At 44.0% G+C, this 121,896-nt stretch overlaps 1 protein-coding gene, 2 long non-coding RNA genes and 1 pseudogene across 4 annotated transcripts; 2 read left to right on the forward strand and 2 right to left on the reverse strand.

The window, feature by feature from the left end:
- Positions 1-44,954: 44,954 nt before the first annotated feature.
- LOC141408978 (uncharacterized) lies at positions 44,955-112,912 on the forward strand. 2 transcript variants are annotated; one of them, XR_012426927.1, is made up of 4 exons: positions 44,955-45,143; positions 85,310-85,389; positions 103,528-103,616; positions 108,122-112,912. It is a non-coding gene; the product is annotated as an uncharacterized lncRNA (long non-coding RNA). The 2 variants fall into 2 exon arrangements; XR_012426926.1 differs by lacking the exons at positions 85,310-85,389; positions 103,528-103,616; positions 108,122-112,912 and adding an exon at positions 58,380-59,670.
- On the reverse strand, positions 71,057-72,123 carry LOC123569755 (histone-lysine N-methyltransferase SETMAR-like; annotated as a pseudogene).
- LOC102120565 (large ribosomal subunit protein eL31) lies at positions 95,181-95,639 on the forward strand. Its single transcript, XM_045376975.2, has one exon. The coding sequence runs from the start codon at positions 95,205-95,207 to the stop codon at positions 95,580-95,582; it is 378 nt and encodes a 125-aa protein (XP_045232910.2). The 5' UTR covers positions 95,181-95,204; the 3' UTR covers positions 95,583-95,639.
- Positions 112,913-114,454: 1,542 nt separating the features above from the next.
- Positions 114,455-119,998, reverse strand: LOC141408979 (uncharacterized). The gene is made up of 2 exons (XR_012426928.1): positions 119,836-119,998; positions 114,455-114,868 (listed from the first exon to the last, which is right to left on the reverse strand). It is a non-coding gene; the product is annotated as an uncharacterized lncRNA (long non-coding RNA).
- Positions 119,999-121,896: the final 1,898 nt, after the last annotated feature.

Raw genomic sequence — 121,896 nt, forward strand, 5'->3', positions numbered from 1 at the left:
GCTGCACGGAGCTGGGAGAAGTCTTGGCGCTTTGTTCTAGAAAGGGTTTGGGCTTTGCTGAGGCATTTTGAGTAAAGGGAGTCAGGGCTTTATCCTCCCCACCCCTCCTTCCTCTATCCTTACCCAATGAGGCTTGTAGTGATCTAATCTGAAAGAGATAAAGCCCAATTTCCTCAGCTCTGGAGCTGATAAACAAGCCAAAGACCAGCTCTGTTCACAGGGCAATAATTAGAGCTCTCAGGAATCCAACCAGCAAGGTGGTCAAAAGGACAAGGACAAACTCATATTTCCCAGTGCCATTCTGGGCAGCTGTGAGCACCTCGTGATGGAATTTAACCCTGTGGAAATAGCATTATTATCACCCGTATTTTTTTTTTTTTTTTTTTTTTTTTTTTTTAGATGGAGTTTTGATCTTATTGCCCAGGCTGGAGCGCAATGGCGCAATCTCGGCTCACTGCAACCTCTGCCTCCCGGGTTCAAACGATTCTCCTGCCTCAGCCTCCTGACTCGCTGGGATCACAGGCGCCTGCTGCCACCACACCTGGCTAATTTTTTGGATTTTTACTAGAGATGGGGTTTCACCATGTTGGCCAGGCTGGTCTGGAACTCCTGACCTCAAGTGATCCACCTGTCTTGGCCTCCCAAAGTGCTGGGATTATAGGCGTGAGCCACCGCGCCCGGTTCATCACCCATATCTTTATGGATTCAGCTAGACCCCTATCAAGCACATAACCAGCCAAAGTACTATGGAACTCTGCTGATCACAAGCACCAAATGTGCTGTTAATTTAGCACTCTGTAGGAGGCAAGATTTGGCAAATACATACATAATTTCTTGCTGATCAAGGAAGGATCTAAATCCTAGAAATTATATAATCTCATGTTGAAGTAGGGTGCCTTCTTTATTTAAAAATTCATGCATAGCAAGGTACTGTCTGACATTGTTGCAATCTTACTAGTTTTGTTGAGTAAGTTCTGTTCTTTGGAGTCTTTGGAATTAATAGACTAATGTGTGTGTATTGTGAAACGAGATGGGGCAGAGGGAGTGCAGTAAAAGGAAATACTATATGTGGCCATGCTATCAACACCCAGAGGCATCTTACAAGTGCAACCTGGTGAAAGGAGGGGAAAGGATAGGGCAGAGACCGTGGGGACATTCTGCCCAGAATCAGCCATACCTTAGCTCCCCTGAGAACGTATGGGAAATGCCAAAAGGAAATGCCAACAGGAAATGGACAGGTCTCCATTTGGATCAGAGGTAATCCTGGCTGGAACAGAAAACATAGATGTGGACACCTGGTGGTTCTCTTCTCTGCACTTGGAGGACATAATATGAACACCTTACTAGGATCAAGAGGAAGATAGAGTCTGTACTGATGTGTCAATGGTTCTCACATTAAAAAAAAAATTACTGAAACCTGTCTTTTCAAATGAAATTTTTCTTGGGGCTCAAATATATAGAACAGATAAGGATGACATGTTTTACTGGTATACATTTATTTTGAACATTTTTATTTTTAATATTTGCTTATCAATAAGTAATAACAGCAAGACAACTTTGATGAACATAAATATTTGGAATTAGGTATCATGCTTTGCTCCACATCAATCCAAATTATCTATTTCAGTTGTCCTTGATTATGTTTTGGCTTTTAAAAAATTATTTATGTATATCTATGTAACTAGAAAACCCTTATTCACACAAGTAGATGCAAATGGAGTGTATGTGTGTGTGTGTGTGTGTATGTGTGTGTATGTTTTAGATCTCCTTTCAAGTATAGTATACTCTCAAATGAATTAATCCAAAAACTTGGACAAGAAGTTGAAGAGATTTTTAGTTTCAAATTTTAGTCACAACAATATTTAACAATGGCTTGCATTTCTTATCATAATATAAAAGTCAGCATCAAACACTCTAACTTCAGAGTAAATGGTAAAATATCTCTAATAAAATACGATGCTTTGACATGTAGTGATAAGTATGTCAAGGCTATGGGCCTTCACCTGGTTTGAGGTTTCATTGAGCTCTATAGTAATGCTATATAATTTTTACTTGAGCAGATCTGTACTGGCCTAGTTTCAACAACAACAACAAAAAGGTGAGAACCATTGAACTATGCGAAACTACCCAGTTTTCTAATTAATGACATATTTACAAATACTTCAAGTATGTCTTAGTCTTTTTTTTTTTCCTTTTGCTTATAGTAGAATACTTGAAACTGGGTGATTTCTAAGAAAAGAACTTTATTTCTTACAGTTATGGAAGCTAAGATGTCTAAGGTCAAGAGGCTGCATCTGGTGAGAGCCTTCCTGCTGTTGGGGACACTGGAGAATCCCAAGGCTGCACAGGGTACCTTATGACAATGGGGCTGGGCATGCTAGCTCAGGTCTCTCTTCTTTTTATAAAGCTACCAGTTCCTCTCCCATGATAACCCATTCATCTATTAATCCATGAATTAATTAATTAATCAGGGCAGAGCCCTCATGATTCAGTCACCTCTTAAAGGCACCACCTCTCAAAACTGCCACATTGGTGATGAAGTTTCACCATGTGTTTTGAAGGGGACATTTAAGGCATGGCAGTGTATACTCACAGAGAAGGTAGAAGTTCCATACTGAAGAATTAACTCGATACCAAAATTAATGATGGTCCTTAACACATAGAACTGTGGTATGTAATACATTTACATGGATGCTTTTTCTTGTATAGGTTTTAAAATAACTAAAATGTATTTAAACCGTCAGTTTGAATCAGTCATTGGTAGAAATCTTAAAGAAACTTCTGAGAAATCTCTGCATCCAGCATGGGAGGAGTTTGGATTTTGGAGGGCAGAAGGTGAGAGGAGAGCTGTATGAATGGTAAAGGAACGAGTCAGGTTATAAAGGAACTTATACATAAAAGTAAAGAGTTGGAACTAGATTTTGAGAGTCATAAGCAAGAAAGCGGCATAATCAGGTCTGCATTTTAGAGATCACACTGGCTTCAGTGTGGACAATGGATTTAGGTGGGAGTGGAGGGCAGGGGAAAAGGGCAACAGACTGATGAATTAGGAGGTGCTATGACACAGGCCAGGGCTGATAATGGCAGAACTAAAGTCATAGGTCTGTGGCTAGAAGCAACAGGGGTGTAAATTTAAGAGTTATCAGAAAGGCAAAATTGATAGTACTGTTTCTGATCACATGGGGCCTGGGGATTGAGGTACAGAGGAGAAAGAATGACATGACATTTTCTGGCATGCGCAGTGAAGAGGATGGGGCTTCCATCAGCATGACGGGAAATCCAAGAGGGAGAGGTAGGGTGGGAGTGGAGGAAACAGATCATGAGCTCAGACATGTTGAGTTTGAGGTTCAAGCCAGTAAGCTGTCACTGAGTCCTGGCACAAACCATGCTAAACAGAGTGCAGCACACAAAAACAGAAAAGCAACAGATTTATCCTTCAAGCAGCGTATAACAAATATAAACAAATAATCTGATTATAAGGCAGAGGTGGTTGGTGCTTTAAGGGAGATGCATATCTCTAGAAAAATAAGAGAAGGTGACTGAGAGGTTCATGGGTCTTAAACAGTGAGGATGATTTGGCTTTTTGGAGCTGAGAAAGGAGAAAGGCAATCTAGGTAGGGACAACATGAGCCAGATACACAGGCCAAAAAAAGAAAACAATGACATGTAGGGGGAACTAGAATAATTCAGTTTGTTGGCTTAGAGTAAACAATAGTGATCAGTAAGGCTGGAGGGGCAGACTATGGCTGGTCAGGAAATGACTCGACCACTGTGCTTTTTTGTGGAACTGATTCCATACCTGTGGGAAGCCAGTGAAGGGCTCTGACAGGAAAAAGCATGTGGTTAGGGTTCCCTGAGATATAGTTTACTTCCTTCACTTCCAAACGACCAGCCTGGGCAACATAGGGAGACTCTGTCTACAAAACATTTCAAAATTAGCTGCGTGTGGTGCCACACACCGGTAGTCCCAGCTACTGGGGAGGCTGAGGTGGGAGGAGTCCTTGAGTCCAGGAAGACTGAGGCTACAGTGAGCCATGATCGTGCCTCTGCACTCCAGCATGGGAGACCTGGTCTCAAAAAAAGAAAACAACAACAAAAAAATTCAAGACACTTCCAATGGCAGGGACTGACCACAGAAGTTGCCGGGAAAGCAATGACGTCGCTACTCCTATCACTCTGCCCAGGTAAATGTCACTATCGGCAAAGGGAAATAGCAGTGGCAACTGAAAAACCTCTGCAGTGAAGCCGTTCGGTCTGAGTCACTAATGCTGCTCTTTAACTCGTTTTGGAAACTTTGGTTTGTGGTGTGGGGGTGGATTAATTGGCAGAAATCACAGAAGTAGTTATTACTCCATCTTGATTCGGGAAACTTGTGCACAGATTTTTAAAAAACTCTTATTTTACTTTCGGGTTTGCCTCATTCTTATTCCTTTTTGAAAAAAAAGACGTTGATGTAATGAGGTGAAGTTCACATCCTATGTTAGCAGTTCCAAGAATGCTAGTGAAGTGGTTTTGTCATCAGGATATAAAAATTGGGCTTTTCCCCCAATAAAAAGCAGACTGTGTTCTGATAAATACTGTGAATGTAGAGCAGAGAAAAAGAAAAAACTTAAGAAATTCATTGCAGGCTCCTATTAATGCCATATCCATTCTAACCACTGCCAATGGAAAAACCATGAGAAATGAGTCTGAAAAGGCCAAAATTTTCCAAATCAAGGAAGTTTCTCCCAGCTTCTCATTTGGTTTGTTTTCTGTCTGGTTACTTCAGACTATGACATATCTGGTACGTATATCTATGATCAGTTTCACACGTAAACACGTGTACACACACTGCAATGTTAGGAAGGTAACAGGAAAACGACTTCGAGAGAGTTCTGTTTCGAAACTGTTCATTTAAATATGCTTTAAAATTTTCAGATGATTAAAGATCCTATTCCATTTGGGATCTCTCCTAAAATATCTGGAAACTGGCATGGATTACTAAACAATCCTAAATTAGTAGTCTTAACCAAAAGTATATACAGTACACTGGAGAAGGAAACTGGGAAGCAAATTAATGAGAGTTATCATCAGACAAATCCAATGAGAAATGACCACTGTTGGGACAGTTGTCATGGAGAAGTGGATGACCAGGTGGTCTCTTCTGAGCTAAGCCAAGTTGGATGGAGCAGTAAACAGGTTTTTTCCCATAAGAGGTAGAAGGGAGAGTAAATATCAGTACCCTAAAAATCATTAGCAATGGTCGAAAGATCAATACACTCGTTATCTCCAACAAGTTACAAATCATGAGTCAAAATTTTTAACCAGAAAGAGGGATCAAAAGTTTTAATTGTTCCAGAGTTCTGAAGTGCTGGAGATAGAGATCAATGTTGTATACCCAAAGACATTCAATCTAAAAATTTATGTAAGCGGCAGGCATGGTGGCTCATGCCTGTAATCCCAGCACTTTGGGAGGCCTCGGCGGGTGGATCACAAGGTCAGGAGTTCGAGACCAGCCTGGCCAATATGGTGAAACAACATCTCTACTAAAAATACAAAAATTAGCCTGGCTTGGTGATGGGCACCCGTAGTCCCAGCTACTTGGGAGGCTGAGGCAGGAGAATTGCTTGAACTCGGAAGGTGGAGGTTGCAGTGAGCCAAGATCGCACCACTGCACTCCAGCCTGGGCGACAGAGCGAGTCTCCGTCTTAAAAAAAAAAAAAAGGTAAGCTAACCACTTTAGGTCTCATGGAGAGCCAAAGTTAGATTAAGCAATGGTAATTAACTGTCTATGTTAAATGCTAGCAGTAGCAAATTGTACTTAGGTTTTTGTTGTTGTTGTTTACTGCTCCTTTTGGACCAGGGCTATCCATAGGCAGTGTGCAAAAAATAGCTAAGGAATTTATTTTCATTTCTATCTTGCTCTAAGCTGCATTCTTCTTTTTACACAGGTTAGCAGTTAATGACTCTATGGTGGCAGCTACCTGAATTGCAGGCACAGTTCTTGGGAAATAAATAACATCTGACGGATTGTTTTTTGTTTTTGTTTTCGTTTGAGACGGAGTTTTGCTCTTGTTGCCCAGGCTGGAGTGCAATACTGTGATCTTGGCTCACTGCAACCTCTGTCCCCGGGTTCAAGCAATTCTCCTGCCTCAGCCTTCCTGAGTAGCTGGGATTACAGGCATATACCACCACGCCTGGCTAATTTTGTATTTTTAGTAAAGACCGGGTTTCTCTATGTTGATCAGGCCAGTCTCGAACTCCTGACCTCAGGTAATCCGCCCGCCTCGGCCTCCCAAAGTGTTGGAATTACCGGCGTGAGCCACTGAACCTGGCTTGACGGATTGTTTTTAAAACTGAAACTCAGCCGGGCATGGTGGCTCATGCCTGTAATCCCAGCACTTTGGGAGGCTGAGGTAGGTGGATCATTTGAACCCAGGAGTTCAAGACCAGCCTGGGAAACATGGCAAAACCCCTTCTCTACTAAAAATAGAAATAAAAAAATTAGCTGGGTGTGATGGCACACACCTGTAGTCTCAGTTGCTCAGGAGGCTGAGGCAGGAGAATTTCTTGAACCTGGCAGGTGGAGGCTGCAGTGAGCTGAGATCGTGTCATTGCACTCCAGTCTGGGCAACAGAGTGAGACTCTGTCTCAAAAAAAAAAAAAAAAAAAAAAAAAAAAAAAGGAAAAGGAAAAAAAAAAACCAAATCCTGAAAACTCATAAAATTGGCCACAAATACAATCTATGTATTCAGGACTTTTGTCTGAATTACACAGTTTGAACCTGCTGTTAAATGGGTGAAACTATGTTTTATTTATCTATAAACATGAGAAATCCGCCATCGAAATTCTTCCTTTTTTTTTTTTTTTCTTTTTTTTTGAAACAGAGTCTCACTCTCTGTCACCCAGGCTGGAGTGTGGAGTGCAGTGGCATGATCTTGGCTCACTGCAACCTCTGCCTCCCAGGATCCAGCGATTCTCCTGCCTCAGCCTCCCATGTTGCTGGGATTACAGGTGCCCACCACCACGCCTGACTAATTTGTAATTTTAGTAGAGACAGGGTTTCACCATGTTGGCCAGACACCACGCCTGGCCCAAAATTCTTTCTTAATCAGTCTTTGTTTCTTTTGCAATCTCACGTTACCAAAAATTTGTGGAGTGTAACTCCAAGAATTTTTTTTTGTATTTGTTAATTATACAAGGAATACATTCTCATTTTTAAAAATTCCAATAATCAGATAAATCAGAAGTTATCTTATTTAAAAAGCCCCCACCTGCTGTTACAGAAGCCCTTCTATTATTACCAGTTTGATGTGCATCATTCAAGATCTTTTTCTAATATTTTGGCATAATATACGTTTGCATGTACAGCATATGAATATATATTTTTGCTGTATGCTTTTTTTTCCCTCTTTGAGACAGGATCTCTCTCTGTCACCCAAGTGCAGTCAGGGCTTACTGCAGCCTCGACTTCCCCAGGCTCAAGTGATCCTCCCATCTCATCCTCCCAAGTAGCTGGGACTACAGGTACATGCCACCACACCTGTCTAAGTTTTGTAATTTTTGTAGATGAGGTTTCGACATGTTGCCCAGGCTGATCTCAAACTACTGGACTCAAGCGATCTGCCCACCCCAGCCTCCCAAAGTGTTGGGATTACAGGCATAAACCAATGCTTTTGGCCGTATATTATCATACTGTACCTATTTTTCTATAATTTTTTTTTATCTGTCACAGGTGACAAAACACTATTTATTTATTTATTTATTTATTTATTTATTTATTTGAGATGGAGTCTTGCTCTGTTGCCCAGGCTAGAGTGCAGTGGCATGATCTCAGCTCACTCAACCTCTTGGTTCAAGCAATTCTCCTGCCTCAGCCTCTGGAGTAGCTGGGATTACAGGTGTATGTCACCGTGTCCAGCTAATTTTTGTACTTTTAGTAGGGACGGGGTTTCACCATGTTGGCCAAACTGGTCTTGAACTCTTGACATCATGATCCACCTGCCTCAGCCTCCCAAAGCGCTGGGATTACAGGCGTGAGCCACCACACCTGGCCACAGTTAATTTTTTAAACTTATCAAATATCTTGGAGATTTTTTATTAGTGTGTAGAGATTAACTTAATTTTTCTCTTACATGATTTTTTTTCATTTTTTTTATTTTGAAATAATTGTAGATTCACAAGAAATTACTGCCTCCCCCTGAAAAAAAAAAAAAAAAAAAAGGAAAGAGAGGTCCAGTCAGTGCACCTTTCACCCAGCCTCCATATAATGGTCACATCTTACCTATAGTGCATTACCATGAAAAGGAAATTGACATTGCTACAATCCACAGAACATATTCATATTTCACCAGTTTTACATAAGCTTATTTGTAAAAGTGTGTTTGTTTGTAGATAGTTCTTTTTTTATTATTATACTTTAAGTTCTAGGGTACATGTGCACAACGTTCAGGTTTGTTACATAGGTATACATGTGCCATGTTGGTTTGCTGCACCCATCAACTCGTCATTTTCATTAGGTATTTCTCCTAATGCTATCCCTCCCCCAGCCACTCCAACAACAGGCCCTGGTGTGTGATGCTCCCCTCCCTGTGTCCATGTGTTCTCCTTGTTCAACTCCTACTTATGAGTGAGAACATGCGGTGTTTGGTTTTCTGTCCTTGTGATGTTTTGCTGAGAATGATGGTTTCCAGCTTCATCCATGTCCCTGCAAAGGACATGAGCTCATCCTTTTTTATGGCTGCATAGTATTCCATAGTGTATATGTGCCACATTTTCTTTATCCAGTCTATTATTGATGGACATTTGGGTTGGTTCCAAGTCTTTGCTATTGTGAATAGTGCCACAATAAACATACGTGTGCATGTGTCTTTATGGTAGCATGATTTATAATCATTTGGGTATATACTCAGTAATGGGATGGCTGGGTCAAATGGTATTTCTAGTTCTAGATCCTTGAGGAATCGCCACACTGTCTTCCACAATGGGTGAACTAATTTACACTCCCAACAACAGTATAAAAGCATTCCTATTTCTCTACATCCTCTCCAGCATCTGTTGTTTCCTGACTTTTTAATGATTGCCATTCTAACTGGTGTGAGATGGCATCTCATTGTGCTTTTGATTTGCATTTCTCTGATGACCAGTGATGATGAGCATTTTTTCACATGTCTGTTGGTTGCATAAATGTCTTCTTTTGAAAAGTGTCTGTTCATATCTTTTTTTTTCTGATGGAGTTGTTTTTTTCTTGTAAATTTGTTTAAGTTCTTTGTAGATTCTGAATATTAGTCCTTTGTCAGATGGATAGATTGCAAAAATTTTTCTGCATTCTGTAGGTTGCCTGTTCACTCTGATGATAGTTTCTTCTGCTGTGCAGAAGCTCTTTAGTTTAATTAGATCCCATTTGTCTGTTTTGGCTTTTGTTGCCATTGCTTTTGGTGTTTTAGTCATTAAGTCTTTGCCCATGCCTATGTCCTGAATGGTACTGCCTAGGTTTTCTTCTAGGATTTTTATGGTTTTAGGTCTTACATTTAAGTCTTTAATCCATCTTGAGTTAATTTTTGTGTAAGCTGTAAAGAAGGGATCCAGTTTCAGCTTTCTACATATGGCTAACCAGCTTTCCCAGCACCATTTATTAAATAGGGAATCCTTTCCCCATTGCTTGTTTTTGTCGAGTTTGTCAAAGATCAGATGGTTGTAGATGTGTGGTGTTATTTCTGAGGCCTCTGTTCCGTTCCATTGATGTATATATCTGTTTAGGTACCAGTACCATGCTGTTTTGGTTACTGTAGACTTGTAGTATAGTTTGAAGTCATGTAGCGTGGTGCCTCCAGCTTTGTTCTTTTTCCTTAGGATTATCTTGGCAATAGGGGCTCTTTTTTGGTTCCATGTGGACTTTAAAGTAGTTTTTTTCCAATTCTGTGAAGAAAGTCAGTGGTAGCTTGCTGGGGATAGCATTGAATCTATAAATTACCTTGAGCAGTATGGCCATTTTCACAATATTGATTCTTCCTATCCATGAGCATGGAATGTTCTTCCATTTGTTTGTGTCCTCTTTTATTTCCTTGAGCAGTGGTTTGCAGTTCTTGAAGAGGTCCTTCACATCCCTTGTAAGTTGGATTCCTAGGTATTTTATTCTCTTTGTAATAATTGTGAATGGGAGTTCACTAATGATTTGGCTGTCTGTCTGTTCTTGGTGTATAGGGATGCTTGTGATTTTTGCACATTGATTTTGTATCCTGAGACTTTGCTGAAGTTGCTTATCAGCTTAAGGAGCTTTTGGACTGAGATGATGGCGTTTTCTAAATATACAGTCATGTCACTTGCAAACAGAGACAATTTGACTTTGTCTTTTCCTAATCGAATACCATTTATTTCTTTCTCTTACCTGGTTGCCCTGGCCAGAACTTCCAATACTATGTTGAATAGGAGTGGTGAGAGAGGGCATCCTTGTCTTGTGCCAGTTTTCAAAGGGAATGCTCCCAGTTTTTGCCTATTCAGGATGATATTGGCTGTGGGTTTGTCATACATAGCTCTTATTATTTTGAGATACGTTCCATCAATACCTAGTTTATTAAGAGTTTTTAGCATGAAAGGCTGTTGAATTTTGTCGAAGGCCTTTTCTGCATCTATTGAGATAATCGTGGGTTTTGTCGTTGGTTCTGTTTATGTGATGGATTACATTTATTGCTTTGTATATGTTGAATCAGCCTTGCATCCCGGGGATGAAACCAACTTGATCATGGTGGATAAGCTTTTTCATGTGCTGCTGGATTCAGTTTGCCAGTATTTTATTGAGGATTTTCGCATTGATGTTCATCAGGGATTTTGGCCTAAAATTCTTTTTTTGTTGTGTCTCTGCCAGGCTTTGGTATCAGGATGATGCTGGCCTCATAAAATGAGTTAGGGAGGATTTCTTCTTTTTCTATTGTTTGGAAGAGTTTCAGAAGGAATGGTACCAGCTCCTGTTTGCACCTCTGGTAGAATTCGGCTGTGAATCCGTCTGGTCCTGGACTTCTTATGCTTGGTAGGCTGTTAATTATTGCTTCAATTTTCAGAACCTGTTATTGGTCTATTTAGAGATTCAACTTCTTCCTGGTTTAGTCTTGGGACAAGGGTGTATGTGTCCAGGAATTTATCCATTTCTTCTAGATTTTCTAGTTTATTTGCATAGAGGTGTTTATAGTATTCTCTGATGGTAGTTTGTATTTCTAGGGGATCGGTGGTGATATCCCCTTTATCATTTTTTATTGTGTCTATTTGATTCTTCTCTCTTTTCTTCTTTATTAGTTTTACTAGCGGTCTATTTATTTTGTTGATCTTTTCAAAAAACCTGCTCCTGGATTCATTTATTTTTTGAAGGGTTTTTTATGTCTCTATCTCCTTCAGTTCTGCTCTGAGCTTAGTTATTTCTTGTCTTCTGCTAGCTTTTGAATTTGTTTGCTCTTGCTTCTCTAGTTCTTTCAATTGCGATGTTAGGGTGTTGATTTTAGATCTTTCCTGCTTTCTCCTGTGGGCATTTAGTGCTATAAATTTCCCTCTACAGGCTGCTACAAAAGTGTCAGGGAGATTCTGGTACATTGTATCTTTGTTCTCATTGGCTTCAAAGAACATCTTTATTTCTGCCTTCATTTCGTTATTTACCCAGCAGTCATTCGGGGAGCAGGTTGTTCACTTTCCATGTGGTTGTGTGGCTTTGCCTGAGTTTTGTAATCCTGAGTTCTAATTTGATTGCACTGTGGTCTAAGAGACAGTTTGTTGTGATTTCTGTTCTTTCACATTTGCTGAGGAGTGTTTTACTTCCAATTATGTGGTCAATTTTAGAGTAAGTGCCATGTGGTGCTGAGAAGAATGTATATTCTGTTGAGTTGGGGTGGAGAGCTCTGTAGATGTCTATTAGGTCCACTTGGTCCAGAGCTGAGTTCAAGTCCTGGATACCCTTGTTAATTTTCTGTCTCGTTGATCTGTCTAATATTGACAGTGGGGTGTTAAAGTCTCCCATTATTATTGTATGAGAGTCTAAGTCTCTTTGTAGGTCTCCAAGAACTTGCTTTATGAATCTGGGTGTTCCTATATATATTTAGGATAGTTAGCTTTTCTTGTTGAATTGATCCCTTTACCCTTATGTAATGGCCTCCTTTGTCTCTTTTGATCTTTGTTGGATTAAAGTCTGTTTTATCAGAGACCATGATTGCAACCCCTGCTTTTTTTTGCTTTCCATTTGCTTGATAGATCTTCCTCCATCACTTAATTTTGAGCCTATGTGTGTCTTTGCACATGAGGGGGGTCTCCTGAATGCAGCACACTCATGGGTCTTAACTCTTTATCTCTGTCTTTTAATTGGGGCATTTAGGCTGTTTACAATTAAGATTAACATTGTTTTGTGTGAGTTTGATCCTGTCATTATGATGCTAGCTGGTTATTTTGCCCGTTAATTGGTGCAGTTTCTTCCTAGCATCAATAGTGTTTGCAATTTGGCATGTTTTTGCAGTGGCTGGTACCAGTTGTTCCTTTCTATGTTTAGTGCTTCCTTCAGGGCTCTTGTAAGACAGACCTGGTGGTGATAAAATCTCCAGCATTTGCTTGTCTGTAATCTCCTTCACTTATGAAGCTTAGTTTGGCTGGATATGAAATTCTGAGTTGAAAATTCTTTTCTTAAATAATGTTGAATGTTGATCCCCCCGCCCCCACCCCTGCTTCTGGCTTGTAGGGTTTCTGCTGAGAGAGCCTCTGTTAGTCTGATGGGCTTCCCTTTGTGGGTAATCCGACCTTTCTCTCTGGCTGTGCTTAACATTGTTTCCTTCATTTCAACCTTGATGAATCTGACAATTATGTGTCTTGGGGCTGCTCTTCTAGATTCCCTCGAATATGCAATTCACAATTGGGGTTCATGTTCCTGTGAGAATCTGATGCCTCTACTGATCCGACAGGAGGCAGAACTCAGGTGGTGATGCTAGCTTGCCCTTGGCTCACCTCCTGCTGTGCAGGCCAGGTTCCTAACAGTCCATGGACCTGTACCAGTCCGTGGCCTGTGGGCTGGGGACCCTGGTATAGCCTACTCCACACCTAGGCTATATAATATAGCTTGCTGTGCCTAGGCTGCAAACCTGTACAATATGTTGCTATACCGCGTACTGTAGGCAATTGTAACGTTATGATAAGTATTTGTGTATCTAAACATCTCTAGACATAGAAAGGGTACAGTAAAAATGTAACATAAAAGATTTTAAAAACGGTGCACCTGTATTTGGCACCTGCCATGAATAGAGCTTGGAGCTTGCAGGACTGGAAGCTGCTCTGGATGAGTCAGTGAGTGAGTGGTGAGTGAGTGTGAAGGCCTAGGATATTGCTGTACTGTACTGTACTTTTATGCAATGGACAATGCAGTAGGTTTGCTTACACTAGCATCACCACTAACATGTCAGTAATGTGCTATGAAGTTATACTGCCTCTGACATCACTAAGAGATAGGAATTTTTCAGCTTCATTATAATCTCATGGGACCACTGTCATTACTCAGAGCATCATATGTAACACAGGACTGCATATGTGTAGAGAGAGAAAGAGGAGGATGATTGGATGGCTAGATAAATATTAGCTGTCCTCACTAGATTAAAACTCCCTTAAGAACAAGAATCCTAGTCTTAGAAGTCTGTAAAACTCACAATGTCAATGTATGCCTACTGCATGCTTAGTGTGTGCCTAATAAATGCCTGCTAGTGGTTAAGCTGGTTGATTGGGAGCAGAGTTATCTCATCCTACCAGAGCTACCTCTGGGTGATGGTATCTTCAGAGGAGCAGCAGCGCTAGCTGAATGAGCTAAGCTGTATGTCTCCACGCAGAAGTCTGCTCCTGGAAAACTTGAAACAAACAGATCCATTTGCTTATACTGCTCCCAGTCTAATAAGCCTTAGCAAAATATTCTTGGGAACATTATAAAAGCACGTAGACAGTACAGTGATAAGATGTGGGGTTTTTTTTTGTGGGGGGGGGATCGGGGGGCGGGTTGTTTGTTTGAAACTGAGTCTCTGTTACCCAGGTGGGAGTGCAGTGGTGCGATCTCGGCTCACTGCAACCTCCACCTCACAGGTTCAAGTGATTCTCCTGCCTCAGCCTCCCGAGTAGCTGGGATTACAGGCACCTGCCACCGCACCTGGCTGATTTTTGTAGTTTTAGTAGACACAGGGTTTCACCATCTTGGCCAGGCTGGTCTTGAGCTCCTTTTGTGTTTTTTTATTTGTTTTTTGTTTGTTTGTTTGAGACAAGATCTTGGTCTGTCGCCCAGGCGGGAGTACAGTGGCGTGATCTCTGCTCACTGCAACCTCCACCACTGGGTTTAAGCAATTTCCATGCCTCAGCCTCCCGAGTAGCTGGGATTACAGATGTGCACCACCACACTCAGCTAATTTTTGTATTTTTAGTAGAGATAGAGTTTCACCATGTTGGCCAGGCCGGTGTGATCTGCCCGTCTCAAGTGATCTGCCCGTCTCAAGTGATCTGCCCACCTCAGCCTCCCAAAGTGCTGGGATTACAGGTGCAAGCCACCACGCCTGGCCAAACAGCTTGGAGACAGGTAGCTAGACAGTTACACTCTTAGTTCCAAATTCCATCCAAGATGGTGGCAGTTTCCTACATGATTTCTGGCAAATGTGTTGTGCGTATTAAAGAAACAAAGGATGAAAAAACACATGCTGCTTGTTAGCTATCCAGGGCTCCTCCTGGGATGCTAGGGCAGGCTTCAATTAAGGCTATGTTTGTCTGACTTTGTATTCTTTTTTGCAACATTATTATTGTATTATATACTTTGATTTCACTGGGGTCAGCCAGAAAAAGAAACCAGAATATTAGATGTCAAATTGATTGTAATTTTAAAGAACATTGCTTATTTTTTAACCAAGAAAACAAGAATCTGTAAATAGATAAGGATAATCTATCATAGAAAAGTTAAGTCCGTCTTTATTTTTTTTCAGCCTGAATATGTTTGTTTTTTTGTTTGTTTATGAGATGGAGTTTCACTCTTACTGCTCAGGCTGGAGTGCAATGGCGTGATCACTGCAACCTCTGCCTCTCGAGTTCAAGCGATTCTCCTGCTTCAGCCTCCTGAGTAGCTGGGATTACAGGCATGTGCCACCACGCCTGGCTAATTTTTGTATTTTTAGTAGAGACAGGGTTTCACTATGTTGGTAAGGCTGCTCTCAAATTGCTGACCTCAGTTGATCCACCCGCCTCGGCCTCCCAAAGTGCTGGGATTACAGGAATGAGCCACCGAGCCTGGCCTTCAGCCTGAATGTGTTTGTTAAGTCTTTCTTTACCAATTCTATCCTTCTTTCAGTATGGACCTCAAACTCTACTACCTTCTTGAAAGATTCTCTGACTAAAATCCAAGACTTGTGTGACAGTCAAGAATGTGGAATTTGACTAGGTGCAGTGGTTCACCCCTGTAATCCCAGCGCTTTGGGAGGCCATACAGGGAGGATCACTTGAGTCCAGGAGACCAGCCTGGGCAACAGTGAGACCTCATCACTACAAAAAGAAACAAAATTAGCAGAGTGTGGTGGTGCATGCCTGTAGTCCCAGCAACTCAGAAGGTTGAGGTGGGAGGATCACTCGGCCCTGGGAGGTCACAGCTGCGGTGAGCCGAGATGGTACCACTGAACTCCTGGGCAACACAGCAAGACCCTGTCTAAGAATATGAAAACTTGCCATCAAAAATGCTTGTCTGAGTCAAGTCCTGACTCTAACCATTTACAGTTCTGTCACTTTGAGCAAGTTATTAAATCTCTCTGAGCCCCAATTTCCTTATCTGTAATAACAGATAACAACAGTTTCTGGCTTGCTTTGAGAATTAAATGTAAAGTACTTAACACAATACTGACATGTGGTAAGCATTCAATAAACATTAGTTATTTATTATTATTTTATTATTATTATTTTTTACGCAGAGTCTCGCTCTGTCGCCCAGGCTGGAGTGCGATGGCTCCATCTCAGTTCACTGCAACCTCTGTCTCCCAGGTTCAAGCAATTCTCCTGCCTCAGCCTCCAGAGTAGCTGGGATTACAGGCACGCGCTAATTTTTATTTTTAGCAGAGATGGGATTTCACCATGTTGACCAGGCTAGTCTGGAACTCCTGACCTCAGGTGATCCACCCGGCCTTGGCCTCCCAAAGTGCTGGGATTACAGGAGTAAGCCACCATGCCCAGGCAGTCATTTATCATTAGTAGCACTTACCATCATATTTTTCAGCCTGTTTAAAATATGTTATAACTAGAAACCCCCTATACCAAGGACTGCAAACAATGACCTGTAGGTCAAATTGTGTTTAGCCAACAGTATTTCTAAACACATGTATTAGATTCATGCGTTGAGGCCTGGGATTTGTCCTTTATTAGCTAACACATCCTATTGTCACTTGCTGCATCACACATTTGCAATACTTGCATGGTCTGTGAAGACACCTGAGTTTGTGAATACCAATCTAAATTTTTAATTTTGTATCCTCAAAATACAAAAGAAGAGGAAGGAAGAAGACAAAAGAAAAGATTGGCCAGCCTTCAACGGCTGTCATCAAGAAAGAAAATGGAGGAAACAGTGGTAAAAATCTGCTTCACTAATCCATGCCCAGGACTTGAGAAAAAACAATTTTTTTTTTTTTTTTTTTTTTGAGACAGTCTCGCTCAGTCACCCAGGCTGGAGTGCAATGGTGCCATCTCGGCTCACTATAACCTCCACCTCCTGGGTTCAAGAGATTCTCCTGCCTCAGCCTTCCGAGTAGCTGGGATTACAGGCACCCGCCATCATGCCCTGCTAATTTTTGTTTTGTTTGTTTGTTTATTTGAGACAGAATTTTGCTCTTGTTGCCCAGGCTGGAGTGCAGTGGCGCCATCTCGGCTCACCGCAACCTCCATCTCCCAGGTTCAAACGATTCTTCTGCCTCAGCCTCCTGAATAGCTGGGATTACAGGCATGTGCCACCACACCTAGCTAATTTTGTATTTTTAGTAGAGACAGGTTTTCTCCATGTTGGTCAGACTGGTCTCGAACTCCTGACTTCAGGTGATTCACCTGCCTTGGCCTCCCAAAATGCTGGGATTACAGGCGTGAGCCACCGTGTCCAGTCAATTTTTGTATTTTTGTAGAGATGGGGTTTCACCATGTTGGCCAGGCTGGTCTTGAACTCCTGACCTCATGTGATCCTCCCGCCTCAGCCTCCCAAAGTGCTGGGATTACAGGTGTGAGCCAACATGCCTGGCTGAGAATTCTTGTCTGTTCTACTCATTGAATGCTTAACCATAGATTGACATATTATCTATTTACTCATGTTTATTTGTTTTATCTTCCTAAGAAACCTACAATCCTCTTGAGGATAGCAATTACATCACGTTATTAATATTTTTTAATGCGTAAGATACCTAGCTCATTTTTTTCTCATAGTAATGAAGCAGGAAATTTTCCCTGAGCCCTTTGTGGGCAGGAGCTGGAGTGCACGGGTGCTAGAACTAGCCAGCCACTTTGGTGCCAGCAGGGGCAGATTCCACTGTGTTCCACCCGACACAGGATAGGGAGCACAGGTAAGCAAGTGCAGGAGCTGGAGCAAGCACTTTTAAGCGCTGGCAGGAGCAAAATTTCATGTGGTCCTGTGGTAGCATCTAGGAGGATGCCCGAGACCCCGGAAGCCTCAGAAAGAATGTTACAGTCAGTGGTCTTTTAACTTTGCTGTCCGTGATGGTTTAAGTGTTAACAGCTCAGTGGAGGGTCAGTGTAACAGCCTTTTGCATGCACACCCAAGTTCTTGTCTGGCATCCAGGAGGAATAAGGTCACACAAACAAATTGGGGATGGTAACATAGGAGATTTTATTGCCGATGAAAGTGGTGCTCGGTGGGAAGGGGAACTGAAAAGGAGCCAGAGCAGGAAGATGATCTTCCCCTGGCCAGCCAGACTCTTCTCTGAAGCAACACCATCAAGCTGTTCCTCTGAAGTCAAGCTGCTTCTCTCTAATGTCCACCCATAGTCTCCGACATCCAGCTGCTTCTCCTCTTCTCCTCTTCTCTCTCTGCCAGCAGAGCCTGGGGTTTTTATGGGCACAGGATGGGAGTTGGGTGGGCCATGGGTGGTTTTGGAAAAGGCAACATTTGAGCAGAAAAACAGAAAATCCTGTTCTCCCTTTGCGTCATGGCTCCAGGATTGAGGGTGGGCCCCTCGATGGGGACCCACCCTCTTCTGACCAGAATTTCCCTGCCTTTTGTCCCTATCAGTAACACAACAGTAATAGCACTACATGTCAATGTAGGTTCATCACTTGTAAACAATGGACCTCTCTGGTGAAGGACATTGATAATAGGGTAGGCAATGCATGTGTGGGGGCAGGGTGCCTATGGGATAGCTTTGCACTTTCCTCAATTTTCCTATGAACCTAGACTACTCAAAAAAAAAGTCTTTAAAAAAGATTTTAAAAATACTATATAGCATTTCCTGAACACTTGCTGTATGCCAGCATGCTATATACTAAGTGTTTGCTGCATCCATCCCATTTCATCTTTGCAGTAACCAAAAGAGGAAGGTACTACTACTACTTGGGCACATACTACTTGGCACGTTTTATGGCCTTTGTAAGTTTCACTTCCCTCATCTAATAAATTAGACCTATTTATTACATCTAATACATTACATCTAATTTATTAGAAGAAGAAAGAAACTTACAAAGGCTGTAAAGCGTGCCTAAGAACACACAGTTGGTAAATGGTGAAGCCAAGATTGGAACAGTGGTCTGTGATCCCAAAGACCACACTTCCAGCACTTTTGAATATTGCCTCCCAAACACATAAACCAACAAACATTCCTTGGCGAACTAGATGGCTCAAGCTCCCTTGTAATTTCTAGGACACTTGACAATAACTATATATTTACTATTGTGGATGTTGGAATTTGAATTTTGTTCAGTCGGCAAAGAAAGTTTTGCTAAGTATATGCTCCCAAGGATAGATGAATAAGACAATGTAATGGAAACAATCATAGGACAATATAATAGAGTTTTAATGACCATTTGAAAAAAATGCTGTGGAAGCACAGATGATAAACTTATCTAAAAGTAGTTCACCATATGCAGTTGGCATTTCTGAAATTTCTGCTGTATTCCCAGCATTGTGCTAGGCAATTGACAAATACGTATTTGCTCAACGCTCACAACTACCTCATGAAGTAGGTTTTATTATCCATGTTTACAAATAAGTAAATTCAGACATGAAGTTGGTAAGTGGCTTGAACAAGGTCACACAACCAGTGGGTGGTAGAGCTGAGATGGAACCTCAGATATGCAAGGTGCCAAAGTCCATGGTTGTTCTAGCTTACCAACTAAGCTGTTGTAAGGTAAGTTTGCTTCTGGTCCTTTGCACAATTAGAAAACACCAACACAACTGACATGTATAAACAAGGCTCCAGATCTGTCTCTTTAAGGTACCTCTGGCAACTGTTTGAAGAAGCAGGGTCATGAGGCTGTCACTGTCTGACTTGGGGAATAACTTACTTAGATATTTTGCCGCTCACTTGTTTTTTTAAGGGCTAGCGTTTATAATTCCTCTTGTTCTTTAGGCTGATACTAGTTTTTATGCTTGATAATCGTGTTTAATAGTTTATCTTCTCATATTTAATGTAAGTTTCTTGCAACCATGGTCCTTTGGGTTAATGAATTTTTCCCTGTCCTCTTATCACATCAAACGAGAGAGCCTTGTCAGTTAGTTGGTGTGGTTTTATTTGCCATTCCCATGATGAAGGTTCTAGGGCAAAGCCAAAGCATGATCAATAACATTTATAGCACATTCTAAGGAAATAAAAACATCAAACTTGCCGGGCATGGTGGCTCACACCTATAATCCCAACACTTTGGGAGGCCGAGGCAGGTGGACCACATCGGCTCTGGAATTCGAGACCAGCCTGGCCAACATGGTGAAACCCTTTCTCTACTAAAAATACAAAAAATAACCGGGTGTGGTAGCGCACGCCTGTAATCCCAGCTACTCAGGAGGCAGAGGCGGGAAATCACTTGAACCTGGGAGGTTGAGGCTTCAGTGAGCCGAAATCATGCCACTGCACTCCAGCCTGGGTGACAGAGCAAGGCCCTGTCTCAAATAAATAAATAAATAAATAAAAATAGCAAAAAAGAAAGAAAGAAAAAGAAAACCATCAAACAAATGGGGAATATTTTCAGTACACTCTTTTCAGGAGATGCTTTGGGACTGCTGTCCAGCAGGATCAATTCTGGAGCTTGGCTTGTATGTCCTACATCACTAATGGGAAATGCAGGAGGGAGCCCAAGACTGTTAGCAAAGAAGAGAGAAAAGGGGCTGTCACTGATGGAGCGCATTTTGGCAGCATGCAACCAAAACTTGAATACAAGCCTGCCTCTGGGCTCAGCAGCTTCATTTCTAGGAATCCACTCTAAAGAAACAATTAGAGAGTGTACAGTGATTTGCATATCTTTAATAGCAAAAGAAAAAAATCCTTTAACAGTTTGACGATGAAAAAATTATGTCAATAAGTTATAATACATCCATACAATGGAGTGCTACATTAACAACTTCATGTTGTAGAAAAATATTTAATGACATAGAAAAATGTTCTCCATGTATTTCAATCTTTTTATAATACAATGTTTCAAGCATGTACAAAACAGCAAGTCCATTATAACAAACCGATTATCCAGTTTCAACAGTTATTTATTCATGGCCAATCTTATTTCATCTACAATCACACTAGTTTCCCTTCTCCTCCCTCCCTGCATCACACTGAAGCAGATCCCAGAGTTCTTAATGCTTTCATAAATATTTCAGCACGTATCTCCAAATAATAAGGCTCTTTTAAAACACTAAACCACAACACCATTAATACACCTCAAAATTGATGATGCCTTAATATCAATATCAAAACAGTGTTTAAATTTCTTCGATTATCTCATAATGTTGTGCCTTTTTTAAAAAAGTTAGTTCGTTCCAGTTAAGATCCAGATGCAAGGTTAGGCGTGGTGGCTCACGCCTGTAATCCCAGCACTTTGGGAGGCTGAGGTGGGTGGCTCATCTGAGGTCAGGCGTTCAAGACCAGCCTGGCCAACATGGTGAAACCCCCATCTCTACTAAAAATACAAAAAACTCTGTAATCCCAGCTACTTGGGAGGCTGAGGCAGGAGAATCACTTGAACCCAGGAGGTGAAGGTTGCAGTGAGCCAAGATCGTGCCATTGCACTTCCAGCCTGTGCAACAAGAGCGAAAGTCTGTCTAAAAAAAAAAAAAAGAAAGAAGGAAATCTCCAGATGCAGTCCATACCTAACTTTTGCTTACTAGGTCTCGGAAGTTTCTTTTAGTCATTAGGTTTCCATCCTATTTTTCCTTGCAATTGCAATTTGTTGAAGAGACCAGTTTATTTGTCCTGTAGAGTTTTTTCTTCCTAGATTTTGTTAATAACTTCCCCCATGATACTTTAAACAATTTCCTCTGTGTCCTGTATTTCCTTGACTTGATAGTTACTGTTGGCAAAAATACTATACAGGTTGTTACAGGCTGAATTGTATCTCCTTAAATTTATATGTTGAAGTCGTAACCCCTAGCACCTCAGAATGTGGCTATATTTGGAAATAAGGCCTTTAAAGAGGTCATTCAGTGAAAATGAGGTCATATGTGTGGGACCTAATCCAATTTGACTACTGTCCTTATAAGAAGAAGAGATTAGAACACATACAGGTACAGAGGGAAGGCCATCAGCAAGGCGAAAGAGAGAACTCAGAAGAAACCAACCCTGCCTAAACCTTGATCTTGGACTTCCAGCTTCCAGGGCTGTGATAAAATAAAGTTGTTATTTTAGCCACCTGGTCTGTGGTTCTTTGTTACGGCAGTCCTAGCAAACCACTGCATCAGTAGTGTTGTACTCTGATTAGAAGGAACATATAATTCATTCTTGAGTATGAAATTCTTTAATGGGGGAAAAACATATTACAAACTAATTTTTAAAAAATCTATGTAATAAGAATGGTGGCCAGGCATAGTGACTCACACCTGTAATCCCAGCACTTTGGGAGGCTGAGGTGGGAGGACTGCTTGAGGCCAGGAGTTCGAGACCAGCCTGGGCAACACAGTGAGATCCTGTTTCTGCTCACACAAAAAAGAGTGATGATCAGATTGGACCACATTATGTACTACACACTATGCTAAACACCTTACATTCATTATATTAGTTGATCCTTTCACCAGCCCTGCAAGGTAGGGATTATTGTTGCTATTTTTAAATAATGAGACAATTCAGAGATATTTAGACATCAACCCCAGAACACACAGCTAGTGAGGAGCAGAGCTGAGACTCAAAGGCAGCTAACTTTGCCGTCTGCCTGCAAGTTCCAGGCTGCCCATGCATACGATCACTGAGAGTTTAGGTGATGTCAACTACAGCTAGGGGCCAGCCAACATTGCCAAACCCAATCTGGAGAAGAAAGCAGATTGGGGAGACAGCTCTCCCAGTAAGGAAATGAGGAGCGCCTCTCTGGGGTACTCAGCATCTGAGGTCTCCACCCTGGTTTTAATAGTTCACTCTGCAGTTACTGGCAGCTGTCTGCTGGTGGCTGCTGTAATGACCACAGGAGGGGATCATCAGGGAAAATCACCAAGGCATTATCTTTCACAGACCTCCTGCCTCTTCCCCTCTTCCCCTATCCCACTAATGACCCTGCACTTCATGTGCACATTCATGGCTGTTTCCTTCTGTTTTCATTTCCTTTGGATCAGATTTCTTTTTCAATTCAGAATGAAGAAGCAGTCAATGGAAGGCAATACAGTGCTGAGGTTCAAAGCACTGGCTTTAGAATAAAACTGACCCGGGTCAGCATCCGTGTTTTGTCCCTTTAACTGAGCAGCTTGGGTGAGGGCCTTATTTCCTCTAGGCCTTGGTTTCCTCATCTTTAAAACGGAGGGTGGCTGGTGATTAAATGAAGTAATGCATACAAAGCATACAGAGGCTGGAATTTAATGAGGCAGCTTTGAAACATTAGCCCTGAAAGAAAAAAGGATGGTAGAGACAAGTGATGGGAATCAGGACACCACAGAATTCCCTGCCTCTGCAGGGGGCAAGATCCACCACGGAAAATCAGGTCAAATGACTCTGAGTGACTTGGGCGCTAGCAGTACATGACCAGAAAGTTCCAGGCACTCCTGTCTTCCTCATACGGGCCCTCAGGTTACATTGCCCATGCTTTCAGGGACTTTTTAGCTCTCTTGTCACTCAATCATCTCTGGACAAATGGAGTTGACTCTGGAAGCTACCATCTGGGTAGTGGATCTAAGAAAGAGCCTAGAGCCAGTTTCTTGTTTTCCCATGAAATTCCTGGTCACTAGCTTTGACCAGCAATGGGAAATTTCACGTCTGGTAAGCATGTTAAGCTTTATCTTATGATGTTGGTCTAGGTCAGGGTTATCTCCCTTCTTCCCCCAGTGGAAAAATGCATTGTATTTAGGACAAACCTGCTGTGTTGATGTGACTAACCTGTGTTGATGGCACCCAGTGTGATGCAGTCAAGGCTGGTCCGACATTTTCTCTCCATTGCCTTCTCTCTACTGCTTTGGCCCAGGCCACATCAGTGCCACCAGCTTCTTCAGATCCTACTTGCTCTCCCGCTTGTTGGCTTGATCATTCTTGATCAATCCCAGTATGGTTTTGTCTTTTGTCTTCATGGTGGGCTCCGTGGTTGAGGAAGCATTATGCTGACACTGGTGATCAAACATGCCTATCTAGGGGTAGTAAAGCTCAGCTCAGGAATGCCTAGCCTTGGGCTGCGCGACAGCCTCCAGATCATCTTCTTGTGGGTGTGCATGTTTTCAGTATATGGCCTTTTGGGTTTTCAAGACCTTCACTCTGCTGGGGTAGGGTGGGAGGTGGAGGCTGGTGCAGAGCTACAGCTTCTTTTTTTACTTTCTCTGCTTTTTCTTGAGAAGAGTGTGAAGTTATATGTTTAAAGTAACCAATTCCAGAAAAGAGAACTACGTTGTTTTATCTGATGCCCTACAAATGCCATCAAAACCACATATTCCTGCTGTTATAGGATCTCTGGGGTGCCAATTTTTCTGGCCTGAAATCTCTGTGGCCATGACACCTTTGCTTGAGTTCTTGTCCTGCATCCAGGAAGAATGAGGTACACAGACAAGTGAAGGGTGAAGAAGAAGAGTTTTATTTAGTGTTAGAACAGCTGAGAGGAGTGGTAGTTCCTCTCCCTAGGCAGGTCATCCAGTCCAGTTGAGTGTTCAGCTCTTAGCAGAGAGGAGGCCCTGGAGACGGTGGCTCCTCTCTGTAGCCGAGTCATTGGAAGTCTCTGCAGGTCTCTGAACCTCCCAGGAGAGGATACTCCTCTCTGCTGGTCAGTCATCTCTGCAGCTCTCAGTGGAGAGGGTACTCCTCTCTGCAGCTGGTCATCCTGTCTGTAGTCTTTTTGACCTCTTTGCCCTCTAGCCACCCTCTGGCCTGCTTTGGCTGAGCCCAGGGCTTTTATGGACCTCAGAGGGGAGGAAGTGCCTGCAGATTGGTCCATGGGTGGCTATGGGCAGGCCCAGAAGAGGCACCACGAGTCCTCACTCCAGTCTGTACAACTGGCAGCTTGGCCCCCAACCTTCAGGCCCTCCCTGGCCTGAAGGTGGGGCCTTACTGGGAACCCCCAGCCCCTTCCACCCAGGACTCTGTCTGCCTCCAGCTGCCATTCGTGGCCCCAGGGCTTGGCCCCAACCCCACTCTGAGATCGGAGTGGGTGCTGGGAGTGGAGAGAGGCTGGGCAGTGGGAGCAGACGCCCCTGAGCCTGCAGGGATGGGGGTGGGGTCCTTACTGGGGTACCTGAGGGTGCAGGCTGCACAGATACCTCGGTCCTGCACCTGGGAGGGCAGCTACAGCTGCACCCGGGAGCTCCTGCCCTGCCAACTCTGAAGGGTCAGGACTCCCACTTGTCCCCAGCTCCTGCCTGCTTCCTGGACCTGGAGGCCCAGGTCTGCTGCCACAGGTGCCAAGGCTGCAGCTGCACCTGGGAGGGCAGATCCTGCCTGTTCCCAGCTCCCCCAAGAGTACAGGGAGGCTCGGATACACAGCTGCAGTTTGGGTGGCTGTACTTGTGCCCAGGAGGGTGGAGCTCCTGCCTGTTCCGTAGAGCAGGAGGTCGGCCTGGGTCTGCAGCTGCGGTTTGGGCAGCTGCGGCAGGACGGGGAGCTCCTGTCCCAACTCAGAAGGGGCAGGGTTTCCACTGGCTTCATGGAGTGTGCAGCCCTAGCCATGCCTCCCTGCTACAGCTGGCATGGTGACAGCAGCCGCTGCCATCACTGGTAATCTTTGCTGTTCATAGCGTGGGCAGTTTAAGATTTAGGAGGGAAATAGGTAATTTTTTTCCCCTGGGTCATTTTTCTAGCCTTTTATTCTTCTATTTTTTTATCTACCCAAAGACAGACCAATTCATTTATTTTTTGGTTGGTAGATTTGAGGGTTGTCTTCCAAGTAAAATGTTAAAATAAGAGTGGCAGTCACAATGACATAATATTTTATCCTACAAAAATAATTTTCAAGAAATTTACAGTGAATTATGTGTTACATTTCACCAGAAATGCCCTATGCCACTTTAAAAAAATGAAGTGAGGAACAGAGCATTGAAGGTTTTAATGTTTGATTTACTTCTGTCAACACAGTATTTCAGATGTACCAGTCTTCTGTCCAAGAATCCCCAAACACATGGCATTGACTGCCCAGCAAAATAGAATGAACCCCTTATCCTCCCATCTGGAGGCTAAGTTAAGAAAAGTGAAGAAATTCATTTGGTTATTCAGTCAGTTCAGTGAAGCCTAGAGTGAAGAAACTAATATATATATATATGTGTGTGTGTGTGTGTGTGTATATATGTGTGTATATATATGTGTGTGTATATATATGTGGCTTCTGTTAGTCCTCAGTATTAAAAGTTAACTGTTTTTAAAATTTTTTCATTTTTATGAACTTCTGAAATGTAATTTCAATTTTCCTCTTTGTTGGCCAATATTACCTAATATTAGCTAATTATGTTAGCTATATTAGCAATATTAGCTAATCATGTTGCATGATTAGTCTTTTCATTGATATCACATTTTTTCAAGTTACAGACGTGTATCTGTATCTTGCATCTGCTATGGTTCAAATGTTTTCATCTCCTCTAAAATTCATGTTAAAACTTAATTTGTAATGCAAGAGTATTGGAGGATGTGGGTCATGAATGGGATTAGGGATTAATCCTTTATAAAAAGACTTGATGGAGTACCTGTAACAGTTGGAAGCTACCTCCTTGTCCTTCTGCCTTCTGCCATGTGAGGACATAGAATTCTTCTCCTCTGGAGGATGCAGCTTTCAAGGCACCATCTTGGAAGCAGAGATTGGACCCTCACCAGACAACTGAACCTGACAGTGCCTTGATCTGGGACTTCTTAACCTCTAGAACTGTGAGAAATAAATCTCTGTTCTTTTTAAATTACCCAGTCTTGGATATTCTGTTACAGCAGCTCAAAGAACTAAGACAGCACCTAATTCTACCCATAGACCAATATTTCTTCTATGATCCTTAATTAAGCCTCTGGTGTTGTTTAAAAACTCCTCTACAGGCTGGGCACAGGTGGCTCACGTCTATAATCCCAGCACTTTGGGAGGCCAAGGTGGGTGGATCATGAGGTCAGGAGTTTGAGACCAGCCTGGCCAGCATGGTGAAACCCTGTCTCCACTAAAAATATTAAAAATTAGCCAGGCATGGTGGCACACGTCTGTAGTCCCAGCTATTCGGGAGGCTGAGGCAGGAGAATTGCTTGTACCTGGGAGGTGGAGGTTGCAGTGAGCTGAGATCGTGCCACTGCATCTCAGCCTAGGTGACAGAGAAAGACTCCATCACGAAAACAAAAACAAAAACAAAAACTCATGCAGGAAAAGAAAAGGGAACCACAGACGTTGCACACCAGTATGTAGCAGGAAACCTACCAGGCGTTTATAAACATGACTTCAGCAAATCCTTCCTGTAATCTATAAGGAGGCTACTTTTACTCTCATTACATGTGAAGAGATTGGGGCTCAGAGAAGTTAAATAATAATTTACCCAATGTAATACAAACAAATAGGAGAGTGGAATTGAATTTTGACCCATTCTCCAATGCCAGTATTCTCTAATGCCAAAGTCCATGCTAATTTTAAAAAATATTTTCATTTGTAGCCCAAATTCCTTACTTCTCCCAGAGAAGCAAACACTTAGACACAATGAATCTCTTTAAAGTTCAAGTAAATACTTGGCCCCTCTGAGAAGTTGGTCTTTTCCGTAGAGGATCCAAAAACAAGTTTGAACACTTGCGGAATACAATTTTGAATTCTCTGTTATATGCTAGATAGGGGCTAGGTTTTGATAACTGTCTAGAAATGTTGATAGCAAATAGTGCGATTTGGTTTAGGAATTTTTACTTCTCAAGTACTATCATAAGTGATATTTCCGAATTTCTATATATTATTCTTACCTCTGATAACAGTAACATAGTGTTATTGCTCACATTCTAGAAGTAAAAACAAGACAAAGCAAGACAACGAGCTACCAAAAATGTGGGTAACTTGGATTAAGGACTTGGCTATATGCACAAAATAAATTATTGAAAAGTAGACTGGCAGTGGAATCTAGATTTCCCAATTCCTGGTTCCATACACACATTCTTTTTGACAGTAGTCTCTTTCTAGATTATTTTATGAGCACAAATTATAATAGAGGGACTTCTGTTTTGAGAATGTAACTTGCCATAAGGTTTAATTGTTTGACCAAAAAATAATGATTTACTGTCTTGCTGTGTTCAAAATGTTTAGGATTGGGATTATATCTATAGTGAGACTCTGTTTTCCTATTTAAATATGCTTTTATTTGCCCCAGTTACCTCCCTCTTAATTTGTATGGCCCTATTCACTCTATGGTTTCTTCCAAAAAGGACATCTGGTGTGGGACTTTAGGCTAGATACTGAGGCCTATATGCAATAATTACAGTTGTTGGTAGGTGTACTAGTCTGTTTTCACACTGCTAAAAAGAAATGCCCAGCCAAGCATAGTGGTTCACACCTGTAATCCCAGCACTTTGGGAGGTCAAGGCAAGTGGATCACTTGAGGCCAGGAGTTCGAGACCAGCCTGGCCAACAATGGTGAAACCCCATCTTTACTTAAAACACAAAAATTGGGTCAGGCGCAGTGGCTCAAGCCTGTAATCCCAGCACTTTGGGAGGCCGAGACGGGTGGATCACGAGGTCAGGAGATCGAGACCATCCTGGCTAAAGATTGAGACCATCCTGGCTAACACCGTGAAACCCTGTCTCTACCTAAAAATACAAAAACTAGCTGGGTGAGGTGGCGGGCGCCTGTAGTCCCAGCTACTCGGGGAGGCTGAGGCAGGAGAATGGCGTAAACCCGGGAGGCAGAGCTTGCAGTGAGCTGAGATCCAGCCACTGCACTCCAGCCTGGTTGACAGAGCGAGACTCCGTCTCAGAAAAAACAAAGACAAACAAAAAAACCACACAAAAATTAGCAAGGCATGATGTCACACACCTGTAGTGTGTAGTCCCAGCTACTCAGGAAGCTGAGGCAGGGGAATTGCTTGAACCCAGGAGGCAGAGGCTGCAGTGAGCTGAGATGGCACCTCTGCACTCCAGCCTGGGTGACAGAGCGAGACTCCGTCTCAAAAAAAAAAAGAAAAAGAAAAGAAAGAAAGTAAAAAGAAAGAGAAATACCCAAGACTGGGTAATTTATAAAGAAAATAGGTTTAATTGATTCACAGTTCCACATGGCTGGGGAGGCCTTAGGAAACTTACAATCGTGGTGGAAGGGGAAGCAGGTACACCTTACATGGTGGCAAGCAAGAGAGAGAGAGACTGTGTAAGCAGGGGAAATGCCAGATGCTTATAAAACTATCAGATCTCATGAGAACTCACTCACTACCACAAGAACAACATGCGGGAAACCATTCACATGATCCAATCACCTCCCACCAGGACCCTCTCACATATGGGGATTATTAGGATCACAATTTGAGATAAGATTTGGGTGGGGACATAGCCAAACCATATCGGTAGGCATTTGTTAAAAGTGAAGAAGCTCAGGACATGGCCAGAGGACCTTCACAGACAGCTCACCCTCTCAGGGCGGTGCCTGGGAACAGTTCTCCAGGGCCCCAGATCACATTACTCAATAGTGAAATGGCTAGATTGTTCCATCTCATCAAAGGAACAAACAAAGAAAACAAAACTAAGCAAAAGTGTAGCACTTGCAGAGGGAATTGGGTGAAAAAATATAGGCGTGGTGATTCACATTGCTGGGAGTCAGATAATTCAACTCACTAAGGTAACAGAAATGGTTTGGATAGCTTTTATTATTTTTCTCATCATCTCGCACAGTTTTGCGATTAAAAAAACAATCTGGGAGAAGATAAGAGAAAATACTGATTTTAGTCTGCTGCCTGGTGATGTGGGACCTAACAAATATTTGAGAAGGGAGATGAGTTTGCAGTGTTATAAATAAGAAATTCATTTTAGAAACTGTAAGACCTGTGCCCTGTGTACGTGTCCACCTGTGTGGGAGACATGGCCATGTGGCACCTGTTGATGAATGTTAGTCTTCTCCAATAAACCATAAGCTCCATAAGGTAAGGCCAAGGACCATGTGTGTTTTGTTGAAAATCAATCCTCTGGGCAATAGTAAGCCTTCATCATTGAATGAATGTATTGAATGAATGAATGATAGTATGTCTAGAAAGAATTATGTAATTAAAATATTCAGGTGATTTTTATTTGTGATAGTCTCTGAATTTTTCTTTTTACAATAAGTATTTGCTTTTTGTTATTGCTGGCATTTTTTCAAAGCATTAAAAGATTCATTTCAAAAAGAAGAGACAGAAATATATACAATACTTTTAGGCCCAAAGGAGAAAGCACTTCTTGTCAAACAGTCTAAATTTTAAGAAAACTGTCTGCACGAAGATCTTCTACCAACATTATCACCAAAGAGAGAGAGAATAGAAGAGAGAGTGGCAGCACTTCGCCAGAAGGTCAGGACAGCAACTCCACCTTTTTCCCAAGTGGCTCATCCCTTATTGTAGGGGAGACTCCAGTCTGAAATGTTGCACCCTACCCACCAGGAGATCCCCCTACATTAGGCTGTTAGGCCTTCCTAACAGCCAGATAGACAGCATAACAAAGCAGTCCAATGGAGAGTTGTAGTAGTCAGAGTTCTTTAGAGAAACAGAGCCAATAGAAGATAATATATATAGATCGTGATGTATAGATGTCGAAAGAGATATATAGAGACATATAAAGAGACTTATTATAAGGAATTGACTCACATGATTATGAAGGCTGGCAAATCCCAAGATCTGCAGGGTGAGTCAGCAATCTGGAGACCCAGGAGAGACAACGATGTGTTTCCAGTAGAATCTGAAGGCCTGAGAACCAGGAATGCTGATGGTGTAGTTCGAGTCAAAAGGCAGAAAAAAAGCTGTCCCAGACCAAAGGCAGTCAGGCAGAAGGAATCCCCTGTTATCTGTGGAAAGGTCAGCCTTTTTGTTCTGACCAGGCCTACAACTGATGGGATGAGGCCCATCCACATTTGGGAAAGTGTTATGGACTCAATGTTTTGTGTCCTCCCAAAATTCGTATTTTGAAATCCTTACCCCGAGGAAGATGGTATCAGGAGGGAGGGGGGCCTTTAGGAGGTGATTAAGTCATGAGGGTGGCACTCTCATGAGTGGGATTAGTGCCCTTATAAAAGAGACCCCGAGCACTCTTTCGCTTTCCGCCATGTGGGGATACAAGAAGTTGGCAGTCTGTAACCCAGAAGAGGTACTGCAACCCCAGAACCTGACCATACCAGCACCTTGATCCGAGACTTCCAGCCTCCAGAACTGTGAGAAATAAGTTTCTGCTGGTTTTGTTTTTGTTTTGAGATGGAGTTTCGCTCTGGTTGTCCAGGCTGGAGTGCAATGGCACAATCTCAGTTCATTGCAACCTCTGCCTCCCAGGTTCAAGCAGTTCTCCTGCCTCAGCCACCCAAGTAGCTAGGATTACAGATGCCTGCCACCACGCCCAGCTAATTTTTTGCATTTTTAGTAGAAATGGGGTTTCACCATGTAGGCCAGGTTGGTCTCAAACTCTTGACCTCAGGTGATCCACCCACCTTGGCCTCCCAAATTGCTGGGATTACAAAAGTGAGCCACCATGCCTAGCCAGTTTCTGCTGTTTATAAGCCACCCAGACTATGGTGCTTTGCAATAACAGCTTGGCCATACTAAGACAGAAGACAATCTACTTTAAACATTAGTCATATCAAAAATCACCCTCACAGAAACACCCAGAATAATATTAGACCAAATATCTGGGCATTCTGTGGCCCAGTCATTGAAGCATAAAATTAACCATTACAGGAGTCGTTTCAAGGGCTGGCACCTCCATTTCTATCCATGCTTCATGGTAAAGATTATTCAAAGGGCTTGAGAGACTATCTTTTTGTCTTTTCCTATATCGTTCAGGGTTTGCAAGCAACAGAAACCAAATCTGGTTGATTTATGCAAAAAGGTATCTGTTGGAAGGATATCAGGTTGCTGGCAACATGGATAGAAGGGCTGGCGAAACATGATTTTAAAGTAGCATGTATCCAGGGAAGCTAGCCAGTAGAAACTAGCTTGCCAGAGTCCTACTACCACCAGCTTACACACGGCCCCACCACTGGACACTGAAGCCACACAGCTGCCACTGCTAAACCCACTCCATGGCTGTGAATTAAACCTCATCATTTGTCTGCCTCTGTGTCCCTCAAGGGTCGAAGTCCCTGGTGGGAGTGTCTGATTGGCCCAGACAGGTCGTGTGCCTTTATCCTGATGTCAGAGGGATGGGAGAGGAAACATCATCTTTCCATTCCAGCTTATTTAGTGGAAGGTAGAGGCCTGTTTTCCACTTAAAAGAATAGAGGATTCTGCACAACCAGGAAGTGGATGAAGATGCTGGGAAGCCAAAAAGTAGCAATTGTGCACTGCAGTCCTGTTAGAACTGATCTGCTGTTCATGTGATCAGTCAGTGCTTAGAATAAAACGAACTCAAGGCAAACACGCCAATTAGTAAGCTTGGCACAGGGGATTATAATCAGAAGCAGGAAGCAACATCTGAGACAGGGCAGTTGGCTTGCTTTTGGATGACTTAGTGTTTGAGACCCAAGCAGAAACTTTGGAAAGAGTCCCTTCATCAATTAGTCTCCTGAAAAAGTACTTAGCGTACATTGGTTATGCACCTGGTGTGGTACATACAAAAGAACAACCCTTGTGAAATAAACAGGTCTTTCAGCCTCTCCACTTGTCCTTGGCATACTGTGTTCACTTAGCAGGACAGAAAAAGGAGGAAGCTGTCAGAAGCTGGCCCCTTGCTCTGTCTGTAGTTTGTTTCCATTACTTCCTGGGCTTTCTCTCCCTCTATGCCCACAGGTCCCAGTTCCTGGATCAAAACTTGGAAGTGAAATGAAGCTGAGTAAGGGTTGAGTGAGTAGCCACGCTCAGTGGTCTCACTCTATGGGAAATATTCTTCACCTGTCTGGAAACAAGATGCCTTTAAAAATCTAATAAAAGCTACATCCCTCCTGCACCCTCCCCCCGAAAAAATTCATGTCTTCTGTCAAAAAACATTTCGACAAATTCAGTTAAATAATCTAATTGATTTTTACTTGCAATTCATGAATCAGGCAGCATCTCGTCTAAAAATAAAGAGGTGCTATGCCAAGCATGGCAGAATAGCCAGCTTTTATAAAGAAGCTGAGCAGGAACAAGGAAACTGCATAATATAAGAAATGAGTTGGTTAACATCAGGTTACTTTCCTTGGAAGTATTTAAGTGGAAGGGACTTCCTTATCATCCAGCCGAAATTGGCCTGTTTGGAGATTTGGCTATTATCTCTCCTGCCTGATTTCTCAGAAGGTCACTTAAAACAATTTGCTTTCAGCTTGGTGAAGCGGAAATTTAGCATCAGTGACTCCATTTTGGTTTGGTTGTTGGGGTCTAGTGCAGGAGCTCAGTCCAAATCAATGGTCTCCTATGAATTTGATTTAACACCTCACAAAACACCAACACATTTGCAAAACACTTGAGAAACCTTACAGCTTTCCTGAAACTCAAAAGAATCTAAGAAACAAAGATGAAGAATTGTGATCTAAAATTAAGAAAAGAACAATTTCCATAAATGTTTCTTCCTTCCTTTACCTTTAAAGCATAAAACCTGGGGAAAGACCATCTTTCTGCAGGAGACGTCTAGACTCAACCACCTTCTACAGACAAGAGTCCTCAGAAACAAGTTCACTGACAACTCTTTTTTTTTCTTTTTTCGGTTTTTAAGTTCACTAACAACTCAGTGAAATTTCCTCCTCCTCCTTTATCAATACTCCAAGACGGTCATTCGCTTTGCTGTGCTGCAATTTTACACTGTTCAACTGTTACAAACTTTAAAAATTCTCTGAATACTGTACTGTGTTTCAGTAGAGTAGAATGGCTTTAGTCTATTAGAATAGAATGGCTATTTCTCATCAAGGGTCACATTTCTCATCATCTGGGCTAGAAAGAGTCCCTTAATCAATTAGCCACCTGAAAAGTATTTAATGTACATTGGTTATGCACCTGGTGTGGTGCATACAAAAGAGCAACCCTTGTGAAGTAAATTTCAAAAATCTCAGCAGCTTTTGGATTGTTTTTTTTTGTTTTTTGTTTTTTTTGGTTTTTTGTTTTGAGAAGGAGTCTCCCTCTGTCACCCAGGCTGGAGTGCAGTGGCTTCTCACTGCAACCTCCGCCTCCCGGGTTCAAGCGATTTCTCCAGCCTCAGCCTCCCATGTAGCTGGGATTATAGGTGCCTGCCACCACCCCCAACTAATTTTTGCATTCTTTTAGTAGAGGTGGGATTTCTACCAAGTTGGCCAGGCTGGTCTCAAACTCTTGACCTCAGGTGATCCGCCTGCCTTGGCCTCCCAGAGTGCTGGGATTACAGGCGTGAGCCACCACGCCCGGCCGCATTTTGGATTCTGTCATTGCCCTCACTCTCCAATTCAGCTGCTTAACAAGTTCTATCAATTCCTCCTTTAGAATGTTTCTAAAATCTGACACCTGATTTCCATGTTTTCCTGTTCAGATCTCTATAATCTCATACTGTCGCTGGTAAACTGAGTTTTTTCCCTACTTTGTATTGGTAGTAAAGAAAGAACATCAATTGTAAAAAGCAATCTGGTTTTGTTCACTAGCCAGAGATGGGAGAACGCGGACTCTCACTCTAAACGCACCTTCTCCCCAAGCAGTAGAAGGCATGGGGTGTGTAAGGTCTGGGGCAGGCAGCGGGGCGTTTGGGGGGTGCATGTAGGGAGGAATGTTAGCATGTACAGGTGGGACTCTAGGTGTGCAGAGGCAATTCATAAACTTATGTCTTCATACAACCCGTGTTCACAAAATGGCAGGGAATGTTAGCATTATAATCATGGGTTAATGATCTGAAGGCAACTGGGGGTTGCCAGTTCCAGTTCGTGCCCACTTGTGGGGTCCTACTTCTCTCTAGTACCCAGTCAAGGGTAAAGAAGCTCTGGTGCCATCCCAGGCCATCTGGTTTCTTCAGCAGTTGTGCCTATAGATAAAGGGACTGAAGAAAATCAGGCAGAAAAAAGGACTCTCCCAGTTATTTCATCATAGGTGCCCTGGTAACAACACCCGGACTACTCCAACAAACTTTTTTTTTTTTTTTTGAGACGGAGTCTCACGTTGTCGCCTGGGCTGGAGTGCAATGGCATCATCTCGGCTCACTGCAACCTCTGCCTCCTGGGTTCAAGGGATTCTCCTGCCTCAGCCTCCCAAGTAGTTGGGATTACAGGCGTGCACCATCATGCCCAGCTAATTTTTTGTATTTTTATTAGAGATGGGGTTTCACTATGTTGGCCAAGCTGGTCTCGAGCTCCTAACCTCGTGATCCGCCCACCTCAGCCTCCCAAAGTGCTGGGATTACAGGCGTGAGCCATCGTGCCTGGCCTCCAACAAACTTTTTTTTTTTTTTTTTTTTTTGAGACGGAGTCTGGCTCTCAGCTCACTGCAAGCTCCACCTCCGGGGTTTACGCCATTCTCCTGCCTCAGCCTCCCAAGTAACTGGGATTACAGGCGCCCGCCATCTCGCCCGGCTAGTTTTTTGTATTTTTTTAGTAGAGACGGGGTTTCACCGTGTTCGCCAGGATGGTCTCGATCTCCTGACCTCGTGATCCACCCGTCTCAGCCTCCCAAAGTGCTGGGATTACAGGCTTGAGCCACCGCGCCTGGCCTCCAACAAACTGTTAATTACACTCTACTCTCTCCATTTTCATCTTCCTCCAACCTGTTATATTTTACACAGCAGATTAATCTTCCCCAAAATATCAATTTCATCAAATGGATGCCTTTTTCAAAAAATTCTGTTTTCATTGCCTACAGAAAAAAGTTATAAGTCTATAGTCAAACCCTGTGATGGGTTTATGCTGAGTTAAATTGGCTAATCTTGGAACTGTATTTCCTCGATTCCCTTCCCCAAAGAGTTTCATGTTAGTGTTGCCCATCAGAGAAATTTGCATGATATTTGGATAGCAGGCATGAGGGATCAGCCATTTCCAGGCTCTGAAGGTCAGAATGGTCCCAGCTGCGGCGGCTAACATAGCACGGGGTCTACAGGCTAGCAGCCTGCAGCTCCTCAGGCTCCTGCTGGGTCCTGTCTTTCAGCTTCTCCAAGTCCAGGGCCAGGTTTTTGTGCAGCTCAAAGCAAAGGGCATCAGTTCTTCTATATGTCACCGTGTCATTGAGGCTGGAAGTGGTGAGAGACAGAGTCAAATGGTTCTTAAGAGTTTCGGTCCTTGAAGCTCCCTGTTTGCTCTGCTTTTTCCTACTTCCTATCCAGCCGTTCTTCCCAACTGCCAACATCTGACCTATGGAAACAGCAGGCCCAACATCAGATTCAAGAAGCAACAGCCCTGCATAGATTCCTCCAACAGCACCCATGACTGCATCAGGGCTAACCCGTGGAATAAACCACTCCTAATGGTTCCGCTTCTCTGAGCAAACCCTGATTATGCCCAGCCACCCCATTTCCCACTTAATCTCTTCACAGACATCTCTCTGGCACTCCAAGCAGTTTAATTACCCAGGCATGTTATGTGAGCTCCACCTGGATGCCATTGCTATGGCCTTGTCTTCCACTGACACCTCTCTAGTCACCCAAATCTCACGCACACCCTACAAACTCCAACTCAAGTCCTCTCTGCAGCTTCCCTTGACCACTTCAGCCCATGGTGACCTCCTCCCAGTGACTGGAATGGGGATTCTCAATTTTTCTCATGAGGATACACATGGGAAGTGAGCCCCAGGGTTCTGGCTGCTCCCAACACCAAGTCCCTCCAAGGATCGAAAGGATTAATATCTCAGCATCGATAATCATTTGCATCCACTTGGAGAGTCTGGTGCAGATCTCTTTTCTGTAATATCAAGTTGGAATTTACATTGTCTTGCAATGGAAAGAGGCAGTGTTACACAGTGACCCAACATAGAACAAATGAGTTCTGAATTTAAATCTCTACATCAGTGACAAGGGGAGCTCCAGGTGCAAATCACTCCGTCTTTCTAAGCCTCAGTTTCCACAGCTATAAAAGAGAAATAATCATGTCTACTTCACCGCCGTGATTGTAGAGATTTAATGAGATAATATGGAGCAAGTATACAATGCCTTGCTTCTAAATTGCTAATAATATCTGCTGTAATTATTATTGTACATGTTTATTGACGAGTCAAACATAACAGCCATTAATAAGCCATTTGCAAGAAAACAAATATGTAACATTGTTAAATATTGACCTTGGGGTGGGCTTTAGACTAAGCACTTTTCATAACTTCTCTAATTCTCCAACAATGCTATCAGGTAGGTACCATTCAAATACTTAATTCGTACATGAGGACACCTCCATATAATTTTCTTGGCCACAGCAACATAGCGTTTCTCCTACCACCTGCTGGGAAGCACACATGTTGCTTCCTTTGCCTAATATGACCTTTCATGACCCTACCCTACCCCTTATATTCATAATTGTATCCTCCTGACCAGAATGCAACACTGGGTTCTGGCCAAGAGGGCCCCAGACCAGGGAAGTTGTTTAAAATGAGTCGCATGAATGTGCAGGAAGAAACATGTGGTTTTTCCTTCCCTAGTAGGAAAAAGGCTGTTGACTCCTATTATAGATTGAAGTGGGTTCCCCCAAAAGATGCTGAAGTCCTAATCCCCAGTACCTGTGACTGTGACCTTGTTTAGAAATAGGATCTCTGCAGATGATCAGGTAAAGATGAGGTCATGAGAGTGGACCTTAATCCACTATGACTTGTGTTCTTATAAAAAATGCAATTTAGACAACGGAAACCTGCATGCACAGTGGGAAGACCATGAAAAGACACAGAGAGAACGCCATCTACAAACCAAGGAATGGCTGAGCCCACAGAAGCGGCGAGAGAGGCATGGGGGCCATTCCCCACAATAGGTCTCACAAGAAACCAATCCTGCCAAAACCTTAATTTCCGACTTCCAGTTTCCAGAACTGTGAGCCAATAAATTTCCCTTTTTAAGCCACTCAGTGTACAATACTTTATTACAGAAGCCCCAGGAAACTATCACAAGTGCTAGTCATCTTTCCAAACCAGAGGCATCTCCATATTGCTCATGCTCTTCCAGGACGCTGAGCTCCTGACTTCTGGGAAGGAAAATGAACTGACCATTTTTGAGGGCACCAGACTCTATATTAGACATTCCTCATCCCATTTAGTCCTCAGACAGTCCTAGGACATACTCATTACTCTCTCCCTTTTAGAGATGAGCAAAATGGAGACAAAGAGATGTTCAATAATTGCCCAGCGTAAATGGTGGAAGTGAGAGTCAAACCCAAGTCTAGCTCCAAAGCCAATGCTCTTTCCAGTGTTCCATCCTGTTTCCCCTTCCATTAAATATAGCAGATGATTCAATCTTGCAAATGTTCTTGTCCTCTAACCTTTCTCACCTTCTCTACACTTCCCAAAGGGGACACTCATCATTGCAGGAAGAAATTGAGAGGCAGGGTGTTCTCTTAATAAGGCTCAACCCCTAGCCCGGGGTCCCCAGACTTACACAGTTTCCCATCTTACAGAGATATTCAAGGATATCTCAGCTAATTAGACTGATTTCAAAGAATGTCAGAAAGAAATGGAAAAAAACAGACTTATGGGATGTCTTTAAAGTTGCAATTTTATTACTCCCAAGTGTACATGAAATATAAAATAGGCCAACAAAGTGCTGCCTGGGGGAGAATCCTTGGGGGATCGGCTTTAATGAATAAATAAGTGTGTTTTTGAAATTAGCTTTCCATTGTTTCTAGTAAATCCCCAGGACAGCTTGCAAGTAGTTTCTTTCTTATTCATGAAAAGAATTTCCCTCTATTGTCTTCCTTACCCTGTTGGGGGGATGGTGATGATTGAGAACTTCAGTTCAGGGAAAGCCACTGATACAGACCAGCCAGAGCCAAGGTCAAAAGGCAGAAGTAGATGCTGTCAGGTCCAGCCCAGGGAAGGCCCCCATACAGGGAGGGTCAGATGAACCGGGCATCCTTGGGTCACTAGAGGTTCAGTCATTGATCCTACCTACTCCAGCAGAACTTCAGAGAAGAGCTCCTATCTACTAGAAGACCTCCTCACCCACTTTGTTGGTAAAAACCAAAATGCTCCTTGACTTAATATATTGATGGGCTTGGACCCAGGTTCCTGTATTGATGTGATTGGACCCAGACTCTTGACCCTGAACAAATTCTATCTCGTTTACCACATATGCTGGATATTTGCAAATCCATCTTAGTCCATTGTGTGTAGCTATAACAGATATAACAGAGTACCTGAGACTAAGCAATCAAAAAAAAAAAAAAAAAAAACACAGAGATTTGGCCGAGTGGGTGGCTCACGCCTGTAATCCCAGCACTTTGGGAGGCTGAGGCAGGCAGATTACCTGAGGTCAGGAGTTTGTGACCAGCCTAGCCAACATGGCAAAACCCCGTCTCTAATAAAAAAATTCAAAAATTAGCCGGGCGTGGTGGTGTGCGACTGTAGTCCCAGCTACTCAGGAGGCTGAGGCAGGAGAATCACTTGAACCTGGGAGGCGGAGGTTGCAGTGAGCCAAGACCATGCCATTGCCCTCCAGCCTGGGCGTCGGAGTGAGACTCCACCTCAAAAAATAAATAAATAAATAAATAAAAATAAAAAAAACAGAGATTTGTTTCTTACAGTTCTGGAGGTTGGGAGGTCCAAGGTTGAGGTGCCTGCGTCTGGCAAGGGCCTTTTTGTTGCCTTATCTCATCGTGAAATGTGGAAAGGAAAGAGAGCAGGAGTGACAGAGAGAGCAAGAGAGGGCTAAGCTTGCTTTTATAACAAAACCACTCTTGAAACAACAATCCACTCTGAAGATGACAGCATCAATCCATTCACAAGGGCTGAGCTCTCATGACCTAAGCATCTTAAATGTCCTACCTCTCAACACTGTTGCACTGGGGATTAAGTTTTCAATACACAAATTGTGGAAGACACATTCAAACCATAGCCTCCCCTTCCTCCTGATCCATTCCATTCTCCGTTTTTCTCCACCCTGCTCCATGCCTCAGTTCTTTATCTCTAAGAGCTGCATCTTTGGACTCTTACCTTCTGGCTTCCCTTTGGGTTCATCAACGTTCCGGGTATTTATTACCCCCAGATTCTTCAAGGATGGGCCAAGATTTGGCAGTAACTGAATTCCTCTACCAAGGACCAGGTTAGCTATCTGGAAGCCCCATTTCTACGCTACATTCTTTCCCTAGTTCCTTTAGTCCTTGCCTCCTCTTGCCCCTTCAGACTCAGCAGAGGTAAGAGTTTCCTGTTATTGCTATCCTGGGTCTTCCCCATCTCCCACCATTGCTCTGCCTACAACTTTTCTAATAGTCCCTTCAATTACCTCTCTTAAAGTGTACCCTCTCTTTTCTGCTGGGATCCTGACTGACATGCTACTGTAGCTTCAGTACCTAGCATTTTGGCAAATAGTAGTGTATTAGTCAGGAATCTCTAGAGGGACAGAACTAATAGGATAGATGTATATATGAAGAGAAGTTTATTAAGGAGAATAAACTCACAAGATCACAAGGTGAAGTCCCACAATAGGCTGTCTGAAAGCTGAGGAGCAAGAAAGCCAGTTCAAGTCCCAAAACCTCAAAAGTAGGGAAGCCGACAAGGCAGCCTTCAGTCTGTGGCTGAGGGCCTGAGAGCCCTTGGCAAATCACTGATGTAAGTTCAAGAGTCCAAAAGCTGAAAAACTTGGAATCTGCTGTTGGAAGGCAGGAAGCATCCAGCATGGGAGGAAGATGAAGGCCAAAAGATTCAGCAAGTCTGCTCTTTCCAAATTCTTCCGCCTGCTTTATTCTAGTCATGCTAGCAGCTGATTAAATGGTGCCCAAGAAGATTGAGGGTGGGTCTGCCTCTCCCAGTCCACTGACTCAAATGTTAATCTCCTATTGCTTGAACCCAGGAAGCGGAGGTTACAGTGAGCCTAGGTCGCACCACTGCACTCCAGACTGAGTGACAAAGCGAGACTCCGTCTCCGGAAAAAAAACAAAAAAAATGTTAATCTCTTTTGGCAACACCCTCACAGACACACCCAGGAACACTACTTTGCATCCTTCAAATTGACACTCACTATTAACATCACAAGTAGTTACTCAATAAGTATTTGGGGGGAAAATGGATTGACGGATAGGCAATTAATTTTCCTTTAGCTCTGAGGTGATTCTGCTCCCTCTACTCTCTCTTCCTAGCTCCTTCTTTTCCTCTATTCCTTTCTCAAACTTTTGACCCTTCAGTCTTTGGTTATTGACATTGCTCTGAAATTGTCCCCTGCAACTGAGAACTGATAGGATAGTCACCCATCACCTCTCAGACAAAAGCAGGAATTTGACACCTGGAACATCCCAAAACCTGATGCCCCAAACCAGTGTTTGGATTCTTCCTAAAATGTCAGTGGAAAATGTGACACAAGTGGTTGTTGAGATGGGAGACATCAGTGCGTGGAAGTCAGCAGATGGATACAGGAGTAGTATACCCCATCTAGCATAAATGGACACAACAGAGAATAAAACGAGCTTGGGAAGGGAAATTCCGGATTCACACTCACCATGCTAGAGAGCTTCTCATTCGGCATTTAACATGCTGACACACTGAGATGAAAGGTTGTCTCATTTTCTGGACCCATTATGAAATGATAAAGGAGAGAGGCCAGCTACTTGGGGGTCCTTCTCTATCTAAGGCCACACATGCTGATTGAGGGCATCTGGACAGTGAAAGGTGATTGCATTTAGTACACATGACGTCCAAGGTCGGGAACTGGAAATGATCAGCGATATAACCAGGTAGGAACATGTGTTAGCTGGAACTTCTGACCCTCATAAGAGAGAGACAAGAGACCAATAGTTTTACTGATAGAAAAGTTGATCTCGATTTCTTTTTTTTTTTTCATTTTATTATTATTTTTTAGACGAGATCTTGCTCTGTTGCCTGGGCTGAAATGAAGTGGTGCCATCATAGCTCACTGCAGACTCAAACTCCTGGGCTCGGGTGATCCTCCCATTTGAGCCTCCCAAGTGGCTGTGACTATGGATATGCCACTATGCCTGGCTAATTTTTATTTATGAATCTATTTTGTAGAGACAGGGTCTCACTCCGTAGCCCACGCTGGGATGCAGTGGCACAGTTGTAACTCACTACGGTCTCAAACTCCTGGGCTCAAGCAATCCCCCTACCTCAACCTTCTGAGTAGCTGGGACTATAGGCAAGTGCCACCATGCCCAGGGCTCTGCATTTCTTTTTATCTTGATTTTTTTTTCAACATTCTTTTTTTACAGGAGCATTTTCTGTGGCTTTTAGAAGAAAATATATGTGAATCTCTATGCCTTCATATCTTTTTGTTTCTGTTGCGTTTGACATAAGTATTTGCTGAAAGTCAGGGGCATTCCAGGCCTCCCTGGAGATGAAGGGTGAGAGGACAGGTCTACCTTTGGCCTGTCTGCCATCTGTAGCAGGTATATACTGGGAAAAGCAGTAAGCTGAGAGTGAATTGGGCCTGGGTAGCAATTCTGGTTCTGCCACTGTTCACTAGCTGTGTGACCTTCACCTCTTTGCGTCTCAATTTCCACATGACTACAGGGGGATAATCCCTACAGCATAGCTTTGTTGGGAGGATTAAATCAGGCAACCCGTGCCCAGTACCTAGAATAGTCCCTGGGCCTTAGTAGGCCCTCAGTAAGCAGTGGTTATAAGGATCGCTGGCCGCAAGGCCTCCCTGCATTGGTTGACCACAAAGAACGTGGTGATGGTGCATGATAAAATGAATCGTTTTTGTTTTCCCTGTCCTGACAAAAGAAGTCCCCTGGCTCTTGCTGGGTATGAAGCAGCCAAAGCAGAATGAGTACTAAGAGCCCCCTTTGTCCCGAGTGAGGCCTCATTTGTCGGACACAAATGCTGCTCTGGCAGTCCTGGATGCCTGGGCCACTGTTACAAATCTGTTTGGGATGGAGTAGCACCAGTCCACCACTGCGATGGGTCCAAGCTCCCAGGCTGCCTGAGTGCAGCTGTGAATTCATTCAGAGTGGCCCTGCACTCGGGGCTCTTGTAACCTCGGGCTTTAAATTCGGAGAATCAGCAATTCATTTTCATGACCTTGCTCCTCTCTGGATGGAGATTTCCCAGGGGCCCCGGCCTGCCAGTGGGTAGGATGACTTCCGAAGAGACTTCCTAGGTTCCAGGAGCCAGCGTTATTGGAGTTGGAAGGGCTAGGACCTGGCAGTCTTCTTGGTAGATGCTCTTCAGAGCCTGAGCATCCCACACATTGGCTGCGGAGAAGCCACTGCTACAGCTTTGTACGTTGTTAAGAAGGAAATGCAGGGTCGGGAAAGGGCGGTTAACCAAATTTAATGGAGAAATTTATTATGAAGAATTATTTCTTTATTATGCTCATTCTGCTCAGACAGACTGCAGGCTTGAAGAAAAGCACAACTGGGAAGCTAATTTCTGGGGCAGAGCCTCAAGCCTGTTAGCATACACCCAGGCCCTTGTGTATGAACCAGGGCCACTCTGTCTGGGAGTGCCTCGCAGGCACACCCATTCTGCTCAGGCAGTCTGGGCTTCCACTCTTCTACTTGGGGAGGGGAGAATGATCAACAAGAACAGAGCAATGGGTCTATAGAACTTTACTGCAAGTGAACATATGAGCTGTCTTTTTAAATAATCATTTTTATTTGTGGTAAAATACATATAAAACTTACCATCTTAACTATTTTCATGAGTACAGTTTAATAGTATTTAGTACACACACGTTGTTGTGCAACCAATCTCCAGAACTCTTCATTTTGCCAAACTGAAACTCTGCACCCATTAAACAATAATCTCCCCAGCTCCCTCTGCCCTCAGATCCTGGCAACCACCATTCTTCTTTCTGTCTCTATGAGTCTGACTATTCCAAGTACCTCAGATAGGTGGAATCATATGGTATTTATCCTTTGGTGACCAGGTTATTTCACTTAGTACAATGTCCTCAAGGTTCATCCATGTTATAGCATGTGTCAGAATTTCCTTCCTTTTTTAAGGCTGAATAACATGATAAGCTGTCTTTTAAAGTTGCAATTCAATTAGGGATCCTTTGAATATGACAGGGAGCAGGATTGGCCCTTCAGGGATAGAGGTTTTCATGAAGTCCACAGAGATTGACTCCTTTCATGGGTTTCCATAGCCCATATTTCAATGACCCCCTTCACATGCTGCCAGTCATTCAGTGGAATTTTATCACTGACTATGTTGACCGCCCTGGGCCATGCCTGCCCTTTGTCCCAACTTCTGGGGAAGACCAGGCCTTGCATCCAGGGGAGAGAGAGGCCCAGTCTCAACACAGCTCTGACATTTATAGTGGTGACATCCTGGGTAAGTCACTTCACCATTGTGAATACGGTGCCTCTGAAGTAAAATGGAGATGACATTACGAACTCTGTCTAGGTTGGGTGGAGATTAAATGAAAGAATATATCTTAAAGCACCAGGCATGGTACCTGGTAAGTTCTCAGCAAATGGATGTTAAATCTTAGTACAAAGCAAATTAAAGATGAGATTTCTATTTTGACCAAGCATAGAACCCAGACAGAGTAGTGGCTCTCCAACATTTTTTGAGTCAGGGGCTCCTCTGAGAGTCACTTACATGCCTACATAATGTGACACTAAATTTCTGGGAATTCTTGAATCTCATGATGTCCATCCATGACTTTGGGCACAAGATCAAGGACCTGGGATCGAGATAGCAGAGGATAAAACATTCCCAGAAAATGTAGATCAGGCCGGGTATGCTAGCTCACCCCTGTAATCCCAGCACTTTGGGAGGCAAAAGCAGGAGAATTGCTTGAGCTCAGGAGTTTGAGACCAGCCTGAGCAACACAGTGAGACCCCATCTCTACAATAAATAAATAAATAAATAAATAAATAAACAAACAAATAAAATAGCCAGGTGTGGTGGCATGCGCCTGTAGGTCCCAGCTACTCAGGAGGCTGAGGTGGGAGGATCACTTGAGCCCGGAGGTTGAGGCCACAGTCAGCCAAGATCATGCCACTGCCCTCCAGCCTGGGTGAAAATAAGAAAAAAGAAGAAAATGTAGATCGTGTTTTATATAGAGTGTAAAAAGTAAGGAACAGAGACCTGCAAGTGCTAAAGAGACACTAATAGGGAACGCTAAAGCAGTCAGGTGGATCCAGCCAGGAATACTTCCTCGTGGATATTCAGAAATTTCTCAAGGACTCAGTGTTTACTTTTCATTCTCCTGTGAGTGGTTCACCAGTCTTAAGAAGTCTCCCTCATTTCCACTCTGGGAAAGCACTTGCTCTCGTGCAAGCTACACAATGGAAGCATTTACTTGTGTTTGTCTTGTGCTTCGGCTGATTCGACTGCGGTGGACCTTCGTGCATTCTTCCTCGTGCCGTGTGCTCCGGAGACCCTGTCTGCTGCTGAGTCTCTTCCAGGGCCCCACAGATGCAGCCTTTCCAACGAGATTGTGAGGTAAAGTTGCTCGGGGAATTGTTTTGAACTTTCAGATATGCCACTGTTCCATGAGGTGGAACCTGTTCTCGACTGTTTTTGTTTTGTTTTTTGTTTTGATATAAGTTCTAGCTCTGTCACCTAGGCTGGAGTGCAGGCGTGACCTCAGCTCACTGCAACCTCTCCCTCCTGGGCTCAAGCCATCCTCCCACCTCAGCCTCCTGAGTAGCTGGGACTACAGACGCACACCACCACACCAGGCTAGTTTTTGTATTTTTAGTAGTGATGGGGTCTCGCCATGGTGACCAGGTTGGTCTCGAACTCCTGACCTCAGGTGATCCACCCACCTTGGCCTTCCAAAGTGCTGGGATTATAGGTGTAAGTCACCACACCCAGCCTGTTATCCACTGGTTTAAAGACACTCCATATTTGTCTGTAGGGAAGCTTAGCACAGCATGGGCAAACATAGCCCCGTGTTTCAAGGGAAATTTTGTTCTAAGGGCTCAGATGTCTTAGCCCTATAATTCAACTGCCATCTTCCCCATCGTAGTTATCTCTTTCAAATGCACAACTGCAGTAAATGATGTGGGGAAGCTTCCAGGCCTCCTGCCTCCCTGCCACACCCTGGCACATTCTCCAGCTAGTCCGGGCCATGGGCATCGCCAAAGCAGTTCTGCAAGTGCTAGTTGTCACCTCAAGCTGTCTTTCCCTGGCATCACGCCAACTGTTGTTACAGACACCATTTCCACACCCTCCCCTCTGTGGCCTGGTATGAGCATTTTACTAAATTTCAGTATTCCTTGTCACTGCTGCTGCAAGTGTAGCATGAAAGACTTGTATGGTAACAAAAAGCCTCTTGTCTAAGCAGGTAGGGGGAAAAACATATAGGAAGCCTGATCTTCTAATTGCCCAGGAACTGGCAGGTGACCTTGCTCACCAATTATAGAGCCTTTGATTTAAGTCAAATAGCAAATCTATTAAACCTGATACCTTTGAATGGATTGAGTAGCTATGCTGTTATAAACTACTTTAAAATGGCAGTAATCTGAAGAATCCAGAGGATGATAAGAAACGTGTCTACTCACAGGGCCGGAACAAATCACAGAACTGGCCCAAAGTATGCTAAGCCTTCCAAACCCAGAACCAAACCCAGATAGCATCGACTGGAAGGATTTTTACTCTTTTTTCCTCCAATAATCTTAATTCCAGCAAAGCCAAGTCTTCTCAGTGACAAGAAAAATAAGTCAGGGTGTATTTTTTTGTTTGCTTTTGTTTTTAAAATAGCACTTTTCTCCTAATTACAAAATCCATTTATGCTTCATGGGGAAAGCTTGGAAAACAAAAACACAACAGATTCAAGGTTACTTAAGATCTTGCCAAGACTACTTTAGGCATTCTAATATATGTCTCTTTTATATTTAAATAGATTTTTTTTTTTACAAAAATTACATGTTTATACATAAAACCTTTTGGTTTACTGATGTATGTATTTTACTTAGCAATATGTTATAAATATTTTCCATACCAATTGATATTTTCTTTAATATGTTGCCTAGCAGCTACATACAGTTCTGTCATTTGGACGTATTATAATCCTTTATTTATTAAGTCATAAGTAAGGCTTTGATGGACATCCTTGAATGAAAATCTTTAACTTCATCTCTGATTACTCTTAGGATAACCTCCTAGACATTTACTTTCTGTTATTAATACATGCACATGTTTTTAATCAGCAGTCTTCAAGTTCATCCTTTGATTCTACTTACTTAGGAGTTATTTCACTAAAAAACAATAACATGAATATAGATGCCAAAACAAAAGGAATAAAAATGCCTCCAGTAGACCCAGAAACATGTTAAAGATTGCAGTTGTTCATTAAGGAAAGCTTTAAGGTCAGACCAGAGATGAGCTATTTCCTGAAACGTCAAATAGAGAAAATGAGCGGATGTCAACAGAGAAATTCAAGAGAAGTTACTATAACACAATTTCAAGTTAAATTTCTTAACACTTCCAGAAACAAGTGTCATTGAGGAAAGTAATACAGTTAGAAAAGACACGGGCACACTGTCAAAAACAATGTATTGCTTGCAGTGATAATAAATAAACTTCCAACATTTGTAGATTAGTATGTCAAAGATAAAATAGTTGGTGGTATGAGTCACATGTATTTTATTTTCTAACTGTGTTATGGCTACATACATTTAAAGAGTGAGATAGCTTTACAAGGTTTATTATGAAAAATAACAGTGGTCCCACCCAGTTGCTCTCATTTTCTCCTTATCAGAGGCAACCATTTTTCACATCTTTTTAGCCATTATCTTGACATTTGCCTCCATAATCCTAAATAGTTTATTTATATGCTTGTTTTTACCCAATACTTTTCTGGCTTTTTGTTAAATCAATTGAGAGTACTTTTTAATTTTTTTTTTTTTTTTTTTTTTTTTTTTTGAGACAGAGTCTCCCTCTGTTGCCTAGGCTGGAAGGCAGTGGCGCCATCTCGGCTCACTGCAGCCTCAACCTACCAGGCTCAAGTGATCCTCCCATTTAGCCTCCCAAATAGCTGGGACTACAGGCATGCATCACCATGCCTAGCTAATTTCTTTTATTTGTTTATTTATTTATTTTTTTTGTAGACATAGGGTCTCACCAGCTTGCCCAGGCTAGTCTTGAACTCCTGGGTTCAAGCGATCCTCCCTCTTCAGCCTCCCCAAATGCTGGGATTACAGGTGTGAGCCACTGTGCACCCTGCCACTTCTTAATATTTCTTAGATGAAATCATCACACTTCGACTTTCCACTGTGAAAGATGAGAATTTAACTCTATTTCCACCACCATCAACACACATATACATCTTCTCAATGTAGTTATCTATCAATCTATCTGCATGTGTATATGTATGTTGTATAATCTTGGTTAGATCAGTAACCAGTGATTACATTATTATAATAATATTCTCTGATTACTTTTCTGTACAATTCTGTTTTTCCTGGAGTTAATAATGATAGTTTTCTTTGTTGGTTTAGCTTTGTAATGGCAAATATGTATTTGCCATTGAGTCAACTTCAACCTTTCCACCTAGTCAAGAATTATTTAAAGACACTCAGCTGTCTAAATCAAGACATTCTGATGCATTAACTATTCTGCGATTTTTGCCTAGAAGTCATCTCTCCTAGAAATGCTGATGGCTCCAACCTGATCTGGTACACAGATCAGACTGCCAGGTACACAGTTGCCTCACCCTTGTCCTGAGGGGGTCTTTCATGCGAGACCTCCTGTTTTCTAAAACTCGTGTCTTCCTTTTTCTTGATCAATTCTCCCAAGAGATTTTCAAGAAAAAGTGCTTGGGAATTAAACATTTTAAGATCAAGAAAATGTTTTTGTGCCACCCTCTCACTTGATTAATATTTGATTGAAAATAGAATACTAATCTAAAAATAACTTCAATAGCCTCATAATTTTAGGTGGAATTGATCCATTACTGTGTAGATTTCAGAACTGTTGAGAAACACAAAGCCCTTCAGATTTCCAGTCCTTTGTAAGTAGCTTGGTTTTCCTCCCTGGAAGCCCATAGGATCTTCTTTTGGTTTTAAGTGGTCTGAAAGCTCATGATGCGGTACCTTAATGTGGTGTTATTTTCCCCGGTTGTTCTGGATGTTTCATTCTGTAAAATCTTCTGATTGAGTGGTTATTTTCATTCCTTCTGTTTTTGCCGTCTTATCTTTTCTCTTTTCCCTCACTTCTGTTTTTATTTTTGTTCCACTTTGAGATAAGATAACTTTATCTTCCAAAACCTCTTGTTGGTTTTCCATTTCAGCTGCAGTGCTTTTAATTTCTAAAAGCCCTCTTTTATCCCCTTGATATTTTTTATAGCATAACAGCATCTTGTTCGTGTTTCATGGATGCTTTCTCTGAGAATTTAATTATATTTTTAAGTATTTTTTCTTAAATGGTCTCTGTTTCTCCAATTTGTTTTTTGCTATTTGTTTTGGTTTCCATCTTTATTTTTAGAGGTTCACCTCAAACGCCTAGTGACCCCTGATACTCTGCTCATATTTAAGAGCAAAGCCTTAAAATTCTGATTGGAAGCTGTCAACACACAGATGGGGCTTATTGAATGTGAGCTTCGGTGTAAAGTGACCAGGTTGGGCCATTCCCTTAGGGAACCTCTGACATTAGTATCTTTAGGTCTTTCCTCTTGAACTGGGCAAATTCCCCAGAGAAGAACCATCTGGTCTCTTGCCTGGAGGGTAGAGACCCGGCTGTCAATATTATGGGAAGAAGCCTGGGGGTCAATGCCCCTGTTTTTATGGTATCCTTATTGTTAACTGTGCCTAGTGTTCCCCAGGACAGAGACCCCCTCCTCTTAGTACTCAGTCCAGAAAATAACACTTATCTCCTGCTGGGAGTGGTGAAGAGCAGCCCCTGGTCTACATAGAGCAGGCAAAGCTATCTAGAGATCTAACTGCCTGTTGACTAGACTTTTCATCAAGAGTCGTGTTTCTAGTCTCACCTTTAAACCCATTTCCATAGATACTTGTGTCGTGGATGCCTGAGCCTTTGGGTATCTTTGTAAAATTGCTGGGCGTTTTTTTTTGTTTTTTTTTTTGGTTTTTTTCCGACTATTGGCTAGGATTCTGCCTCCTCAGGTCAGCCAAATTGATCAACACTCATCCATCTGCTTACTGGTTTCCAAAATTTGTTGCTGTTATCTTTTTATTCCTATTGGAATTATATCCTGTAAAAAACAACGTCATTTAATTGGGGTTTCAAAGGAAGAAACTCGTGCATGAACTCCTGGAAGCTTTTAAGGAAGAGAAACCAAACTTTTCAGGAAGAGAAACCAAACAGTAAAACTACTACCACAAAAGTTCAAAGGGCGATATGCTGAGGGGAGGGTGAGAGTACAAGGAAAATGTCCCAAGCTTAGCTCTTTCTCCTAAAGCATGCAAGCGGAATGCAACCCAACCCAGAGAAAGAGGGAGCTAGCTCCTCACAACAGTAGAAAACCAGATTGGGAGGAAGCTTTATAACGATTGGTGATTTTATCTGCCCCAACTCATGTAGACCTACATTTGAATGTAGGTGATTTTCTGTACCAAAGCCTTGATAGGTGTGCATTTGACAGGTGTACCTTTGAATGTAGGTGAATTCCTGTACCAATGACCCTGGTGATGTTATCACTCTCATTCTTCAAATGAAGCAAAAGGCCCAAGAAGGCAAAGTAACATATTCATGATTACAGCGATCATCAGTGACAGGGTCAAGATATACACTCTTGTCTTTCTGATACTAAACTTATGTCCCTTGGCCATACTGATCATGTGGCACTCACAGGCCATATTGTTAATATTACACTTGAGAGTGACCAGCCGTCTATCTGTACTGTCCCCACCTTCTCCCCTGCCTCACTCACACTAACACTTGGAGCCGTGTGCCCCGTAGTTCTTCTTCTTCTTGCAGGACTGTTTGCCTTCTCTCCTCTGTTGGGAGGCTCATTTGTTTCCTTTAACTTCTTGGTTTCCAATTAGACAAGATCCACATTGCTGACAGATGGTCAGGGTGTGGTTCTTAGTGATGTTTATGGATAATGTAACTTCATCCAAATAATGTCTTGGGGGTTACTCAGAGAAATTTAGCAGATTAGCTAAAGGAAAGAAAGAAGTTTGATGTTATCTTTGCCAGATATAATGGATTAATAGCTAAGGACAAGTGATGATTTCTTTTGTGTATTACTTACAACATAGAAAATGAGTTTTTATTTCTAAATGATTAGTTTCTGGTCCATGCTTGGATGAGCCAGAAATATAGCTTTGTTGGCACTCTGGTTTTATCCATTTTTCTTCAATTATTCCTTGAGGTTTTTTTTTTTTTTTTTTTTTTTGAGACAGAGTCTTGCTCTGTCACTCAGGCTGGAGTGCAGTGGCGCAATCTCGGCTCACTGCAACCCCCGCCTCCCAGATTCAAGCAATTCTCCTGCCTCAGCCTCCTGAGTAGCTGGGATTACAAGCGTGCGCCACCATGCCTGGCTAATTTCTGTATTTTTAGTAGAGACGGTGTTTCACCATGTTGGTCAGGCTGGTCTCAGACTCCTGACCTTGTGATCCACCCGCCTCGGCCTCCCAAAGTGCTGGGATTACAGGCGTGAGCCACCGCGCCCGGCCTCCTTGAGGTTTTGTATGTTGCTACTCCTTCTCCTTGCTCTGCTAACAACTCTTTCCAGAATTAACGCTTTCGGATATGAGTATTGTGGAGGATGCGGAAAGCGCGGCCTGGTATAAGATCACTGAACCAATGCTGAGTGTCACCGATAAATCTTTGCACCGTCCCTAGGTACCACTGGGTACCACACCAGGCCTAGGGTGACAAAAAAAGGAGAAGATAAATGTGGGGGAAAAGATAAAGGACATAAAAGAAGGGAGGGCAAGAAAAAAAGGAGGGAAGGGGAAATAGAAGAAGGGGTGCTCCTGGGTGAGGGCGGCTAATCTGGCAACGAGACCCCCAGTCTCTGGCTCCACACCTGTGTCCCCCCCCTCCCCGGGGCCTGGGTATTGCACCACAGGTCCAAAGGGCAAGAGTTCTTCACCTTTCATTTTGGCCATAGTCTGGCTTCCTGTTATTGTCTCATTTTTTTTTAACCCATCCTATTTTCCTTTTCACTTCAAATCTCAGTAATTGCAGCAGCTTCTGAGCATGACTCAGCCCTCAGATGTGATCGGTACAGCCCACAGAAAGTTTCACAATGCATTGGAATGCCTGCAGATAGACCTGCACGTCTGGAGGCATTGGAATGCCTGCAGACAGACCCGCATGTCTCGAGGCCTCAGACTCCCTACTTCTTGTTACATCCCTCACTTCCCGGCTTGAGCTGCCTACTTGGCCTTTTAACGCATTTGCGTATGTGACACCTGGCTTCCACCCTGTGAGCCCTAATCCGCATGTGACCTCCTAAGTATTATTTTATGTGTCTGTGTTCGTCATCCACCACCACATCCTGAAGTTACTGAAGGCAGGCACTGTCAGTAAAGGTCTCCCACTGCCGCTTGGCTTTACCACAGCTGTAACAGGAACCACAGATATCACCATAGCCGCCATTTAGTGAGCTCCTCACGTGTGGCAGGGTCTGTTCCAAACACTTTACATGCGATAACTCATTCGATCCTAAAATACAAAGAGGTTTAGATGAGGAAACTGAGGCACAGAGTAGTTAGCTTGGCCAAATTTAACACAGGGAAAGCCCAGGACTCCAAACCCTTTCAACTTTACAGACTGTGTGCCCAATCACCACACCCAAAGCCAATTGCCACCATTGACAGTGGACAGCCACTGAGTTATTTACATTGGAGAAGTCATGGGGAAGTCTGGGAGTTGAGGTGTCTGGATTCCAGTTCCTAGTCTCTCCATTTCCTTAATTTCTTTCCTCTCTATGTGAGGGGGCATATTAAGCAAACAAATTATGATGTATCCCAGCTTTTCTGTCTTTAAAATGGGAAGAACAGACCACCTGTATCCATCTACTGCCCAGAGAAGCCCCGTTTGTTGATGATGCATCTCTTCATCAACAGCCCGTCAGGGCTGCAACTCTTCTGAAGGAAGGTTGAGGGAAACCGTGAACAAAATCAGAGAACAGCTTTCAGAGCAGAGCAATAGCTTACTTTATGAAAGCTTGGGACACGTTCCTTTTTTTTTTTTCTTCTATAATGTCTTTGAGCATTGCAGGAATGCAGCACACCAGGTGTTAGCTATTTTCTTAGAGTCCAGAAGTTTGCAGTACAAAAGCATTTGGAATTGCTTTTGAATGCCAGGTATTTAAAGTTGCCAACCTAAGACTTATTAATAAAGCTCTCCACTGCTTATAAGTGAATGTGATTAACAAAGCCTACTTAATCAGTTCATATAATCTGATTAGCTGGAATAAAACAGGTATCTAGCTCCCCTGTATTTTGCTGAACTTGCACTGCACTAAGGGATGTCTATGCTGCAAACCAATTTTTTAAATTTGTGTGTGAGAGGTACGAGCCATGCCCAACACCTTCCCAGGGTGCCATTGACTTTTTGACTCATCCATACTCATCAGCAATCTCTCCAGGGGCCCTGTCTGATCTATCCAACTCCTGCTGGCAGGAAAGCTCCAGTTCCTCTGCCTGCCACGTTCTGAAGTCACAAAACTGTGCAGCCTCCTCTGGGCCCCCTGAGATCATGATGTGGGGAGGGGGTAGTGGAGCTGAAAATAGCCTCTGTTTGAGTTACAGGGACAGAGAATCAGGGGCAGCCACCCAGGGTCACCATCCGGTGCCACCCCCTGAGGGTCACCATCTGGGATCCATCACTTGAGGCCACTACCCGTAGCCACCATCTAATGCCACCTCCTGGGGCCACTACCCAGGACCCTCCCCTGGGGCCATCGCCTGGAGCCTTGTGAGTCAGAGCAGGTCAGGGTGCCTGTTCCTGCCTCTCCAGAGCTTGAGGTCTGTGGATCACCGTTTCCCATTCCTCTCTAGCAGTTTCCTGGGTTGTTTAAGCAAACAGCTGCTCCCTCATTGTGTCAATCGCAAATCTGGGCTATCACTGGAAGGAAAAATGGAAAAAATCAAGCAAAAAGGCCTCATTAACATCATTTAAAAACTCCTCAAATTAAATGCCTAGATCTGCTCTTCCAGTTGTATTTACCATAATCCCATATTTTTTTCTCCATGTCACAAGCAGCCCTGAACACGGCTTTCTGATTTCCACACCCCTTTGCCTCAGCTCCTCTAAACTCAGAATGTCCTCTTCCCCATGCTCCGGGCTGAGCGAGGTGAGTGGAGAGGGGGCTATCTGAGCCACTCCTAACCAGCCCCCTCTCCTTTGAGTCCTCTTCAAAATTCAGGCCAAATATTACCTTTCTGGCTCATTCTTTGACAAATTAGTCTACAGGAATTTTTGTCCCTAAACTCTGATACTATTTCAGCCCATGAGTTACTTATTTAACATGCAGTGAGCTCAGGTTGTTTATAATCCATCTTCAGGATTGAGGAAACAGATAAAGAAAGCATGGGTCCTTGTCCCAGGGAACTTCCAACCTAGGGAAACCTACTGATTCAGATTAAGGTATTATAGCATGGTGCGTGCTAAACTAATTATGTGACAAATTAGTCACATAACTGTGGAAGTGCTTCCCAGCAGGGGGAGAAAAATCACTTGTAATAGTCAGAATTCAGCATGAGATGCATCATCAGGGACAGTAGGTACCCCCAGCAGTGTGGCTTCACGCAGGATTCAGCCAGGTTCTGCATTTACTCAAGTACCCTTCAGCATACACTTCGCAATACTTTTAATTGGATTTCTAAAAAATCTCATAATAAATGACCCTTCCTTTCCTCCTCTTGTTCCCGATTTAAAAGTTCTTGGCCCTACACAAATCTCCAGTTGCTCATGTGCATTGCTGAGCTCTAATCTAGGATCTAAACAGCCCCTGGGAGGTAACAGTAACATTCCTAAACATTGCCATCCTGTGGCCACATGAAGAGAGAAGAGGAAATGGTCACGGACGCTGCCATTTAAAGAGAGAAGTCAAGCGCAAGCTACAGTCCCCAGACCCTCCTTCTCACTCCATATCATGCCCCCAGACAATCGCTAGCAACCATAAAGATGAATTCCTGACCTGGAGAGGCTGCTACCCAAAAACAGACCCACAAGCAAAAGCATTAATGAATGCAGGCCCTCCTATCAATTCAAACGCTCTGCATCTTGGGAAGTCATATTTCTCAAGAGGGCAGGTTTGGGCAGGCTACCAACCAGCCACTCCTCCGAAAGTGCTGGTCTTCAGGAAGGTTGTAGACAGCCTGTTCTTAGAGGCTGCACCTCTTTTTCAGGTCAGAGTTTCTGCCTTCTGTTTGAATAAGGCTGTTGGGAACGGCACCACAGATTTTCAAATGTCTCCAGGAAGTCCCTTGCAGCTGGTAACCCTGCTGTTAGGCCATGTTGACAGCATAGGCCAGGCCTTTGGGACTCTGGCCAGTGATGCTGGCTAGGGAGGAAGGGGGATAAGCCTGAGTCTGTTTGCCTCTTGATCCGTGTGGGTCATTGTCACTGGGGGATACCTAAAATTGAGCCTGAGCAGCCAAGCATGAAGAGAAGAATGGACCCCATGCTTGACCTGCTCTTGGACACTTGATAGGTAAGACACTCACCAAGGTCATTATGTTCCCTGTTCGCACTATCCCAGGCTGGCTTAGGTAGCCTAGTCAATCTAGACAGTCTTAGTCTGTGATGAGGTCAGGTTTCTTTGCTAGGAGTCATTTCCCCCACTCACATAAATGGAAAAAATTCATCAAACACATGCTTGTTTGGTCAGCTCTGCAGCTTATCACACAAGGTGATGAGCACGTGACTTTGTCAGCCTGCAAATTTACTGGAGTAACTGCTGATGGACAAAGAAAATAGTTGATGCTAACCCCTCCACTAGTGACAATAATGACAGAAATATCTTACATTTGATTGAGTTTTTAAGCTATGTATGTACTGTGAAACACAGGCATGAATTTTTTGGTTGGGAAATTGATACTCTTTCAATTAACTAGAATGGAAAGGATGGAGAGCAGTTTTGTAATTTTAAAACATTAGATTTGTTTTTCTAGCCTTGAGTAAATATAATTAGTAAGGATAGAATGAAAATTGATTACCTTCTTTTATCTAACAGAGAATGATAGTAAGAGTCATGCCCATGATTGGAATCCCAACATTTATTTGATTAAATGGTCTATGTATTGAGCACCCATAGAGTACACTGCACAGACTCAAACTGTGGGAGCTTATGACCTAAACAAATCTCTCCAATGCAAGGCAGTTGTGTGATGAGGCTTTGCATACATTCCAACAGCTCATTACTATACAGCACTGCGTCTGCAAAAGGAAATAATTCCAGACATGGTAATCAAGAGGGCATTGTAGCAAGAGGATGATTTTGAAGTGATCCTCCAAAAACCCAAATATTTTGACAAGCAAAGCCAATAATGGAGGAGGGGCATTTCACATGGACGGAGTGGCTTGAGCATACCTTTCCTGAAGCAGAAAACTATGTTTAAAAAAAAAAAAAATAATAATAATAATAATGTAGTTTGGGTTAGCTAGAATAAAGGAATCTAGGAGATAAAGTTAAACAAATAGTTTGGTGTAATGTTATAAAAACCCCTGAAAGCCAGTATATTAGTTGGGGTTCAGTCAGAGCCTATACAGCTCAAGACCAATTGAAATAATTTCATAAGAGGAATTAGTTACAAAGGTGTTGGGAAAGCTGAAAAGTTAATAAGGGATGGTGAAGCCACCTGGGCTTATCACCAACAGGGAGCTGCTACCACCCATAGGGCCAGAGCCTTAAGAGCTGGGGCTCCCCTGGAGGAGCTGGATCTTGGGTGGATGCTGCCCAGTAAGATCTGGGTCCATGGAGGGAGTCTGGCAAGAGTTTGGAACCCTAAAGAAGAGCACTGCCACTAAGAGACACTGCCTGACTTGGGGCAGAGGGTGTCCCCTGGCTTCTTCCACTACCCTCCAATCTCTCACCAGCACACTGGCCAAACACAGCTGCGAGCTGGTTGGCAAGAGAGCCTTGGATTGGAAATTAATTTGCGGGGAAAAGCAGGACAGATCTGGGAGCAATCAGGCAAGCAACAGCATAGTCATATTGTAGGATTGGACTATTCATTGTAGGATTAGACGATTCATTAAGTAGTGAATAGTCCAATCCCACAATCTGACTGTGCTTGGGGTTTTTGGAGGAGAATGTTAGCAATCATGGCATTGCAGTTTGGGAAGGAGGGGGTCCTGGAGGAGAATGTAACAATCACAGCATTGGAGAGTGACAATAAGATCCATTAAATTGCTGTGAACTTTTATACAATCATGGTGGGCTGAAAGCCTCCAAAAGATATCCACATCCTGATCCCCAAAGCTTGTGATGTTACCTTATATGGCCAAAAGACTTTGCAGATGCTACTAAATGAAGATTTTTTTTTTTTTTTTTTTTTGAGATGGAGTCTTGCTCTGTCACCCAGGCTAAAGTGCAGTGTGGCACAATCTCGGCTCATTGCAACCTCCGTCTCCCCGGTTCAAGAGATTCTCCTGCCTCAGCCTCCTGAGTAGCTGGGATTACAGGTGCCACCACCACACCTGGCTAATTTTTGTATTTTTAGTAGAGATGGGGTTTCGCCATGTTGGCCAGGCTGGTCTCGAACTCCTGACCTCAGGTGATCTGCCTGCGTTGGCCTCTCAAAGTGCTGAGATTACAGGTGTGAGGCACTGCACCCAGCCTAAATGAAGGATCTTGAGATGGGAAATTATACTGGATTATCCAAGTTGACCCAATGTAAACACAGGGGTCTGTATAAGAAAGATGAAGGAGGCATCAGAGTCATAAGGTGATGTGACAGTAGATGCAGAGGTTGGAGTGATGTGCTTGGAAGATGGAGGGTGTGGCCTCCCAGAAGCTGGAAAAGGCAAGGAAATGGATTTTTCTCTAGAACTTCAGAAGGAACCAGCCTTTCCAATAACTTTAGCCAACTGAAAGTGACTTAGAATTTCTGGACTCCGGAACTGGAAGAGAATAACATTGTGCTGTTTTAAGCCATTAAATTTGTGTTAATTTGTTACAGCAGCAATAGGAACTGAATACAGTATGGGCCAAGTGCATAAACTGTGGAGACTTCACATTCCCAGGTCTCATTTCCAGGGCCCGCTGGCCAGAATTATTCTTTTTCTCCAGTTTAAATCCTTTGAAAATGTAGATTACTCCACAAGCTCCTAGGCACGCGGTGATACAAGTCCCTGCCCTCAAGATGCCTGTTTACTCCACCCTAGGTGGAGGTCCAATCCATCAGTAGGTCCACTCCATGAGGACCGACAGTGTGTGTGCACGAAGCAGATGCAGGTCCTTGTGGTAGACTGCTTCTGAAGTGGGTTCTGCTGTTCATGCCCTGATAGAATTCCCTCCCCTTGACGGGCGGGCTGGACCTGGTGACTTCCTTCTACTGGCTACACTGGAGTAGATAGGATGTCACTTCCAAGAGTGGGTTATGAAAGACTGTGACTCCTTGCTTGTACATTCTCCTTCCATCCTTCCCTCCATTTCCCCTCCTCCCCGCCTTCTCCCGCCCCCTCCTCCTCCTTCTCTTTCTTCTCCTCCCCCTCCTTCTTTCCCTCTCTTTCTCTCTGCACCTCTCACTATCTCTCTCTCTCTCTCTCTCTCTCTCTCTCTCTCTCTCTCTCTCTCTCACTCACTCTCAGGAGCCAGCTACCAGCAGATGCATCCAGGAGACCTCCCAGCCTGTGAAGACTCATTCTTCTTCTGAGGCCTCACGCCTTGAATAGGAGACCAAATAGGGCCAGCATTTATTTGTCTTGGGCCGCTCTGTTTGTGCAGGCTGTCTTCCCGCAGTAACCCGGAGCGTCGCTTAAGGAGCGTGGGGAGAGGCAGCAAGCCCGCCGTGAGAATGCTTTCGTTTGTGTGAAGGCCCCCACAGGCCCCGGCCGTGGATTGCTTATTTACGTTCAAGAAATAAACATTGAAGAATGAAAATCAAAACCAGCAGGAATTTAGACAGAGACATTCTGGGTGGTAAGGCAGATTGTGTGATGATTTCACAAGCAGGATTTCGGAGAGGATTCTGTCCTCATACTAATATGTTTGAGGGTGGAACAGTCCGTTTTCTCGCTGCCCTGCTGTTACCTGCAGTCCTTGGATTCCAGGCCCCTGTTCTTCCTTGCTTTTGTTCTTACCTTGCCTCCGTTTATTAAGGGCTTATTGGATGCGACGCTTTGCACTGAGAGCCTTCTGTGAATCCCGAACATTTGAGATGGGTCTCAGTTAATTTAGAAAGTTTATTTTGCCAAGTTTGAGGACCCACGCCTGTGGCACAGCCTCAGGAAGTCCTGCCGACATGAAGACTTCACATTCCCAGGTCTCATTTCCAGGGCGCACTGGCCAGAACTATTCTTGGTCAGGGCGTAGGTTAGTTTTCTACATTTTAGGGAGACACGAGACATCAATCCATACACGTAAGAAGTACATTGGTTCAGTCTGGGAAGGCGGGACAACTCGAAGCAAAGGCGGGAAGACTTAAAGCGAAGCGGAGGGGGCCTCCAGGTCACACGTAGGTGAGAGACTAATGGTTGCATTCTTTTGAGTTTCTGATTAGCCTTTCCAACAGAGGCAATCAGATATGCATCTATGTCAGCGAGCAGAGGGGTGACTTTGAATAGAATGGGAGCAGTTCCCAGCTTGAAGGGGCGCAAGATCTTATCCTTTCACACTTCTATGCTCTGCTCATTTAATTCTCACAGTTCAGTGCGGCAGGCACCATTACTAAACCTATGTTACAAACGGGGAAACATATCTAAAGAGGTTCACATCTTTCGCCAAGGTCACAGAGCAGTAAATACAGACTCTGGAGTCCAGCAGCACCTCAACTTTTACTTTAAAGCCAAGCCATTAACCGTTGGGCTTCACGACCTCCCTCAAAGAAAACTGCTGCCTGCCTTTCCTTTTAAATAAAAACTTTGTTCTTTACATTCTAAATTGATTTCACTTGTCAATAGCATTATGTATAAACCCATCTCCTCACAGTTTTATTTATGTATTTATTTATGTATTTATTTTTATTTTTTTGAGACCGAGTCTCACTTTGTCACCCAGGCTAGAGTGCCATGGTATGATATCAGCTCACTGCAACCTCTGCCTCCCCAGTTCAAGCAATTCTTACGCCTCAGCCTCCTGGGTAGCTGGGATTACAGGTGCCACCACCATGCCTAGCTCATTTTTGTTATTTTAGTAGAGACGGGGTTTTGCCATATTGGCCAGGCTGGTCTCGAATTCCTGACCTCAAGTGATCTACCCGCCTCAGTCTCCCGAAGTGTTTGGATTACAGGCATGAGCCACCGCACCCAGACCCACAGTTTTATTTTTAAAGAGTTGGCTGTAGTGCAGGTTTCTCAGTTTCAGCACTATGGACATTTGAGGTTGGATGATTCTTTGTTGTGGGGTCTGTCCTGTGCATTGTAGGATGTTGAGCAGCATCCCTGGACTCAGCCCACTAGATGCCAGTAAAACGCCCCTTACCCCTGCAACAACTGTTGGAGCAGGATGAGCCACAGACAAAACTCCTCAGACACCAAGTTAAAGAAGGAAGGAGTTTATTCAACCGGGAGCTTTGCAAGACTCCTGTCTCAAGAGCCAAGCTCCCCGAGTGAGCAATTCCTGTCCCTTTTAAGGGTTCACAACTCTAAGCGGGTCTCCGTGAGAGGGTCGAGGGTCGTGATCGATTGAGCAAGAAGAGGTATGTGACTGGGGGCCGCATGCACCAGTAATCAGAATGAAACAGAACAGGACACGGATTTTCACAGTGCTTTTCCATTAAATGTCTGGAATCTATAGATAACATAACCGATTAGGTCAGGGGTTGATCTTTAACTACCAGGCCCAGGGCACAGCACCAGGGTGTCTGCCTGCGGATTTCATTTCTGCCTTTTAGTTTTTACTTCTTCTTCCTTTGGAGGCAGAAATTGGGCATAAGACAAGGTGAGGGGTGGTCTCCTCCCTTACTGTGACATTCAAAAATGTCTGCAGATATTGCAAATGTCCCCTAGAGGAATAGGGAGCAAAATCATCCCCACTTGAGAACTGCTGGGCTGGGCTAGTGTTACACCCAGTGCCTATTTCCAAAGGGGCAGTGGATTTCAAGAGCTCCCCCTCACCATTCTCATCAGCTCATTCTAGAAAGTATTTTCAACCTACGCTTACATTAGAGTATCCTGGCAATGTGGTCATTTTCTTTCTTTCTTTTTTTTTTTTTTTTTTTGAGACAGGGTTTTACCCCAGACTGGAGTGCGGTGGTGCTATCTCAGCTCACTGCAACCTCTACCTCCTGGGTTCAAGCAATCCTACCACCTCAGCCTCCCGAGTAGCTGGAACCACAGGTGTACCCCACCACATCTGGCTAATTTTTATAGTTATGGTAGAGAGGGACTTTCATCATGTTGCCCAGACTGGTCTCAAATTCCTGGACTCAAGTGATCCGTCTGCCTCAGCCTCCCGAAGTGCTGGGATTACAGGCATGAGCCACCACGCCCGTTCTCATTTTCAACTAATCCTCAAGAAAGGAGCCAAAGGATTATTAGAGGCATAAAAAGTTCTGTAATTTCCACAGGCACAGCAGTGCTGAGTGGGGCAGTGGAGTAGCGACAGAGGACTTGGTGAGGAGCAGAGACCATCAGCCGTTATCTCTATGGCACCAGCATCCACAGGATCCTCTGAGACCCATCACACAGCTTCACTATTTGATTGTTTGGGAATATCTAAATTCTCAACTCTAAAACATGTGTTGTTTGTGGTTGTCATTGTCACAAGCCCTAGGACTCTTAGCATCATGGAGCAGACATTGAGATTTATAAATGAGGAAAAAGAGAAAAAGTACTGCAAAAGTTGCTCAGGCTCACCCTATTCACCCTTGTCTAGAGGAGGTACTTGCTGTTGCCTTACATACGGAATTGAATACAACTTTTGGAGGTTGTGTTAGCTATTTTACATCCTTAAGGGAACTTTTAGAAAATACCATATAGAGGCTTCATTGGAGTTTCGGTTCCTTCGGACCCTGAGACAGTATTTGGATGCTAGTAGTTTATTTGGGAAGTGACCTCGGGAAGCATGGTAAGAAGTTGGGGAAGGGAAGGAAGCCACTGACATGGGCTTTAACAAATGGTGACCTATGTGGGCAACCGTGGCTCAGTTCCACTGGGCCCTCCAACGGGTTGTGCCAAACACGAACACGTCTTAGAACTGTGCCTCTAAGCCTTAGCAAGGGGGAATATTTATCTACCAACTCCCATTCTTCGCTGGTTGAGGGTTGCTCCTGGGACAGTAACTCCAGGCCTGTCTAGGCTGTCGCTTCTGCAACCAGGGATGCTCTAGTGGACAGAGAAGGCCCTTGGTCAGAAAGAAGCAGTAGTTGAAGTTAAGCAGACAGCTGAGCTGCATTAGTTTTCTATGGCTGCATAAAAAGTTACCCCAAAATTTAGTGGCTTCAAGCAACACACACTATGATATCGGTTTCTGGGGGTCAGGAACCCAGGCACAGCTTTCCTGGGTGATTCTGCTCAGCTTCTCTCAGGGGCTGCCAGCAAGGTTTTGTCTGGGACTGCGAGCATCTCAAGGTTCAACTGGGGGAGGATCCATTTCCAGGCTCACTCAGGGGTTTGTGGGCAGGATTCAGCTCCTCACAGGCTGATGGGCTGAGGAACTCAGTTCTCTGCTGGCTGTTGGTCAAAAGCCACCCTCAGTTCCTTGCCACAAGGGCCTTCCATGGGACAGCTCACACGTGGCAGCTGGCTTCCTCAGAGTAAGCAAGCAGAGGGCAAGAGAGGACAAGCATGACCAAAGACAGTCTTCTGTGTGTAACCCAACCTCAAAAGTGACGTCCATCACTTTCATTGTGTTCTATTTATTAGAAATGAGTGCTAAGTTCATCCCACAGTCAAGGGGAAGGAGTTACACTAGAGATGGAATAGCAGGAGACCCCCAGGAGCTAATGTAGAGGATACCTATTGCAGGGGTGTAGGCAAACTGCCCACCAAAGTTCTAGGTGAACTCTCGGCTTAGCCAAGGACTGTGACTGGGGCACTGGCACGTCTGCCCAGGTGAAGTAACTTCATGCTGCTGCACTGTCGCTAGTCACTGGGAACCATTGCAGTTGTCTTGAAACAGAGAGGCCCTGGAACACAATATTTTTAAAGGTAAACATTATTAAAAATAAGGACATTTCATTAACCTGGTGCAGATTTAAAGAGTCCTTCTGTCTCTCTGCAGATCTGAAACTCACTTCAACTGAGTGACAGGGGCTTTGCTAAGTTCCAGGGACACAGTATTAAATCCAGAGCAATCCCCACCCTCAGGGGACTACATCTGCTAGAACTGAAAGGGACCGAAGCAAGCATGGCAGAACAGGGCAGTAACTGCTGTGCCGGATGTCAGTACACGCAGCAGACGGATGCCAGCCCACTGGGCTTCAGGCAGTCAATCCCAGCAGGGTGGGGAGGTGACTGCCTCTCCTTCCTCTAGAATGAGGCTTGCGGGATCACCAGCATTCTTACCATGTGCCTTAGTGTGCTTTAATCTTTCGTGAAGATTTACTGTCAAGCACTTTCCAGGTAGGCGAGCCATGCTTTAGGAGGGACACTATGCTTGGCCCTCAAGAAAAACAGGAATAAAAGAGAAAGAAGAGGAAACAGAATGGCAGAAACTAACATATCCCAAACACATCGGATGACAAGCAGCTCTCCCTCTCCCACCAATTAGTGTCCAGTATCTGACCCCCACCCTGCCACACCAGCCCTCTGCCCCGCTAACCAGGCCACCTGCCCTACCCTCCACTATGGGTGGGCACTCCCAGGTGCTGATCTAATATACACCTGCCTACCAGCAGTATTGGAACCACAAATGCCTCCACAGCAGACAGCTCCTCACTGTGAGAGCACTTTATCCCCTTTATTTAAGACAAACTTTAGGCCGGGCGTGGTGGTTCAAGCCTGTAATCCCAGCATTTTGGGAGGCTGAGGCGGGCAGATCATGAGGTCAGGAGATGAGACCAGCCTGACCAACATAGGTGAAACTTCGTCTCTACTCAAAATACAAAAATTAGCCGGGCGTGGTAGCGCACACCTGTAATCCCAGCTACTCAGGAGGCCGAGGCAGGAGAATCGCCTGAACTTGGGAGGCGGAGGTTTCAGTGAGCTGAGATCACACCAGTGCACTCCAGCCTGGGTGACAAAGACTCCATCTCAAAAAAAAAAAAAGAAAAAGAAAATTATCGTGAGGTTAAATCCATTATCCTGGACATGAGAATGAAGTTCAATATCTTATGATATTCACCATGTCTACCAGGCTGGTTTTAAACTCCTGACCTCAAGGGATCCACCTACCTCAGCTTCCCCAAGTGCTGGGATTAAAGGTGTGAGCTGCCACGCCCAGCTCTGTTTATTTTTTTAAACTAACTTCTGTTGAATCAGTATCTTCAGAGGGTGATTTAAATAGTTAATTAACCATTTAATAACAAATAATTATTCATATGAATAATGATGTAAGTCATTAAATTATTTAAATAATCATTTTAATACTTTCGGTGCCGGTGGGTGAGGACATGGGACCTTGTTTCAGAAACCCCCGTGGTAAGTGCCACTCACTGCACCCCTTCACCTGTGTCTTCTAAATGGCACCTCATATAAGCATACAAGGGAAGAATGAGGGCCCTGCTTTATAGAAGAAGAAATGAGGTGTGGCTAAGCGTCTCTTAAGTGACTGAGCTGAAAAACTGAACTCTTATCTGTGCAGCTCCAAAGTCTATGCTTTTTCAACCACACCAAATACCCTAAGTGCCCAAAACAAACCAAAGAACACTACTGTATTTTGCAAACCAAAGAACACTACATGTAAGTTGCAAATCCATTTATCCTATAACTTTTTACTGTCCTTACCCCTTCATGTCCATTTTTCCCTCCTCACCTTCACTAAATCTCACATCATTAAAATCTACAGTGTAGAATGCTTCCTCATGTACATTCTTGCCTAGTCCATTTTGTGCTGCTATAGCATAATACCCGAGACTGGGTAATTTATAATGAATGGAAATCTGTTTGACTCATGCTTCTGGAGACTGGGAAGTCCAAGATCAAGAAGCTGCATCTTCTTACCGTGAGGGTCTTCTTACTGTGTCGTGTCATCACATGACAGAAGGCGGAAGGGCAAGAAACGACAAGAGTGAGGAGAAGGAAAGGGGCTGAATTCATTTTTTTTTTTTTTTTAGATAGAGTCTCACTCTGTTGCCCAGCTGGAGTGCAATGACACGATCTCAGCTCTCTGCAACCTCCGCCTCCCAGGTTCAAGTGATTCTCCTGCCTCAGCCTCCTGAGTAACTGGGACTACGGGTGCATGCCACCACATCTGGTTAATTTTTTTTTTTTTTTTTTTGGTAGAGACGGGGTTTCACAGTGTTAGCCAGGATGGTCTTGATCTCCTGACCTCATGATCCGCCCGCCTCAGCCTCCCACAGTGCTGGGATTGCAGGCATGAGCCACCATGCCCGGCCTGAATTCATTCTTTTATCAGGAGCCCACTGATGTGACATTACTCCATCCATGAGGGCCAAGCCCTCATGACCCAATCATCTCTGAAAGCTCCCACCTCTCAATGCTGTTGCAATGGGGATCAAATTTCCAATACATGAACTTTGGGGGACACATTCAAACCTCAGTATCTCTGAACTCTCTTTTCTCTCTCTGAACTAGTCAGTCTTACTTGCCAAGCGTCCACCTCTGGTAAAACCCAACTCTCCACCCATCTTAAACCCATGCCCAGGCTGCTGACTGTGGCTGGAGAAAAGCACGTGCTGGAGGATATGCTCCAGTGGCCCTCAGCCTTCTCCAGACATCCTTTGAAGTGCCCCTGGACCTTCCCTCCCACTGTGTGCTTTCCTCCAACCTCACACCCTACTCCCAGCTCCTCCCTCTCAAGTGGTACCTATGCTTCCTGTTTCCCCTAAAACCTTCCACAGAGGGCACCCGAGCTCCCCTGCCCTCCTACTTTTACAGAAGAACAGTCCTGCTCCTGTGTAAGGGCTACAGTCATGTCCTCCCCAACCCCCTCACCTGGTCCTGGCCTTTCTCCCTCTCTCCTGTATCATCAATTCCTCTCTCTACTGATTCATTCAAACACACAGTTCCCATTCAACCCCATCTTCATGCTGCTACCACCCCATTTCATTCCTTCTTTATAAAGAAAGTTAAACTTCTTAAGAGAGTCATCTCTATTCTCCACCCCTAATTCCTTCCCTCTCATTCCCTCATCAATCCCCTATAATAGGACATTTGCCCTCACCCCTCACCAAAACTGATCTTGTCACCATTGACCTCACATTACCAAACCCAGCGGCCAATGCTCAGCCCTGCCCCCGCCTCCCCGGCCTGTTGGCATTGGACTAAGCTGATCCTTCCCTCTACTTGGAAGCACTTTATTCCCTTGGCTTCTGGAACTTCCCCCTCCCAGATATTCTTGTGCTTCAAAGGTGGCTCTTTTTCAGTCTTCTCTTCTGGTTCCTCCATATCTCCCCAACTTGTGAATGTTGTAGTACCCCAGAGATTATCCTTTGTCTTTTCTTTTTAATCAGCTATCCTCTCTTGGTGAGCTCAGTTAATCTACAGCTTTAGACACATCTAAACACTGCAAACTCTCACATTTCCCTCTGCGGACCAGATGTCTTCTCTGAACTCCAAACTCAGAGATGTATCTGCTTATTCAAGACCTTCACATACATATCTAATAGACATCTCAAAAGTGATACATCCAAAGCTGACCTGCATCCATGAAAGTCCCCACTTTCCCACCAAGCCTGCCTTGCCTCCCTGCCTTACCTCCATCTCAGTTACCAGACATTTTTGTGGTCCAATTCTTTAGTCCCAAAACCTTGCTGTCACTAAAGTCAGTGGGGTTTCCTCAAATCCCACATCCAAGTCATCAACAATTCATGTCTCTTTTTCCTTTAAAGTATATCCAGCATCTGATTACTCCTGAGCACTGCTACCATCCTGCTCTGCACCATTATCCTCTCTCTCCTGGATTATTGCAAGCGCCTCTGACTGGTGGCTCTGCTTTTGCTGTACACCCAGCAGTCTATTCCCCATACAGCAGCTCTAGCAAATCTGTTAAAATTCAAGTCAGGTAGATGATACTCCTCTGCTGAAAATCCTCCAATGACCAGACTGAAAGCCAAAGTCCTTAAAATGATGTGGGATGCCTGCATGATCCGGCCCCTGTCACCTGTTGGTCCTCAGTTCCTCCTACTCTTCCCCTTACTCTCTCTGCCACAGTGGCCCCTTCTGTTCCTTGAACATACCAGGCATGTTTCCACCCCAGGGCCTTTGCACTGGCTGTCTCTCTGCATGGGAGCACCTCCCAGCTATGAATATGGCTCACTCTTTCAAGTCTTTGGTTGAATATTACTTTCTCAGTGAGGCCTTTCCTGAGAAACCTATTTGGAATTATAGCACCTTATATTTCCAAATGCTGTTTTTCTGGTTTTATTTTTCTCTATAGCATTTATCATCATCAATATACTATATTTATCATTTTGTCAGCTGTCTCCCCTATTAGAAGATATGTCCCTTGAATGCAGGGAATTTGACTGGTTTGTTTGGTACTGTATCCTCAGAGCCTAGAGTTGTGCCTGGCACATAGTAAGTGTTCAATAAGTATTTGTGGGATGAATGAATACTCAGCCCAATTCTCTGAGATGCCCACATCCTTTCTTGGTAAGAAGTTGGCTGTTTCAGAAGTCCCCAGTGTCCTTCAGGTTTAGGAGGCAAAAAGTCTAAAGGTTAGTATTCTCTGCCCCTTGGGCCTTGTATTTATAATAGTGCCAGGCCTAAACTCCAGTGAACCTTAAACTCCAGACTAGGCTTGATCCACTTTCTCCCACCTTCCAGGCATGTGCATAAACTCAAGGTTCAGAAGTAAAATCAAAGAGACGGCCCTACTCCAAACCACCTGCCTGTCCAGGGTCCTTCCAGTTGTTATTATTCTCTGTCTTCCCTGAACTTGTCATCGGGCTTTCCTAAGAGGGAGAGTATGGCCATCCATCAGTGCCTGGGGCCGGCCCATTCCTTGGGCCAAATCCCACCAGCAAGCAGAAGAATGGCAGCTACTACCCAGCTCACCCCACAGACAGGGCCTGTGTCATGAAGCTCAGGAACCAGGAGTTCTCAGTAACACAATGGAAATGATGACACCCAACTCACGGGCTCTGATTCTTTCCTAATTTCCAATACAACCAGAATCTGGGGATGGGAAAGGAAGAAGCAGAAGAGGAAGAGCTAAGAATGAAGCTAATGAAATAAGCTTTCCCCTTTCTCTAGGGACACCATCAACTGTGTCTCCAGGAGATTTAAAGGGCGGGGAACATCACACACTGGGGCCTGTCGTGGGATGGGAGTTGGGGGAGGGATAGCATTAGGAGAAATACCTAATGTAAACGATGAGTTAATGGATGCAGCAAACCAACATGGCACATGTATACATATATAACAAACCTGCACGTTGTGCACATGTACCCTAGAACTTAAAGTATAGTAAAATAAAAAATATTATAAAAATATATGAAATATATAAATAATATATAATAATATAATATAATATATTATATTATAAATAATATGTAATAGTATATTATAAATAATATGTAATAATATAATAATATAATATAATAATATAATGAATAATATAAAAATATAATAAAATATAAAAAATAAAATACAATAAAATAAAAAAATCCATTGATGAGTGGATTTTACAAGTGTGGCGTATTCATACAATGGAATATTATTAAGCGATAAAAAAGGAACTACTGCCACATGCTACAACATGGATGAACACTGAAAACATTAGCCATGAACTACAGGTACATGCCACCACACCCGGCTAATTTTTGTATTTTTAGTAGAGATGGGTTTTCACCATGTTAGCCAGGCTGGTCTTGAATTCCTGACCTCGTGATCCACCCACCCCGGCTTCCCAAAGTGCTGGGATTACAGGCATGAGCCACCACGCCTGGCTTATCCTTTTTTTTTTTTTTTTCAAATTAGCTGATTAAAAAAAAAAAAAGTATTCCCAAGCTGCATAAGCTTTAGGATCCACAAAACCTGGATGTGCCCAGGTAAACATAATTTTTATGATCAGAAAAAAGTAACCATGATTTAAGCTTTTTTATAAAATTATTAATGCAACTCCTTTTGTGCAGTGCTAGGGCCCCAAGGAAAGCAGAGCCTTTGAACCTCTTGAGATCTCTTCTCACAGTCACCTATAATGGAATCGTCATGTGACTTCACGGGGAATTTGATCACAGGCTTAGGCTGGAATAATTCACAGGTCCCTCCAGGCTGGAGAGAGGGAGAAACAAGGACACACAGCTCTCCCCGTCCATGTGGGAGGTGACTTGAGAACACTGGTGTTCCAGGAGCTTTTCCAAGAGTAAACAGCTCAGGAGCATCACGAGGAGAAAGGTTGTTTTAAAAAATAATAATTTGCTTATTTATTTTTTAAATCCATGGCTTAACTTTAGCCCTGTGGAGTCACCCTTTCCTTTAATATTTAAGAAAAACTGGCTCCAAGTCTCTAGTGCACAGACTGTAGGAAAGCTAGAGCCCGCTCCTCTCCCAGGTCTGTGGATCCCTTTGCCTCACGTTTCAAGGAGCAAGACTTTTAAATCCACTCCAGACAGAGTTCTAAGTACAGAGACAAACAAGAGACATTATTATAAAAATGAGCCATTGTAAACCTGTCCTTTCCTCCAGGCCCTCGGGGGGTGGTGCGGGGGCTGGGCGCAGGATGCGCTTGAGCTGAGTGGGAAGGACAACTGGGAGACCCCATTCAAACCAGGATGGAGGGAGGCTTTTCCGGGTTTGAGGTACAGGGTATTTTCAGGCCTCCAGAAAGAATTCAAGAAGGAGGCAGAGTAGCAGGACTCCTGTGGTTTTACCAAGAGAGGGCATCCCTCAGGGAGAGGCAACTGCTCTGAGAATAGGGGGTCTACTCCTCACCCCCTGCTGCCCCCCTTCAGTTGTATAGACCCCTTAGTCAGGAATCAAGCAAATTAGAGACTCAAGATTTCAAGATCGCTAAAATTCAGGCTCATAGAAAATAAACAAGATGCCGTGTTTTTACATTAATACAAGATTTTTGTCCGTGGCTAATCAAGAGATAGCCTTATTGAGTTAACGGGATCAAATATTCTGGTTCTGGGATCCTCCCTGTAATCCTGTAACCATGCTGGCTGGACTCTGCACTACCACAGTTTCTGAAGCAAGCTGCTCATCAATATTTAGGACCCACCGCTTGAGGTAAAACCTCTAAAGCCTTTGGGATTTCCCAGAAACTGTGTATGATTGCAAATATTTAAATGCCAAAACAGTCCTTAGATTTAAATTAGCCAAGTTACACGACATGGACAAGAATTCAACTTAACAGATACTTTGTGGAGCCTAGGATCACACTGGTGGGGATGTGTGAAGTGGGAGATGGGTTCTGGGTCCCTCCACACTCTCCGGGTGCTTTCTCCTCACCCCAGCATTAATTTCCCCACACCTTAGGGATAACCCAGTCACGGCTGGTGAGGCATTTTGCTATAAATACCATTTAAGCAGTCCCTATCAGAGGGAAAAAGGGCTAACATCATCCAGCACTTCCCAGCTCTGTACAAGTGGACTGTTTATCCATTATCAGATTTTATCCTCACACAGCCCTGGAGCTGTACAGCGAATCGTCATTTTTCTAAAGAAAGAAGCTCGGAGAAGTTGAGTAACTCTCAAGGTCACCCAGTTATTATGTGGTAGAGCAGGGAGGGATTCCAACAAGTCTGGCTGATATCAAAAACTTTTTTTTTTCCCACTATGCCATCCTTTTTCAATTCTAAACAGCAGGGAGACTTTTGGCAATTAACAGAGGCTATGAAGGATGCTTCAGAAATTTTTACTTGGGGTCTTCATTTAACTTTATAAATAGTCTAGGAAGCCATTGATGGAAATTTTGACTCCCAAATTTTTATCCAGTCGGTTTTCCCTCTTGAACTTCAAACCATAGATCTGATTTAACATCTCCACTTGAATGTCTGATAAAGCTTCCAAATTTAACACACCCAAGCCAGTCTCTTGATCATCCTTAATGCTGCCACTCCTGCAGTCTTCCCACCTCAACTGATGATGACTCCAGCTTCCAATTGCTCAGAACAAATATTTTGCCATCATCCCTAACTCCTCTCTCGCTCACTCCCCACATCCCACCCAGCAACAAATATTGGTTTGTACAAAAGTAATTGCGGTTTTGGACAATGAATTTTAAGTCATTGTAACTAGGCTCAAACGCATTTTTATTAATCAAAATAGGAACTATTATAATCAACACATTTTTGCCAACAAGAAATAAGTTTGTTTATTGTTGTAGCATAAAAATCCATGCTTCAGGATTCAACAAACTCTTGGAAAGCATTTTCTGCATCCTGCTGGTTGTGAAAACATTTTCCCTGCAAAACGTTGTTGAGATGCTTGAAGAAGTGATCGTCGATTGGCAAGAGGTCAGGTGAATATGGCGGATGAGGCAAAACTTCACGTCGCAATTCATTCAACTTTTGAAGCGTTGGTTGTGCGACATGCGGTTGGGTGTTGTGGTGAATTGGGCCCTTTCTGTTGACCAATGCTGGCTACAGGTGCTGCAGTTTTCTGTGCATCTCATGGATTTGCTGAGGATACTTCTTGGATGTAATGGTTTCATAGGGATTCAGAAAGCTGTAGTGGATCAGACCAGCAGCACAACACCAAACAGTGACCATGACCTTTTTTTGGTGCAAGTTTGGCTTTGGGAAGTGCCTTGGAGCTTCTTCTTGGTCCAGTCACTGAGCTGTTCATTGCCAGTTGTCAGTTGCTGTAGAAAATCCACTTTTCGTCATACCTCACAATCGGATCTAGAAATGGTTCATTGTTGTTGTGTAGAATAAGAGAAGATGACGCTTCAAATGATGATTTTTTAAATTTTCGCTCAGCTCATGAAGCACCCACTTATCAAGCTTATTCACCTTTCCAATTTGCTTCAAATGCCGAACAACCACAGAAGAGTCAACGTTGAGTTCTTCAGCAACTTCTTGTGTGGTTGTAAGAGGATCAGCTTCCATGATTGCTCTCAACTGGTCATCGTCAACTTCTGATGGCCAGCCACAAGACTCCCCATCTTCAAGGCTCTCGTCTCCTTTGCAAAACTTCCTTGAACCACCGTTCATTAGCAGTTCCTGGGGCGAAATACGTTGTTGATGTTGCGAGTTGTCTCCACTGCTTTATGACCCATTTTGAACTCAAATAAGAAAATCACTTGAATTTGCTTTTTGTCTAACATCATTTCCATAGCCTTAAATAAATATAAAATAACAAGTAATAAATCATTAGCAAAAAAAAGCAAGAAATGTGCATTGAAATGATGTATAATGTAAACACATTTATTTAAGAATGTATTCCAGGGTCAAACAGCAAATTTCAACAATGCAAAAACAGCAATTACTTTTGCACCAATATCAGTTGTACTTCCAAAACATGTACAGAATCCAAACACCTCTCACCATCCGCCTGCCAGCATCCTGCTCTCACCTGAATTACTGTTTGGGGTCCTGACTGGTCTCCATCGCCCTTGTTCTCCTACGGTCTTAACACAGCAACCAGAGTGATTTTTTTCAAGTGTAAGTTTTCTTTCCCATTTCACTCAGAGGAAGAGCCTGGCCTTCCCTGCCCGCAAGGCCCTGGGCTCTGGCCCCTCAGCCCCACCTCCTGCCTCTCTCTCCCTCCCATCACTGCCCCAGCCACACCAGACCAGCCTCCTTGCTGCTCCTGCATCAGGCCCTACCTGGACTCCTCTGCTCCCAAGTCACCCAGGCCAGCCCCCTCACTCTTTGAGTTCTTCACTCAAAAGCTGAGGAGGCCTTTCCTGGATGCCTGTTTTAGTCCCTCCAAGCTGCTAGAACAAAACACCATAAACTGGGTGGTTTATAAACAACAGACATTTGTTTCTCACGATCCTGGAGGCTGGGAAGTCCAAAATCAAGGCACCAGCAGACTTGGTGTCTGGGAAGAAATTGCTTTCTCGTTCTTAGATGGTGCTTTCTAGCTGTGTCCCTGCGTGGTGGAAAGGGCTAGCTGGCTCTCTGGAGCCTCTTTTATGAGCCCATTCATGAGGAATCTACCCTCTTGATCTAGTCACCTCCCAAAGGCTCCACGTCTTAGTATCATCACATTGGGGATTAAGTTTTCAACATATGAATTTGGGGGGACACCAGCATTCAGTCCACAGCACTGCCCTTTCTAACATCACAGCCTGTGCTTCCTTTTCCTCTTCACTGCTTTGTTTTCTGCCCACTCCTTACTTTCTGACTCACTGTGTGTAAACTTGTTTATTTTGGTTATCTGTCTCCTCCACTAGAATATAAACTCCAAGATGTCAGGAATTACATCTGTTCAACAAAATATCAGTAGAGCTTAGGAAAGTATCTGGCACACACGAGGCTCTCAATTAATATTTATTGAGTGAATGAACAAATGAATCTTCCCCTTATCATTCTTTTCAGTGCATACTATATAAAAAGAAACATGAGCTTTATGATCCCTACAGAAAATAATTCAGCTAATGTCAGCTATGGCTCCAAATTCAGTTTCAGCATAACAAATTTTTTGTTGTTGTTGTCTGAGACAGGATCTGGCTCTGATGCCCAGGCTGGAGTGCAATGACACGATCTCAGCTCATTGCACCTTCTGCCTCCCAGCCTCAAACCAGCCTCCCAAGTTGCTGGGACTACAGGTGCACACCACCACGCCCAGCTAATTTTTGTATTTCTTGTAGAGATCAGATTTCACCATGTTGCTTAGGTTGGTCTCGAACTCTTGGGCTCAAGCAATCCACCCGCTGCCTCAGCCTCCCAAAGTGCTGGGATCACAGGCATGAACCACCGCACCCAGGCTACATTTTTTAAAAGTAATATTTTATAAAAATCCCTGCAAAAATATTAGTATTCAAGACAGCAGATTCTTCTCTGCAGTACTCAATAGGTATAGGTATTTAATACTTTTTTCATTGACAAATGAATTAATGAATGCACAAATAAATAAGTGAGCCCATCATTCAAACCCGAACTCTGTTTTAATAAGAATGTGAGTGTCTCTCATAGGAAAGATGCACCAGAGAGCCATTCGAGTTTCATAATGGTAAAAAAGAATTAATATTCTCCTAAAATTTGGAACACTGCAGTACTTCTGGGAAGGGATTTGTGTAGGGAAAACGCACCAATGTCATGTTATAATTAACTGCACAAAATCGAACTGTCAGGAGAAAAATGTGTTAGAGAATGGATGAGAAAAGGTCCAGGAGGAAAAACCTGGGCTAGCAGTCAAGTGCTGCTTTAACAAAAAGGCAGATGCAGGAAGATGAAGGAAAATATACATGATAATAACCAAGCTTTTAATAAGTCTTGTCACAGAGGAGTGAAAAGAGTCCACAAGGAGAATGCCTGGATGAGTGCTGCCCTTAAGTGACATATTTACAGAACTGTTAAAAATGACAACGAAATATAATCAGCCAGGGGAGCTAGGGAGAAGACATCCTTACAGGGGATGAGCGATGTAGCTAAAACACTTTTTTGTTGATTTTTATTATGGTAAGTGTCAAATACACACAAACATATAGAGAATAGTATAATGAACTCCATCTATCTACTGCCTCATGACAACAATCATAGCCTATCTTATTTCCATTTAGTGCTACCCATTCCCCCTCCTCCACCAAATGAACTATTATGAAGCCAATCCCAGATATCACATCATTTCAACATGAATCTCTTAAAAGATAAGGAAGATACCTTTTAAAAATCACAACATAGGGCCAGGCATGGTGGTTCCCACCTATAATCCCAGCACTTTGGGAGGCCAAGGCAAGTGGATCACTTGAGCCCAGGAGTTTGAGACCAGCCTGGGCAACATGGTAAAACCCTGTCTCTACAAAAAATACGAAAATTAGCTGGGCATGTTGGCACATGCCTGTAGTCTCAGCTACTCAGGAGGCTGAGGTGGGAAGATCATCTGAGCCTGGTGAGGTGAAGGCTACAGGGAGCCATGATAGCACCACTGCACTCCACCCTGGATGACAGACTGAGGGCGTATTTCAAAAACAAAAACAAAACAAACAAAATCTGAACACCATACTATAAGCACACTTAAGAAAAAGCTAACAATAGACCTACAGATACTGAAAATCAGCAGCACAGAATGAGCTATATTCTAGTCTAGCTAACTAGAGGTACAGGGCACCTGACTACAAACTTCAAATAGGGAGACAAATTCAGCACCCATAGAATTTGCACTGGCCCACCTGACTGCTAATCAACACCTCCAATTTCTCTATCACTTGCTCCTTTATGGGTTCAAGGTCATCTGGCCACAGAGCAAAGTAATATCGAGTGGACTTCTGAAAAGGGCTCGACCCCAGCTGTGTCACATATCACTGTGTGAAACTGGGCAGAGCATTAAACTCTTGAGAAATCTCATCTGTACAGAGAGGAGAATCATATAATAGTATTTAGCTTGTAGGGTTTTTATAAGGACTAAATGAGCTAGTGCTTGCATTCACTCAGCGAAGCAAGTGCAAAATCTATCAACTTCTGCTATTATCATTGGAAAGGGTGGTGGGTGAGGGTATCACAATCGGGATTAAGAGTGATGATTTTCTTAGGCTGGGCGCAGTGGCTCACATCTGTAATCTCAGCACTTTGGGAGGTTGAGGTGGGCAGATCATTTGAGGTCAGGAGTTCAGGACCAGCCTGGCCAACACAGCAAAACCCCATCTCTACTAAAAATACAAAAAAAAAAAAAAAAAGAAAGCTGGGTATGGTGGCGCATGCCTGTAACCGCATTAGCCCCTCTACAGCTACACAGGAGGCTAACGCAGGAGAATCACTTGAGCCCAGCAGGCAGAGGTTGCAGTGAGCCAAGATCACACCACTGCACTCCAGCCTGGGTGACAGAGCGAGACTCCATCTCAAAAAAAAAAAAAAAAAAAAAAAAAACCAAGGTGAAAAGTGATGATTTTCTGAGATATATAAGATATTCAGTTTTGAGCCAGTCACTAATCCTTCTGGGCAAATTTTGATTGTGGATTTTTAAGTGCCCAAGTATCTCAGACTCCATTTAAATAGCCAGTAGAAATGATTTATTTTGGTTTCAGCAAGGTATGTTATTCAAAAGCATGTGACATTTTTATTGTAATACCAATTTCGATATCTTGGCCAAGAACATCCTAAAAATGGACTAAGTCCTAGTAAAAGCATTGTATAGGAAGATGATCAGTGTGAAGGAAAATACTATATTCTAAAGACCATTTTGGGGACTAAACACGTTTTAGTCTTCACTGCTCACAAGACAAAGGAATGAAATAAACACGTGAAAAACTTAAGCTTGACCATCCGTTGAAGGCACTAAGAACAACAGGAAACAGTGGGGGAAAAAAATCTAAGACTTTATAGAATGGAAAGAAAGTTAACCTTAAAAACAACAAACTAAATCTAAAAGCGTAAAAGAAGCTAAAACAAATATTTGCTGGGATGAAAAATCCCAGGGAGAGGGGGTGATGAACAAGACATAAAAGCTGAGGATGTGTAAGGGGAGAGGGAAGTCAGGCAAGATCTGAAGCTGTCCATGAGGAAGCAGAATCACACTGGTCCCGCTACACGAGGGGCCATCATTCTGGGCTCTATCCGGGACTTCTGAGAAGCAGAGAAAAACTCAAAAAGAACGAAAGATGTAGGGGGCGGGGAAGTTGTTTAATTTATTTTCACTCTTTCTTAGTGCATCAAGGATTTGAGGAGCTTAGATGGTAGGATTGCAGTGTCCACGGTCGTTCTTGCGTCTGGGACTTTGCACATGCTGTTGTTCCTGCTGCTCCGAATGCCTCATCAGACCCCACATGACCTCACTGGTTCTTGGTCACTCTTTAGGAGTCAGTGGAGACATCAGCCCTGGAAAGGTTTACCTGACTTCTCAACCATATAGGGGGCACTCCTATGGCATCTCAACTCCAATCACATTATGCCCTACTATTTACCTGCCTGCCTCCATGTGTGTACTGTCAGTCCCCAGAGAATAGAAAACACATCTTGTTCACTACTGTGTCCTCCGCATCTAGCATAGTGCCTCATCAATAGTGGGCATTCATTAAATACTGTTGAAAAAAAAATCAACACATACATTTACTGAACGCTTACTGTGTGCCAGCATGTAAGTAAATGCTTACTGTGTGCCAGGTTAAATGCGATTTCCATTTAATCCTTTCAACCCTATGAAGTAATTGTTGTTATTCCCCCCCACCCTCTTTTTTTTTGAACAGAGTCTTGCTCTGTTGCCCAAGCTGGAGTGCAGTGGTGTGATCTCAGCTCACTGTAACCTCTGCCTCCTGGGTTCAGGCGATTCTCCTGCCTCAGCCTCCCAAGTAGCTGGGATTACAGGCACGTGCCACCACACTGAACTAATTTTTTCTATTTAGTAGAGACAGGGTTCCACCATGTTGGCCAGGCTGGTCTCAAACTCCTAACCTCAGGTGATCCGCCCGCCTTGGCCTCCCAAAGTGCTGGGATTGCAAGTGTGAGCCACCGTGCCCGGCCTATTTTCCCCATTTTAAGGTGGGAAGCTGAGGTGCAGGAACTCTAAATTATACAGTTGAGATTCAACAGAAAGTCTGACTCCAAACCTACCTCCTTCATTGATCATACTCATGGAATGAAAGGAAGAACAGATGGAAGATTCAAGAAGGAAATACACACATATAGCGCTCAGAAATTTCACTGATCTGTGACCAACAGCAAGGTGAAAATGTTTTAAATATTACTACCTGAAAGAAGGGACAAATATTATTTTGCATAAATGCAAGGGATAGAAAAATAGGTGAGAAAAATTTCCGGGTGAGAAAAATAAAAACTTCAGGATGCCCTTTCTCATGGGGTCAGCTGTAGATCAATATTTACACCAATAACCCCTCACTGCCTTGCTTGAAAAACCTTCGTCTCCAACATCCTACAGTGTCATCACTGGAGGTTATTATTATCTAAAGGGGTATTCTTTGAGCACAAAAATGAGAGGTCATGTTCTCCACCTTCTAGAATAATAAAGACTTTTCCTCTTTGGATAGTTAAGGATCAAGAGAAGAACCTCAAATATTCTTAGGTAAGAACTGAAATCCATTATGAACATTCGTTCTGGAAATGTTAACCTTGTTTCTAATCTAGAAACCAAAACATCTTTAAGGAAGATAGAATTATAGAAGGAAGTATAGCTTCTCAGGAAATGTGACTCACCCATTACTGCATTTTGGTAAATACTGGCCCATTAGGGGCCTATTTTTACTCCTACGGAGTTAGGCCATTTATACAAACATTAATTATAAGTCAGTTTTTGTGTATTGTTATGTTTCCTTTTAAAAAGTTGATGGAGCAAAGTACCGTGGCACGTGCCTGTAGTCCCAGCTACTTGGGAGGCTGAGGTGGAAGGATCACCTGAGCCCAGGAGTTTAAGGCCAGCCTGGGCAACATAGCAAGACCTCGTCTCTATTTAAAAAAAAAAGAAAAAGAAAAAAGAAAAACAGTTGAGGGACTAGCAATGGCATTAAATATGGAACAGGTTTCACTGTTACTGTCAATTTGGGTTCCCATCTTTTGTTTGTGTGCATGTGTGTGTGCATGCATACATGTGTGCTAAGTGACTGTCATCATACAACGGCATAAGTGACAACAGAACTGGGCAAGCTAGAGGCCAGGAGTGGAAGTCCAGCCAGACTCAGGAGATCAATAAAATGAATGGACCAAGGCAAGGAGTCAACAATTATAGACAGACCATCTTAGATCTAGGCAAGAGGGCTCCTGGGCCCACACCAGAGAGGGGTCCCCTGTGGCCCGCTTCTGGTCATGCCCTTCCCCATGAGGGGAGAAATCTGTTGAACCAAAGGCATGATCCACCTGCAGCCAACTCCTAGATTATGTTCCAGGTACCCAGGGCCCTGGAATTGCCTGCCCAAGCAGTCCAAGCCCTTACCAGGCCTGTGGGGGCCTCTCTCCAGAGATCATCCTCCCAAGGATGCACATCACTGCCAGCGTGACTGGACCTCCAGGCCCAAGTGGTAGCGAGGGGTCAGCTTGGATGTGTGAAACGGGATATGCATACTCGTGAGTGTTCAGCCTTTCACAGCGCAAGACAAATTCAGAGCAGGGAGGAGCCAGTGAGGAGTGGGAGGAGAAGGGGTATGGAGATGGGTCCCCCCCCACTGCCATGTCCCAGTTCAGAACACTGAGGAGCTCAAGACTTCTCAATTCAAACATGACCCTCCTTGTCATTATGAAGGGAGGAAGAGAAAAGCAACGTGGCACCATTACCCAGACCAGTGTCACCAGGAGCTGGCTCCAGTTCTCAGATGGGCCCTGGTGTTCTCCAGTTGAACCCAAACAATTTCACAAAACACCAACATCAGACAAGGCCACTCTGTGACCAGGATGGAGCAAGATGAAAACAAGACCAGTCTGTAATCATATCTGAGCACAGACCAAAACAAGAACATTATCCAAACCACAACAATGACCACATCTCTTTTTCCTTGCTAGTGTGAGTGACCACTACTCCTTTACCAATCACGGCATGAGCCCTGCTTTGTTAAGATACTTGCTCACTGAACTACCCCCACTTTCTGATGGTGATTATTTAATTCAGAGCAAAGTTGTGCCTGCTTGAACCCTCCTCGCAAGTTCCCCATCACCAGCCCAAATGCTCCAACAACTCCCTTCTACACGTGATTGAGATACTCCTTGGGTCCCCATGGGGTGTGATCTCTCAGTGCAATGAGTCAACCCCCCCAACTTTGTTAGCTCCAAATATGTTCCTGGTGGTCTTTGCCTGGAGGGCATCAAGAGAAGGTATATTTGCCAAGGAAGGAGGGTAGAACATAGTATATTTAACAGCTCATAAACTTGCTTTCAAACATTTATGCACTTAAACAGGCGTCATATGGGCCTCTACATGGATTCTCACCCAGCTCCTACAAATATTCCAGCAAACCTGCCTCTAAGGCAGGGCTTCGAGACGGCATGCCCTACTGTGACTGTGGGCTTCTGGAGAGCAGAGCCGTGTGTCCCAGGGAGATGCATTTGGGAAACCCAGAGACAGAGTGGTTTCTACGGAGGCAATGAGAACCGGAACAGGTTCCAAGGTGGGCAAATTGAAAATAGTGCTCCAGGATCCCAGAAAATGTTTAGAAGGTCAAGTAAAATACGGTATGAGGACAGATCCTAGAATGTGCCCATTTGGAGATGCCAGCGGGGACAGCAGACACTCCACGTGAGAGTGAGCTCCACAGAGTGCTGTAGTTACTGATGCCAACATGGGCAGGGTGTCCTCAGGGAGGGGAAGCTTACCAGAGAGGAGCCCTTCAGCATCCGCACGGAGGAGACCACACCGGGAATTCTAGGTTATAGCCATGACTTCCCAAAGACGTCCACGTGTCTGTGTGAAGTGTTCCGTTTTGTTCTGGTGTCTCTGTGTGCCATCTGATTGTTCTGAAACTTTTAAGGTAGCACATCTTTTCATTTGTCCTTAAGCGGGAGCTGAGGATGAGAGTACCCTTAAAGTGAGAACTTCAAATCACTTCCTTTTTTTTTTTTTTTTTTTTTTGAGACGGAGTCTCACTCTGTCTCTCAACCTCCGCCTCCTGGGTTCAAGTGATTCTCCTGCCTCAGCCTCTCAAGTAGCTGGGATTACAGGCACACGCCATCACACCCGGCCAAATTTTGTATTTTCAATAGAGACGAGGTTTCACCATGTTGTCCAGGCTGGTCTCAAACTCCTGACCTCAGGTGATCTGCCCGCCTCGGCCTCCCAAAGTGCTGGGATTATAGGCACGAGCCACCGTGCCCAGCCTCAAATCATTTCTTTAAGTGTTAATATGAGGTTATTTCCTGGATTTAGATATTACGACTCACCAGAATAGGTTTTAATTAGACAGTAATTGAAAACATTTCCCTTCATGCTGAAGTTTATTCCTAATATGATTTTAGTAAGATGTTAATACTTTAGTTATGACATAGGTAAGTAAAAAAATGAAAAGAAAAATAGCATTAGATGCACACCTATCATAAGTCTAGAACCTAACTAGTTCACTTAGGTAAATTCTCGTTTAAGTAAGGAAACTAAAACGGTTGGCTTGCAGAATTGAACAACTGAAGCCTTCTAGATGTGCCTCTTTGGGTCCTTCCCTAGTAGACCCTTAATAAAGGACTTGAAAGCCATCTATAGAGGTCCAGCTAGTCAGCCATTGCATCAACACTCCCAACCAAAGTCCCTCAAGTAAATCAACTTGAATGATTCCCATGGCCAGAAGCTCATAGCTTACCTCATATAAAATCTTTTTTTTTTTTTTTTTGTTAGACAGAGTCTCCTTCTGTCACCCAGGTTGGAGTGCAGTGGTGCAATCTCGACTCACCACAACCTCCACCTCCCAGGTTCAAGCGATTCTCCTGCTTCAGCCTCCCAAGTAGCTGAGATTACAGGCACCTGCCACCACGCTTGGATAACTTTTGTATTTTTAGTAGAGACGAGGTTTCACCATGTTGGCCAGGCTAGCCTCGAACTCCTGACCTCAAGTGATCTGCCCACCTAGGTCTCCCAAATTGCTAGGATTACAGGCATGAGCCACCGTGCCCAGCCTTTTTTTTTAGAAATGGAGTCGTGTGCTGCCACCCAGGCTGGAGTGCAGTGGTGCGATCTCAGCTCACTGCAACCTCAGCCTCCCGGGTTCAAGCGATTCTACTGCCTCAGCTTCCCAAGTAGCCGGGACTACAGGCATGCACCACCATGCCCAGCTAATTTTTGTATTTTTTAGTAGAGACGGGGTTTCAGCCTGGACGGGGTTTGACCAGGCTAGTCTCGAACTCCTGACCTCAGATGATCCACCCACCTTGCCCTCCCAAAGTACTGGGATTATAGGCATGAGCCACCATGCCCAGCCTTTTGTTTAAAAGTAAAAATTCCAAGCTGGGCAAGTTGGTTCATGCCTGTAATCCCAGCACTTCAGGAGGCCAAGGCAGGAGGATCCCTTGAGTCCAGGAGTTTGAGATCAGCCTGAGCAACATAGTGAAACCCTGTCTCGATTAAATTTTTAAAATGGATAAATAAAAATAAAAATTATATTCCTATACAAAAGTTGAAAGGGTAGCAGCACAGTGGATACTCTTCACCTAGGTTAGCCACTCTTCTTATTAACATTTGCCTTCTCTCCTTCTCTCAACACACACACACACACACACACACACACACACACACACTTTTTTTAGGTAGACCATTAAAACTAAGTTGTATGCATTCTTACACTCCACTCTTAAATACTTCAGCATGCATCTCCTATGAATAAAGAAATTCTCCTACATAATTACAGCACTCTCTATTACTACACACACCCAAGAAATTAATATTAATTGAATAATACCATCTAATATACAACCTCTATTTAAACTTCTGCAATTGTCCTGGACAGAATTTATTTTCTTGTTTCTTTCTTCCCCCAGAAATCAGATCTTTTCAAGATTTATCTATCATATGTGATTGGTTTGTCTCCATCTTATTTTTCAAGCAATTATTTAGAGGAGTTTTAGATTCACAGCAAAATTGAGAGGAAGATAGACAGACTTGCCTTATATCCCCTGCACACACATGTGCAGTAGCTTCCCTTACTGTTAACCTCCCCACCAGAGTGATACGTTTGCTGTAACTGACGAACCTACATTGGCACATCATTATCACCCAAAGTCCACAGTTTACATTAAGATTCACTCTTGGTGTTATACGTTCTATATGATGGATAAAGGTATAATGACATGTACCATTATTGTATCACACAGAGTATTTTCACTGCCCTAAAAATTCTCTGTATTCTGTTTGTTTATTCGTCCCCCACAACTCCTGGCAACCGCTGATTTTTTTTACTGTTTCCATACTTCGCCTTTTCCAGAATGTCATTGTTGGAATCATACAGTATGTAGCCTTTTCAGATTAGTTCTTTTAACTTGGTAATGCGCATTTAGGTTTCTTCTATGTCTTTTCATGGCTTGACAGCTCATTTCTTTTTAGCATGGAATAATATTCCATTGTCTGGATGTACCACAATTTATTCATTTACCTAGCAGAGGACATCTTGGTTTCTTCCAAGTTTTGGCATTTATCAATACAGCTGCTATAAACATCTGTCTACAAGTTTTTGTGTGAACATAACTTCTCAATTTCTTTGGGTAAATACCAAAGAGTGTGATAGCCGGATCTTATAGTGAGAGTATGTTTAGGTTTGTTAAAAAACAAAACAAAACAAAACAAAAAATCCCACCTAACTGTCTTCCAAAGTGGCTGTACCATTTTGCATTCCCATCAGCAATGAGTGAGAGTTCCTGTTGCTCCACATCCTCACGAGCATTTGGTGTTGTCAGTGTTCTGGATTTTGGCCCTTCTAATACATGTATAGTGATTTTCTGCGTCCTATTTTCAGCATCTCTGATTCTCAGTAAATTTCTCCCAACATTCAGCCAACATAACCTCCCTGGAAATTTCACTTCTTGGCATTCTCCAGTTGTTCTCAATACATTCCTAACACACATCTGCAAGTACGAGTGACAAGATTAAACAAACAGAGGTTAATATCTAGCTCGTTCCAGACTTATAAATGGTTCTAAAAATGTCTTAGAGCAAAGGTCTCAAACTAGATGCCCACAGGTTCCTTCCAGACAGCAGCTACATATTGCTTGTCCCACCCAGTGAGTGTGCACACATGTGTACATATACATATACTCAGTGTGAATTTGTTGCCAGAATTTAAATATTAGGACTTTTTTTTTAAGATCTGAATTTCTGATTCTTCCTTAAAAACGAAATCAGAAGAACTGGCAACACTGGCTGCATATTCCCAAAAAAACAACATTTGGTTGAAATTGAGTAGCAGCTGCTGCCTTCAGATGCGCCTGGACCCGCATTTTCGTAGTCCACTAGCCGGATAACGTCTCCTAGTGTCAGCTGCCATTTTTCCTTGTGATGTTACTGTCACTTTTCTTATTCCTGGATTCTCTCACCTTCATGTTTCCCACCTGGTCTCAGTAGGCATTTGTGTAATCCACGCCAAGTGCTTCTTTACATTCAAGCACCTACACATCACCGTCTCATTCTTTTTTTTTTTTTTTTTTTTTTTTTGAGATGGGGTCTTGCTGTGTCACCCAGGCTGGAGTTCAGTGACTTGATAACGGCTTACTCTGGGCTTGAACTCCTGGGCTCAAGTGATCCTCCTGCTTCAGCTTGAGCAGCTGGGAATACAGGCAGACACCATCATGCCTGGCTAGTTTGTTGTTGTTGTTGTTGTTGTAGAGTAGGGTTCTCATTTTGTTGCCCAGGCTGGTCTCAAACTCCTGGCTTCAAGCCATCCTCCTGCCTCTGTGTCCCAAAGCGTTGGTACTTCAGATGTGAGCCACAGTGCCCGGCATCCATCTTAATCTTGAACTAATCTTACAAAATAGATAGGAATATTATTATCCTCATTTTTCAAATGAGACCAAGATTAGTACGTAGTTTCCCTGTAGTAAAACAACAATTTGATAAGATATAGGATTCTGGGAACGACAAAAATGTGTAAAACCTGTGATGTGGAGGAGAGGATTCTTTAAGAGACAGTCATCAGAAGTGCAGGGAATCTAACCCTGCTACAGAGAAGAGACACCTATTTTATGCAATGTTACATCATTTGCATTAAGGTTGTTGTAGATGGACTTGAATAGAGCCATCAGTTGGTTGCCATGGAAACCATGAATTAGTGAAGGCAGTCTAGTAGCCTGGGTCATGTGGATTTAAAAGAAAGAAACTTTTGAAAATACCTAACTAAAGAATTTCTGGAATGAGAAGAAGGATAAATTATTCAAGGTGCTTATGAATTCCATCTGGGAAGCACATGCTGATCAGAAATCATGACCAAGGCTGAGGCCACGCGAATGAACCCTCGTGCTTTCCTGTTTTGCTTTAGTAGCTCAGACGTCTGCTTGGAACTGAACCGAACATCTCACAGTTCTGGCTGTGGGTCTTCCTGGGCTAAGTTATTGCAAAGAGATAAAGGACGTTTGTACTCATCTTAGCTAAACATGATCTTGTTACAGGCTCCTCTCCCTGATTTCTTCCCTTTGCTATATGGAACATCCGCTTATGTAAAAATATAAATCAACAAAGATTCACAAAGACCTTCTTGTCTATTGAAGCGGAACAGAGATCATAGGCTTCACTCCCAAACTCAACTTGGCTTACATGTTCTTGCTCAGATAATTAACTCTCCAATTAAACTCAGATCTGGAAAACAAGGCCACAAAGTCCTCTGAAGTGTTGGAGCCAGGAACAAATGGACATGGTTTAACAGTCAGAGAACACCGTGTTCCGGGACAGTCAAATATAGAAGCTTTCAGGGCCAGAAAATTCACCGAATCTCCAGAGTGATTTATTTTACAATTCAGACAAGTTTTAGGATAAAGATTTTAAAACTCATTTATTTTTAGGTAAACCTCCCTCCTTGCTAAAGAAATATTCCCTGGCTGATGACCATAAGAGGAAGTCAAACTCTACAGTACCAATAATGGTGAGTAAAACAGAGAGTGTATTTCTCCAGCACAGTCCCCAAGATGGGTTCAGTATCAACTGCAAGTAGGCAATTGATATTCTTTATTTAAAATAGTCATTAATCATCATAGCAATGACCAGCACAGAGAGGATTTTTGTTAGAAGTGAGAGCTCACTTGAGAAATCAATGTAGAATGAGACTGAGCTCTATGGGTGTGGAGGAAATACTGGTACCCGTGCACAATGTCACCAGGTGTGGGCTCTTCAGGAATCACATTTCATTGGCTATGCAATTTTAAGAAAGCAACAGATGAAGAAAGCAAGATTAAGTCCTCGAAATAGTGGTGAACAGGATAACACAGCTTCTACACCCATGGAGTAATGAGCCCCTGGGAACAAGCATTTAGCACGTTTTTACAAGCATGATCAGTGATTTGAGAGTTTAGAATCCATGGGTGGATCAAGCAAGAGCCGGTGCGCTGGTTGAACCTCACTCTCCACAGTGTCCTGGATATGGGCTCACAAGGCCTGACTGTGCCTGCCTTTCCCAACTCAGTAATCAGTGACCTCATGTCAGTAACCCGAATTCAGCTCTGGTAAGAATATTCACACCACAAAACTTAGTAAACTCCTCCCCTGGAGAGCTGCTTGTTAAACAATACCAGCACACTACTGCACACTGTCACTGAGAGAATAAAAGATGTAACACAGGCGTGGTAGTGCACGCCTATATTCCCAGCTACTTGGGAGGCTGAGGTGAGAGGATCGCTTGAGCCCAGGAGTGCAAGGCTGCAGTGAGCTATGACTGTCCCACTGCCCTCCAGCCTAGGTGGGTAACACAGTGAGACACCGCCTCTAAAAAACAAATTTTTAGAAATATGATTATTAATCATAAAACATGAACAAACGTAAAGTGACAACAAAAAGCAGTAACGAGTAAAAACAATGGTGCTATCTTTTTTTACTCTGAATGTTTATAAATGTAAACATGTAAAGAAAACAGGATAACAATATTATGGCATTCCTATAAATCTTCAATTTGTGTTACCTTTGGCTTGGGCTACACCTATGTGCAGTGGCAGACTTTTAATTTCATTTCTGAAGATTCCCCTTATTTGCCCATCAGAGTAGTAGCAAATGCAAAGGATGTAGACGTCCACAAACCTGAGTTCTAGTCCAGTTCTCTGTGAGGAACTGGGTGAGTGTTATGTAAAGATCAGCATCTACCCAGTCTCTGCTTCAGAGTACTATCCAACAAATGATAATAATGAAACATACACTGTCTACCATCATGAGGATATTTCAAGAAGCCAAGAGTCGTAAATATTTCGATCTGGAAACTGAGCGGTCAGCTGGCCCCACCCCTCACTTTATGGATGAGGACAATGAGGCCCTAAGAGATTGAGTGACTACCCAAGGAACTGCTACGCATAAGTAGTAGAGCCATAACCTGAACCCAAAGCTTTCACCTGTAGTCTTTCCAGCAAGCCACGCTATTTACGCATAGAATGAAAGACTGCTATATAAATGAATCAAAGAAGGCTTCTGTGTATTGGTCCCTCAGTTGTTTCTTTCCACCACTGCAACCTGAGACCAATTAACTCAAAAGCCTGCAGGCACCAAACTCAAACTTTAATACATCCAGTTATTTTTTAAATAACCCAAACAAGTAGACTATTAGCCATTTAGAGTCCACCTGTTTTGCACACTTCTTGAAACCTCACCCAGCATCTGCTGGCCATTGATAAGATACAGCATTGCAATGATGAGACCCCCAAGCTACTACCGCCCTTTAGGGCTCTCTGATCCAGGGACTTGCCTCTGCTGCTGAGCAACATCATCTAGACACGGAAGCCCCTCACTGATCCCTCCTCTCCTTCTGGATGTTGGCTCCCCGGAGCCTCTGGCTATCTCATGCTGTGAGGGGCTTCCCTTCTCACGCAACCTTCACGTCACCCAGTAAAGGTTGTGTGTGATTGCCTCTTGCGGTCCCCTCTTTCCTTGATCAGCCCCCAAGTCCCTCAAACCTATAGAAGATGCAAATGTGCAGAAGTGATAAACATGAACTAGGCAGGGCATGGTGGCTCACACCTGTAATTCCAGCACTTTGGGAAGCCAAGATGAGCAGATTGCTTGCGCTCGTGAGTTCAAGACCAGGAAGGGGAACATGACGAAACCGCGTGTCTACAAAAAAAAATTTAAAAATTAGCCAGGCATGGTGATGGGTGCCTGTGGTCCCACCTACTTGGGAGGCTGAGGTGGGAGGACGGTTTGAGCCCGGGAGGTCGAGGTTGCAGTGAGCTGAGATCATGCCACTGTACTCCAGCCTAGGTGACAGAGCCAGGCCTTGTCTCAAAAAACAATTAATTAATTAATTAATTAATTAAATTTAAAAACATGGACTATACTCAAAGTCCCAGCACGGGCAGATGTGGGGAGCAAATGCCACAGAGATGTTTGGTGCCACCACTAAGACTAAGAACCAGGGCAAAACGAACCCCAAATGCTGCTTTCCTGACTCCCCGCAGGTCTTCTTACTACTGCGCAGCAAGAGACACTGATAGGTCTTAGTTTTGGCCATATGTAGATAAGGCCTGGTAACTTGGCCTGATCAAATTTTACACCTCTCTTACACTCATTCTCAGGTGTGAAAAAAAAGATTAAGAAGGCATCCATATCATGAATTGGCCCCTGCGGCCACAAAGCACAGGTGCATTCCCTTGGTGTGCATCTGGAGCACCACAATGAAACTGAGACTCCAGGACAATGCAGAATTCACACAGCTTGTGGCTGTCATTCAACGGCAACACTGCTTTAGAAAACTAGGGAAGGAATTCCAGCTTTAAATGGAATGCTTTACTATTTTGGAAAGCTCCAAAATCAAAATTCTGCCCCTCAAAATGTAAGTGCATGTACTTTTACAAATAGTATAATCACGCAAAACTATTCAGCTGCTTCAAATGTTTTTGACAAGCTGGAGTAAAAGTTGGCAGGTAACCAGTTAGAATTATTCTTACTTCCTCTTGCCATGGGAGTGGGGAGAGGCCATTTTATGAATTTTTCAGTGACAGATTTGATGAAATCATAGAATGAACTATTTCAAGTATATTTTCCTGGTTTTGGCTACTAAATAATTGCACCAAAATTTAAAAAAACTAAGCTGTAAATTCAACTCAATTTCACTTGGTTGGAATCACCACATTTTGAGATAATTTAACACATTCATCCCTTGTACTAAGAATGATAACTAATAATGATAGTTGCCACAGGTTGATCAAATCTATGCCAGGTACTGCACTAAGGTTTTAAATATATTTACACATATCATATTCATGACAAATCCAACAAGATAGACACTATCTTTATTCCCATTGTAGAGATGTGGAAACTGAGGATGCTTAAGTAACTTGCTTAAGATCAGGCAGTTTCTCAGTCAATTCGTTTTGGTTCTAGAACCACCCTGCCCAATACAGTAGCTACTAGCCACATACAACTATCAAGCTCTTGAAATGTGCCTGGTCTGAATTGAGATGTGCGGTAAGTGTATATTTTGATGACTTGTATAAAGAAAAGAATGTAAAATAGCTCACTAATAATTTTTAAAATATTGATTCCATGTTAACATACAAAAACAAAAATGTGCTGTTAAAATTAATAAGTAAAATATGTATGCTACCACAATTAATTTCACCTACTTGTTTTGACTTTTTAAATGTGGCTATTAGAAAAGTTAACACTTCCGTGCTTGGACCTCACATTATACCCCTATTGGACCACACCACTCTACAGCCTCAACTCTACCATTTTGCTTTACCCTCCAAAGGAAAGAGTTTATACTATTTACATTTACAAGGAAGTGTGATCTTTCATTGCAAGATTTGTGTATTGTTTGTATGTGAAGAAATTGAGGCATAAAATGGTTAAGACCTAAAGTTAAATATTAATCCTAAAACAATCTTCAAAGCCTGCTGAGAACAAAAGATTGCATCCTCTACTCAGCTTGACTTGTTTGACCTGCTTTCCAACCTGGACTGAAGCCATGGAGTTCAAGAAGTTTAGCAACTGTTTGAGGTTTAATGCCTAATCGAAAGCCAAACATAGCCGTTGCTTGTGTTTTTATTCTTGTTTTATGCCCACTCATGCTATGCTCAGAGAGAAAAGCTCAGCAAGGTCGGGAGGATACCAGCTTGTGTGGCTTTTTTCCAGGGGTCATGTGTTGCGTTATATAGGATTCTCTAATTATTTAATGATAATCATTGGGTTTCCATTGTCAAGGAAAATATGTAAAACACATGCTGATAGGCAGATTCATTGAATGGCGTAAGGACTCCTTAAGAAAGCCGAAGCTATTTATGAACCCTACTCATGGCTCAGACACTGCCTTAGTTCAGAGTTGAGGCTGGATTTTCACATATTTCTCTGAAAGTCCCTCGGCAGAAAATATTTCCTGAAATATGAGCAACTCCGCAGGTGCCGTCTAATAGAACAGGACTTGGCAATTAAAACCAAAGACGTTCTTGTACTTTCTGCTGAGCTCCTGGTCCACCCCAGCCCCATCCAACTCTGAACATTTGACGTCTGTGCTTATTTACTTAGTTCCCTGGAGCACCGGCGGCTTTTCTCTGTCGCTGTGTTCACCTGTGAGAGGTCTATTTAAAGAGCCTTCATAATGTTCTGAACGTTTACATTTGAGCCAAGCCCTCAGCTCGACCTTTCGACATTCTCCCTCTCTTATTTTTTCTCTCTCCCACTGCAGTCCTCTCCTTCTTTCTCCCTTGCAGACCTGTGAAGGGAGAGGCTGTGACACTGAAAACCTTCCTGGGGAGGTGGTAGGACTGGCCCTCCGCCCTGCAGCCCCTCCTTAATGAGGATTAAGTGTTCCTCCCTCACGTCCCAACACTGGGCAGCTGTCCCCAAGCCATTTAGGACCAGCCAATGACATGCCAGAGAGCTACATTGGAGAGAACAGAGACCGCGTGCCTTTTTATTCATAGGACAGTGTGTGCTCATATAACCTCTCTCTATATATAGATAGACCCAGCTATTACCTTTCACAGTTCCTCCTTGTTTAACCTTATCTTTCTTGACTCATTGTATGTTTCGTGTTCCTAATGGACAGTATTCCACGTGGCACGGTGGAAGGCTCCTGAAAGCCTGGAGGCACAGATTCTAATCGCTGTTCTGCTGCTAACTCGCTGCCGCGTGGCTTGGGACATGTCATCAAACTCTCTGGGCCTGTTTCCTTAATGAAATAGAAAGTTGGATTGAATGATACCTAGAAGTCCTTGCTGTTTTACAATTCTATGATCCTTGAACTTCTCAGATCCTCTGTAATAATTAGTATTCACTTCTCGAAATATGTTTTTCCTGTGGCTGACCCCATGGATTTCCTTCTCTTTGGAGACGAGTGGCTGCCCAGTGACTAGCACACTGACCAGGTCCCCTCACAAGGTGATTAACGTGACTGCATCCCAGGCTCCAGGACAAGGCCCAGGCGATATGCAGCTGCACAGGAGTTAAATAGAAACATTTTTAAAAACACTTCAAGGGGAGGAAATTGATTTACTGAAGAGTAGTTTGTAGGAAACAGAATGTGGATAAGGCCCACATTAGTTCATAGAAGAATCTCATGAAGTTTTTTTTTTTTTTTTTTTTTTTGCGACAGTGTTTCGCTCCTGTTGTCCAGGCTGGAGTGCAATGGTGCGATCTCAGCTCACTGCAACCTCTGCCTCCCAGGTTCAAGCGATTCTCCTGCCTCAGCCTCCCAAGTAGCTGGGATTTCAGGTGCCCACCGCCACCACGCCTGGCTAACTTCTGTATTTTTGGTAGAGGTGGGGTTTCACCACGTTGGCCAGGCTGGTCTTGAACTCCTGACTTCAGGTGATCCACCCACCGTGGCCTTCCAAAGTGCTGGGATTACAGGCGTGAGCCACCGTGCCCGGCAAGAATCACATGAAGTGTTTATGGTTTGCTTTGTTTCTTTGTTGTCTAGAGTCTTGGCTGAAAGGAGGAAGCCCACCTTCTACCCTACGGGGTACTTCCGGAAGGACTGTGGGGTCGTCATAGCACGTCTCCCTGCTTCTGGTTCTCCCCACTCCATCCCATTTTGCACACTGGGGCCAGATAAACATCAATAAAGCTGCTCCTATCACTGTGCCCCCTGCCCCTCTGGGCCACCTGGACTAAGCACAGCCCGCTTGGCCTGGCTGGTCAAGGCTCCCATGTTAAACCCTCCACTGTCCTGACCAGCTCTTTTGACAGCTGCTCCCTGAACACAATGCCCAGGGCTCTCCCGCACACCCAACTCACCTGGCATTACCCTACACCATGTCGTTGTGCAGTCTTCTCTCTCAGGAGGGCCCTCTATGCTCTCCAGCTGCTCAGTCCAATCGCTTCTGTAACACTTATGTCAAAACATTAACTTCATGATACACTTTCTCTTTCCTTCAAAACCCCTTGACCAATGCTGTTCAATAAAAAATAGATGCAAGTCACAAATGGAACTAAAATTTTCCAGCTGTCATATTTAAAAAAAAGAGGAAAGTGATGAAATCAGTTTTTGTAATATTATTCTATTTCACCTAAAATAGTTAAAATTCTTTTGTCTTGACATGTAACAAACATAAAAACTATCAATGCTTTATTTTACATTCTTTTATTTTGTACCTAATTTTCAAAATTCATTTGTGTTTTCAACTTATAGCACATCTCACTTAGAATGCTAAATTGTTTTTTGGTTTGGGGGATTTTTTTCAAGACAAAGTTTCCCTCTGTCACCCACACTGGAGTGCAGTAGTGTGATCATAGCTCACTGTAACCTTGAACTCCTGGGCTCAAGCATCCTCCTCCTTCAGCCTCCCGACTACCTGGGACTACAGGCGCATGCCACCACACCTGGCTAACTTTTTATTTTTTGTAGAGTCAGGGTCTCCCTATGTTGACAGGCGGGTCTCAAACTCCTGGACTCAAGAGAAGTTCCTGCCTGAGCTTCCCAGTCTTGGGATTGCAGGTGTGAGCCACTGCACCCAGCAGGATGCTCAGTTTTTATAGGAAGTACTTGATGTGTAAGTCAATCTCATAAAATTTACAATTAAAAGAGTACCTTCAAGTGCCCAGGTTTGTTCCAAACATACTAAAAAGTCTGCCAATCACTGAGTCAAGTATCCATTTTTTAAAATTTAAACCTAAACGAATTAAAATAAGATAATATTAAAATTCCAGCTCCTCAGTTCTCTAGCCATATTTCCAGTGTTCTGCAGCCACATGTGGCCGGGGAACAGTATTGGACAGTATTGGACAGCATAGCCACGGGCCCGTATGCCTCTGAGGGGTGTCTATCACGTTTGGTTTTGTTCGAGGTTTCGTTTTTGTGTAAACTCAGTTAGACCACATGACTCCCAGAGGGCAGAACCGTCTCATCCTCTCTCACCTCTCTACCTCCACTGTCCAGCCAGCCCTGAGCCTGACACACACCAGGCTCTGAATCAATACTTTATAAATAATAGAAGAATTAGCAGATGAGTAAATGATCATATTCTTCCTATCAGGTTATTAATTATTTGAGCACATATTTTATTCTTCTTAGCAGTTTCTATTGTGCTAACACAGGGCCATGCCCATAATAGACAGTCAGCAAGCATTTCTTCCTCACTTAGATGAATTTAGGATGCTATGGCCACATAGCTTTCACTCTTCACATTATTTTGTACTCAAGCACACAAAAAGCACCTGTATCTCATACATTAAAAAGAGCTTTTAAGGCTTCACTTTTTAAAATTCATTTTAGTGTTAAAATCAATGGATTTAACCACCAGATGTGTTAGGATCATACTGTAAAGTTAGCATAGAAATATCCATCCTTCTTAAGCAGTGATCTCAGCGGGAAGTTCTGACAGATCTCTCTTTCCTTCCTTCCCTCCCTCCTACGTTCATTATTCACCAAATCAAACACTTGACTTCTAAAGACATACAGGCACTATAAAAACTTTAAACAAGGTGGAAAAAAAAAAAGAGACTAAGGAGGAAAAGAAACTAAGAAGGAAGAGGACAATGGTACCACCAAGTACAAAGCACCCTACTACGAAACCCTCCCAGGGCAGTGGGTTCACACAAGAGGGTGGGGCCAGATGGGCACAGCAGGGGTTACACCAATTTCCAGGGCATCAGGTGCCTCATCTGAAGGTCAGTTTCTTGAGAGAGAAATCTTGTGTCTATGATGGAAGTATTCCTATAAGAGAAAATGCTTCAATCCCATCAAACGTTTTCATAAAGACGTGAAATCAGTCCCATTGCTTCATGGAAAAATTCATAGTCAAGCCAGGTGAGGGCAACGAAGCCGACAGCAGTGCAAATGCAGAGTCCTTGACCTTCAACACTGAACGTGTGCGTGGGGGTTCTAGGGACGTCTATTCTCAAAATTCCTGAGGACTAGTGGGTTAGGAGCTTAAAGAGTTTATGATCCCTCCCATACCACAACCTTCCACTGTCTGACTGCTCCCCAAGAGAAGGATATCAGCCTTCATTCTTCAACTCTCTTTTTTCTCTCTCACTCCCACAAAATGAAACTAACGATTGGTGTTGTTGGTGTTCAACCCTTCAAGGTCCCAATATGCTGCCGATTAGTGGATTTACCTTGAACTGAGCTACTCCTTGCCATGTATCCTAATTAAGTCCCTGTGACAGAGTGGGGATGCCAATTAAAATCTTCCCACCACACATTCCATTTGCCTCTGCACTAGTCCAGCGGCTTCTCACCATGGCTCTATTTATCCAGCAGTACCTGACATCTGAATAGGAGACAGCAGAGTCTGCTCCAGGGCAGTGGCGCAGCACAGCACAGATAATCGCTTGACCAGGATTCCTAGTGATTTCAATATGGTTGGGGGCAGGGGCTGCCTTCTTTGTTTCTTGCCTTTTTGTTATTTCTAAATGTATTGAAGGTTGTTTTCAAAAAACTTGTTTTGAACAAAATTGAAATTATAAAACTATCCAAGGCAGCAATTATAAATGGAACCTCACTCTTAAGCCTAAAATGTTCCACCCGAGTCGGAATTTCCTGCCAAGTTTCCTCCCTTGAATATTTTTCCTTATAGTTGCATGATTTCCAATTGATTTTATATTTAGTCGTGGTTCCCAGAAGTCCTAAGACAATAGCCATTTCAAAAAAAGTTACATGACTAAATGAATCCTCACCTTAAGGGAATTATGGCAGTGAAACAAATGTGATTCAGAAGCTAATCTTTATCATCAGATGAAGGATGGACTAAAACTATCCTTAAGGCAAGACTCAGTGACTGGATTACTGAGGACCCTTTAGAGCAAAAGTGACAGAAAACCAACTCAAACTACTTAAACAAAATAGTCTGTCTTGCCTTATATATCTAGTATATTTATGAATGAATGTGGAACTCAGGCAGGGCTGGATCTAGGTGCTGAAACAAAGTTGTCAGGATTCTCAGCATTCATGAACTCCATTTCTCAGCTTGCTTTCCTCTGAAATTGTTAAATCTTTATTCACTCCTGTTTCAGCAGGCTTTCTTTAACATCTAGGGGGAAATGGCTATTGGTTATTCCAGACTATATGCTCCTGGCTTGGAAATCCTATTGGGAAGAGAAGATCTCTTTCTTATTATGTAAATCAATCAATCCTTAGAAGGATCCTCACTGGCACTGATTTTGTCACATGCCCTTATCTTCAGTAGTCACTTTTTCATGGGACTAGGGATTGAGAATGGATCATGAATGCAAACGTGATGGCAGGGCAGGGAGTTTTTTATCAGAAGGAGAGTGGGGGATAAAAACTACAGTGGTCCTTTCCAGCTTGGACCCGGCAGAATGGCTCCCGCAAAGAAGGGTGGCGAGAAGAAAAAGGGCCGTTCTGCCATCAACGAGGTGGTGACCCGAGAATACACCATCAACATTCACAAGCGCATCCATGGAGTGGGCTTCAAGAAGCGTGCCCCTCGGGCACTCAAAGAGATTCGGAAATTTGCCATGAAGGAGATGGGAACTCCAGATGTGCGCATTGATACCAGGCTCAACAAAGCTGTCTGGGCCAAAGGAATAAGGAATGTCCCATACCGAATCCGTGTGCGGCTGTCCAGAAAACGTAATGAGGATGAAGATTCACCAAATAAGCTCTATACTTTGGTTACCTATGTACCTGTTACCACTTTCAAAAATCTACAGACAGTCAATGTGGATGAGAACTAATCGCTGATCATCAAATACATCAAATAAAGTTATAAAATTGAAAAAAAAAAAAAAAAACTACAGTGGCTACACCAAGGAATGGCTGGGAGGAGTGGCAACTACTTCCCTAAATTTTCATTTATGAAACATCTACTCAGCTATGTAATAAACAAACCAAACACATTAAAATGGCTGCTCCCTCACAGTTTATAATCCATTACAATAATCTTTATCAAAATGTAAAAGCCATAACAACTAAATGCAAAGTGTGACCTTTAATGGGATCCTGTATTTTAAAAAACTATAAAGGACATTCTAGAGATGGTTGGAGAAATTTGAATGTAGACTGCATATTCAGTTACATTGTTATGAAATTTTTGGAGTCTATTTACATTGTTTTATAGTTGTGGGAGAATATCCTTTCTCTTAAGAGATGCATGCCAAAAGATCTAAGGCTAAAGAATGATGGATGCCTGCAACTAATTCTCAAGTGGTTCAGCAAAATCAAAGCGTGTGTGTGTGTGTGTGTGTGTGTGTGTGTGTGTGTGTGTGTGTGTTTTCATCTACAAGCCATCCTTAAACTATGAAAACCATGCAATCCAATTAACAGTAGTAGGTTTAGAAAAGCAGTAGGTTTACATACCCTGGTCTAATGCAAGTCCCTTAACCCCTTCCAAATTGATAAAAACCTTAGGTCAACCTACAGGGAAATTCTAGAACCCCCAACTGTCCATCACTATGGGCATTTAGTGAAATCAAGTTACATAATCTAATAAAATTCTAATAATTACGAAGAAGCTCTTCTACATCCTGTTTTACATCATCCTGGTCTCAATATTTAGGAGATCCCTCCTCTCCAGAGCCTCTACATGTTTTGAAAACTTTACCAACCTATGAAACAAAGCACATTCTTTCCTCCAGCTGCAGCTCTCTGTTCTTACTAAATCCAGAAAGGGTGTGACACCTCTGGATTAGTTTCCTATTGCTGCTCTAACAAAATGCCAACCCAGATGTATTCTCCTGCAGTCCTGGAGGTCGGAAGTCTAAAATCAAGGTGTTGGCCAGGCTGCACTCCTCCTGGAGGCTCTAAGGGACAATCTATTCCCTTGCCTCCCCAGCTAGACTATGCACATAAACAAAATTACCAGGCAGCTTTTGCAACTCCTAAAGAAAGCACATATCTAGGCAACAAGCTTCGATAATGACTGTCAAAACCAGTGGGTCACAAGTTGACTGGGGATTTTGAAAGGACTGGATGAAGGGCCAGGATAACAACACCAGGACCCTGTTATTAATCTTAATGTCTCAAGGGGAGGGAAATTCCACCATCTGAAGTGGTGCAGTAGGAAGTACACATCACGGCCTATGAAGAATTTTGACCTAAAAAATATGATAACCTGAATCTGATCAAGCTTCTAGATATATTTATCAGACTATAAGAAATAACAGAACATAGGCCGGGCATGGTGGCTCACGCCTAGAATCCCAACACTCTGGCAGGCCAAGGTGGGTAGATCACAGGGTCCAGAGATCAAGACCATCCCGGCTAACAAGGGGAAACCCTGTCTCTAGTAAAAATACAAAAAAATTAGCCGGGCGTGGTGACGGGTGCCTGTAGTCCCAGCTACTCTGGAGGTTGAGGCAGGAGAATGGTGGGAACCGAGGAGGCGGAGCTTGCAGCGAGCCAAGATTGTGCCACTGCACTCCAGCCCAGGCGACAGTGCAAGACTCCGTCTCAAAAATAAATAAATAGGCCGTGCGCGGTGGCTCAAGCCTGTAATCCCAGCACTTTGGGAGGCCGAGACGGGCGGATCACGAGGTCAGGAGATCCAGACCATCCTGGCTAACACGGTGAAACCCCGTCTCTACTAAAAATACAAGAAAATTAGCCGGGCGAGGCGGCGGGCGCCTGTAGTCCCAGCTACTCGGGAGGCTGAGGCAGGAGAATGGCGTGAACCCGGGAGGCGGAGCTTGCAGTGAGCCGAGATCGCGCCACTGCACTCCAGCCTGGGGCACAGAGCAAGACTCCGTCTCGAAAAAATAAATAAATAAATAAATAAATAAATAAATAAAAATAAAGAAATACAGAGGATATGGAAAGTTGTTAAATAACATCTCAAGGATACAACCAACCAAATCCAGTATGTGGGAAATTCTATAGAACAAAGTACTTATTTTCATCCAGAAGTATCATGAAAAGAAAATAGGAGAAAACGGTGATTTAGATGAAAAGAGATGTATAGGCATATAATTCAAGGCTATGTGTGGACCTTCTTTGGATTCTGATGTAACTAAACCAACTATAAAAAGACATTTTTGAGACAACTGGAGAAAGTTGAACATAGACTATGATAATATTAAGGGATTTTTGTTAATTTTAGTGTTATTTTTGCTTATTTTTAAAGTCCTTATCTGTTAGAAAATCATACTAAAATTATTAATTAATTATTATTATTATTATTATTTATTTTTTGAGACAGAGCCTTGCTCTGTCGCCCAGGCTGGAGTGCAACCTAAAACACAGTATCTACGTGATACAAGGGCTATACTGGAAAAGAAGAGACTGCTATGAGAAAAATAGGTAAAAGGGACAACATTTTGATTAGGACAGAGGATGAAGGGGGCAGGGAAAACTTCTTTGAAGAGCTGACATTTACCTGAGATCTAAAAGATGAATAAATGTTTGCCATCGGTATATGTCCATCAAATACTAAAAAAAAGAGGGGCTGAGTATGGTAGCACGTGTCTGTCGTATCACGCTTTTGGAGGCCAAGGCGGAAGAATCGCTTAGCCCGGGCGTTTGAGACCAGCCTGCGCAACATGGTGAGACCCTATTGCTACAGAAATTTAAAAAAAAAAAAAAAAAAAAAATTTAAATTAGCCAGGCATGGTGATGTTCACCTGTAGTCCCAGCTACTCTGGAGACTGAGGTGGGAGAATTGTTTGAGCCCAGAAGGTCGAGGCTGCAGTGAGACATACAGAGTGAGACCCCGTGTCAAAAAATAAAAATAAATTAAAAAGGAGGAATATTATGAAAATGAACGTCCAAGTAATATCCTGGAATTTGCAGAAATATTGTGCTCTTCCCAAGCTTCAAATCCTATTTGCTGAATGAATTAGGGCAGTGAATGATTAGAGTAACATGGGCTGTTGGTGACAGAAGCCAACTGGCAGTTGCCAGTCTTAATAACCTGACTCTACTTATGCACTGTCCCCCTTTTTCAGAGTGTGGATTTCAGGAACTCTGCCCATTTTTGCCCAGAATAACTCTAATTCAATGGGAACCAGAACTTTTCCACTGGGCTCTGAACGCTTCCCAAGTCACCCAGTTTCTCCTGACGCCAGCACTGTCTCCTTGAGATGGTCCAGGTTGCCTCTCACCTGCCCCAAGACAAAGTATCCCAAGGTTAAATCTGGGACTCTGGAGAAACCAGACAGGAAACAAGGGTGAGACCCAACCACAGGGAGCCCAAGACTGGGCCCAGAGGACATGCGGGGGCAGGGGACTCGGGCTGAATGAAGGTCATCTGAATTTGGGAGTGTGTACCTAATCTGCAAGATGGGAGAGTTGATGCCAGCCGACCTCTGACTCAAATGTGAACTTGCATCAATCACTTCACCGCCCTACCCCTGAGTCTCAATGTCTTTTCATTTGTATCATAATGGTGAAAATCATGGTGGCACCCCTTTAGCCCTCAGGGATTCAGCTGTAAGATTTCAGTTATCCCAGTAACTTTGGGAAAGGCATGCTGGTACAGTTTATCCCTACAAGCAGAAGGCTGTCAAATTGTTGATTCTGGACGCAGCATCCAGAGGGTGGTGCAGAGCCATTATTATCCCAACCCAGCATCTCTTGTTTCACCATGAATGGGAATCCTAGCTACCTTGTCTCTCTGGCCTTCCTCCCTTTCCTCCCCACCTCCCAGAGCTCATCTGTCTTTTCCAGTTCCTCTTTCCCTGGGACCAGGGAGCAACACAAAGTATTGCCTCCAGGAGGGCGGGGCAATTGGGAGGGTCTGTCCTGAGTCTTTCTTGAGCTTCAGAGGAGGAGACATTAGATTCTACAAAGTGGACCATCTACAAGAAAAATAGTCTTGTGAACATTGTTGGTTTTTTAAATACATAAATTTGTTATATTATAGTAATAAATCACAATCTCTGCTGTGCTTACCATATATTCCCTACCAAAGGAAAGGGGCAAGGGAGTGAGAAAGAAGATAAAGAGGAAAGAAAATTCCATTTAACTGTAGATATAAATTATCATCAAACACTGTGAGCTATGGAACATCTTGTGACAATGTGAAGGCAAACACCTGCCAGTTTCCTCCTAAGTTCACTTTTAAGGATCTTTGTGTACATTGGACCCACCCAGATCATCCAGGACAATCTCCCTATCTTAGAGTTAGCTGTTTAACATCCTTAATTCCAACCTTAGTTCCAGACTCAAATATAGAGAATGAGGAGACAAAGTTGGCAAGAGTAGGTCAATGCATTCACTAGTTCTCAGAATAATTAATAGCTAACTCCCTATTCTTTTTAATATTGTACATTCTTGGCCAGGCATGGTGGCTCACACCTGTAATCCCAGCACTTTGGGAGGTCAAGGCGAGTGGATTGGCTGAGCTTAGGAGTTCATGACCAGCCTGGGCAACATGGTAAAAACCCCATCTCTACTAAAATACAAAAAATTATCTGGGCATGGTAGTGTGCGCCTGTAGTCCCAGCTACTCGGGAGGCTGAGGCAGGAGAATTGCTTGAACCTGGGAGGTGGAGGTTGCAGTGAGCTGAGATCACACCATTGCACTCCAGCCTGGGCGACAGAGTGAGACCCTGTCTCAAAAAAAAAAGTCCAAAATAGGCCTCACTGGGCTAAAATCAAGGTGTCAGCAGATCTTCGTTCCTTCTGGAGGCTCCGGGTAGAATCCATTTCCTTTTCTTTTCCAGCTTCTAGAGGCTGCCTGCATTCCTTGGCTGGTGGCCCCATCCTCCATGTTCAAAACCAGCAGCAATGAGCTGGGTCCTTGTCATGCTGGCATCTCTCTGGCTCTCTCTTCTGCCTCCCTCTTCCTGATTAGCAACTTTTAAGGACCCTTGCAATTACATGGAGCCCACTCACATAATCCAGGATAGTCTCCCTACGTTAAAGTCAGCTGATCAGCTACCTCCATCCTCCTTTGCTACATAATAGAACATATTCACAGCTTCCAGGGATTCAGATGTGAACATCCGTGGGAGGCCATAACCCTCCATGCCACAACTTGCAAATCCCCTCTTCAGGGCTGGAGGAGAAAAGGCCTGGATCATGACAAACCATGTTGAGGTGTCAGGGTCAAGAGTGCTGTGTCTGCTCCTGCCCCCACCACCCCCTGCACACCTATGCGCTGCTCCCGGTACTGAGTCATCCACACTAGCAACCCATAGCCTCCATTTTATGGCTTTTCCAAGTAGGCCTCTAGCCTCTGAATCCTCAGGCGTCCTAACGATCTGATGTTTCTAAAGGCTTCTTCCATCCCAAACCCCAGATTTAGCTTGAAGCAAAGGAGGAAGTAAGAGTCAGCCAACTTCCTATGACCTCCGTGTCCCTCTGCCTTGCTTATACATCAGCAACCTCAGCAGAAGGCTCCAGGCCGTTCTCTTCCTCACACCCCTCCTCCCTCAGGGCTGACTCCACAGCCTCAGCCTGAACCAGCACAAGCAAGGGAGGAAGCGTCTGGACAGTGTGCTGAAGGAGCTCTAATGATTCAGGTTCTCCAGGCGTAGTTCTTGATATGCTAGATTCATTTAGGAATTTCTTCCTTTCACTACCCTCTCTTCCTCATTCCTGTAGTCTGGCTAAGGACTAAATCTAAATTTTTTTTTAACAATTAAAACTCACCAATTGCTTTATTGATCTATTGGCTATCTGCCTTTCACCCAAAGCTCCCAAAACCCATTGCTTCTTTGAACGCCAAGCCCCCAGGGTAACAAGGTTTATAGGCTACAGAAACACATCTGAAATTATTTCTAAAGTGCACTCTGATTTCTCTAATATAAAAATATGCATGAACCGAGAAGTGAAAACACGGAGGGTTACACTAGAGTCCAGGACAATCTGAAACCAATCTGAAAAGTCGTTAAAGCAGCTTCTAGCAAAGCCCCAAGCTGGAAGGGAAATTTCTCTACCTGTGGTACGTTACTCGCTTCTCACAATGAGCCACAGACATCCGGCAGGTCAGGAGGGAGTGCTTTTAGTCACAGGCTGTGAGAACATTTCATGATAAGGTGTTAGAAGCTATTAGGCTTCTTGTTGCTACTCTTGTTGACACTTACAAATCATCTAAACCCCCCCAGCATAACCCATTGCCACATCATTAAGTTTCTGAATGCATTTGGCTGAATGTGCTGTGTACTTGAATTTAAAAGCAAGGGAGCTTTTCCTATGAGATACTGTGAGGCAGCAGGGTTTGGTCTATGATTAAAAATCCAATTCAAAGCCCCATCATTCAGGGGCCAAATGATCTTCTTATGTAAAACGGCTTTTAACAGAATTGTGCACATCTTAATTATGGGAGGACTGGTATAGGGTTTGCTACCAACCTCCACTTAAAGGGTACAATAAAGAAGGAGCCTTGGACAGTGAGGCCAGAACTTGTAGACGTGGCGGGGTCGGTGGGGAAGAACAGAAGGACGCATATCCTCTTCCTTGAGAGCAGCCTTTGGTGGCAGCCCACACCCCAAGACATGGGAGGCAGGAGAAACTGGGCACACTGTTCAATTTTATTTTTAAGGAGAAAGGAAAGGAGATTTCGAAGCTTCAACAGCAGTAATGGGTCAGTTTCTTCAAGCTGGGTTGATAAGATGTGCCTGGGGTCTTGCCAGGGAGAGGTCCCTGTGCAGTGTGCACAATTCATCCTCCTACGAGTTTGTTCCGTCTGTTGTCTTTTGTTTGTTTGTTTGTTTGTTCGTTTGTTTGTTTTCGAGACAGTCTTGCTCTGTCGCCCAGGCTGGAGTGCAGTGGTGCAATCTTGGCTCACTGCAACCTTGAGCTCCCAGGTTCAGGTCATCTTCTCACCTCAGCCTTCCAAGTAGCTGGGAATACAGGTGCTGCCACTACACCCAGCTAATTTTTTGTATTTTTGTGGAGACAGAGTTAGGCTGTGTTGCGCATGCTGGTCTTGAGCTCCTGGGCTCAAGCGATTTGCCCACCTCGGCCTTCCAAAGTACTAGGATTACAGGCATGAGCCACTGCCCCAGCCCTTCTCTTGTCTTTCTAGTACAATGTAGAATGTGTCACACAGGATTGTTTAAAAGTCTGCCAAACCAGTCAGGCTCGGTGGTTCACGCCTATAATCCCAGCATTTTGGGAGGCTGAGGTGGGCACATCACCTGAGATCAGGAGTTGGAGACCAGCCTGGCCAACATGGTAAAACCCCGTTTCTACTAAAAATACAAAAATTAGCCAGGTGTGATGACAGGTGCTTGTAATCCCAGCTACTTAGGAGGCTGAGGCAGGAGAATCTCTTGAACCTGGGAGGCACAAGTTGCAATGAGCTGAGATTGCGCTGCTGCTCTCCAGCCTGGGCGACAGAGCAAGACTCTGTTGCAAAAAAAACAAAACAAAACAAAACAAACTCTGCCACACAATGTTGGTAGTAGTGATGTTCAGTAACATACTGATAAGCAAAAAAAAAAAAGCAATTAACAATATAATATATATCATTCTAATTTTGTTAAAATCATTATATAGATCTGCTTTACATATGTGAGCATGATGTTAGAAGAAAATGCACAACAATCTTAGAATGTAATACTCATGCGTGATTTTAAAACATGTTTCCATATTTTTTTGTATTTCTCAATTTTCTACAATCGATATGTGTTGCTTTTATTATCCTAAAAACAAAGATGAATTAAAGCAAGATGTCAGGTAAGCCTCTTGCTAGGGAGAACAAAGTTTAAATTCCCTCTTCTCCTCCTCCTTTGGCAGACGATTCTATCTTCTAATGAACTGAAACCAGACTCTGCAGAAGAGAAGTGAGGGGATAAGAATTTCTGGGTGAACTTCTCTACACACTGGTAACCAAAGGGTTAGTGGGGCTGCAGAGGTTGGCGGGTCTGGTGGGTAGGGATGGGGCGGGTCCCGTGTTGCTGAGAAACCTGCTCTTCTCTTTGGAGGCTGCAAGGCACTCATCCAGGGCCCTTTCCTGGATAGAGAGGTTGTCCTCACCAGGGTCTGGGTGACCAGGGAGATTTGAAAACAGGGCAGGTGGCCAAGATCCTGGGCAGGACTAGTTGAGTCTTTGAGGTGTCAGGTGGGAAGCAGAGAGAGTGAAGTCACAGGCTGTGTTTTCTCAGCACAGCCAGTTCCATTTGGCAGGCAGGTGTGGACAGAATGTCCACAGCAACTGAGAGCACAGCAAGCCGGCTGGGCGCGGGCGGTTTCCACAGCCATCTCCCAAGGACAACATCCTGCCCAGAGCCAGGCTTTCAGAGAGGTCCCCGCCCCGACTCCAGGTATTATGGTTTAACAGAAGGAGCTCAGCCTAAGTCAAATGAGTTACCTTCTAGCTGTGTGACCGTGAGCAATTGCTGAACTTCCTGAACCTGCACCCTTATCTGTAAAAATGGGAACACTGTAATAGCAATCCCACTGAGTTGTTGGGAGTTTTAATGAGAACACATATATTAAACACACTCTGTAATTGTGCCATAGTAAACAAAACCTTGTTACTCTCATGAGGAGACAGGAGCCTAACCTTCTGCACCCCTATTCTCCATCAAGGCAGGACCTGATTAGGCAAAGGTCACAATCGTGAGTCACCTGAACAAAGAAGACCCTGTCCACTTTTGCCATCTCCTCTACCACGCTCTGCTACACATGCTGGCTTCCAGCAGAGCACGCACTCGTGGTCTGCCCCCATGAGAATCATGGGCACTAAACATTGTGGAAGAGGTTAAAATAGAAGTCTTCTGTTGGGTAAAGTGGCTCACGTCTGTAATCCCAACACTTTGGGAGGCCAAGGCAGGAGGATCTCTTGAGGCCAGTAGTTTGAGACCAGCCTGGGCAACATAGAGAGATCCCATCTCTACAAAAATTAAAAATACAAAAATTAGTCATGTGTCTGTAGTCCCAGCTGAGAGTCTGAGATGGGAAGATCACTTGAACCCAGAAGTTTGAGACCAGCCTGGGCAACATAGGGAGACCCCCCATCTCTACAAAAAATTTTAAAATTAGCTGGGCATAGTGGCACACACCTGTAGTCCCAGCTGTTTGGTAGGCTGAAGTAGGAGGATCACTTGAGCCCAGGGGGCTGAGGCTGCAGTGAGCTATGATCAAACCACTGCACTCCAGCCCGGGCAACAGAGCAAGACCACATCTTGAAGAAAAACTAGAAGTTTCCACTGAAACACTGAGACAACAGACAGTAGACACTACATTAAGTTGTGATGCAAACCAGCCTGGAGCCCTAGCAAAGGTGGGGGTGGCCAAGAACTGTCCAGAAACTCAGATCCTCCCACTGTGGAGGGTATGAGGGGATTCTAGGAAGAGGGATTTGGGAGGAGGATTTTGAAGAATCACTTGTTTGCTGAGTTCCACTCTGCCTAAAGAGAAAGGACAGAGGTTGGGTCCCCCTTTACCTCAATGCAAGAGAGCAGAGCTTTAAGGAGACCACCTGGAGATCGATGTGAATCCCTTCCAATTTGGGGACAGGGACGGGGCAGGCTGGTGTCTGTCTCCGGGTGAGAAGTCTGAAGGGCGCAGGGAAGCCTGGATAGGTGCTCCCAAGCCAGGGAAAGCTGCTGCATTGGGAAGGCACTGTCCTCCCAGCATCTACTGGGGCAAATTGTGTCTAGAAGTTCCCCAGGGCCCCACTCTGGGTAGGGCAGGAGGCTGTGTGGGGCTTCAAGCTGCTGTCCACCCGAGCGCTAGAGGCAGACTGCCGGGACACGAGGGGCTGGGAAGGTCAGACTAGAGCTGCTTCCGAATTCCTGGGGATGAATGGAGGGGGTGGGAGGGAGGCTCCGAAGAACCCACAAAAGCTCCCAGGAGAAAACAAGTCAGCTCGGAGCCCCTGGCAGCCTGGAAAGCACGAAGCCAGTTACGACCGTGTCTGAGGCGGCAGAGCTTCCAGTCGCCCTCATCTCCCTCCCTACATCCCAACCCAGGGCAGCTCAATCACTACTAGACCATGAGCGAGGAAGAGAAAGGAGGCAACCCCATGCAGATTGTTGACCACAGCCAGACCACTGGACAGAGTGGAGGACTGAAGTGGTGACCAGGACATGAGCGTGGAGGTCTGATTTCTTAAAGTGAAAATGACTATACGGCATTATATTTCCTTAGTGAATGCTTACCATTTTATGTTTCCTCGGCATCCGTTTTTAATCTAGATTTAACCTTGTACCAGAAGCAGGGCTTAATCACCTTTGACACAGTTTCCAGCTCTCTGCTTCCGCCTTCTCCCAGGTCTTCAGTATGGTCAATCCAGAGATCTCCTTTCTCCAGTCCGCTCCCAGTGGCCACCTCCCTCCGGGACAGCTGGACACAGCCTGCTTGATTCTCCCACTGACCCCCGCATCCTGCACGGACTGGGAAGATTTGCTGCAGTGACTCCATAGAACTTGTGGTCACTTGCTGTACACCAGGCAATTAGAACTCCCTGTGGGAAACCTGCTTGGTGATACCCTAAACCCCAACAAAAGCTTCAGCCTACAGGCCTCTCCCTCTCCTGCTCCCCACCCATTAGGCAAGGGTGACCCCCTTCTTCCCATAGGCTCCGAAAGGCATGTTGCCCTCTTCGTTCTGACCCGTAAGCCATCCACGGCTTCCGTCACTCTGTGTGCTTCCTTGCGTGGTCTCCTTTGTGTCTCACCTGACCCCCAGACCCATAGCCCACTTCTCTCATGGTCTGCACTCTCTAGAGTGGCTGTCGCAGGAGGAATGAACTGCACACGGGTCAGCCAAGAGCCACAGGGAGTTGCCAGTATAAGCAAGTTTCCTGTGAGTGGGACACCTGGTGACAGGCCGGACACGGAGGCATGAGGCTGTCCACGAGGATACAGAAGCACGTGGGAACAGCCACCTCCCCTGGAACCCCAGCAGGAGAGGGCTAGAGTGTATAGCCACTTTCCCGAGCGAGACCGCAGGACCAGATTAGAGGAAAATACAGCACCCGCAGAGTCACCCGGGAAGTCCTGAGACCTCCTATCTGGACACAGAGGGCTGCTTTCCTGACCACACCGTGGGAATTTCCTTATTCAATGAATCAAAGTGCAAATTACACATTTATTGAGCCTGCTGAGCACTGTGGCAAGCCCTATTCCTAGCCCTTTACTTTTATTAAATCATTGAACCCTTACAGCCACCATATAATGTATATAATGTGGTATCCCTGTGTTCACGATGAGAAAACGCAGGCACAGAGAAATGAAGTAACTTGTCCAAAGTTCACATGGATGGAAAGCAGCGGAGGCTGAGTTTCAAGCCAGATCCATCCTTCAAGCCTTCACTCAAGGGCTCCTCCAGCACCGTCTTTGAACTCTCCAGGATGTCACAGCAACTCTTAGGGTGTGTTTCGTGCAGAACCGCGATTGGTGCTGAGGCCCCAGTTAGGCAGTGATCTTCCTCGGGACAAGGGCTAGATCTCACTCATTTTTGTGAGACAGGACGGAGCCTCAGGGTGTCAAACTGTTTAATCATACCTGTCCCCTCTCCCCTGAAGAGAGCTCTGACTCCACACATCCTTGCTTTGCCCTGGCCCAACCAGCTCTTTGGATTTAGTGATGGCGAGCTGGGAGCTGGGGCAAAAGTCACACAGAAGAGGCCTGAAGGCTAGGGAGGAGTTTTTCAGAGTTTGGGAGAGGAATGGGATGACTGTGAGGGGTGAAGAGAGTGGAGAAGAGAGAAAAGGCATAATTTAAGGTACAAGCCAGAATCCACTTAGGGGTGTTCAAGAATCACATGCAAGATTTGCTAGAGATTACATTTTTGTGGCTGTACTGTAGCTTTTATTGTTCATTTCATTTTGTTTCTGTCCAACTATGCTCTGAGGCAGACTGTGTCTTGGCTTCCCAATCCTACCGGGTCTCTAGTCCCAGAACCTAGTGTCTGATGCACAGTGGGTGCTAGGTAAATGTCTGCTGAACTGAATTGAAAGTACCTTGCTAAGAACTCTGTAACTCACAGCCCAGCTGCCTGCTTCAGTGGGTGAATGGGCACTGAGGAAGAGCTGGGAAAAGAATCCCGGAAATGCACACTGAGAGGCAGCCTTGGGGTAACTTGACCTCAGCTATTTAATAAAGACCTAACAGTTAACTGGTGTGCGTGTGGCTTAGGGTCGGGCAGGCTGACAGGAGCCTGGGCTGGTGTTCACGCTGTCAGAGCTTGGGCAAAGCAGTAAGTGTAAGGCCTCCCTAACTCCTAGACCTAGGCTTCGAATTGTTCCTCCGGGTGGTGTGAGTCAGAGGTGAGGGTGGACAATTTGACCTCCCACAATCCCAGCTTTGTCATATCTGTGTGGTTAGAGTGTGGCCTTCCAGCCCTTTTTTATTAACTTACATTTACCTTATTCTACTTTTAGGTAACCTTTGACAATGCCCACTCTTTGAAATGGTCCGTCCAAGGGATTTCAAGAGGTCAGCATCTTGTGTCAGGTATTTTATAAAAGGAGCCTTCTTTTCTACATGTGGAGCCCAGCTGGGGAGAAGTATGTTAAGAAGCCAGCCTTGAAATACCCATATGACACATCATCAATTCAAGACCAGGCCTCGTTTTTCTGCCACCTGGTTAGGGGATTTTTTTCAGACACTGTGGGACAGAAGGAGGCCTTGAGAGGCGTCAGTGCTCTTTCTCTCAGGAGTTCAGTGAAAAGTCTTATCTTTGCCAGCCTCAAAAATAAGGTCAAGAAGAGATAGTCTCTCCGTTTACAGTTGGACAGTTGTAGCCTCAAGAACATATGAGGTATTAATATTAGCTAGGAATCTCTGACAAGGACCAGAACTTGCATCCTCAGATATCTTCAGTGTCGTGGGTCTTCAGTACAGCCTTGAAGATAATTCCTAAAAAGCCTCAGTCCACAAAAATATCACCAACTTCAAAACTAATTCACATCACATCATTATTGCTCAGGAACAAATGCTTCAGATAAAAGTAGAAAAGCCAGATGACTCAAACTAGAGAGGAAGAAACGAGACCTCAAACTTTTGCTGCCACTTGGGAACAACATTGTTTTTTGTTTGTTTTGTTTTGTTTTTTTAGATAGGGTCTCACTCTGTCACCCAGGCTGGAGTGTGGTAGGGCAGTCCTGGCTAACTGCACCCTTAACTTCCCAGGCCTAGGTGACACTCCCACCTCAGCTTCCCGAGTAGCTGGGACTACAGGCATGCACCACCACAGCCGGCTAATTTTTGTATTTTTAGTAGAGACAGGGTGTCAACATGTTGGCCAGGCTGGTCTCAAACTCCTGACCTCAAGTGATCTGCCCACCTCGGCCTCCCAAAGTACTGGGATTATAGGCATGAGCCACTGCCCCCAGCAGGAACATTTTCTCCTCTCCTGCACATTTTCAAGAATTCCAGGACAGTGACCTTACTCCTTATTACTAGGCTAGCAAGGGGCTCTTTGCAAACACAAACAACAGAGAAATATTGTTGTGAATAGGCACTTGGCTGACTTTTGTCAAAGTGGTTTTAACTGTTTAATACAGATGATAAGAAATAGGACTTTGTTTTTCAACTTGGTATAATTTCAGTAGGAAGTTTATGTCTACTTTTCTGCTTAATGTGTTTCTTCTTAATGTAACATGGAGTTTTTGGGCAGAGATTAAGAGGTACCTGCTGAGGAAGATGTTTATAAATTATGGCAGCCTTCCTATGCCTGGTGGAGGCCAGCTGGAGGTTACCTGAAGGGGAATCATTACCCCTCCCCTGCATCATATCAGGATCTCCTTTTAGTCAAATGATTCACACAGTCTATAAATTATATCGAGCCAGAACACATCTGCTGCCCAGAGGGAAGGAGACAATGGAACTGTTTGCAGTCAGTCAGATACAGGTTCCTGAAAAATAAATATACCTTGGTTTGCCCAGCAGTTCTCTAGGGACAAATGGGCCACTTTCATATTTCAAAATGGCATGCATATGGCAAGATGACAGCATACTTCAAAACGAGGAGCTGCGGAACGCCAGGGACATCTGGGCGAGGTCCTGGGCTCACTCCAGCGGTGGAGCAGTGTGCAGGGCAGATTGCTGGGGGCACAGCAGGCATGCTCAGGTATTGCGAGTAAACACCGAGGAACCGAGGCAGCTCATGCGGCGCACCTTGGCTGAGCGCGACATGGAACAGGATGTGGGCCGTCATCTTTCAAATACCCACTGTAGCGGGGACCATCCCAGTGGAGGAACAAACCATGCAAGACTCGCCTCCAACAGCGACACCGTGTGGCAGCTACGCCAGCTGCAGGCGTGGGCCGCTCAGGCTCGCATCTAGCTCAGAGGGAAGAGGCAGGACTGTCGCTTTGGCTCAATAAGGCACTGGGATCATAAGCCCTGTGCCCCAAGTTTGGGCAGCTGCTCGTGCCAGTTACATTCATTTTCATCTCTCTCACAATTGCTCTATATGTAAGCATGGGAATGACTTTTAGCTGTATTGATTTATGGGTTGCCTGTGTCTCTAAATTTCTGGCCTCTTGGTAAAAGTCAGGGCTACCCTTAATAGACCCTGTTTTTGGGCTGGGCGCGGTGGCTCACGCCTGTGATCCCAACACTTTGGGAGGCCGAGGCGGGCGGATCACGAGGTCAGGAGATTGAGACGATTCTGGCTAACACGGTGAAACCCCCTCTCTACAAAAAATTAGCCAGGAGTGGTGACAGGCGCCTATAGTCCCAGCTACTCCGGAGGCTGAGGCAGGAGAATGGCGTGAACCCGGGAGGCGGAGCTTGCAGTGAGCCGAGATCGCGCCACTGTACTCCAGCCTGGGCAACAGTGAGACTCTGTCTCAAAAAAACAAACAACAAACAACAACAACAACAAAAAAAAAAAAACCTGTTTTTCGAGAGGACCTTATAGAAGTCCCTCTAAGTAGCAACAGTATACACACTGCTGGAAAAGTACAGTTCCTTCCTAATACGGTTTGGCTGTGTCCCCACCCAGATTTCATCTTGAATTCCCACGTGTTGCCAGAGGGACCCGGTGGGAGGTAATTGAATCACGGGGGCGGGCCTTTCCCATGCTGTTCTCCTGATCATGAATAAGTCTTACAAGATCTGATGGTTTTGAAAAACGGGAGGCTCCCTGCACACGCTCTCTGTTTGCCTGCCACCATCCACATAAGATGTGTCTTGCTCCTTCTTGCCTTCCACCCTGATTGTGAGGCTTCCCCAGCCACGTGGAACTGTGGATTCTGCATTAAACCTCTTTCTTTTATAAATTGCCCAGTCTCGGGCATGTCTTTATCAGCAGCATGAAAACGGACTAATACACCCCACTGACTGGATAAAAAAAGGACTCAATGTTTCCAGTGCTCAACTGGCTGCTGGAATGATATCAGACTCCTCCTCTTCGGTCCATAACCACCTACCCCACCCGAGGTGGTAAGAAACTGTAACCCCTAACTCTGCTCTTTGCCCAGAGATCTCCCCTTTCTTTCCCCTGGGTCTCAGGAGGTCAGCAGTGCCAATGCAGTTTTCTCCTGTCTTCCTCAAATGCTGTGAGTGTGAACTCCCTGCACAGAGAAAAGCTGCAATGGGGGCCACCCTGGGACAGCGCTGCTCAATCAGGTATCAGTCAGGTGAGCATAAAGACAAACGTCACATGCCTCTCTTCCCTACAGCGGAAGAAAGTGCCTGAAAAAGAGACCGAGTGGGCTGAACTAACCTTTAGTATTTAAGTACCGTTTTCTCACACGTCTTAGTCACATAGGGAAGTCACTCAAAGGTGAATTGTAAGTGGGGAGAAGAAAATGGATCCATGGAAATTAAATGGAAAGTTATTTGAAATATGATGGAGGTGACACTCTACAATTTGCCTTCCAGCCCAGATCACAGACTTTCCATCCATCCCTCAGTGCGTCTCACCCTTCACCCAAAGCACCTGTTGAAGCCAGGTGTGCTGGCTGGCTCAGAAGATCAGGAATGAATATGGGATTCTTCGGACTTCCCTATTTTGTTAGGGAATATAATCCCAGGGAGCAGGGCCGAGGGAGAAAGGGAATGAAGCAGAGAAGGAAAGAGAACCCACTCAGGGGGCCAGTTACTGAGCTGCCTGCCACCAAGTGCCAATGATGGCTACATCTGTGGGCACTCATTCAAAATATATTTAACACTCATTAAATCCCAGGTATTGTGCAAAAAGCATTAGAGTCCCTGTTCTCACAGAGAAATCATGTGAATGGCATCTAAAGCCTGTCCATGGGAGTGCAGGGAAAGGAAAAATTTACCATCATCTCTTGCCTTCATTGGGCAAAGATTCACCCCAGAGGGCATAAACTCCCCAACACTTCCAGCTTGCATATGTATGGACACCAGGCAGGTCTCTGCCCTGAGGTGGGAGATGAGAGGTGACCAGTGTGCACATAGGGAAGGCACTGTTGTGCCCGTGTGATGTCAGCTGGAGCCCATGTGCCACAGCAGCTGAGACAAGAGGCAGGTGAGGCCAAGAGGATCCGAAACACCATCCTGGGAAGCATTAGAAGAACAGGACTGTAGCAACTGTTTGCAACTCCACACTGGGACATCTAGAGCTGTGTGGCAGCCAGCAGGACAACGTGAAAGAGCCAGACTCTCCCAGAGACCCAAGTGACCCCAAGCACATACTAAGTCTGAGCAGTAAATGGGACTTCACAGGCCTTTGTGGTCTTCTGAAAACGTTCTACGCTCTGGTTCGTAATCCACATCCTGCACCACTTTGGAACCCAGCAGAATCACAATCCAACCCTCTCTCCCCCAGGAAGGCAGTTAGAAAAGAGGTGTCACAGGTCTGCAGTCAGCCCGTGTTCAAGTCCCAGGTCTGCCACCTACTGGCTTCGTGACCTTCTGCAAGATTCCTAAACTTCCTTGAGCCTCAGTGTCTTCCTCTGTAAAATGGGAAGTTGTGCTATCAAACGACATCATTGAATGTAATGTTTAGCCAGCCCATCGTCCAGCTCTAGCTCCCCATAAATCCTCCACAAATAGAAGTTGTTGTGATTATTATGCCGCCAAACTCTGTGCCTCCGGGAGTATCAGGTTTCTCGGGGAAAAATTAGGATGGTGTGATACTCTGAAAGGATTCTAAACCTTTAACTATATCATGAACTGCTCCCCCCTTGTGGGCAAATAGGAAACTTGGCAACAGGAAAATGGGCTGAAACAGAAATAAAATTTGGTAGTAAAATTAGCATCACATTTTTCCATCTTTGTTCAGGGCCCATCAGGAGTGGGTTGGTTCTGGAAGAAGCGAAATGAATTCATCCTAAAAGAGAGTCTGGTATTCTTTGCCCCACTGTCAGACTTGGGGTGTCATCCTCAAGGCGATGCTTGTGAATGACTTCGTACTTTTATGAAAACAGTCCCAAGTGCTTAACTTTTCATAAGCGGACATACCCTGTTCCTTGACACGAAGAGGTTCCATGCTACTTTGGTTTTTGAGTACCTAACAATCAAGGCCAGATGCAATGGCTCACACCCACAGTAATCCCAGAACTTTGGGAAGCTGAGGCAGTTGGAAAACTTGAGCCCAGGAGTTCAAGACCAGCCTGGCCAATATAGTGAAACCCTGTCTCTACTAAAAGTACAAAAATAGCCAGGCATGGAGGCTCGCACCTGTAATCTCAGCTACTCAGTAGGCTAAGGCAGGAAAATCTCTTGAACCTGGGTGGTGGAAGTTGCAGTGAGCCAAGATTGTGCCACTGCACTTGAGCCAGAGTGACAGAGTGAGACTCTGTCTCAAGAAAGAACAAAGAGAGAAAGAAAGAGAGAAAGAAAGAAAGAAAGAAAGAAAGAAAGAAAGAAAGAAAGAAAGAAAGAAAGAAAGAGAAAGAAAGAAAGAAAGAAAGAGAAAGAAAGAAAGAAAGAAAGAAAAAAGAATTGTAGCTTTTTTTCCTTGCTTTCAGTTAGTTAAGGACTTTATTAGCCCCCCAGGTGTCTACGCAGCTCTAAATTTGTGCCAGCCTTCACACCAGGCTTGGGGATAGGGAGCTGAGCCTCTAGGGGAAAGTTGCTTAGAAGGGGACACACATCCCGAGATAGGTGCACACAGAGAGGCTGAAACCCCATCTCATTTTAAAAATAAAATGAAGACAACACAAAGCCTTAGGGCCTGCCCTCTGCAGTCTTAGTGTCTAGAGGAGGATACTGACACATAGATGATTACAATACAACCGGGCTGAGAATGGGAACGGGAGAGCACACCAACATGCCCTTTCTAGAGATGTAGCACCAAGAGTCCACACCAAGCTTCACGGCAGCTAAGCCAGCCTACACTCAGTTCCCGGCACACCTCAGTCTTCCAGTCTCTGGTTATTGGTTCAGACCACTCCTTCCACTTAAATGGAATGTTTATATTTTATGTTTATCAAATAAGCATCAATTTTTTAAAGGATTGATGAGCATTCCTCTACAAGATCCTTTTCTACCCAAGTCAAAGCCACCAATTCGTATTACCAAAATTTCCCAGGGCCCAGGGCCATGAGGTTTAGAGAGAGGGAGAAATTCCTCTTGCCCCATAAAAGGCCTGCTTAGCAAGTTCCTCTTTCCAGTGCTAGAACTGCCTCTTCCCAGTGATGACAATGTGCAAGTCCATACCCTTCGGTGGAAGTGCTCCACCCCGTGCCCAAGAGCTGTATCAGGGGAGGCTATGCTCACGCAATGTGAGAGGAGAGGGAATGAGGATGTACCTCTATCTCCCGAATTACCAAAAGAATGGACAGCTCCTTGCCTTTTCATTTTCAAATGTTTTATTGATACATAACATTCATATAGAAAATTGCACAAATCATAAGGTATAGATAGATGAATTCTCTCAAAGGATTACCTCCCCCCATAAAAACTACTCAGGTCAGCAACTATGTTTACACTTTTGATATGTCTTAAACTCTAAGTTATTCCATCTTAAAGAGTTGCGATTTGCTGAACCCAGGCCAAGTGTGTGTGGTCTCTTCTCCAGCACGAGGCAGGCCGAGGCGATGCCAGCCTGTTCTTCCTGTGCGTTTGGGGTCTCTGCTCCTCATTCCAGCAAACAGCGAAGTCGGACCTAATACACACAGCTCCACAGAAACCACAGCAGTGTTTGCAGACACGCCACAGTGTGAGTCCACAGGCGGAACGAAGCCATTTCCCAAAGGAAACATTGGCTGCAAAACAAACAAACAAACAAACAAACAAACAAAAACCCTCTGCCTACCGTGAAGACAGCATTTGAATCCTTAAACAGGGCAACAATGACTGCTTGCAGCAGTCATTAGCCTCTCAACTAAACAGCCCATTCAGGTAGACTTCTCTTAAAAAGAAACAGTTTCCATTAAAAGTATATTCAAGACTTTACCCCTTGCATGACTAAAAACCCTTGAGGGTACTGAAATGATCTTTTCCACATCTTTTATCACTCCCAGAAAGGTTTCAAAGAATTACAATTAAATTCCACTTTCCCCCAGAGGCTCTGAAAGGAGGATGCTTTGCCAGGAGATGGAGGCAGCAGAAGAGACATTTCACTGAGATCCTGGGATCACCTGCCACACCCACACATATTCTCTTTCCTTCAAGATTAGCTGAAGTCCAATTCCTGCTCAGCCTTTCGTGCTCTCTCCAGGGACCTCATCTGGTATTTGCCAAACACTTTCTCATATACTAAATCTTTGCACTTGCCCTGGTGCCTTATGGTTATCTAAGGCTCAGACAAACTCATTTATAGACTTCCCAAACATTCCCTTGGTGGCAGACACTGAGTTAGGACCTGAATACATCAGGGACAGCATACTGATCACCAATTTATCTCCCCTTTTAATAAAGTTGTCCCTGGGAGCTGACTTCCAGACCAGGAGCTACATCTCCCATCCTCCTTGCATTAGATGAGGCCATGTGACCATTTCTCAACAACGGAAAGTGAGTAAAAGTGATGTGTATCATTCCTGAGAATAAGTGTTAAGAAGTGTGGCTGCCCTAGCCCCTCTTCCCTTATCCACTGGCTGGATATAGAGGACTGCAAAGCTGCAAGGCATGGAAAAGCCACAGAGTAGGAGCCAGAGTCCCCAGATCACCAAGGAAGGGAAAATCACCCACCAACCCAGAATATCTGCACGGGCTATTATGTGATTGAGAAATTGATTTCCACCATGCTAAACTACTGAAACATGAGGGATTATTTGTTACAGCACTAGTATTACTCTGACTTTACAATGAACAAGATATGATCTCGATCACAGAGATGCTGATATACAGAAAAGTTAGACTTGCACTTTAGAAATCTCTTTCTAGGTCACGCATGGTGGCTCACGCCTGTAATCTCAGCACTTTGGGAGGCTGAGGCAGGTGGATCACCAGGTCAGGAGTTTGAGACCAGCCTGGCCAATATGGTGAAACCTCATCTCTACTAAAAATACAATAGCCAGGTGTGGTGGCACGCACCTGTAGTCCCAGCTACTCAGGAGGCTGAGGAAGGAGAATTGCTTGAACCTGGGAGGCAGAGGGTGCAGTGAGCTGAGATCGTGCCACTGCACTACAGCCTGGGCAACAGAGCAAGACTCTGTCTCAAAACAAAAAAAGAAAAGGTGGCGGGCGCCTGTAGTCTCAGCTACTTGGGAGGCTGAGGCGGGAGAATGGCGTGAACCCGGGAGGCGGAGCTTGCAGTGAGCCGAGATCACGCCACTGCACTCCAGCCTGGGAGACACAGCGAGACTCCGTCTCAAAAAAAAAAAAAAAAGAAATCTTTTTGTAGCAACAAGATGGAGAATAGACTGAAGTGCCTCCCAAGAAGGAAGACAGACATAGATATAGATATAGACATAGATACACACACACCTATACATGTATATTTATACACACATCTATATATACATATATATATCAACTATTAATTTTATTTTTTCAAATCCAACATTTATTCTCCCTTCTTATAACATCCTAATTTTCCTTAATCCATGTAGTTTAAGTAGAACTGATTAAGTAGAACCAATTCTAAAGGTCTGTCAGAGTCATCAGAGCTACAATGGGACCTTTTCCAGAAGAATGAGAGAGAGGCATCCTCTTTCCTCAGTGGTCTCCTGAGAGATAGATTGTGGGACTGGTGCCCGTGGCAGCCATCTTGCCCCCATTAAGGGAGAGATTGCTGAAAATGTAATGAAGGAAGAGAGGAGGTGGAGTGGGTTCAAACATCTGGCCTATGATCCGTTTTCCTCCCAATCACTAGCGGGATTTGTAGAGAAAGAGGACAAATGACAAAATTTATTTGTAATTATGCTGATAACTGACCTCTTGATAAATAGTTTCAAGAAGAAAAGCCCTTATTTGTGGACTGCTGTTAGCAAGATGCCCCTGGCTTAGAACTGCTTATGGTAAACAAATCTAGAATCGATGGATAAATGAGGCACGTAAAAATTGAAAATGTCACATAAGCTCAGTAACAATCTTTCAAGAAAATGGAGATGTCTCATAATATAAACCCTCCTTGCTGTGTAAGATGAGCACAAACATTACTTAGAGACCTCATCTTACTACTCTCAGCCAGAAAGCATGTCTTATACAGGAAAGAAGGACCTGGGGAACCTTGTGGGATCTCTCTCAGCTCTCTCTCTATTCAGTTATCTATTGCTGTGTAACCAATTTCTTCAAAATTTAATGGTTTAAACAACATTGTTTTATTCTCTCTTGTGTTCTCTGTGGGCCAGGAATTTGGACAGGGCACAGCTGGGTCAGATTTTCTTTGCTCCATAGTGTCCGAGACCTCCCCTGGAAACACTAAGAAACTGGAAGTGACTCGGTGGCCGGGGCTGGAATTGCCTGAAGTCCTGTTCACTCACATGTCTGGAGATGGGTGCTGCCTGGGAGCCCAGCTCATGCTAAGGATGGCATTTCTCCCCACGTGGCCTCTCCACAGCTTTCTTTGCTTCCCCACAGCATAGTGGCTGGACTCCAAGACTGCAAATCCCAAGAGGAACAGGCAGAAGCCATATCACCTTTTATGACCTAGGCCCAAATATCATCTAGTGCCACTTCTGTTGTGTTCACATGCCCACCCAGATGCAATCGAAGGCAACGTGGACCTCACCTCTTGAGGGAAAGGTGACAGTGTCACACAATGAGAAAGGCACATGGAATGGGAGAGCTTGCTGGGGCCATCATGGAAAGTGCAGCCTGCCTCGTGCTGCGCTCGCCTGTGCCATCAGATTGCTTATATATTTGCAATTACTAGTAAAGGTGAGATCTCCAATTTGACAGAGGAATTAAGAGTCAAGAGATGATGAACAAGAAAAAAAACTCAATGGGCCGGGTACGGCGGCTCACACCTGTAATCCCAGCACCTAGGGAGGCCGAGGCAGATGAATCACTTGAGACCAGGAGTTCAAGACCAGCCTGGCCAACATGGTGAAACCCCGTCTCTACTAAAAAACACAAAAAATTAGTTGAGCGTGGGGTTGCACACCTGTAACCCTAGCTACTTGAGGGCTGAGGCAGGTGGATCGCCTGAGCCTGGGCGGTGGAGGCTGCAGTGAGCCAAGATCACGCCACTGTACTCCAGTCGGGGTAACAGAGTAAGACTCTGTCTCAAAAACAAACAAACAAAAAAGATATTGAATAACCATGTCTGTGCTGTATATCTGGCTGTGCCTGAAGTCAAAATCATCCTAGCACTGCCCAACTGCATGAGCCAATATGTTCTCCTTTTTATGTAAGCCTGTTTAATTTGAGTTTTCTTTCCCTTGTAATCAAAATATTTAAGAATAATATAGTGTGTATATATTATTTACCACCCTATAAGGTGGTACTTTTAACTGTTTGTTTGTTTGTTTGTTTGTTTGTTTATGAGGTGGAGTCTCACTCTACTGCCCCAGGCTGGAGTGTCGTGTGGCACAATCTCGGCTCACTGCAACCTCTGCCTCCTGGGTTTAAGCAATTCTCCTGCCTCAGCCTCCCGAGTAGCTGGGATTACAGGCACACACCACAACACCCAGGTGATTTTTGTATTTTTAGTAGAGACAGGGTTTCACAACGTTGGCCAGACTGGTCTCAAACTTCTGACCTCGGGTGATCCACCCACCTCGGCCTCCCAAAATGCTGGGATTACAGGCATGAGCCACCACACCCAGCCACTTTAAGCTGCTTATAAAAATATACACATACTGGGCTGGGTATGGTGGTTCACACCTGGAAGGCAATAGTTCAAGACCAGTCTGGGCCACATGGCAAGACTCCATCTCTACAAAAAAAAAATTTTAATTAGCTAGGCGCAGTGGCTCATGCCCTGTCATCCCAGCAGTTTGGGAAGCTGAGGCAGGAGGACTGCTTGAGGCCAGTTATTCAAGATCAGCCTGGCAACATAGTGAGACCCTGTCTCTACACAAAGTAAAAATAGAAATACAGATTTGGTCATCAACAATACTTTTAAAAGCTGAGTATAGACAAGACATTCTGCTAAGTGCTGAAGATAAATGGATGAGCACAACAGGCAAGATGTCTGACCTCGTGGAGCTTCCTTCCAGGAAGAATCATTGTCATTGGATGAGTGACAGTTGAGGCCATGGGTGTGCATGAGGCCCACCAGGAATGCAGTCTTGGGTAAGTTGCAGACTATATTTCAGGGCTAAGCTGAGGCAAGGATCCCTCAAAGGAGATTGAGAAGGAATGGCCAGAGAGGGGAGATTAAAACCATAAAGAATGTCCTAACAGCCACCCAGGAGAGAGTATGTAGACTGAATATGAAAGTGTTTAGGCCAGGTGCAGTGGCTCACACCTGTAATCCCAGCACTTTGGTAGGCTGAGGTGGGCGGATCATGAGGTTAAGAGATTGAGACCCTCCAGGCCAACATGGTGAAATCCCGTCTCTACTAAAAATACAAAGATTAGCTGGGCATGGTGGAAGGCACTTGTAGTCCCAGCTACTTGGAGGGCTCAGGCAGGAGAATCACTTGAACCCGGGAGGTGGAGGTTGCAGTGAGCTGAGATCGCACCATTGCACTTCAGCCTGGCAACAGAGGGAGGCACCATCTCAAAAAAAAAAAAAAAAAAAAGTATTTAGTAAGGTATTACACAATAATACCTTCAATAATTACTATTTTTTGCTCTCATCTCTACCTTTTTAAAATCATTGTTTAGGTGTTTGCCTTACCTGAGTTTCCTGAGGATGGGAACATTTTCCACCTTGGTGCCCCTTGAATGACCTGGTGAGTGTCTTCCATGCTAAGTCGGTGTTTGTGGAAGTATCATGTCTGTTCATTATTGTGAGTGAGTGAGTGTGCGTATGTGTGTGTGTGTGAGAGAGAGAGAGTGTGCGTGTGTGTGTGTGTGTGTTAGATAATCAAGCTACCTGAGGGGAGGGGCTGGAGAGAAGCTTTGGTTTGGGTTCTTTATCATCAGACGCCCTAGCAATTAAGTCACTCAATCTTTGTGTGTTGAAGTTATTTCTCCTCTGTTCCAGTAGCTAAGCCTTCATGTATGATCTCTGAGCTCAGATGTGCCGCCTGTAGGGAAACACTTTGTTTACTGCTCCCTAATCCCTGTTGTTCCTTGGCACAGGTGCACAGGGTGTTCTCACAGGACTATTTTCGTTTCATTGTTAGAATCAAGATTTCCAAGACTAATAAGCAGAGCACTTGACCTAAACAAACCAGTTCAGCTGAGATATGAATAGGCAGCCATAGCTGCACAGAAATCATGACCAGAAAGGACCTAAGGGGCATCTAGAGATGGATGCATTTAGGCCAGCCCCCTTGTTACACAAGTGAGAAATAAGTACACAGAGAATTTCCAAAAATTGTGCAAGGACACAGGTAGTTAATGGCAGAGCTAGAATTGGAATTGAATATCCAGACTCCCAGACCTTTGATCCTTATACCATTCCCAAGGTTTCTTCTTAAACTGAGTTCATCTGTAAGCCTAGCGTGCTGCAACCTAAGTGATTCTGCAATTCACATATGATGTGATTAATGTTGCAGAGGGACTGCTAATAGTCCAGCTCTCCGAGTGGGCGCAGATGAAGGAATACATGAATTGCTGATCCCACCATTGCATGGTTTTTCCATAACTTATATACTAATGTTTCTAATCAACATTCATTATGGCATAATATTTGTAAAGGTCTGAGACTGGAAAGTTCTTCAGACTCAGATCTTATACTCTTTGCAAGACCTTTGTATGACCATCTTTCTTTCTTTTTTCTTTTTTTTCTTTTTCTTTTTGTCGAGACAGAGTTTCACTCTTTTTGCCCAGGCTGGGGTGCAATGGAGCAATCTCGGCTCACTGCAACCCCCGCCTCCTGGGTTCAAGCAATTCTCCTGCCTCAGCCTCCCAAGTAGCTGGGATTACAGGCACCTGCCGACAAGCCCAGCTAATTTTTTTTTTTTTTTTTTGTATTTTTAGTAGAGACAGGGTTTCACCATGTTGGCCAGGATGGTCTCGATCTCTGGACTTTGTGATCCACCCGCCTCGGCCTCCCAAAGTGCTGGGATTACAGGCGTGAGCCACCACACCCGGCCGACCATCTTTCTTTAAGCAGCTGCCACTGCTTTTAGCAACAGGATGAGAAAATGCCATCAGCCATGCAAAGCAACAGCAGCTGCAGCAACTTTGAAGTGGTCGTTGCTCCTGTCATCTCACCTCAGGTCCTAATCCTTTTGTGACATGATCATCTTCTCCAGTGGCAACTAATCATGATGTCACAAATAGAGGATTATAACTCTAGTTGAAGAATAAACAGTAGGAGGAAAAGAAAGATCCTGTTTCCATGTCAGTGTTTCTGGAAAATTTGCCTTTAGGGAAAACACAAAACAGAAAATCCACTTTATTTTCACATTTAATAATAAGAAGAATAAGAATGTCTAACATGTCTTGAGTCTCTTTCTAAGAGGCAAACATTTTGCTGAGTTCTTTTTCACATACATGATCCCAGTTAATATCTATAACAACCCTGCAAAGGAGAAATTAGTCACAATTCACCAAAATGGAAAAGTAGATTTAGAAAGGTTAAGTAAATTCCCCAAGGTTTTTATAGCTAGCAAGTGGCAGAACCAGAATTTCCTACAAGTGAGCTATGGGATGAAATTAGATCTTCAAAATATGGAATAAGATATGGAAAAATTCCATAGACCCACAGGTTCTTAAAGAAACCACAAATGGCAGACCGAAGTTATTGTCCCTTTTGTAGATGAAGTTCCTGACACCTGGAGACGTT

Source organism: Macaca fascicularis, chromosome 17 (genome assembly GCF_037993035.2).
Source record: "Macaca fascicularis isolate 582-1 chromosome 17, T2T-MFA8v1.1".
NCBI classification, from domain to species: domain Eukaryota; kingdom Metazoa; phylum Chordata; class Mammalia; order Primates; family Cercopithecidae; genus Macaca; species Macaca fascicularis.

Coding starts and splice junctions, on each gene's coding strand:
- LOC102120565 (XM_045376975.2), top strand. CDS start 95,205: ATGGCTCCCGCAAAGAAGGGTGGCGAGAAGAAAAAGGGCCGTTCTGCC.